This window comes from Henckelia pumila, chromosome 2, assembly GCF_033568475.1.
Source record: "Henckelia pumila isolate YLH828 chromosome 2, ASM3356847v2, whole genome shotgun sequence".
Taxonomy (NCBI): Eukaryota; Viridiplantae; Streptophyta; class Magnoliopsida; order Lamiales; family Gesneriaceae; genus Henckelia; species Henckelia pumila.
In genome coordinates, this window is record NC_133121.1 from 2046058 (window position 1) to 2155755 (window position 109698).

Here is a 109698-nt window from a genome sequence, read left to right on the forward strand (position 1 = left end):
GAATAGCCATGTTGAGATGGGTTGTTCTAGATTTATATTTCTGTGAAGAAAGTCAATACACGTCTGCGTGACGTGGAGCCTTCACAGTCGTTAGAAGATTACGGGAGCCCGAGCTCCTCCCCTCTCCACCCGGGTGCTTCACCTGCCCGGGATTCCCAGCTCTTCACTCACATCCCAGTTTTCTGCCAATAGACCCCCGTCACATAACCCCATCCCGGGTCTTTCAATATATACTCTGGTTTAGTGATATCCCGAAAAATATTATCGGGGTATCACCACACCTCCTAAAAATAGTCGGGCTAGAACCTGCTTCGTTTTCCCGAGAAAGCTAATCTCCAAATCCGAGTGACATTGGTTTTTTCTTAACACATTGTCAACTAAGTTCTCGGGCCTCAAACCTGCGGGACTTAAAAGATATGTGCAAGAGCATAGATTTCCCTGAGCTTTCAAATAGATGTTCGGGCCTCAAACCTCCGGAACTTACAAGATATGTGTCAGAGCGTAGATTGCCCTGGGTTTTCAAGTAGATGCCCAGGCCTCAAACCTTCGGGACTTACAAGATATGTTCCAGAGCGTAGATTGCCCTCGACTTTTAAATAGATGCTCGAGCCTCAAACCTCTGGGACTTACAAGATATGTTCCATATCGTAGATTGTCCTAGGCTTTCAAATATATGACCGTGCCTCTAACCTTCGGGACTTACAAGATATGTGCCAGAGCATATATTGCCTTGGATTTCAAATAGATGTTCAGGTCTCAAACCTACGGGATTTATAAGGTATGTTCCAGAGCGTAGATTGCTCTGGGCTTTCAAATAGATGTCCGGGCTTCAAACCTCCGGGACTTATAAGGTAGGTGCCAGAGCGTAGATTTCCCTGGGCTTTCAAATAGATGCTCTGGCCTTAAACCTCCGGGACTTTGAGAAGTGTCGGGGCCTCATGTCTCCCGGGCTTTGGGTGCCGTGGATTTGCCACGAGCTTTTGAATAAATGTCAGGGTGGTAAATCTCCTGGACTTAGGTGTTGTGGATTGTCACAGGCTTTTAATAGGTGTCAGGATGGTAGATGGCCTGAACTTTAGGTAATTTCCAGAGTGATAAATCGTCTGGACTTTAGGTAATTGCCAGGGTGGTAGATCGCTTGGACTTTACGTGGGTGCCAGGGTGGTAGATCGCCTAAACTTTGCTTAGGTTCCAGGGTGGTAGATCACCTGGACTTAGGTGCTGTGGATTGTCATAGGATTTTAATAGGTGTCAGGGTGATAGATTATCCGGACTTAGGTGCTGTGGATTGTCACAAACTTTTAATAGGTGCCAGGATGTTAGATCGCATGGACTTTAGGTAGTTGTCAGTGTGGTAGATCGCTTGGAATTTACGTAGGTTCCAGGGTCGTAGATTGTCTGAACTTTACGTAGGTGCCAGGGTGATCGCCTGGACTTTGCGTAGGGTCCAGGGTGGTAGATCGTTTGGACTTAGGTGTTGTGGATTTCCAGAGGATTTAATAGGTGTCAGGATGGTAGATCACCTGGACTTTTGGTAATTTTTGGGGTGGTAGATCGTCAGGACTTTACGTAGGAGGCAGGGTGGTAGATCGCTTGGACTTGCTGTGATTGTCACGGGCTTTTAATAGGTATCATGGTGGTAGATCACTTGGAATTAGGTGTTGTGGATTGTCACAGGCATTTAATAGGTGACAGGGTGGTAGATCGCCTGGACTTTAGGTAGTTTTCAGTGTGGTAGATCGCTTGAACTTTACGTAGGTGCCAGTGTGGTAGATCGCTTGGACTTTCTGTAGGTGTCAGGGTGGTAGATCGTCTGGACTTTGTGTTGGTGTCCGGGTTGAAGATTGTTTGGACTTAGGAGTTTTGGATTGTCACAAGTTTTTAATAGGTGTCAGGGTGGTTGATCGCTTAGTCTTAGGTGTTGTGGATTGCCACAGGATTTTAATAGGTTTCAGGGTGATAGATCGCCTGGAGTTTGAGTTCCAGGGTGGTGGATCACCTGTACTTTAAGCATGTTTCAGAGTGGTAGATCGCCTGGACTTGGGGGGCCACGGGGTTTCCGTGGAAGTGCCATGGGGTTTCCATGGGCTTCCCTGGACTGCCATGGCGGAGATAATGCCATTGGATTTTCTGGACTGCCATGGCAGAGATAATTCCATGGACTTTTCTGGACTACCATGACGGAGATAATGCCATGGGCTTTAAATATGTGCAAAGGTGGAAGATCTTCTGGTCTTTGAAGTAGGTGTCCGGGACTCAAACCTCTGGTACCAAATTTGCTAGGTAATTAAATTTGTAACCATGTATATATAATTTGTTACCTCAAGCAACATCGACATCCCCATCGGCGGAATTTTGGGTTGGGTCTGCGTCGACGGCCAAGGCATCTTTTGCGGCGGATCTGGTGACTGTGTTAGAGTTAGTGACAGAGACAACTACACACACCTTTCTCATCTGCAAAAATTAGGACCCGATGAATTAAAACCTGTTTATTAAATTTCATGAACTCTTCAAAACATTTTTTAACATTTATCAAATATAGACCTGGAGAGTCACGTGTTTTCGCAAGCAAGTTCTCACCAATGAACTAAAACGGGGAAATTGGTCCTCCAACTTCTTCACCAAATTATAAAACTTCTCCTCAAAATGATCATTCGCCAATTTTTCTTGTTGCGCTCGAAAATATCATAACTTTGCGTCATAGAATTGAAACTTGTCTTTGTCGAAACAATCGAACTCGGCCACCAGCTCTGGCCAAATGGATCAAATATATGGCTGTGCCCTTCAACCAGGGGCGGATCCAGGATGTAAGGTTTGGGGGGGTCACATATAAAATGACGACAATGTGCGACGATATCGGAACAACCAGTTTCCAACGAGAACTATTAGTTTCGCTATTTTGACTTGCATTATTTTTCTAAAACTTTATGTTTGAGTGTGAGATATATAGAAATATAAAAAAATTAAGAAATTTTTTGCTCGATTGCCACATAGATCTGTCACTATTAGTGAAATCAAATTTTAACTTAATAAAAATCCTAATTTTTGTGTCATTTTATATTTTATTTTTAAAATTTAATTTAATGTTTGGAAGTATTTTTTTACTAATGTTTAGACTTTTTTCAATACGAAAAAAGTGTGTTAAAATAAAATTTTAAAAGTAAAGTTTTATAAATACTAATTTTTGGACTTTTTTCAATATGAAAATGTGTGTTAAAATAAAAAATTTTTGTTTATAAAAAATACGTCAGTACATGAAAATAATAATAATTCAATTTAATAAAGATTTAATAATAGACAATAAAATTTTCTAATCATTAAAATTAACCAAATTAAAAGATATTGAAGATGTGACAACTTGCCAATTAATTCATGAGCCCAAAAAATAAATAAATAAAATTTTAAAAAATTTAAATGATGTTGACCAGATTCGAAAAAGTGTGTTAAAATAAAAAAATTTTGTTTATAAAAAAAACGTCAGGACATGAAAAAAAAATAATTTGATTTAATAAAAACTTAATAATAGACATTAAAATTTTCTAATCATTAAAATTAACCAAATTAAAAGATAGTGAAGATGTGGCAAAATGCCAATTAATACATGAGCCCAACAAATAAATAAAAAAAAATTTAAAAAATTGAAATGATGTTGACCAGATTCGAACCATGAGGAATCTCTTCTCATCTCCGCTTATTGAGATGGCATGGCGATCTACGGTAGAGACCTAATTATTAGCATAGATGGTTTACTAAAATATATATACACACTAAATAAAAATATTCATATATAATACTAAAAAATTTTAAAATTTCCCGGGGGGTGGGCCCCCCCCCCCCCCCCCCACCGGGTTCTCATGTAGATCCGCCCCTGCCTTCAACTAATCCTTCCAGTCCTCCTCTACCATCATCTTTGCCAGATGAGAACTTTGAAATTCTCGTTGTTTCGATATTATCTCTGCGCGCAAGGGGTTCTTTGAATATTGTCACACATTTGAAATGATTAACTATCAAGTAAGTGAATGAATGAAAATCAATACTTAGATAAAAGGATAAAAAGAAAAATTACCTCAACCAATTTATCACCATAAAATTAGACCTAATCTGCAACCAACGGGTTATATCTACCATTAAAATAATCTTCTAATCGTTTCAAGAATTCGTTCAAATTATTCGTCAAATCTTTTCCAGACTTCTCCAAATGGTTGCCATGCAAAATGAAGTTGAAAGCAAAATGCTTCCGCTCCGAGTCGAAGTCCTCTACGAGATTATACTCCTCAACAAGGACAATCCAACGAATATATTTTTCGACAACTTCAGTCACAAGCTTAAGTAACAAATTCTCGACAATTGTTTGGCAAATAGAAAACTAAGGTACCTGAAAGTTTTTGCTTCGGCCTCGTCAAAAATAATGCGCCACATGTCTTCTGAGCGTAGCGAGGAAAAGCACGACCTGTAAAACATGGCTTGGCCAATATAGTGATTTGAATCGATGTTTTAATTTGTATGAAATAAAAAATTACCTCAACATATTTAACACCAAAAAAATAGATCCAATCTGCAACCAACGGGCTATAACTACCATTAAAATAATCTTTTAATTGTTTCAAGAATTCTTTTAAATTATTCGTCAAATCTTTTCGAAACGTCTACAAAGGGTTGCCATGCAAAATGAAGTTGAGAGCAGAATGCTTCGGCTACGAGTCGAAATCCTCTACGAGATTAGACTCCTCAACCAGGGCAGTCCAACAATTATATTTCTCGGCAACTTCAGTCTCAAGCTTAAGTAACGAAAGCTCGACAAGTTTTTGGGCAAATAGAGAACTAAGTTACCTCGAAGTTTTTCCTTCGGCCTCGTCAAAAGCATGTCCCCATACATGTCTTCTGAGTCGTAGCGAGGAAAAGCACGGCAGTTTTTCCTTCGGCCTCGTCAAAAGCATGTCGCCAAATAGACTTTTCAATCACGGCAGTCTAACGAATATCTTTCTCGACAAATTCAGTCTCAAGCTTAAGTAACGAAAGATCGACAAGTTGTTTGGCAAATAAGGTACCTGAAAGTTTTTGCTTCGGTCTCGTCAAAAAGCATGTCGCCATACATGTCTTTTGAGTAGGAATGAAAATTTTCCACGCGGGTTCGTATATCCGCGTTAAAAATTCGAAATAGGACGGATTTTTGGGAGTATTTTCGGATATAGGTTCGGGTTCGGGGATTTTTAAAAATCCCCGAAACATATTGGGGCCGGTATGGGGATAAGTATGGGGATGTTATCCCCATCCCCGAACCCACCCCAATATATTAATAATAATATATAAATATTTTAATTATCAAATTTTATTAAATCTAAAATGTTTTTTAAAAATTAAAATTAAAAATATTATTATTATTTTGTTTATATATATATTTATACATTATATATAATACACCTATTTATGATAGCGTAGTTTTTTATAATATAAAAATATTATTTGAATAACATTCATGTTACGTACATATATAAAGTATTTATAATAGTATATATATATTATTTATTTTGATAAATTTAGAAACAATATATATATTAATAAATTTTTGATACATATTATTTTATTTAAAATAATAATTTTTATTTATAGAAATATTTTGTATTTAAAATATTTTTAATAATATTAAAATTTAATATTATAATAAAAATCTGACCCAAAATATTTTAGGTATTTTATTATAAAATAGAATAATAAATTTTATATTCTTATAAAATAAAAATTACTAATTCATATATATATATATATTATAATAAAAATTATTTATAATATAGATATATATATTTTTGGGTATGGGTATGGGGACTTGGTTCCCGCGGAGATGGGTATGGGGAATCCCCGATATAAAATAATAATGGGGATTGAGGCTAGTATGGGGATCGGGTTTAAATTCGGATACGTGTATAACGAAGACATCCCCGTTTTCGACCCGCCTCATTGACATTTCTACTTTTGAGTCGTAGTGAGGAAAAACACGAGCCGTAAAACATGGTTTGACCAATTTAGTGATTTGAATCGGTTCTTTGATTTGTGTGAAAGAAAAAAATACCTCAACCAATTTAACACCATAAAAAAAGACCCAATCTGCAACCAACTGGCTATATCTACCATTAAAATGATCTTCTAAAATTCTCAAAAATTCGTTCAAATTATTCGTCAAATCTTTTCGAGACGTCTGCAAAGGGTTGTCATGAAAAACGAAGTTGAGAGCCGAATGCTTCCGCTCCGAGTCAAAGTCCTCTACGAGATTAGACTCCTCAACCAGTGCAGTCCAACGAATATCTTTCTCGGCAACTTTAGTCCCAAGCTTAAGTCAAAGAAAGCTCAACAAGTTTTTTGGCAAATAGAGAACTAAGGTACCTGGAGGTTTTTGCTTCGGCCTCGTCAAAAAGTCTGTCGCCATACTGGGTTTTGAATCGTAGCGAAAAAAGCACGAGCCAAAAAACATAGTTTGGTCAATTTAGTGATTTGAATCGGTGCTTAAATTTGTGTTAAAGGAAAAATTAACTCAATCAATTTAACAACATAAAAGTAAACCCAATCTGCAGCCAACGAGCTATATCGACCATTATAATGATCTTATAATCGTCCAAAGAATATATTTCTCGGCAACTTCAGTCTCAAGCTTAAGTAACGTAAGCTCGAAAAGTTGTTTGGCAAATAGAGAACTAAGGTACCTGGAAGTTTTTGTTTCGGCCTCGTCAAAGAGCATGTCGCCATACATGTCTTCTAAGTCGTAGCGAGGAAAAGCACGAGCTGTAAAACATGGCTTGACCAATATAGTGATTTGAATCGATGTTTTAATTAGTGTAAAAGGAAAAAATTACCACAACCAATTTAAGACCATAAAATTAGACCCAATCTGCAACCAACGGGCTATATCTACCATTAAAATGATCTTTTAATCGTTTCAAGAATTCGTTCAAATTATTCGTCAAATCTTTTCAAAACGTTTGCAAAGGGTTGCCATGCAAAATGAAGTTGAGAGTAGATTACTTTCGCTACAAGTCGAAGTCCACTGTGAGATTAGACTCCTCAACCTGGACATTCCAACGAGTATCTTTCTCGACAACTTCAGTCTCAAACTTAAGTAACGAAAGCTCGACAAGTTGTTTGCCAAATAGAGAAATAAGATACCTGGAAGTTTTTGCTTCGGCCTCGTCAAAAAGCATGTAGCCATACATGTCTTCTAAGTCATAGCGAAGAAAAACACGAGACGTAAAACATGGGTTGACCAATTTAGTAATTTGAATCGGTGCTTTAAATTGTGTGAAAGAAAAAAATACCTCAACCAATTTAACTTCATAAAAGGAGACCCAATCTACAACCAACGGGTTATATCTACCATTAAAATGATCTTCTAACGGTCACAAAAATTCGTTCAAATTATTCGTCAAATCTTTTCGAGACGTCTGCAAAGGGTTGTCATGCAAAATGAAGTTGAGAGCTGAATGCTTCCGCTTCGAGTCAAAGTCCTCTACGAGATTTGACTCCTCAACCAGTGCAGCCCAACGAATATCTTTCTCGGCAACTTCAGTCCCAAGCTTAAGTTAAAGAAAGCTCGACAAGTTTTTTGGCAAATAGAGAACTAAGGTACCGGGAGAAGTTTTTGCTTCAGCCTCGTCAAAAAGCATGTCGCCATACATGTATTTTGAGTCGTAACGATGAAAAGCACGAGTCGTAAAACATAGTTTGACCAATTTAGTGATTTGAATCGGTGCTTTAATTTGTGTGAAAGAAAAAATTACCTCAATCAATTTACCACCATAAAAGTAGAACCAATCTGCAACCAACGGGCTATATCTACCATTAAAATGATCTTCTAATCGTTTCAAGAATTCATTCAAATTATTCGTCAAATATTTTTAAGACGTCTGCAACGGGTTTCCATGCAAAATGAATTTAAGAGCAGAATGCTTACTTTACGAGTCGAAGTCCTCTACGAGATTAGACTCCTCAATCAGGGCAGTTCAACTAATATAATTCTAGACAACTTCACTCTCAAGCTTAAGTATCGAAAGCTCGACAAGTTGTTTGGCAAATAGAGAACTAAGGTTGAAACGACCCTAACTCTATAATAAATAAATATGCGGAAATTTTTTTTTTATATACTACTAAATAAAATATGTACATATATGCCCATACATATATGCACAGGATAAAATATTTAAAATAAATACATGACTAAATAAATAAATAATTAAATACTTAAGAAAAATGCAATCCTTAAAATAATTAAACATTTGAGTCAACCCTAGAATTAAAAATATACTGCATAAATAAAATAATAAAATGTGTCATGCACTAAAAATATTTAATAAAATATTCCAATAAACCTCAACCAATAAAAATATTAAAATGTATCATGACACTCAAACATGGTGACTCAGAAGCTGTCACGGTCACGGGGCTACTGCAGCGCTGCTCATACGTCCTCACCACCGGTAGGAGTAACCTGTTCCTCTACGTACTCACCTGCACCATATCAGTGTAGTGAGCCTAGAGGCCCAACATGCATACTAACAAGGGTTTAAAATAATTTAAATCAATTTAATACTAATACATACATATACATGAATGAGCATGCTTAAAAATTACATAACATAAATTACATAAATAAACATACATAACATACATAATATCATACATACATAAGTTGTTGAGCATTTATTTTCTGAACATCGAGTGGTCCTATCCGTAAGTGTGACCCATAGTGCGACTGATCAGTCTAAGAAACCATCGTACGAGGCTGGTGGCGAACCACCCATACATAAATGGCAGAAAACTGCCCATACATAAATGGCATTGACTGCCCATACATAAATGGCCACACTACTTCAATTTCCACCTAAAATATTTTATTTGCTCAACCATAAAAATTAAATCATAGCATAAAAATTGATTTCATGAATGCATGTACTTAAATAAATTGTGTGTCCTTTATATATATTTAATTTAATTTTCTTACTAACATATAAATATTAAAATAACTTAAATGCATAAAAATAATTAAATATATAATCAGGACACATGCAATTTTCTCATGGATGGTCCTGGACTGCTGGCCCTACACTCAAGCCCATTAACTTAAATCTGGCCCATTAACATACTTAAGCTCAATATCTTAAACTTTAAGCCCAATTAATTAATCTAAGCCCAATTAAATTAATTAAGCCCATTAAATTTACACTAAGCCCAATAACACTGAAATTGGCCCATTGGGCCCAAAAGCCCAATAATAGGCCCAATAACTTTCATGGGCTCCCAAGCCCATAAAAATTTCTGGCCAACTTAAAAATTTAAATAAAAATTATTAAAAGCCCAAAAAAATAATTAAATTAACCCAAAATAAATTAATGGAACCCAAATAAATTAAATGGTACTAATTAAATTTTTGGGAATTTAATTAGTCCATTTAATTCCTAATTAACTTAAAAACTTAAAAATAAAAATACCCGAGCCCAATTGAAATAACCCGGACCCGGACCCACTTACCCCGACCCACTAACCTACTGACCCGACCCGGACCCAAGACCACTACCCGATCCAAACCCACCTAGACCACCCAACCCGACACCCCCATATTCTACCTAGCTCTTCCTCGGCCGTGAGCAGCAGGCTTTGCGGCCTGCTGCCGGCCAGCTCCGGCCACCCACCGGCCGGAGCTCCGCCACCCCGACGTGACCCACGCCCGGACGGTTCCAACGAGCCATACCTTGACCCATCTCGATCCCTACACAGTCCTAGCGAGCGACGCTTCGAAAATCCCGTAAACTTACGACCTACTGTGCAACCATGGTTTCTCCCGATCGGCCGGCTCTCGACTTCGACTTAGACCGGCCTTGGATTGACCCTACGAACTCTATCACACCTACTGAACATGAGCCAGCAGCTTAGGACCGTCCATGCAAGGAAGAACGTGAGATGAACGAACACAAAACCACCTACTTCAATCCAACAAAACCCATCGAGTTGTATTTTGAAAAATCTGAGAAGAAGCTACTGCTCACGCACACACACATATAATCACTAATATGGCACATTAAAATGGAAAGGAACATGCCTTGCACCGTAGAATGGAAAGACGAAGGCGTATATGACGATTCCGGGACGACGGGGCGACGAAAAACCAACCCAAAAACTTGAGGGGATCGGCTATGGAGTCCTTGAGATTGCCTCGGCCGATGGAGAGGATGATGAATAGTGGGTGTCGGCTGAGTGGAAAAAAAAAAACGTGGGAGGTAGGGATAGGTTTAGGTTTTGATTTAATAGAAAATAGGGTAATTAAATATATAATTAAGGATATAATATATATAAAATATAACTTAACCAAAACTTTTAAAAGAAATCCTTAAAAAATCTGAAACATTATTGAAAATCCCGAAATATTAATTTAGGGGAATTTTAAAAATACTAAAAAGTCAATATTTTGACTAATTTTGGATAAAAATGACCCCTAAAATTAAATAAAATTAAATACTTAAAATTTTGAGATAATAAAACTCAAAATAATATTCTAAGGCTCCAAAAAGGCTCATAAAATAATTTGGGTGGAAAGTTGTCATCTCGTCCGTCCACGGTCCCGTCTACGCGATTAAACAATAAAAATACTAAAAATCATAAAAATCACTAATTATGGGTTAAATGCTTAAAAATAAATTAAATCATGCATAAATAATTCACATAATTATTTAACCCATAAATCATAAATTTAATTAATTAATTATCCTAATTATGCAGGCGGATTTATGTAATTAAAAATACCGGGTGTTACAAAGGTAACTGGAAGTTTTTGCTTCGGCCTCGTCAAAAAGAATGTCAACATTCATATTTTCTGAGTCGTAGCCAGGAAAATCACGAGCTGTAAAACATGACTCGACCAATTTAGTGATTTGAATCGGTGCTTTAATTTGTATGAAGGAAAAAATTACCTCAACCAATTTAACACCATAAAATTAGACCCAATCTGCAACCAACGGGCTATATCTACCATTAAAATGATCTTGTAATCGTTTCAAAAATTCGTTCAAATTATTCATCAAATCTTTTCGAGACGTCTCCAAAGGGTTTCTGTGCAAAATGAAGTTGAGAGAAGAATGCTTCCGCTCCGAGTCGAAGTCCTCTACGAGATTAAACTCCTCAACAAGGGCGGTCAAACGAATATCTTTCTCGACAAATATCAGTCACAAGCTTAAGTAACGAAAGCTCGACAAGTTGTTTGACAAATAGAGAACTAAGGTACCTGGAAGTTTTTGCTTCGGCCTCGTCAAAAAGAATGTCTCCATACATGTCTTTTGAGTCGTAGCGAGGAAAAGCACGAGCTGTAAAACATATCTTGGCCAATATAGTGATTTGAATCGATGCTTTAATTTGTGTGAAAGGAAAAAATTACCTCAACCAATTTAACACCATAAAATTAGACCCAATCTGAAACCAATGTGCTATATCTACCATTAAAATGATCTTTTAATCATTTCAAGAATTTATTCAAATTATTCGTCAAATCTTTGAGACGTCTGCATAGGATTGCCATGCGAAATGAAGTTGAGAGCATAATGCTTCCGCTACAAGTCAAAGTCCTCTACGAGATTAGACTCCTCAACCAAGACAGTCCAACGAATATCTTTCTCGACAAATTCAGTCCCAAGCTTAAGTAACGAAAGCTCGACGAGTTGTTTGGAAAATAGAGAACTAAGGTACCTGAAAGTTTTTGCTTCGGCCTCTTAAAAAAGCATGTCTCCATACTTGTCTTCTGAGTTGCAGCGAGAAAAATCACGAGCCGTAAAACATGGCTTGACCAATTTAGTGATTTGAATCGGTGCTTTAATTTTTGTGAAAGGAAAAAATTACCTTAACCAATTTAACACCATAAAAGTAGACCCAATCTGCAACAAACGGGATATATATACCATTATAATGATCTTCTAATCGTCTCAAGAATTCATTCAAATTATTTGTCAAATCTTTTCGATACGTTTGCAAAGGGTTGCTATGCAAAATGAAGTTGAGAAAAGAATGTTTTCGCTCCGAGTCGAAGTCCTCTACGAGATTAGACTCCTCAACCAGGGCAATCCAACGAATATTTTTCTCGGCAACTTCAGTCCCAAGCTTAAGTTAACGAAAGCTTGACAAGTTGTTTGGAAAATAGAGAACTAAGGTACCTGAAAGTTTTTGCTTCCGCCTCGTCAAAGAGCATGTTGCCATACATGTCTTCTGAGTCATAGCGAGAAAAAACACGAGCTGTAAAACATGGTTTGACCAATTTAGTGATTTGAATCGATGCTTTAGTTTGTGTGAAAGGAAAAAATTACCTCAACCAATTTAACACCATAAAATTAGACTCAATCCGCAACCAACGGGGTATATTTACCATTAAAATGATCTTCTAATTGTTTCAAGAATTCGTTCAAGTTATTTGTCAAATCTTTTCGAAACGTCTTCAATGGGTTGCCATGCAAAATGAAGTTGAGAGCATAATGCTTCCGCTACGAGTCGAAGTCATCTACGAGATTAGACTTCTCAACCAGGGCAGTCCAATGAATATCTTTCTCGGCACCTTCAGTCCCAAGCTTAAGTAACCAAAGTTCGACAAGTTGTTTGACAAATAGAGAACTATGGAACCTGGAAGTTTTTGCTTCGGCCTCGTCAAAAAGCATGTCGCCATACATGTTTTCAGAGTCTTAGCAAAGAACACGAGCTGTAAAACATGGCTTGACCAATTTACTGATTTGAATCGGTGCTTTAATTTTTGTGAAAGGGGAGGAGAGGCTTTAAATATGTGCAAAGGTGGAAGATCTTCTGGTCTTTGAAGTAGGTGTCCGGGCCTCAAACCTCTGGTACCAAATTTGCTAGGTAATTAAATTTGTAACCATGTATATATAATTTTTTACCTCATGCAACATCGGCATCCCATCGGCGGAATTTGGGGTTGGGTCTGCGTCGACGGCCAAAGCATCTTTTGCGGCGGATCTGGTGATTGTGTTAGAGTTAGTGACAGAGACAGCTACACACACCTTTCTCATCTGCAAAAATTAGGACCCGATGAATTACAACCTGTTTATTAAATTTCATGAACTTTTCAAAATATTTTTTAACATTTATCAAATATATACCTGGAGAGTCACGCGTTTTCGCTAGCAAGTTCTCACCAATGAACTAAAACGGGGAAATTGGTCCTCCAACTTCTTCACCAAATTATAAAACTTCTCCTCAAAATGATCATTCGCCAATGTTTCTTGTTGCGCTCGAAAATATCATAACTTTGCGTCATAGAATTGAAACTTGTCTTTGTCGAAACAATCGAACTCGGCCATCAGCTCGGGCCAAAACAGATCAAATATATGACTGTGCCCTTCAATCAGGGGCGGATCCAGGATGTAAGGTTTGGGGGGGCCACATATAAAGTGACGACAATGTGCGAAGATATCGAAACAACCAGTTTCCAACGAGAACTATTAGTTTCGCTATTTTGACTTGCATTATTTTTTTAAAACTTTATGTTTGAGTGTGAGATATACAGAAAGGTAAAAAAATTAAGAAATTTTTTGCTCGATTGGCACATAGATCTGTCACTATTAGTGAAATCAAATTTTAACTTAATAAAAATCCTAATTTTTGTGTCATTTTATATTTTATTTTTAAAATTTAATTTAATGTTTGGAAGTATTTTTTTTACTAATTTTTAGACTTTTTTCAATACGAAAAAAGTGTGTTAAAATAAAATTTTAAAAGTAAAGTTTTATAAATACTAATTTTTGGACTTTTTTCAATACGAAAATGTGTGTTAAAATAAAATTTTTTTGTTTATAAAAAATACGTTAGTACATGAAAATAATAATAATTCAATTTAATAAAGATTTAATAATAGACATTAAAATTTGCTAATCATTAAAATTAACCAAATTAAAAGATATTGAAGATGTGACAAACTGTCAATTAATTCATGAGCCTAAAAAATAAATAAAAAAAAATTTAAAAAATTTAAATGATGTTGATCAGATTCGAAAAAGTGTGTTAGAATAAAAAAATTTTGTTTATAAAAAAAACGTCAGTACATGAAAAAAAAATAATTCGATTTAATAAAAACTTAATAATAGACATTAAAATTTTTTAATCATTAAAATTAACAAAATTAAAAAATATTGAAGATGTGGCAAACTGCCAATTAATACATGAGCCCAACAAATAAATTAAAAAAAATTTAAAAAATTGAAATGATGTTGACCAGATTCGAACCATGGGAAATCTCTTCTCATCTCCGCTTATTGAGATGGCATGACCATCTACGCTAGAGACCTAATTATTAGCATAGATGGTTTATTAAAATATATATACACACTAAATAAAAAAATTCATATATAATACTACGGTCCTCATGTAGATCCCCCATTTGCTGTCTATTGTAAGAGATATTTTATTATACATAATTAAATCTTGAAATCGAGAGATAACTCGTTTCAAACTTGAGGTCTACAATTACGTTCATAATGCACAACCACATTTCTTGAAATTTTTTTGTAAACATATGAAAATTAGAATAATCCGAATCGAATCAATCCACGTTCATACACATATTTCTAAACGATATCAATATATATGGAAGAAGCATGCCAATTGCCCAACACACTCCCACAGCTGTCACCCAAAATAAAAGCTACAAAACTTTGACTTTAATTTGGTGCTATTTTCCGGGACGGGGTTGGTGTTAGATTCTCTGATGTACGTAAGGATAATGTAATAATGTATAATAAAATTTGGAATATTTTTTGGTTTTAAAATTTATATGAAATAAGAAATATTTAAATTCTTTATACTTTTGAAATATGTATTTTTATTTTTAAAAAAATATGCCGTTTTCTTAAATGACACGCTTGTTTGTATATATGCATTTTTTGATTTATTATTGATATTATTATTGACACTTTTGGTCGTCTCTCGTAATTCCAACGTATTTCTTCCGTTTACTGAAGTTTGTCCTTTTTTGTTGTGCAAGTCACAACTCACAAGAATATGGATTCACACTAATTTATATATGATGTTGGACACTTAAGACTTATAACTCATTATTATTTTATAAATAAAATAAAGAAAGAAAGAAAGAAATAAATAAAATACTTATAACTCGTCTAGTGTTGAAAACTATTAATCTGCAGAATTATCGAAATTAGTTAGATAAGTTCATGTAATATTTCATATATACTTTGAAAATTTGAATTAAGAGTATTTTAATTTTCTATTATTTGTTGATCTGTCATATACTAATTACATATTTAACATGATGTATATGTATGTGTATAGTTGTAGATAATTAAATTGTTTAACTCAAAACTTTTAAATCGTACAATAACTCGATCGGTACGATTCGATGTTCTCAAAAATAATTTAATATAATATAACTTACATCTCATCTCAAAAATAAACGAAAAATATTCATTTCAAATTTACAAGCCACCAGATGAATGTTGGTGGGATAATCGTTTTGTAGATTTAGGGTACTTAATATTGTTGATTTTAATATATTGATTGCATCTATTTTGTGTGATATTGTAAATGCTGATATGATTTAAGCTCAATGAAATATTTCTTTACAAAAATATCGAATCACCTTCGTTCGATTATTGATGCCTTGTTAACCTTTTTCAAATAATAAATAATCATAGGGAATAAATATTTAAACATGGTTCTATATGGACCATTAATGACGTAGAATTTTTAGATCTGATTTTATATTTATATGTAAAAATATGAAAGAGGAGATAAATTAAAACGTTATGGGTATGTTTGGTACGGATGATGAGATAAATAATATATAGATAAATAATGTATTGTAATAAAAAATAAATAAGAAATGATAGTGGATAAAATATTTGATTTGATTGATAGATTATAGTTGATTTGATTTGATTGATTAAATTTTATATAAAAATTATAAATTAATATTTTTTTCTTTTAAAAAATAAATAAAATATAAATAATATTATTTATAAGGGATAATATAGTAATTTAAATTCAATGATTTGATTGATATATGATAAATAATTAATGATTTGATTGATGCAAAATTATAATTAATAAATGAATAAATAATATGATGAGAAGAACGTATGATTAAAAATGATAAATTTGTACATGGATTATTAATAAAGCTACCAAACATAGCCATATATACAATCATGTTGATTATGTTAAATAAATTAACATGTTGCTCAGAATTACTTATTATTTTTGAAATTATAAAAATTTCAGATGAATTTTAAAAATAGTTATTTTTGTAATTCGAGAGATAATTTGTAACCTCATTACATCTCTCTATATATAATAACTCAAAATAAATTTAGGAAACTTGATTTTATTGAGTGACATTGATTTGGTCGATAACTTTTATGTAGAACAAATAAAATTCAGTTAATTACTTATTACTTTTGAAATTATAAAACTCTCAAATGAATTTTGAAAATATTTATTTTTGTCATTTGAGATATATAATAATAATAATAATAATAATAATAATAATAATAATAATAATAATTCAAAATAAAATTTAGGAAATTTTATTTTTTGGGTGACATTGATTTGGTCAACAACTTTTATTGCTTAGGCCGACACATATCTATCTCACGTGTTGCATTGATATTATTGCGGAAGGGATACCAAGTCAAACAAACCAGCCAAGTGGTTAACATTCTATATTCCGAAGAAAAAAACAATGAAAACTAACAATATATTTTCGGAAAATGCACTTACATTTTATTTTATATATATCTCAAAATATAACAAATTTTTTTAATAAAAATATTAGAGAATGGAAAACGATTCATGAAGTGTACGCCTCAATGGAAGATAGGGTATACTGTAGAGCCCCCACGTACCATTTGCTCTTCCTTGTTTATTACTAGTATTCCGCTACACGCGTTACGTGCTCGTATATTTCGTTTTTTTTATAAAAGACAATAAATAATAAGTTGTAAAATTTAAAAAATAATAAAACAATGAATAATAAATTGTAAAATTAAAAAATAATAAAAATATAACATTTTTCTAAACAAATATTCACAATATATATATATATATTATATAAAGTGAGTGCCATATTTATAAATAAAATAATATCAAAAGGCATAAAGTGAGTTTTTAATGACTAAAAAAGAGGAAACTATATAAAATGACTATTTTGTCCAATAATTTTGATTTTATTGAAAATTAAGTTAGGAGATAATGGTAATTTCAAATCGAGCTTCACCAATTAATTGAAAGTTTGTTAATTAGAGGGTCTCTACTTTAATAATATAGTAAGATTAAGTAATTAACTTGATGCATGCATGAATCTCATATTTTATTAAATTTAAATTAAATGGGAAAACGCCAACCCATCCATCTCTTTTAATTTGACTTTGATGTATAATCATTTAAATATTTTATTAAATTTTCCAGTCCCACATATTAATTTTAAATTTTGGAAATCTTATTTAAATTGTCCAAAAAATAAAATTTATAATATATCATGACATGAAGGTCGAAATGGCAGAACACTTTAAAAGAAACTCACAATCAATTAACACGTACACTTTTTATTTCCTCCACCCATAATTCCGTGTTATCTATTAATCGAATATCTCGTCTTAAATTATGAACTTTGATATAAAATAAGTAGACATACCGTCGTTTTATTCGTGAGCAAGGTTTCAAAAAAACGCGAAAACATTATGAAATTTTGAGATCAAAGTTTAAGTTTTACAAGTTTAAACATGTTGAATATAAATTAAAACGTGAAAAAATGTTTTAAATTTTTGTTAAATTTTAACCAACTTTTACCAATATATAGGCTAAATAACAAATATATATATAATAAATTTAATAATAACTCACAATATAATTTCTTGAATTTTAAAAAGCACAAAAATTTCAAAATTATAATTTTTAGGATTATCTATAACTAGTCCACATAAAAAAAAATTAATTATTACATGCCTAGCACGCAAGAATTTTGTAGAAAAAATTTTGAGAGATGTATAACCGTTAATGTTAAAGATGTTTAATATAATCCACTTAAAAGTTGATCATTTTTTCTTCTAATCTTAATATTTTCATCATATTTCATGTCGATCCCGTTTAATCTTTTAGAACAATCCTAGTGGGTATTAATGATACAAGACGCACAGGTATTTAATAAAAATTGTATTATTATTGTTATTATTATTATGTTTTTTTTCTAATCAAATATTATTCACCACACCCTTGCTTAGAAATATCGTGCAAAGACAAATTTGTCCCCTCTTGCCGATTTTCCATGCCCAAACAATGCATTGACTCGACCTGGTGGAGGCAATTATTATCTGCAACGTAGATACCCGAACTTGTTATTAAACGACATTTTGCTCGAAAACTTGCTTCGAGAAAAAAAGAAAAAAAAAAGGAAAAAATTTCCTTTGAATACTTTATTGTTTTCCCGTAATATCTAAAATCAAATTTCCTCAAAAATACCTTTCTACAAAATATTTAAAATTTATATTAAAAAAAACCATTCCTTTCCAGAAATTCGAAAGAAAAATAATTATTCAATTCACCCTTAGCTTGGGATGTACACTTGCTAGCATCGCCCATCATCACTTTATGAAAAAAGTCTTTATAAAACAAAATTAGTTACGAGTCTTGGTCCGGATATGTATTTTGAACAAATTTTATTTTTCCACCATACGAATTAAATCAATTTATTTACAATAAATACGATTTATTGCCCATGAAATTATTTTATATATTTCTATTCAACTTTCCAGAGTATTCGCCTTTATACAAAAAGCTTAAAAGCATAAATTACTTCTACTTTGATATGAATTATAAAATCACATGTTTATCAAGATATACCACCAAAAACATGAAATTCAAAATCCTTCAAATGGTTATCCATAACCATAGTGACAAAATTCAAATCCTTCAAGTGGTTAGCCATGAGTTAGGGAAAATAGGAGTTCAATTATTTACACCGATATTGTTTTTGGACAATCTTGGTATACAAAATCTTCATGTACATTTTATATAACTAGCATCGTTTGCATGATATTACGTTAATTTATGATTTTATCCAATTAGCACTAAAAGATAATGACTATCGGTGCAAAGGCCATAAAAAACATAAACTGCATATTTAGTCATGTAATTCTTTCATATGTTATTACTTTATGCTACCAAATTCATGTTTTAGTTATTTATTTTTTCAAAAATTTTAGTCATTTTATTTAATTATTAATACTAATGAAATACCTTACTGATCAGCATTATATTAACTTTACGTCAGCATCAACTCCAAAAAAAATTAAAATTGTTAAAAAAAAGAAATAAAACTAAAATTCGATAAAATAAAATTTATACAAAGTTTTGGCTTCTTACGAAAGGTAACAAAAGATGGTGGGGGCCCACTTAAAAAAATGCCTCGAGTTATGCAACAAGCCTCTAGCTTTACTTTTTGGGCCATCGAGGAAAGAAGAGCTGGCTGTGCGTGGCCCCTAAAACATTCAAATATCTACCATAAAAATTTATTCAATTTTGTTAGATAAACTTCAATCCCCTCATTTAAAACGGCTTGTTTTCTAAATTATTATTATATCACTTTATTGACCTTCTAAAAAAATGCTGATTTATTGCTTTTGAGGCTTCTGTGCTTATCTCCCATATTATTAGTTTCTACCAATTTAGTATTTTTAATCGATTTGTTTCAAGTTCAAAAAGAAAAGCTTTAAAGTAACATTTTTTCGTATATTTTTAATGTATAATATAATTATGTTAATAGTATTTTTGATTAACACTGAAAAATACATATTTTTGTAATAAAAGATTTACATTAATCATAGAAATTGACCGGATTATGCAATAATCAATAACGTACACAACAACACGTTTAGTAATAAATATTGGGGAAACTTAGGACGCTGGGGCTCCAGACGCACACGGACTCGAAGGTCAAAATCCGCTGCATCCCAAAATTAATTAGCTCACCACCGTTGACCCGACACGTCATCATCCAGCCTGGCACCAACCATCCTATTCCCCAGAAAACCAATAAAATATCTCCACGTGGCGGAAATAAATTGACCTTCCACACCTCACAGCTGTCTCCCTCTGTCACACTCTTTTACTTTCCCGGTATAAATACCCACTTCCCTTCACTCTTTTCCCATCGTCTCAAAATCTACAACAAAGATTGACTTCCAAAAAACAAAAGAAAAAAAAATATAAAAAAGAGAAGGAATTATGGCTTCCGATCACCATTTTGCCACTGGCGTCTCCGCCGTGTTGTTTTTCTTTGTTTTCGCATCCTCTTCCATGGCGGCGCTGGTGAAGGAGGCGCCGCTCACGTTGCAATATCACAAGGGTCCTCTGCTGAAAGGTATTGTAACCGTTAATCTCATCTGGTATGGGAAATTTTCGCCAGTTCAACGATCGATCGTCGTCGATTTCCTTCAATCGCTCGATGCGGCGGGCGCCGCTCAGCCCTCTGTTTCTTCTTGGTGGAAGACGACGGAGAAGTACAAGAACGGCGGCGACAACACCATCGTCGTCGGGAATCAGATCCTCGAGGAGAGCTATCCGCTGGGAAAATCGCTCGCGAATCCGCAGATCGTGAACCTGGCTGCCAGAGGTGGTTATGGGAACGGAGTGGTGAACGTGGTGCTCACGGCGGCGGACGTGGCCGTAGAAGGCTTCTGCATGAGCAGGTGCGGGACCCACGGATCGACACGTGGAGCGACCAGGTTCGCTTACGCTTGGGTGGGGAACTCGGCCACCCAGTGCCCCGGGTACTGCGCGTGGCCGTTCCACCAGCCGGTGTACGGCCCTCAAACGCCGCCTCTCGTGGCACCGAACGGGGACGTCGGAGTTGATGGGATGGTGATAAACCTGGCCACGGTATTGGCGGGTACGGTCACGAACCCGTTCAATAACGGGTATTTCCAAGGCCCGGCGACGGCGCCGCTGGAAGCCGTGACGGCTTGCCCAGGGATATTCGGGTCGGGCGCGTACCCAGGGTACGCAGGCACCGTGTTGACCGATAAAACAAGCGGTGCTAGCTATAATGCGCATGGGGTGAAGGGCCGGAGGTATTTGGTGCCGGCGATGTGGGACCCGCAGACGTCGAAATGCTCTACTTTGGTCTGAGGAAGGGCCGGGATTAGGTGTGGGCTGGTGTATGTGTGTCAGTACAGGGATAAACAAGACACAATTTGTCGTCATTTTTTGTGTGTTTTTGTTTCTTGGACAATGTGAAAGAAATGTGATATAGAAAAATTCTTATATTGACTATTTATTGTGTTGTTTATACGGTAATAATCTCATTACACTAGTACAGTTGATATCTGCGTCACATGCTCGTAACTTCAATTTTTTTTTTTAAAAAAAGTTATATAAAAAATTACGCTCAGACAACCCACAAGAACATACCTTCATTAGATTTCGAACCCAAATTTTAGAGTTTTGATGCATGAGCTACAAATGATATCTAACTTTGTAGAGTAATCTTTAAAGAATAAACATAACTAGGAGGCTTTCCCAAAGTGTGTACCGTGGCAATATTATGGATCTTTTAAAGCTTTTTATTTGTTATCTGATAACCTTTTTTCGAATGGTTTAAAAAAAGTGTGTAATAATAAGGTAAAAGTTGTGAATACTTACTTAATTAAGTCTGTTTTATTTTATTATTTTATATTTTTGGTAATATAAACACGTCTCGAGGGAGTGGCTATAAATATTTGTCACTTGCTACCTAATTTTAAAAGGCGAGCAGTGTTGGGTCCTTGGGAGACCATTTCGGCGGCCTTTGGTCGGTGAGATTCTTCCTTATCGCTTGCGGGACCGATTTATTATTTTCTATTTTCTTATTTTACCCGATTTATGAAAAGTTCTTCATGCAATACGTATAGCCTCTAATAATTATTATATTATTGACTACTAAGGATGCAATTAATTATTTTATTGTATATAATAATACATGGTATACATTATTGACTGATTCAGTCTATTTTGTTTCACAAAATTTTTAGAAAATGTAAAGTTTATCATATGATTAGATTGCGTTCATCACCAATAATTGGTGGCGTCAATAAATAATTCGCATGGAAAGCGAACGTTTCGGATAGTGACGTTTGGAGTTTATATGGAAATATTGTATAGTTTTCAAAGCAATTATTGGTTCTAAGTTCAATAATTCGAGCTACTAGTATATGATAACAATTAATGACTTCAAATAATACCACCACCTAGTCTATCTTTATCTATCTATCTAAGAACATAAATGAACGTCTCAACTACTAAAAAAGAAACAAGTACCAAAAACAAGTTGGGGTTTTCATTGTCAAGTGATAAATAACAATTATACGGTTTTCAGTCGATCAATGACTCCAGTGTTCGGTTAGGATATACATCCACAGATGATCCGGCTTCGAAAATTACTTCAAATCTTGGTTCAAGTTTCACTGAATGCAAGTTGTTTTCTAAGGCGATAAATGTTTGATTGATCAAACTATATCCATAGGAAAAGTTAGGGTATACATAGTTAGACACCATTCGATGTGAATGATACACGTAATTAGTGTTAGTCCGGAAAAAGGTGTGTAGACTAGACCAGGAAAGGTCAGGGTTTCAAAGCAAATTCACAACATACATTACGTAACATGAGTTTCACCAAAGGCTTCATTTCTATAGTCGGGAAGAAAGAATGAAAAACATTTGAGTGTCGAGAACATATTACTAGAGGATGGAAAGCATGTAGCGCTTAGAAGTAAGGGCTGTATCGCATAGGCATCCTAAACCTCGGTACCTTCCTGTAGCAGATTAAACAAATATTCGTTGATAGTTTTGCATTCAGCGCGAAGAGCATAAAATTGGAAGAAATTGCAGAAACAGTTAAGATGTCACAGGGTAAAAGATGCAAGAAAGAATGGCCCTACCCGTATCCGTAAGGAGAATACACATAAGGAGCAGCCATGAGTGGTGTCCCAGGTGGAAACCCCATGTAAGGGTTGGAACGTCGGGCGCGGAATTGCTTCATTCCAGGAACATTGGTCCTCTTGGCTGATACCTGAAACAGTATCAAAATACTTCAAGAACAAAAATGGACAACATATCAATCGAGAAAAAGCAGTACTTATGGTTTGGTGTTCAATAATACTGCTGTATGAGCCCGTGTTGAATATGCCTAACAGATATATGCAGGACGTAGCTTGACCTTCAACTGTCGGCCATGAAGTTCCGATTCGTTAAGAAGTATAGCTTGTTCAACAGCTTCTGATTCAAGAAACTCAACATATGCATAACCCTTCGGTTGCCCAAACTTGTTCGTCCGAATAGTTACTCTATTCACAGTCCCACATGATTGGAAATGCTGCTGAACATCCTCTGGACTACATGCATAATCTACCTGCAAAGTAATTTTCACCTCAAGGTTTAGCATCCAGAAAGGAAGAGGAAGGAGGAACCGACTGAAAAAACAATAGAGCTCATAATGAGTGTTGTATTGAATCCTGTTATAGCTGACGCAGGCTGTAAGGTGTATTTAGATGGGACAAATCCAGTCACATAACCGTTGCCCAGTTAACAGGTAAGGAATGAGACAATATTGTGCAATGCAAAAAACGTAAGAAGTGGTTTTAGTTAGAGACTAACTTTTGGATGACTAAACAGAGCAACATCTCTATGGTTGCAGGAACACAAGAAAGAATGTATTTTATCATATAAATCCTGCAGAATCAATGTTTAGCACCTTTGACATACACAAGACACACTTCTCATTAATTAATAAGACTGGATGATTAAACTTCTTTGTAGCCAGCAGAGGTCCCAAAGTTAAGAAGTAAACAAATGAGGAGGAAACTCATATATAAAAATATTTACAATTCTTTCAGAAGGAAACATGGTTTGCCTGACGGACAAAAAAGAATTTGCAATTAAGTAATATATTGCAATAGTCATACTTTTCTATAAGTAAAACACCACAAGGAAAATTTTTAAACTCCTATCATAATGAGTGACTAAATTTAATACTATGGTAAAGTTCTGGTATCGTAACATGAAACTTACATTACCAACAAACACTGATCGAGAATCCACTTCTTCCTTGTTTGCCTGACCAGCGGCAGTGGCAGGATCTGTTGCAATAAGATAAATGTAGACATTATGAAAAAGAGGCTTTTGTGAAATATAGGAATGGAAAATTGGTTTGTAGTGTTACTCTCGTGCTGCTAAAGCTTTCAATAATACAACTGATGTTGCAATCGAGAAATAAAAAAGACACTACCACCGCGAGCTTCATTCACCATCTTTATGTCAAATAATGACATATTCAATTATAGACGAATGATTTGCTCACATAAAAGAACAACCAATCCTAGTATTTAAGGTCAGGAATATGAGTCGACAACCATTATATGCAAGACATGTTGCAATGCAATAATAGTATTCGCTCAAATTTTGATGAATGGTATCAGAATATCAGCCAATTTGTACCAACGTACAAACAGAAAGGCAACTTGTTGGTAAATGTTCTTCAACCACAAAAAGATACATCAGTTGTTAAAGAAACTACTGATCCCGTTTCTCGCCACAAGAATGCAGTTTTAGCACAACAAATTAAAAACAAAACTCTAAAACATAAAATCTGAATATACATTTAACAACAGGAGAAATGCGAAAAATAGAATTGAAAATTCAGGAGACTAAGCGAAACCTTGAACGGCGCCCATTTCCTGTTCGACCTTGCTCTGCATTTCGCGTAGTGCAGCTGCTTCATCCTCCATCTCCTTCAACCTCTGCTTCATATCATCCAATCCCTGTATACGTGAAAGTACACCCAAAAACAAACTAGGGCTCTTAAGTACGAGGAAAAAGAAAATTGAAGTGGGTGCACGGAAATCGAAACATAGAAATAACCATTACAACGGCAGCTCCGCCCTCTGCCGCCGCCATCTGTACGTCGCCCTCCATCGATCTCGCTTTCCCCCTTCAGGTACCTCTGCTTTGCCGAATTTTGTTACAATTAATTAGGGGCCCAGATTTCAAACCACGGCCTAGCTTTTAAATTTCTAAGGGGCCGAGATTTTGGAACACGGCTCATGCTTTTACGTTAAATAGTTTCTCATGGGCCGGTGTCGGACAGCGGCCCATGATTTTAAGTTTTAATTGGACATGAGCCGGAGTTTTAAATCCGAGAACATTAATACTTATCAAACATATTTGTGTTTAAACGAAGTTTGATCACACAAAATTTTGGCATTTTGATGTGATGATGTTGTTATTAAATAACATAAAAACTTGTATGAGATGGTTTTACGGATGTTTGTCGTTACGAAATGTCGATTTGTTTTATTTATAGAGCGAAAAAAATAATTTTCATAAAAACTAAATATTTTTTTATGGGTTGAGATAAGTAAGAAATATTCTTCATAAAATTAATCTGTGATAACGTGAATTTTTGCTTATTAAACAACCAAATGACTATATTTGGTTTGATCATTTCTTTTGTTTTTACAAAAAAATAAGCTAAACAAACTAATTTATAAAGAACTTTAATTTTTTTATACGGACTATCCTTATTATAAAATCAAATTTAAAATTATTTTTTCTCACAAACTCGAATAAACACGACACTAACAGAAACTATAGATTTTTAATTTGTTTCGATTTGTTTGACATTTTTCAATGGAAATTTTTGGTAGATTTTTGCTTCGTAAAACTACTGGTTATTTTTCAAAATTTTTTAAATATCATTATTATAAAGCTAATACAAATTGAATAAAATACGTAAAATTTTGAGAAACTCGGTTTTTATTTGATTTAGTAAATATTTATAAAGGAATCAAATTCAGACCCTAATAATTAAACTAATTTATATACCATCAAAAAAAAATTAAACTAATTTATATGATTAATTATATAAAAAAATCAGATTTCTAAATTAATATTCATTATAATAATATAAATACCATTTCCCCCCGAACTCCACTGTTTGATCTTTCGCCACCTGCTAAAAAATGGAAGACGAAAGCGAACGCAGCAAAGAAATGGCGGGATTCTTGATTGAGCATCACTTGGACCAGCTCAAATCCATCATTCTCTCCTTTGATCATCGAATTCACTACCCTCTCTACCTTGAGTAAGTTAAGCTCAACTTCTTTGACCCTTCCAATATCAATTTTCCCGCACGCAAAAAAAAAAAAAAAAAGGAAAAAAAGGAAAAAGTTTTCTTTCACAAACACGTTAATGATTGTTGATATCTGCGAACCCATCAGTTAATTTATCTTTTGGGCAGTTATGCTGAGTTGATGGATGAGAATCCACGCCTAGCACAACTCGTTTTCTCGCAGCCCACAATTTACTTGGCCCTTTTCGACGAATCTGCTATCTGGGCTCAGGTATATTAGCAGTCTTGTGTCAGGAAATCTATGTACTGGTTTGTGGAGCCGAGAGTTTGAGATATCGACGAACATCCCCAGTTTAGTATGAAGTATCTATGTATAAGTCGTTCCCTGAAATTGCAGTCAGTTGATGTTTGATATTTTTTGTTGGCTCGCCATTGTCAATAGTGTAGATTCGAAAATTTTACTTCATTTTTTTCAAAAAACGCCCCATCTTTGATATGCACTTGGGACAACTTAAAATTAGAGGATCATAGTTTATTATTTCCTATTTGCTCGAGCTACTTGGCTTACTTCTTCTGTATGCTCAACTTTCAAACCTTTTAGGCGTATGGTGTTATAATGCACATAAATTAGAATTACATAGTGGGATGTGACTTGTGTTGTATCTGTCCCTCATTTGTTATCTAAAACCTGTAGAGAGTTATATTCGAGGATTTCAAGAACGTGGAAAATGCGAGTGTCAAGGGTTTTGTACATGTTCGAATCAATATCTCTGGTTCTCCTCTAGAATGCGCTGGTCAGTTTTTTATTTGGTTTTAGCATATTATAGATTTATATTGAAATTGTATCCGCCAGATATTAATCTTTCACGAGTTTATTTTTCTTTCTTGGGGTGCATAGAAACTTTTCCTGGTATTGGACGTGTGAGAGTTAAGCACCATGGGATTCTTCTTACTCTTGAAGGCACTGTAATTAGGTCTGGAGCAGTCAAGATGATTGAAGGAGAGAAGATTTTTGAGTGTCGAGTGTGTAAACACAGGTTTGATTTTGATACTTTTGCAATGCCTGATCTATATAAACTATAATAGATCTAATTACTTGCCGACTCACTAGAAACGTTTGTGCCATCAATCTGTACATCTCAACTAGTTTTATTTCGTGTAAGGCCTAAATTTCGTGAAATGGTTGGCCAGAACTCATGAGATTAATTAGAGATGGTTGCGTTTGTATCAATGGAAAATATTTCTTGAAAATATTATTCTCAACTCTCAAGTGGATTAGTTACTAAATTTAGAGGGGGTTTCTTGTAGATTCAAAGTTTATCCAGAGGTGGAAACCAGAAATTCCATACCCAGGCCGACATTTTGCCCCTCCCAGGTCCGTCATATACCCCATCAGTTTTCACCTCACACATGTATTAGCTCAGAAAGCTGCTGAGATCATCTAGTCTTTTATCTGCAATTGTAGAACTGGTAGCTTTTGCGACGTTACTATTGCTTGAAATGAGTTTGATTGAACATAGAATTATATGCTACTGGCTTACTGCTGTTTCTTTTGATTTATTTCCCTGATTCAACCTCCAGTGGAAGTGTGATTACAAATCTGAATTCTTGTAAATGCCAAGCTTGACCGTGTTCGAGCTTAGCCGTTCTCATTCTTTCAGGAGTTGGTATTTACTAAGAGTTTTGGAGCAATGTTATGAAATTTTTGAAAATTATGATTGTTTGCTTTGTGATGATATAGTTTGTATATAACAAGTTGAGAAATTTTATGTGATGACTCTACAAGCTTCCTTCATTGGACTGCGCTAGCAAGATGAAATATTTGAGCTCTTAAAGCGTGGGAGAGAGGTTTAGATAACTAGAGACAGGTTTAGCTGCTCTTAAATATATCATAATATCACGATCTTGTTCCATGTAGAATTGTGAAAGCTCGCGGTTTCAGATGGTAGAAGATAACAAGATGTGCCTTGATTATCAAGAAATTAAAATTCAAGAAAGCACACAGGTTTTAGGCGTTGGAGCCATCCCGCGTTCAATACCCATTATCCTGAAAAATGATCTTGTTGACACAGTTAAAGCTGGAGGTATGGGCTGTGACAAATACAGAAATACTCCTTCCTTAAGTTTTGTTTCTCCTTGGTTATATTGTAGCATTTAGCTATGCTATGCTTCAATTTGTTATTTATTGAGAAATACATGCACAACCCATGTTTATGGATTACCCATTTGAATTAAGTAGGTGTTTTAGACAGTACAGGGCCGAGATATTTTTGGGGAAAAGATGTTTCAATATTCTGATAGTGCAAGGCATGTGTGCATTATACAAATATGTATTTTTTGATGTAGCAGCATATGGAAGAACCATAAAAGTTCAGATGCACAAATTGGAGAACCTTTACTGTTTGGAAAGGTTTGAGGCTGAGATCATCTTAAATTGGATTAAGTAGAAATGATGAAAAGTATGTTGCTTTGGGCCTTAAGGATGTATCGATGACAAGTTATAAGCCGATATGGATGCTGTGAATGGTATTATGAATGTCATGTTTAAGACGATTCGCAGCTCATGTTTTCTGGAGGTATTGGCTTTGTATATACTTGATTCATGGTGACAATAATAATTAGATTGTGTACAAGAAAAGGAAGGCTAGAAAAAAATTGCAGCATATAAACAGAGAAAAGGAGAACGAAGAGAATCATGATAGGCCAATAAAATACCTTGCAAAAATTTAAAATTTTAATAATAAACTCTTTTGAGGTGGACTATAAGAGGGATCATATTCTAAATGGGAAACTACCATGTCATAAGAAAGTGGGATCATATTCACATTATAGCACATACAATAATTTTTTTTGCTCCTTATTCCATTTGACTGCATGTATATTTCTTGATTGTCCTTATAATTCTTTGATTTGACTTGAGGTCTACATTTCATTGTGGAATAATTACATATTGTTTTCCTTCTCAGATAATGTGATTGTCACTGGAGTTCTGACAGCAAAATGGTCATCGGACGTGAAAGATGTGCGATGTGACCTTGACCCTGTATTAATTGCTAATTATGTGAGGTAACTTGTTTGGCTTATCATTTTTACTATCATTTTTGGTTCAAATTTTATATGATATTTGACGTGGCTTCCTAAGTCAGAGGAAGTGACTGATAAGTCTATCCTGTCTGATGGTTCTTGTTCAGATGAACTCAATTTCCTCGTACTATCTTACAATGCATCATCAATGCAATGCAAATATCAACGATCATGTATTATCTTCTTAATTCGAGCCATTTTTGTATACTGAACTTAGGGAACAGATGATGCTCCCAACTCTGACCTCTCGGTCGTTGCAGTTTTCCTAAATTTGAATCCAAAAACTCAGAGTTGTTGGTCTGAACAGTTTTGGCTGTCAAGTTATTATTTACTGCCGAATCGTAAGAATATTAAGTGTTAAGTGGGATGATTTTTGAGGTTTCCTCCCTTCCATTTCTTATCTAATGAAACAATGCCCTCTGGTTTTCCAAATTTATAATAAAAAGGTTGATAGAACTATTATCATCTTCCCGTTGGCCCTTCCATTTAGAATCCCCATATTTTTTAGCTACTGGCTTTTGGAAATTGTAAATGTGAAGGATACACATGCAACATTTTGTAGAACTATGCCTTTTCGAAAGTCATTATTTATTGCATTACCTTATCAGTTGGATCTGCCTTGACCTGCAATCTTTTCAATTTGATTACCTCTGTTGCTAGGAGAATGAATGAGCTGAAGTCAGATGTTGATATCCCGGATGATGTTATTGCAAAATTCAGGCAGTTCTGGTTAGACTTCAGAGATTCTCCATTAAAAGGTAAAATGTAAACATTGAAGATCAAGTAAAAATAGAATCACTTCAAGCACTTGGCAAAATTTTATTGCCTTGTCCAGGTCTCGTTTTGACTACACTCTCTTTATCCCTTTCTAATGGTTCAGGTAGGAATGCTGTCCTACGTGGTATCTGTCCCCAGGTTTTTGGACTCTTCACTGTGAAGCTTGCAGGTTTGTCTTGTCGATGGTTCATTGTTGGAGGAGAGTTAAATCTTAAAATGTAAAAACTATTTGCTCACATTACCTTGGAAATTTAAGATGATCTTTATTCATCTCTCTACTAAGTATAACTCATACTTAAAAAGAGTCAGTAATGATGTTCTCTTATATAGTTGCGCTTACACTTATTGGAGGGGTTCAACATGTGGATGCCTCTGGAACAAAAGTCAGAGGGGAGTCTCATTTGCTTTTGGTTGGTGATCCTGGTAAAATTTAGAATTCTATAGTATCATTTGGGCAAACCCAACATACATGTCTTCCAAGCTTTTTGGTCATCACTCTAGCGTGAAAAAAAAGTTATGGTGTCCTTTAGAACCTGTGTTACCCCTCAGTTAGTCCTGAACTTGGAGTTGTGCTTGGATAGTCCTTAGAGAAGGTTTTTTTTGGTGAACTTCTGCGTGTCTAATACATTTGATCGACTAGGCACTGGAAAGTCTCAGTTCTTGAAGTTTGCTGCTAAATTGAGCAAAAGATCTGTTATCACTACCGGGTTAGGAAGCACTAGTGCCGGACTGACTGTCACAGCAGTCAAGGATGGAGGTACCACGGGCATGTCTTCTGTTAAATTTCGCTTGGAGCTTTATTTGGGATTTACCAGTATGACAGCAGACTAGGAAATTTTGAGAATATCGACAAATTAGTAATATTTCTTCTTTACAAAATTTTGTCGAAGCACATTTGGAAACCTATTTTCAGGGGAATGGATACTAGAAGCCGGAGCCCTTGTATTGGCAGATGGAGGTCTTTGTTGCATAGATGAATTTGATAGGTACAACCTCTCATATTAAGTTTATTTTCTGATAGATCCGAATGCTAGTGATTTTGCATAAGAGCTTGGGAATGATCTCTTGATGTTGGTAGTTGGGACAAAAGCTAAAAACAACAATTTTGAGGACAAAATCCAATTCTTGAATAATTAGATTTAAAATTTCTAATGCGTATATTGAATTTCAATTTTAGTGCCATTTTCTCCATTTAAACTCATTTTCCACCTTTGACAATGAAACAGACTTCCTCTCTTTTTGTTTGGTCCATTTTGGTTTGATTGGATACCTATGCAGTACTTGCAACATTCTGTTGAATGTATTATTTTTCACAAGATAATCATGCTCAAGCTTCCCACTAACACTTATTTGCTAGTATGAGGGAACATGATAGGGCAACCATTCATGAAGCTATGGAGCAACAAACAATAAGTGTAGCCAAGGTATTTTTTAAGTTCCAGGCTGCTGCAAAGGGTTCTTGCATAATACGTTTTTATGACATTAAAATTTATTATTTTATTTATCTTGATGTATTTTTCTGAAACAATTCCTTTTCAAGTGTGTGCTATTGCAACTAGAGAACATTTATGCCTCTCCATGTTTCTCTGATTTATCCTGTTTAAGGGAGGGAAAAATATTTTAGACTCGCACTAGTTTTATTATCATCTATGCAAATCTAAGCCAGAGAATTTAAACTACCAGGCTGGTCTTGTCACAACTCTCAGCACAAAGACAATTGTTTTTGGTGCAACAAATCCAAAGGGACAATATGATCCAGATCAACGTATCCTTCCTGTAAATTCTTGATACGATAATATAGAAGTCAGATAAACAGATTTGATCAAGTTCTTCTATCCTAGCAGTCACAAGATTTCAATCTTTGACACATGCTAGCTCTGTCTGTCAACACCACCCTTTCTGGACCATTGCTCAGCAGATTTGATATAGTTTTAGTCCTCTTAGACACGAAGAATCCACAGTGGGATGAAGTTGTTTCATCTCATATTCTTTCTGAGGTAATATGTTTTCATTCTGTGGTTGACAACTTGGACCGATGCTTCAACAAAGTATTAATTTCACCTATCTAAACTTTGCATGCTCTTCCATTTTCTCAGCATACGGAGCCTAGTAAAGGTGACTGTGACCGAAACTTGTCAGAGATTTGGCCTCTCGACATGCTTAGGAGGTAATATTTCTCGAAAGTAATAAGCATTTTAAGGATAAAATTGACATCAACCGTGTTGATGCTTCCATTACCATATCGCTCATGCTCATAATATTGGATCAACAGTTTTGCTTTTTCATCACACTTTAGCGCTTTTTGCTGATTGGTAATATCCAGTTGCTGAATTCATATGATTGCATCCTAGTTATGATAAACAAATGATAAACAAATAATTTGAAAATTTTCCTTTGATGCAACTCTGTTCTTAAATTTGTTTACGCATGGAAGGCTTGTAACATGACAATGAAGCACAACTAATTTTCCAGGTACATACAATATGTGAAGGGTTACTTTAGACCAGTCCTTACTAAGGAGGCTGAAAAGGTTATATCTAGCTACTATCAACTTCAAAGAAGATCAGCCACTCAGAATGCAGGTTTGCATGTGCTAAATTGGACGCTTCATGACATTTTCGTTTCTATTCGTTGAGGTTGTTTACCTGAAATAATATCACAGCAAGGACAACTATTCGCATGTTGGAAAGTTTGATACGACTTGCTCAGGGTACCATGCTCAATCTAATAGATCTATTCCCAATTTGTGTTTCCATCTCCCTAACTTGTTAATTTGTTGAAGCGCATGCGAGATTGATGTTTAGAAATGAGGTTACTCGGTTGGATGCAATCACTGCCATCTTATGCATTGAATCATCCATGACTACATCAGCTATTGTGGATAATGCTGGGAATGCATTGCACTCCAATTTCACAGAAAACCCTGATCAAGAATGTATCCTTTTGGCAAATGCATTCTAAAAATGACAGCACAAGATATAAAGCTCCGTGTTTGCCAAATACTGAATGTAGAATATTTGAATAGCAGTGCCACTATGTATGAGGTAGTTTATTCTTGACTTGGACGTGCTACAGATGCCAAGCAAGAGAAACTAATCCTCGAGAAGCTAAGCTGCCTCGACGAACTTCCTCACACAAACATCATAGACGGTTGAAGCTGCAGGAGAAACATGAGGCTGGTTGGTTTTCCTGGATTTTGTGCAAAAGGTTGTAACTTGGCAATCGGAATCTTTTTTCTGGACTGCCATAACTTGCTGCCCAGTTGTTTCGTTCGTCAAGTTCTCCCTCTGTTGCCAAGTAATGGTGAACAATTTAAACGTCGCCATGGCGTCACATCTAATCTCAGCTCTGGAACATTGGCGATGAACATGAATCCGTGATGAAGTATATATGGTTCATATGTTATTTTTTTCCTTGAGGTAAATATTTTAATACATCTAATTGTATTATGTTCTAGGAGGAATGTATCTCCTGATTTAGCACAACTCAATCCAAGAAAAGTGAAGGGTGCAAATATTTATACATCACAAAGCTGTGAAATGTGATTTTCTTTTAAAAACTCATTATTACTAATATTTTTCCAGCATACATTTGGATTCGCTGTTGGGATTTCTATTCTCGTATCCAATAAAGTAGCGAAATTTAAATTTTTTTAATAAATATCAGATTTTTAAAGATATCAAATTTTATGTTAACTATTGCAAAAAAAAAAAAAAACATTGTTTTTTTAAAGCAAAAAAAGTAAAGTAAAAAAAATAAAAAATTCCAAAAGTGTAAGCAGATTTAGGAGTCAGTCGGATAAATTCAAAACTTCTTGATAAAAATCCATACGTTTTATATTGCGTTCACCAAACTTAAATCAAATAATAGAAATTTTCTGAATCAAATAATAACGATGCATGTTTATCTACATTATACTTTCAAGGCTTTATACCTCTTCCCCTTGGAAAAACTCATCACCTTAAAACACAAAAAAATAAAATTATTTAAAAATATAGAAAATTTGACTCAAACATCTTTAAAAAATTTAAAACATATCTATTTTTGCATGATATGAAGATTTTAAAGAGAAACTTAATTTGATGGCATCATATTTCTATATCTATACTATATATTAAAGATGTTCATGGCCACCAAATATATGTTTCTTATTTTACCCTTGGAAATTATGGATTACAATATAAGTGTCATATTTTATAAAATATATGAATCAAACTCATTAAGTCCAATATATATATGTATATATATATATTTGTTTAAAAAATGTCCAACGAAATAATAAGAGTGCAAAAGTAGCACAAAATATATTTATACATATATTCAAAGTAATAAACTCTAAAAAAATTGAGCAAGTGCCCACACGAGAAGGTATTAATAATTTACTACTTTAATTATTAATTATTAATTATAAAATAAATATATAACTGCGATGAAATCAACAAACTAGTCAGGATGGCCGAGTGGTCTAAGGCGCCAGACTCAAGTTCTGGTCCTCTAACGAGGGCGTGGGTTCAAATCCCACTTCTGACATTTTCTTTTTTTTTAAAAATTAATAATTGTTTTTTGGGTATCGAATTGTTTTTTGGGTATCGATTTCAGTAAAAGCCTCAACTTTTGTTTGCTTGATGGTGAATATGGATTGAATTCGTTGAATTGTATGCCAGAAATCCAGTTACTATGGCGGCTGCAACCTTATTCTCCACTCTCACTCGGTAAAACCTTCGTTTGCATACATTATTGCGCATTTATTTTACTGAATTCGCTGAAATTTTCTCTGTAGAAATGCACGTGGATGCAGCAGAATTTTGCTCAGACCCTTTTCTTCAAGCACCGAAGCTGTTATAATTCACGGAGGAAACGCAGATGGTGGCGGAGAAGAAGAAGATGAAGAAAAGGACGATTTGAGGAGTAGAATTTTCAGGGTTAGGCTGCCAAAGAGAAGTGCCACCAATGTTCTACAGAAATGGGTCAACGAAGGTCGCGATGTTACAGTTTCTGAACTCAGAAATATCTCCAGAGATCTCAGTAGATCACATCGATACAAGCATGCCCTCGAGGTCTGTAATTATTGTTCTTAAAAAAAGTATATTCTTTTTTTTTTTTTTTTTGCGTTATATGAATTGCGCAAGATAGGCAAAGGTGAAATGTGCTTCTTGTGTTTCTTATTATTGTTTCAGCTCAAGAAAGTTTTTTGTTGACTTGATTTGTGTTGGGAATTTGATATAATGATTGACAGATCATGGTTCTGAATGTGCTTCTTGCTTTGAGTTTAATGTATTTGTAAGAATGTGGAGGATGAGGATTGCGCATTTGCAGTGCAATGGTGTGACTGCACGAGATCCAGGCAGTCACCCTAAAACAAATTTCGAATTTTTATTGGTTTATATGTGAGTTTAGTACTTTAACTGGACGAGGAGAATCATCTTTGATCTTTCCTGTCAGATTTTTGTGATAATTTAACTAGTTCATCTGATGTAATCTTGTTATCTTTTAAGGTAGTGGAACCGAATTGTAAAATCGGTAGCTTCATCTGAATTGCTAGCAGTCAGGGTTGCTTGTCTTTGTTTGGCAATGTGTTTATAGTCCCTTTTGAAAAATGAATTTGGTTCAGACATAATGATTTAACCTGAAATAATATGTGGCCAGCACCCCGGCCTGCAAATCTTCGTTTGCTCAAAATCTCACTTCTTGTATAGTAACATGACAATATTAGGTTCGGTGGAAAAAAACAGGTTAGAATAAGGTCGTTGAGATTTTTATCAAGTACCTGCTCTTTAGGCTCAAGATGAAAGCCTTCTGCTGAAGCTTGAAAATATGAACACATCTGATGTTGTAGATTTTTATAATCTTGCAGGTATCTGAGTGGATGGTCAGTCATGAAGAGTTTCAGCTGTCTGACTCAGACTATGCAGTCCGTATCGATCTGATGACCAAAGTCTTTGGCATTGATGCTGCTGAACGGTACTTTGAGAGGCTGCCTCTGTCGGCAAAAACTAGTGAAACCTACACTGCTCTCCTCCACTCTTATGCAGGATTGAAGCTGACTGAAAAGGCAGAGGAATTCTACAAAAAAATGACAGGGGAAGCAAATCTTTCCTTGAACGCCATCGCTTACAACGAACTAATGACTTTGTATATGTCTGTGGGGCATTTAGAAAAGGTACCACGAATTATCGAGGAAATGAAACGCCAGAACATTGCGCCCGATCTTTTCACCTACAATCTTTGGGTAAGTTCTTGTGCTGCATCTCTCAACATCGATGAGGTGAGAAGGGTTCTTGATGAGATGAGTCTTGATCCGGGGTGCAATAAAAGTTGGCTTAGATACAGAAAACTTGCAGACATTTACCTTATATCTAGTCGTTTAACAAATTTGGATTCCAACGCCATGGTTGAAAGTGAGAAGGATATTACACAGAGAGAACTGATATCTTATGATTTTTTAATTATTCTTCACGGTGGTTTGGGGAACAAAGATAAACTCGATCAAATTTGGAAATCTTTGAGTATAACGAGGCAAAAGTTGACCGGAAGAAACTATGTTTGTGTTCTTTCTTCATATCTGATTCTTGGACATTTGAAAGAGGTGGGTGAGATAATCGATCAGTGGAAGGAATCTTCAACTTCCGCATTTAATAGCTCCATGTGTAGTAAACTTCTGGAGGCATTTGAGGATGTGGTTCTGACAGATGAAGCAAAGAGTTTTCAAAAGTTGCTTGGTGAAAAGGGGTGTGTTCTGATGGATGAAACGCATTGAGGGTTGTGGAAAGTTTCCAGCTTCATGTGTTTATTGCGGTGTCATTTTTCTCTTTGAAAAAACTATAGAATAGCTGCATTAATAATATTTGATATCGATGAGGAATTACCTCTGATCTTGTGTTTTACCGCCGCGGTTCATTCGTATTTATGTCGAATGAGATTTGTATATCGCAATCGTTTTCACCTGGAGTTGATGCCTTAGAGATGGCAGGATAGGTCAATACTACATCCATCGCTCTCAGTTATGAAATGGACTGGTTTGATTTTCTTGGACACAGAATGAACTCAAGTCCCTATTCTTTTTGGCCAAGTACGATAAAACACACACACACACATTAAACTCTTATACAAAGATTGAATAGCACTGGAGTTTGTTGATCTTGTGATAAAGTTGTCTTCTTGAAGAGGTTACAATTCATCCCATCAAAGTTGTGTAACTACATAAAGGTAAATTGCATCCATATCCCTTGAAGTTACGTTTCATTCCTCCACCGGGGCTCTTTTAATTAATGAAGTTAAGATTTAACCAATTACTATTTTTTTTAAATTTTAATTAATGAAGATAAGATTTAACCAATTACTATTTTTTTTATAAAAAAAAAAAAGTCATGTGTAACTATATAAAGATACTTTTAATACTTCAACATAATTTTCAGTCATTGAATTAGGATCCCAAAAATTGGACCTACTAGTATTTTTGTCCTCAAAAGAGAATTCACAGAACCTTGATGGCCAAAATTTGATTGGTCAAAGGTTCCAAGATCTGGGCCGTCAAATTTTTTAAGGTCATGAAGGTTATCTAATGGTGGTAGGCCTAGTAATCGGAACTATGATTTGTGATGAATTATTATTATTATTATTATTATTGAAAAAGTATCTGACATAATTGAATTATCATAATGACAAATATATCATTTTTTGAACATTTTAAGAAAAAATTACAATGAAATTGAAATTTTTTCTTTTATGTGAATTTTTTTACTATTTAATATACAAAAAATTTATAACTTTTATTCTTATTATAGCTAACGAAACATTAATTAAATAAGAGGATCTGGTTTAAATTATTGTTTTAAATAATAAAATCCATTTTAAATTATTGCTTTTTTACATTAATTATAAAGCACAATATAAATAAATGTTCAACTTTAAAAGCAAAATCTCAATGAAACATATTATTTTTTTAAAAAAAATTATCAATGAAACATATATAATTGGTGTTAGATTCTGATTCCAACTTTACCAACACCGTGTGGAGCTTTGTTACTTAAATATCTCAGCAAGACATAGTGGTCCTCCGTTTACTCGCATCCACAAATTTATAAACTAAAAATCTAAAATGGGTATTAAATTAGAAATTATTGATTTAACCGGTATAATATATTAATCTAAAGGTATTTCTTTTTAGTTAATTTGAATTATTCTTGTTAATTTTTTTTATATATAAGATAATAATTATTAACCGATCATTTATAGGATAAAATAGAGTAGAAAAATATTTAAACCGATTTCTATTTCGTGGTAAGCAATCAAAGTCAAGTTGTTTAAGTATTGTTATCAATTTTATAAGCTATTTTTACATGTAAATATTTGATTTTCTCTAATCTTAAGTCTTAACTAATGTAAAAGTAAAAAAGGTAGATATTTATTTTGATTTATCAAATTGAAGAATGTAAAATCGTAGGTGTAATTTTTGTTTTGAAAGGTAAAATTTGTAATATTATTATGAATAAGATAAATCGTCCATTACAACTTTAACCAACCAAAATGAAAAATTTCCTAACTCTCAAAAAAGGGGAGGGGGAAGAAAGAGCAAAAAAAGCGATATTGTGCGCGATCATATTCACCGTTCTCCTATTATATTGTAGCTTTATGCTTGGACGACTAGTAATAATGGTCTTGATTTCTTCAGCTAAAACTCCAATATAGCTAAGATCTTTCTCTGGTTTGGCGACTGCTTGCACCGTCATTAGAAAATCAAAATATATTTCATAAATCTCTATTCCACGCTTCGGAGGTGTAAAATCTTGCACTTTTGTTTTTGCCAAAAAATCAATGAACTAGGTTGAGGGGTGATCACAATACAGTTTGAACGATTTTTTTCCTTCTTAAAATCAAACCGCGCGAATTGTCATGTACGGTTCGATTTGAATGATTTTTGTAAGTTGCGATTTTTCAATAAAAACTTAATGCATGGTTTCGGTCGGTTTCGGACGGTTTCGGACGGTTATGTGTTTTTAAAATATATATATAAGTAAACTAATTAAAAAGTAATAAATTCAACCTTCAAACATAAAAAGCAATATAGGTAATAGAAAATACAACACCTACTAATTTTATTAAAAAAATATAGCATAAATGAAATTATAAAAGTATGAAATGAGTGATTAATTAGAAAATCACGTTTAGCGGCTAAAGTTAATTTCTAATCGCATTTCATTTTCATGTATAATGTGATAGAGTAGATGGATTTATCTTTGTTTATGAAGTTAAGGTCCTAAATAAATTTTGCAAAACTTGAGAAGATTTAAAAATTTGAGAGTAGCTAAGAAACAATGACTAACAAAAGAAGTAGAAATAAAATGAAAGTTTGTTTATTTTACTAACTTATAGTTTTTTAAAAAACAATAGTAACTAAGATTTATTTTAAATATAAAATAAAAATTATATTGTGTATCATCATTAATAATTTTTTTTAATCAAATTATGCGGTGCGGTCAAGCGGTTTTCTCCTACAAAATGTCGCCACATCAATATATGCGGTGCGATTTGAGATTTTTTCTGAAACCGCAGTTTATTTAAAAATTTTAGATATATTGTGCGGTTCGGTTTAGTTCGGTTGGTTAATACGGTTCTCACGAAAATTTGATCACTCCTAATTGGCCGCCGACATTTTAGCTAGGAGGACTATTTTTATGCATGATTTTTATAGGAAGACTTGATCATCCTACTACTGTTATTTCGAATGTAAGTGTTTTATACTTGACTTCTTAATATAATCATCTTATTTATTTTTTTTAAAAAAAAACATGTATACACACATATTTGTATTCCGCTACATGCATTGTGTGCTTGTACGATGACGGTTTTTTTACATCAATTTTTGTACTTAGTTTGTAGAATGATGAAGCTTTGTAATTTGAATAAAGATAAATGTAATATAATAACTATAAAAATTGATAGGGGCTGAACAAGAATTTCATTGTACCACATACTAATATATACCCCAACTTTAATATTGTAACCGATATATAGATATATTAATAACTCCATATTATATTTTCCTTATAAATTAATATGATTTTAATTTAATGGTAGCCCTATCACACTCAACTTGGTCTTGACATGCCTTTGATCGTGTGAGTGTCGGATATAAATTATATTTACAAAAAAATTTATTCTTTCAGTATTTTTTGATTGTTGTATTAGAGGGTGTTTGACAAAGCTTAAAAGCTCTTTCAAACAGCTTATAAGCTGTTTTAGAGCTTTTAAGCTCTGAAAATGTGTTTGGTAAAATTTTTTAAAAACAGCTTATAAGCTGTCAAAATAAGCTGTTTGACAGCTTATAAGCTGTTTTTAAAAAAGTAAGAGGGGAGGTACTTTTTTAAAAAAAATCTTATTTTAATATTTCATATCTCTAAAATATCCTTGAATATTTTAATAAATCTCTATCTTATCCTCCACTTATTAAATATTAAATATTATTTTAAAAAAATTACAAATCACATAAATTTTTTTAAAAATAAAATATTAAAACAATTTTATTTTTTTAATATAGGTTTATTCTAAAACTATTTTCGTATGTGTATAACTCAAAATATTATTTTCATAGAATTATACTCTTTTTGATAATTTTGACAATAAAAGATCTTATAATACCAAACATATCAACATCTTTAAGTTATTTAAAATAAGTTTACCCAAATACTTTAACAACTTATTTTTAAAATAAGTTCTAACAGCTTATAAGCTCGTAAAACAGCTTTTAAACTCTAAAAGCTTATAAGCTCTTTTTAATAAGGTTAGCCAAATACCTTCTTAATCAAAAATAACATTTGACGTTGTAAATTGTACTTGGTTTCACGAGCCTGTCACCCCTAGTCTAACTTTTGTTACATAATCTTTTAGATGCAGAGTGAATGTTTGCCATACTGACAAGAATCTGTGCAAAACTTAACATCTGATTGGAAGCTTCGTATGCTTTCTTTAAAAGGTTATTTGCTAAGAATGTTAAGGTAAAAAAGTATAAAAGAATTACTCTTTCAAGAAAGAATATGAAAAGCTCGGTCTTGATTTGATTGATACACAGACAAAGAGTATCTGAATTTGATGGCCCTTTTTTTTCATCATCAGTGAAAAGATACAAAAACAGTGTTAGCCAGCCCATGCCATTACTCACAGCCTTGAAAATCAGTGCGAAACCCGACAATTTCCAGATAAATCCAATCAAATCCCATGTGGGATTCTTCCCCTTCTGCTTATTATCATCTACTAGTGGTGCTGTGTGCTCATTTTTCTCTGCACTTTTTTGTAGGATAAGGGCATTTTCTTGAATAACCTCTGTTGTTGTTTAGTTTCAGTTTTTTTTAGTTCGAGTCTTTCACTATGTGGGATTCAGAAAGTGAAGCTGGAGGGGTTCGAGATTACAGCAATGGAGTCCTGTCATCAAGCAAGACTGGAGTTAAGACTGATGGGTTTGAGCAGAGAGGGCAATCTTGGTGAGTGACGCTCATTTTCTTGAATTAAAAGCTCACTTTTTTCTTGAATGGTGTTGTATGTATCCCAGCAATTTCTTGGTGTGATTGATGTGTTGAAAGTATTGTGTTTTGTGTGAGTTTTTATGACATGACAACTCTTTTGTTTTGGTGGGGTTGAGAAGTTGTTTAACTTATGTTTGAAGATGTTAGAATTTTTGAAATGGGATCTTTTTGTGATGTTGTTGCAATAGGTATGTTGCTACTGATATTCCAAGTGATCTTTTAGTTCAAATTGGAGATGTTAGTTTCCATTTACACAAGGTAGAAGTTAACTCTTTCATTTTTTTACATGTTAGTTTCCTGTAACAATTTGTACAAGATTGAGTGATGTTTAATCTTTCTTCCTCGATAGTACCCTCTTCTTTCTCGAAGTGGAAAGATGAATCGAATAATATACGAATCGCGGGATGAAGAGTTGAACAAGATAAGCCTAGATGAGCTCCCAGGAGGCCCCGAGGCGTTCGAATTGGCAGCAAAATTCTGTTATGGAATAGCTGTTGATCTAACAGCAACGAATATCTCCGGTTTGAGATGTGGGGCGGAGTATCTTGAAATGACCGAGGATTTAGAAGAAGGGAATCTGATATTCAAAACAGAAGCTTTTCTAAGCTATGTGGTTTTATCTTCTTGGAGGGATTCTATTTTAGTGTTGAAAAGTTGCGAAAAGTTGTCACCTTGGGCGGAAAATCTCCAGATTGTGAGAAGATGTAGCGAGTCGATTGCTTGGAAAGCTTGTGCCAATCCCAAAGGGATAAGGTGGCAGTACACAGGAAAACCCCCTAGAGTTTCTAGTCCGAAATGGAATGAAATGAAAGATTCTAGCCCGAGTAGAAACCAGCAAGTGCCGCCGGACTGGTGGTTTGAAGATGTTTCCATTTTGCGGATCGATCATTTTGTTCGTGTTATCACTGCCATTAAGGTAAAGGGTATGAGGTATGAACTGGTTGGAGCTTCCATTATGCAGTATGCGACGAAATGGCTCTCAGGGCTGTTAAAAGAAGGACCTGCATCAGGTTTTAGTTTGGGGTTAGGCTCGGGATTCGGGTCTTCAGTCGAAGAGGGAAGTAATAGTACCAATGCAGATATGAGTAGCAGCAGCTGGAAAGGTGGACTGCACATGATAGTGGCTGGAAATAAAGAGGATATACCAATAGTTCAGGCCAAGGATCAAAGAATGATCATTGAGAGCCTCATAAGTATCATCCCACCACAGAAAGATAGCGTTTCGTGTAGTTTTCTTCTCCGGTTGTTGAGAATGGCAAACATGTTGAAAGTGGCTCCTGCTTTAGTTACCGAGCTTGAAAAACGAGTTGGGATGCAGTTCGAACAAGCCACCTTGGGTGATCTCCTCATACCTTCTTACAACAAGAACGAAACCTTATATGATGTCGACTTAGTGCAGAGGCTTCTGGAGCATTTCCTGATTCAAGAACAGGTGGAGAGTTCGAGCCCCAACACGCAGTCGTTTTCTGATATGAAAATGTATGATGGAGCTCAACGGGGGACGAATCCCAATGCGAAAATGAGAGTGGCAAGGCTTGTTGACAGCTATCTCACAGAAGTATCGAGGGACCGGAACCTGTCATTGACGAAATTCCAGGTCCTGGCTGAAGCCTTGCCTGATTTTGCTAGAACTTGTGATGATGGATTGTACAGAGCTGTTGATTCCTATCTAAAGGTAATCAATTTTATGTCGAAGTTCATGTATAAAATTCAGCTCATACATTGCAGCATATCCAAAGTTATTGCCGGCAATATTGCAACGTAAATAATTTTAAACTGTACAACACCCCAAACGACATGTTTGGATTCATTATGCGCCATATGAAGGCATGGACGTTTGTTGTTAGCGAATCTCATATCATTTCATATCAAATCAAATCACATTTCTGCTTCTTCCATTCACAATGTTCATCGTAAAAACCGCATTTTATCGATATCTGCTGATCATTTGATAGGCCCATCCAACCTTGACTGAGCATGAAAGGAAGAGACTCTGCAGGGTAATGGATTGCCAAAAGCTCTCAATCGACGCATGTATGCATGCTGCACAAAATGAACGACTCCCTCTCAGAGTTGTCGTTCAAGTCCTCTTTTCCGAGCAGGTGAAAATAAGCAACGCCTTAGCCAACAACACGTTAAAAGAAGCCGGTGAATCCCAGTACCAGCCCTTGATATCAAACAGAAAAACTCTACTCGAAGCAACGCCACAATCCTTCCAAGAAGGATGGACTGCAGCCAAAAAGGACATCAACACGCTTAAATTCGAACTTGAAACCGTGAAGGCCAAGTACTTAGAACTACAAAATGACATGGAAACGTTGCAAAGGCAGTTAGACAAGGTGACCAAGCCAAAATCAAGCTCGGCTTGGAGTAGCGGATGGAAGAAACTGAGCAAACTTGCAAAGATCGCAGAAAATGGTGACGATGGAACTGATCAGGGACCAAATCCAGAACAAAGAAAGGCACCAAGAAGGTGGAGGAATTCTATTTCTTGAAAAACCAGTCTCAAACACAGATCTCAGCAGATAAATTAATAGTTCAGCTCCGTGTTGTAAGATTTTTGTGTTTCATTTTCATTTTTCCTTCTAAGAATATTTGTTTCTAAGATAGGCCATTCAGAAAGTAGTATCAGAATGTTACCATTGTTTTTTTGCGTGTTCTTTGATTCACCTCATTAAACGGTTTGGTTCGACCAAACTTTGTAGTATACAACGTTCCAAGCTTGATTATATTGTGTGTGGAGATGATTGGAAGTAGTTTTGTTGAGTATGTGTCGTTAAGATTATGGACTTGGGCATATATAAATCCTAGGAATGAACAACCGGAGTGTGAAGTTTACGAAGGCATAACGGTAGGTCTGAGTTTTAATACCAATATCAATATCATGGATTTGAGTCTAACTCGACCCCAAGAACTGGTTGAAGGCCGACGAGGGACAAGTAAGATGTCCCGCAGAAAAATGCACCACACATACAAAGCAAACAGCTTAGCAAACTCACTGTCATGCTGTCTACTACAGCTATGTATCCTAGGCCTTATTCTGTTTATCTTTTATGCAGACAGAAATTGATATATATTATTAGTCACCCAATAATTGCACATTTCTTCTTTGGTGAAATAAAATATGGCAAAAAGTAAGTTGAGCAAATATACTTTTACGTGCTTGGACTGAAATCTAACACCATGTTTTCTTCCACGGTTCGAAACAATGGCTACCAAGCTAGACTCTACTACACAGGCTTTGAGATGTTTGTGTCAGCAAAAGTTGTCCAAATATTTTCTGCCAACTGCTCACAACGAATGTTGGAATGTAACGATTCAATTTCGACATCTATAGCGATGAGTCGATGTCCACAAGGTGAGGATCAGCACGGTTCTTCGGTATTATGTAAGAGTACTGTCTTGATCTATTGAACATAACAACGCTCATAACGTTACGCTTGAACTGTTATGATATATTGGTTTTAAAGTTTATTGGAATGATTTTGATTTGTAAAATGATTGTTTTGTTCCTATACATATAAATAGATCAACTTAGGTTAATATTCAAAAAACATGGGCATCAATAATTTTGGCAACATGCGGTTGGAAAGTAGTGGGAAAATGAGAAGAATGAAGTATGAAAAGACATGGCACTTGAGATTGTGTCCGAGACAGATAAGGAGACAAAAGATGCGCAGCCCACAAGCCAAGTTTGTGTATATGTAGATGGATAATAAATTTTAAAATGTTTTAATTGATTTTAAAAAAAAAAAATTATTAATACCTAAAGAATTCTAAATTTTCAGATTTCATGACTTCCAATCACGATTCTTGCTTCTTCTTCTTCTTCTTCTTCTTCTTCTTCTTTTTTCTTTCTTTTTTTTTTAAATGTTATTATTTTTCAAATCATGTGAAATTTAGAGTTTACTTTTGGATAAGAAACCACTTAGCTTCCGCAATTAGAGATATTACAAATAACAATCAATGCATGATTTTTAAATCATGGCTAAAATAAATCAATATATTTTAGGATAAATTGAATATATATTTTCTAAATTTAAAAGTTGGCCACATATACCCTAGGTTTAATCATGCATGTTGAGTGTTGACCAACCTACATATAATTGGAATCAATTAATTACACGTATTATAAGTTCATGCACATCACAGCACATGCACATAATTCACATTTAAAATTATGGGAAATTAAATAAATAAATAGATAATAGAAAATATTATCGTTGTTGATATTTCTAATTTTTTTAAAAAAATTAAATTTAGTCATATTAAAAATATGGATTCTTTGATTAAGTCAAGGACTACTTTAATAAACAATTGTTGCATGGCTGTGACGAACACGGGAGTAGTGATTGTCATTTCCATAATCATAATTTTTTCAATAATTAATAGTAATAATTATTATTATTAATTCTTTTTCCCTTCGCGTATGCATTTGTTGAACAACCAGTTCAAATATTTAATTTGAAGACTATAAAATGAATTATCAAACGAATTTTATCCTCAAATAGTTAGCAACTCCATGTCCATGATTAATTATATATTAATAACAATTCAACATCATGAATTCAATCCAACATATATAATATTGCATTCTCAAAAAAAAAAAAAACAATTAAAATATGATCTATAAGTGTCGTTGAAAAAAGACCAGAAGCAAAAAACTCAACAATCTAAATTAAATTAAAATTAAAAGAAATAAAGAAATGGCTCAAACAATACATATACCATTGAATAAAAACACCATCTCAAATGGTCAAATTTTTTTATACAAATACACAACATAAACAAAACAACAAGAAACAGGACAAATACAAGCATGTCCCTCGTAAATAATGCAACTTTTACAACACAAACAAGCTTCACAAGTGGAAACAAACAAGAAGATTTGATAATGGATCTGTATTCCACAAGTTCATGATGAATCTTTGGGGGAAGGGGGGGTCCCCTCTTAAACTAATAGCTTTACTTAGTGATGGAAGACTAAAGATGCAATATTTTCAAGGGGGAGAAAAAAGTATAAAAGCAGGAAACAAATGAAAATGGAGGGTGGGACCCCTACTCACCAAACACGCATGCTCTTGATCCATGGAGTTTTTTTTTCTCAACAATCCAAGAAAAAGGCACCACACCACTATGCTTTCATATCTACCACACTTTGCTTTCATCCCTCAAAAGTTCCAAATGCAATCATTTCAAGTCAAGGGTGTGTATTATAGCCCCATTTTTCTTCACCACCTCAGGAGTAAAAAAAAAAAAGCACAGATTTCATCCCAATAGGCTCCCCTTTTTCTTGGCCCACCACATACCATTGCCACTAATAGAGTGAAAAGCATGGTCATTGCGGAGATAGAGGGAAATCCCACCTTGCTACTTTCATTAAGTTTATTCGAACACACACGTAGTAGTTTCTTCTAGCAGTCGAAGAGAGTGTCATGGAAAAGAGGCAAGTTTGCCATTAGGGTCGGAGGGACCAAGACCAAGAGATTCGGCCTCGAGTTTCATGAGTTTCAAGTGAGTAATAGCTTTGTCGATTATGAAAAGTGGATCCTTGCTCTTCACCCCAGGGATGATGCTCTCTAGGATCTTTAATGCCTCGCGGACTTTGATCTTCTTTTCTCTCTTACTGGAGTAGATATCATCAGAGCAGTTTCTCATACCGGCATTACTCGACTGCACATCATCCTCGTATCCATATGAACTATCCGGTTTCGTGGGACTTTCAGTACCCACCAATGACGGTTGCTTGAAGGCACCATCAAGCAATTTTTGCCTTTTAGGCAAGTCATCAGAACTCGCCACTTCTTCGTCAAGTTTCTCAAATAGTTTGTGCTTCCTATGCACATCTTCAGTGACATATGGCGTATGCCCCGTGCTAGTAACTTCATCATTTTCACCATCACCATCATCATCATCATCCTCGTACTCCTCTTCACCATCAGAGTAAAGCAACGCGTCGATTTCTTCCGAATCTTCAAGCATCTCATCTTCCCCATCAGTCAACTCATTTTCATCCCAATTTTCTTCAATGGGATTCACCGAAAAATGCTCGTCTACTCGAGCTGCTGGTTTTTCATGCGAACCATTAGCAAAAGCAGGAATCTTGGAGGCAACAATCTGGTTGTGGTGAGAAAAGGAGGAACTAAAATACAATCTAGTTTTATTTCCAGATTGATCAAAAATCAGAAACCTTTTTTGAGCGCAAGTAGCGTCACTCGGTTTAGCTGCAGCCCCAAGCCTATTGAGTAAGGCGCATTGGGAATCTTTGAAATACAGGTTTCCAGTACCATGCGGTACGTTACCATTCAGAGGTGGCAGTTTCAAGAAAGCGTCAACTGCCTCTTGATGCCCAGCATTTGAACCAGGTATAATAGAAACTGAAAATTCTGGCAAAGCAGCATTGGCAGTACATGTGGAACGAGGGATGCACTGGTCCAGCTGTAAAAGGGGCAAGTGGTCCAAACCAGGAGAGTTCCAAGCAGAGAACTGCTGACAAGTGTGAGACTCTTTGACCATAACCATCCAGTCAAAAGAGCAACCTGGCACACAAGATTTATTAAAAGGCAAATTTGGTGATGTGATTGAAATTGTCATTACAAAGATAAGAAAAGGAATCTAGCTAACTTAAGTGCAAGTACCATAAAAAGTATAGATAAGCATACCTGGATAATACTTGAATTTAGTCTGCAAATACACTAATTTTGGGAATTCTAAACAAAATAATAAAAAAAATGTTGCTAGCTTGATGTGGGCACGGGAACTTGGAAGCAAACTACGTTACAGGTTTCAGCAAGTGACGGAAATACTCAGCCTGTAACAGTCAAAGAAGTGAGCTTAGCACCTTTTGATCCACATGATTGAGTTAGCATAACTATCAATTAAGTTGAATAAGGAACCTTCATGATACAATTTCAAACATTTGATATCAAATATAATAGCCAGAACTATGAACTAATCATGAACGAACCTGACAATTCTGCAAATGTTGAAAGCATTCTATAACTCTAACTATGATGGTTGTTCTCCCAGCAATCCCATTTTCATGTTTCAGCGCCCTAAATCTCGTCCGACCAGCAGCTTGGCACACCATAACTCCTTTTGACCCTTTAGCTGACTTGAGAAGACAAATTTTGGATGCACAAATAACAGCTAGAATCTAGATATTGAGAAAGGGTAGACAAAGTGGAAAACAAGCTTGAAGATGTCTAGTATTTACTGTTTAATAATAAAACTGACTGAAATAAAACAAAAGCTTACAGAGATGAAGAAGACAAATACAATTAAAAGTGAAGGTGACAACTGGCTCGTCTAAACAACGATTCAACGGAATCTTTTGGCTACTCTTATAGAATAAAGAAAAAACAAGTAAAGAGAGGAAAGTGATTGGATCCCATGGATGACAAATTTAGAAGGACTGCACAATAAAGACGACGAGTTTGATAGAAAACTAGCAACCTATAGAATAACCCTGCAGTACAGGTTCAATGAGATAACATTGCGAAAAACGTCAATAGAAAGACTCAACCACCGCATAATGTTCAATTCCTAAATCCAATCGAGAAAATTCCAGAGGAAAATATTGTAATGTTGATTCCCCTTAGCAACCTGAAATAACAAAAAAGGGGAACGTCTGTGAGGAACAATGAGAATGGTTAGCACATGACAGACACAAAAGAATCAGATACTAAAGGTAGAATATATATGTAAATCAAGAAGAGATAAATAAGTAAAAACAAACTATTGCAGGCCACTTTAAGGCCGTTAAAAACCGACCATAGCAGAATTCGAAAAAGAGGAAACAAACAAAATATGGGATTAGTAACTCCAAAACGTCTAACCAATTTTCTTCCTCCCAAATTGAATGGAAATCTTGCATTCTCATCCAAATTTAAAAGAGAACCGCGAATCAACTCATCTCAAGTACTTGACATGATAACAAAATTATAAACTTCACACGACTCTTTTAAGTATTCACACAATCAGGAACAAAAACGACAGCATCATCCGTCTATTCAAGAAGAAAAATGAGAGCTTTAAAAGCCAATTACTTCAACCGGGATGAGTGTCAACAAATCTGTGCATACAATTTGCCAGTGGAGCTATGGCCTACTGTATTTGCTTCAATTAACCATAACTACCGACAAAATCAACATATACTAAAGATCTCGGACAGAAAAAAAAGGAAAACATAAAAATAAAGAAAGACCAAAAAACAAATCTTGACCAGACCGTTGAGACACTTGACAGATCTTATAGATCACGATGAAGAGATTATAAACAAACTGAAAGTGAAAACCATAAAAGAGTAAGTAATATCAAGAATCAAGAAAATCGTTATAGAAAAAGACAAAACACAAAATCCTGAGAAGGGTCTTCAGATAACTTACAGATCGGCTAGCAGAGACGAAGATCCTGGGATTTCTGAAGGGTTTCAGTTCATGTGACGAATGGGTGAGCTGCAGAGAAATTGGAGGAGAAGATAAACAGTGTTCAGTGGATAGCAGTTGACAGTAGGCAGCAATAATAAGGGGTTGGTGTTAACTTATTATAAAGAAATCATATTCCCACTTTGCCCTTTGCTAAACTTTTCAAAAAAATATAGTTTAATTTTTTATTTACATATGTATTTTTAACTTATTAAAATAAATTAGAAAATATGTAAAAATTAACGTGGTGAAATTTATGTAAATAAATTTTAAATTTGAATTATATAAAATATAATTATATTAAAATAGTAAAATTAATGATACATAGAGATAGGTATTTATATACCATTTATTAATTGCATTATTTGCATCTACATAAAAGTGAAGAAAGTATGATAAATGTGTTTTAATTAAAAAAATCAAATAAACGCAAACAACAAATAAACAGGAGGAAAAAAAAGGTTCGTATTTATGTAGTAAACTCTTTATTTATTGAAATTTGAACAACATATAAACAGGAGGAAAAAAAAGGTTCATATTTATGTAGTAAACTCTTTATTTAATGAAATTTGTGGTCTCAAATTGAATCATTTATGCCTTTTGTGTTCACAACCTAAAAAAGACATGAATTTTGTTTTTGTTTTTTGGTTTATAAGACAGGATCAATATTTAAAGCAAAACAAAAAATACACACACATACACTAATTAAGCTCAAGCAGGTCTAACCAGTAACCACTCCCGATTTAATGTGACGTGATACATAATAATAACACTAACAATAATAATAATAATAAATTGTCATGGCATGTAGGGTCTAGGGATGAATCGATGCTTGCAGATGAGTATGATGACAGATTAATTTGCAGATCAAATAGCCTACTCGAAGCGCAGTATAAACTCATCCGGCACATAGATAGTGTGGCAAATAATTTAATCATCTAAGACACCGTTTGGTTTGAGTGATAGGATAAGTAATTCATAAATAAGTAATATAACGTAAATTAAAAATAAATAAGAAAAAATAGTTAATATATTTGATTTGATGGATAGATTATAATTTATTTGATTTAATTGATGTAAAATTATTAATTAATAAATAGATAAATAATATGACAAAAATAAAGTGAAATTGATTGGGATAAGTTACACATTAATAATACATCAAACCAAACAATGCCTAAATAATATAATATTATGATAGGATCAATGAAATCACATAAAACCTACTATATTTAAAAAGAAGCTCAAATAAATTCAATATCACAATTTTATATGTACCTGCTTTTATTACTTTCGAAAATGTGTAATTCACATTTTATGTGTTTAAACGTACAAAAAATATCACTAAAATCATACACGAATATTTTTGTAGTTAAAAAATGTCAGTATTTTTAAAATTATGAAAGAAAAAAAATAAAAAAATTCACAACTTGACTTTAAACATAAAACAGAAAAATTATTCATGATTCAATATGATTGAAAAAATAAAAAACAAATGAATGAAAATCGAAAATAATAACATATAAAAAACACATGTCTAATTCAAAAAATATAATAACGAATACGTGGCATGTTCTAAATATTGATATGTGAATGAACATATATATTCTTCTATTCAAATTTCAATTAAAAATAGTTTTTGCATATTCATCCGAAATTATTACTTTTCACGTTAAAAATATTAATTTCGTTGATACGGTTAAGAGGATGACACTGTTTCCCCACGGTGAAACCTCAGCCTCCCATCTCCGGAAGAACACACAGAAACACACAGTGCAAGAATTCATCATATTTACCAATAATTAAATCATATGTTTTTCTTTTTTTTTTTGGGAGTTTGGAGCATCCCTTAATTCCAGCAATCCAACATGAAACGAACACCACACACAAGTACACAGCACCAAATCTTCAAGCAACAACCTTTGACTCCTCGTATGCATGCATGCAAATCCGTACGCTCCTCCATTCCCTATATCGTATATAATTCACACCAATCAGCCAATTTACTGTTCATTCACAGCTTGATAATACATTCGATCGATAATCATTGTGTTTTTTTTTTCCCTCTGCCACCGTCTCCGCGTTGGGCGATCTTTCTGGTTGATGGTGGTTGAGTTCTTTTGATTAGATACGATTTAATTTCTTGAATGAATGTATGTATAATGTGAGATGATCATGAAGAGGTAGATCTTTTGATTCGTTAGAAGGAACACAGCGAGAAAAATAATGGAAATTGCGAGGATTAGAGAATTGTTGCTGCTGTGGTGTAGAAGCCGAAGTTCCCGTGTCGCTCTTGTGGGTGGAAATCACACAGCTGCCAGATTTAGCACTCGCTAGAAGTATTCCTCCATTGCCGCGCTAGATTTTCTTTCTCTTTCATAATTGATTTGTTTTCTCTCCTGGTAATAAAAATAAAATTTAAAAAAAAAAACACAGAAATTTTGAATTAGTAGGGGCTATCTAATTTACTGCGATTTGGATCTAGGATCTTTTCTTTATCTGTTTGTTTTAAGGGTGGAAGATGGGCTATTCGGCTCGTGGGTACCGAGCTAGGATTTGCGTGAATGAAATGAGTGATGTGCGGAAAATTGGGTTGAATTCTCAGACCCTTTTGGTGATCAAGCTTCCTGATTCATGGGCTTTGCGTATCTTGTCGAGATCTCTGTTCTTGGCGCTGGTTTTGATGGCATTGCCGTCGCTTGGCTATATGATGAGAACTTCCACTTCCAATTCGGATATCACCACTGTCGATGGCTTCAAGATTTTACCAGTTCTTTTACGCGATTTAATGGACGAAGGGCTTGTCAAGAAAGGCCAGAAAGGGATGGTTCTAGGCGCTGGAATTGGTGTGAATGATAAAGATTTCGAGTTCTTGAGAAACTGTGGCATTGATTTGGTGGTTGCCGATGATGGCATAATTGATGCGAGCCAGGTGTTTGATTTTATATTTGTGAGGAGCCTCAGTGGATTTGAGTCGATCGATCGATCTCTTAAAGAGGGTAGCATCGTGATCTCGCAATTTGGGAGTGATCCCTCCGACGAGTTGCATTTTCTTGGAAATTATAAAATTGTATACCTCAGGAGATTCGAGTACACAGTGGTGGCAATGAAGAAAGTCGGGGTGTCACCGAATGGCTCTGCATTCCCCCCGACGAGGCGAGCTTCTTCTGTCGATGACAACGCATCCGAGGAGGAGAAGAAAGCTGCGTTGAATGGCTTGGAGGACGCTTTCCTTGAGCCGCCTACAAGAGCATTATTGAGGAAAAGATCACGCTTCTCATCAAGAAAGATCAAGTTTCTTCCTGATCTGTTGAAAGACTCTTTGGAGGAGTATCCTCGGCGAATCTTCATATCCGACGACACGAGTGCATTAGGCTGGTTTTACAAGAACTATCCCATGAGAGATCAAGAATTCGAGGTCTATGACATGGAGATCGCCGGCAACCTACTCCACAAGATTCATCATGATCACAATGGTGAGATCATGCCTCAAGAAACAGGGGTGTCGGCTTGGTTATCGAAGAACGTGAGGCAGAAAGACTACGTCGTGATGAAAGCGGAGGCGGAGGTGGTGGAGGAGTTGCTCAAAGACAAAACCATAAGCCTTGTGGATGAGTTGTTCTTGGAATGCAAGAACCAGTGGCAGCATGGAAAGAAGAAGATCAATGGAAGTAAAAGGGCTTATTGGCAGTGTTTGGCTTTGTATGGAAAAGTGAGGGATGAAGGAATTGCCGTGCACCAATGGTGGAGTTGATTGGTTTTTCCTCAAATTTTCATATTTTTTTATGGTTTCAAGTTGTGTTTCTTCTGAATTTAGAATGTTTGCTTGGTAACGTACATAATATTGTTATTAGAATGCTTCTAGTTTTCGGTTCTTGGTAGTGAAATTGTTTTACGTTCATGTTTAGACTTTTAAGGACTTATTTATTTATTCTTTTTACTTATTGAGAATCTATAGGTGCATTTTTTCAAGTTAATGACTCATATTTTGCAATTATTATATCGGTTTTGGTTCCGTCTATTTATCTTTTACAAATAAATATATCACCTCTAATTGTGAAAGTTGATATATATGTTTTTATATATTTATTTATTTTATTTAAGTTAGTAATTAATGTCCATTCACTTATAATTTATTTCACATTATCCTCTTCAAAAAAAAAAATTTTATTTCACATTATCGATTATATGATTGAAAAACTACTTTAATATCTAAACCATTTTCATAGTTAAAAAGTTAAAAGTTTAAATTTAATTAATATATTTTTAAAAATAAATTAATGAAAATTATTGTTGAATTTACTTAAATCTTATTATTTAAATTATTCTGTTATAGAATTTTCCGACCTCTAATGTGATTCATTTGACAAAAAAGGAATTTTTTTGCATGATCGTAAGAATATTTAGAACCAATAACATATCTGGCATAGTATATATTTGAATATAACCAATAATCTAAAATTTACAATAAGTTGAAATAAAAGGTTCAGTTACAAAACTCTTCGATTTGTTACAAATCATTAATTGATTTAACGATGTTAAGATTTAAGATATCTCCAATATTTTTTCTTATGAATTAATACCTACAATCAATCATCATCAGATGTATTCACAACTCATTGTACATTTTACTCCAACTATATTACATAAATTTGACATCACTTCTGACAATTATTCTCCTTACAAAGAATTGATATACAATCAGTAAATTAATTTTCACGATAAAGTTAAAAGGGAAAGTTGAGTTATTAAAATCTTAAAACTTCTTATTTGTAGTAATCTTGATTAATTGAAGTAGTACAAGACGGAGCAGCCTATGTAATATAAATCAATTCAATTTTAATAAATTATATGCAAAATCACACTAGTTAACATTAAATATCTCAACCTTTAACTAATTCATACAAAACATTCAGAAATTAAAAGAAGATGGAGTAACAATATTTAAAAATGAATAAGAGTTCAAAATACGAAAATCTAGCTTTCCTCGTAATCCACCGTGTGTTGATGTAGTTTTCAAGACACCGTACTCATAAATTTTTGCAGTAAAATTACTTACAGCAGTTGCACAGGTAAATTACATCCTAAACAGATTTTAAATAAATTTATAGAACCCAAAGAAAATATTCTTAAGAGGGTTCATATATGAAAAAATCTATACATATCAAAACCGTACATATATACAACAATGATGGTATTCTCCTAAACGTAATCAAGGGCAAGGGAAGCCAACTGAGAGACAAAAGAAGAGTCCAAAATTGGTTACTAAAGGACCGGAAAAGGACTACGTAAAAAATCTACTGTATGTGGTTTGTTCAATCAATCCCAGCCTCTGCTTCACACAAGTCTGCGTCAAATTGATCTAACAAGTAGTCACAGAGCTCAAGAAGTTGGTCAGCAAGAGGAGGAATACCTGGATTACGTCGGTCATTGTATCTATGAGCATTAAACACAATCTGATATACGTCGTGCCTAAAATCATCACGATTTTTGTACTCCATTCTCCTGACTTTATCTCTAATTGTTGCCAAATCCATGGGATGGTCAATGATGTCTAAATAATCAGGAGCTTCTTTCTTGGACACTGGCTTTACAAATAGGTAGGATATCTCTTTCCTGTCTTTCAGTGTCTCCACAATGTTTTCCAAGATGTTTGACAAACCGACCTGCAAACTCAATGGAAATGCACTGAATGTAAGTTTGTTATTCAACTTAAGAAAGACAAGCTGCGTGAATGACAACCACTCACCTCTCCACCCCTTCTCCGTTTAGACGGCTGGGGGTACTCTGGAGCATGCTTTACATACTCTGAGGACGGCCTCCTCAGCACCATTCTGTCTTTCTCTGGCATTCTTCTGTCGTTTCTTCTCAGAGGAACATCGTCCGAGTAATCATCCCTCATTTCATGGCTCCTCTTTTTTGTCTTCTTTGCCCTTGCTGTTGCTTTCTTTAGCTCTTCTTCTTCTTCCCTCTCTCTTCTAATGCCATTTGCATACATCATTATGTATGCTGGCTGCTCTTCAGTGTTCCTCACCTTTTCTAACCTCTTGTATCTTTCTTCCTGTTGTCTCTCAGGCTTTCTCCTTTTCTCTTCCTCCCACCATTCGTTACTCTCTGCCCCTCTCGTCCTAGATGGTTCTTCATAAAAGGTTTTGATTTCATGCTCCTTACGCATATCAAACCTTGACAATTCAGCAATCTTCTTCGTTTTCCTGTAGTCAAAATCAAAACTTCCATCCAGGTAATTATCATCTAAATTAACCATCTCCTTTGGCTGTTTGATAATAATTTTCTTGCGATGCTGGTCTCTATCAGCCTCCACTGGAGGTTTTATAACAATGGAGGGTTTATGAGGTTCAACCAGCAAATCGTCAGGCTTTGTTTTGTTTGAAAATATTATTTTATTGACTTTGACAGTCGCTTTGTTTCCTGTATCGTAATCTGATATAATCTGTTTATCCGAGCCTTGTGACGTTTCTGAAAACTTGTCAGAAGCACCACACTTGACTTTGAGAGTTTTTGCCTTCGAAGTAGGTTTATCATCTTCTATGACTTCAAAACCAACAACCTTTGTCACATTTTTCGGAAAAATACTCCTTGAAAGAGATTTTTGCTGACTTGACTCAGCTTGATCTATGAAATTAGATTTCGCTGACAACTTCCCAAGATCTGTGCTTTCCACTCGTGTTTCAGAATCTTCACCATACTTGGGGCAGTTCTTGTTGGTCCTCATATGACCAAGCTGATTTAGTTAAGAAAATAGATAATGGTATGATTCAGCGTTCTTGGCTGAAAATTGCAAAACATAGCTGCTAGAGACAAACCTGACCACATGCTCCACAAACAAAACTCTCTCTTGCCGATTTCTTTTCCTTGATCGCCTATTTTTCAAGAAGATAAAGAGTTTCATATCAGCTGTGCAACACGTGAGATAAAAGAAGACATTCAAGGAAAAGATAATTCAGTAATCAGTATTGTAACCTATCTAATATCCAGTAGCAGCACTGACTATCTGAATATTTAAAAGGTAAAATTTTCATTTGTACAGGAAAAGTACCCTACAATCAAGCAAATGCAAATGTGGCTCCCCACCTACCAGAAAACACAAGATATATTGTGCTTCAGACGATTTTTTTAATAGAAGGCAGCCAGGCTACTAAGAAACTAGTCAGAACAAATTACTTCAGCATACCATATGGCAAACAACCACAAGCTATATCCTGCTCTAATCTATATATAAATGAAAGGTTAGAAGGAGCAACTTACATTCATTCCATCTGCCAATATTTTAACTTTTTTATTCAATAATCCCATTTGTTCGATGTCATTTTTTTTCTTCACTTTTGCTTTCCCAGGCAGGTTCATTCTAGCAGACAAGTCCATCTGAATAAAAAAATAAAGAATATTATAAAGTTAATCATCAATAATAATGGAACCATAATCGAATAATGTTGTGAATATTCAGTGTTAGACATGAGGTACATATATACATGGACCTCCTTTTGCTCCTTAATAAAAATATCAGTTGGAACAGAAAGACCCTCAGTTTGCACATGTCTTTTAGCAGCACCATTGCCCTTTTTAATTACATCAGCATGTTCAGGCACATATTTTAATTTAGAGGTCTGTCCAGCTTGCACTTCTACTGGTCTTGTCTTCTTCCTGTTTTTTCGGTCAGCTTCATCCTCTGCAAAATCATTTTTATGGTCAGATGTTGCAGTCTGAGATAACCAACATACAGATTACCTATCAAAATTACAGCTAGGGAGAGAATTATTTCACCAGAATTCAGTGCCAAACTACTTTCACTGAAAGCATTATCAGTGGTCCATAGGCGGAATTCAGACTTCAAAAGCACATAAAAGGCCGATGGTTTAGGGAGAGAATGCACAAGAATGTCATTTTTTTTTTACATAAAAACATAGATGAAAGAGGCAAGTGTTCTACAAGCATGGGAATTGTCCTCTGGGTATTAGCACCCAGTCGCTGCAATTTTTCTATCGAACGATTTTACATCATCCATATTGTCAACAATAACTCGTGTTCATGCGGTCATCAAAAAATTAAGATGGCGGTTGGCTGGACTTTCATCTCAACTAAACTCAAAGGTTATGAAACTAAAATTTAGTGGTAAATTTTTTCAATGTTGTTTGGAAAAACGTGTTGCAAGTAGATGGAAGGAAGTGTACTGATGTGAATTTTTCAGTTGAATTGAGCTTGACAGCCAACATAAACAGGGCTTAGATTACGCATCAGAACCATTCCTATAGATTAACAAATCACTATAAAAATGTGGCACGGTCAGATTTCATGAAGAGGTTCACAAGCATCCTGTATTTATGAATCCAGAAAAAAATTGTACCATCCATTAGCATCCTGCACAATTCTGCTGCTTCTGCAGCCTCATCTTCGATCTCTTCTTCTGCCTGAGTTTGAAATGGGCGCCTTCTCATTTTTAGGCCCTTGACACCATCAACATTATCATGCTTAGATTCATAATGACTGTCTTCACCCTCTTCACCTTCTTCTGCATCCAAAAGATTTTCCAGATCCCCGGCGAAGGAATCCAAGTCACTGTTAGCTTCTGATTCACTCTCATTCTCCTCTCCATCACCAGCACAAAGACTTTGAACTTGTCGATCCCATATTTCTTGACATTTTTCTCTAGTTTGCTGCTGAAGCTGCAAAAAAGACATACGCTGTCCTCTAGCGAATTTGCTTACTGTTGTTGGATCAACTTTAACACCTGACGCAGCTTGCTCACTAGAAAGCTTGCGTATCAAAGCAATTCGGTGCCATCGAGTTTGTTTGGCTATCTGCTCCTCTGGAACATTGAATTTGAGGAGAAGCTGCATGTAAACATAGACATAACTACCATAAACTTAATTTTACAAACTCCATAATAAACAAATCATTATAAGTAATGAATTCACGGCATTATTCCTAATCATTTAACTAGCACTAACGACAGAATCTTACATGTAATTCTGAATACAATCCCAAGTAATCCGATAGGATAACTTCAAAAGAATCAGAAACGCCAAAAAAAAAACGCTAGAATGAGCGAACTGATGCCATCAGTTAGACCCCTGACTTTTGGGTACTACCAAGACCTTGATAAAATGAAGATATTCAATTTGGAAGTGATTCACATAAGTTAAGAGGACAATATTTCAGAGAAACACATTGCCTAAGAAATACTAAGAACAGCACAGACGCAATATTCGATCTCATGTTCCACTTGCCATCATTGCTCCCGTCCCCCACCATGGCTGATATCTAGCATAAAAATTGAGAAGCAGTGCAAAAGGCATACATCTACGGGAAGGTATCAAACGCATTTAAATTTATACAAGGATAGAGGGATGTACCCACAAGGGAAATGAAAAACATAAAGATTTCTCTAAAAAAACAATGGTTGAGGACCAGTAATAACCAACATCAAAAAGCTTAACAATTGAGGTTAAAGAATTCATGTCTCATGTGTTCAAACAAGCAGCGCACTTGAAGGATTTCAAAAGCACAATCAACAAACCTCTCTCGCAGCCTCCATGCTCAATCTGCGAAGATCAGCATCTGTTCCAGTCACAGTCGATCCCTTACCAACAACTGGCTTCTTTTTCACTATTGAATTTGAAATTGGAGCTTTCGGAGTCGCACGAACATAACTGAAACCTAGGCCCCTCCCTGAAGGGTCACCAACACCAGTAATCTCAAGGCGCTCGATATTTTCTCTATCCTGAATATCGAAGAGCAGCTAATTTTTTTTATCTATGAACGTAACAGATGAAAACAATAATTTATATATTAAAATGATGCGAGTATCATTATTTAGAAATAGATCAACCGGAACGGCATCTTAATATCTTTCCACAAGAATAATAAATGATACAAAATTTTATAAATTCAATTTATCCGCGGTGGTCGAATCAATAATTGCATAATAATGCAATTGTCAGCCCGCACACTACAACAATGTGAATAATTACTGTTTATTTAGATAAACAAATTGAGAAAGGAAAAGGTACATAAATTCCGATATTCTATGAATAACTCTCGAGGACACTTCATGAATTTGGTTGTCAAAGATGAAGCGGCAGACCCTAGACATACTTCAAATACATATTACTGAGGTTACCCAGCAACTAGAGTGATCCAAAGGTATACCAAATAATTTAATCATATATAGACCAATCTGCATTGCCGATCTAAGCTGCTTCAGATGGCAAACAGTTTCACCTAAAGTGCAAACAAAGTTATGCAGCATAGAGCAATAATTTTAAGCATCCTCTTAGAATTTATATAATAGAACTTAGAGCATTAAATTAATAGATCGACCATAAATTCTCATGTTTGTAACCTGACATTCATGGCTTGTGCAATAGATTTTTTGGTACAGTTAAAGATATTTGGTTCTAAAACATGTATAACTTTCAGCAGCATAATCCCTTTTGCAACATGAACAAAAAACAAAGGATATCACTTTGAGATTTCTTTATCAATAAATTTCTTGTTATTGGAAGAGGGAAATATATGTAAAATATTTCTATCACATATGTTAAGATTTCGAGATAATAGTTGTTGCATTCTCCAGGAAGCTGAATTACGCCATGTTATACGAGTATATGATATGCTGACACAAGCAACCCAACACATGGTAAATATAAAATAAATCAATCAAAGAATTTTGGTTGAGACCAACCAATACCACAGAAGAAGAAATAAATGAAAGGAAGACAGCTAAAAGGAAACTAAAGACAGCATAGTTCTCACATTGTATAGTGCCTTACTGATAGCTAATTACTGCAAGTTACAACCAAATACAAAATCGGACTAATGCAAACGCTTACTAGTTGAAATTATTAACTACCACAGATGTTGAATGAGCACAATTTGATCTTCGAAAAGAGTAGCCAAAAGCGAATGGGAGGGAAGGGGGTAGGAGAGAGAGGGCAAGGTGCACAATAAAACTATAGACTTAGATTACCTGGTTTGTACAGGAAACAAAATTACTACTCAAGTTCCATGGAGTTATCTGCAGTTCCCTCTCAATATGCGATGCAGCAGCCAAAGTAATTGCTTCATCTGGAAGCTGATTCATTGCAGATGATAGGCCTGTGGGAAGAGTCAGTCTAGTAATTCCCAAACGCTTTAGCCTGTATAAGCCAGCTTGCATGCTCTCATAAGCGCACACCTAGGCACGCACATATGAAAGAAAAAACAGTAACTATAAATAGACAGTATTGTTTCACTAATTCAATGCTTTTAATTGCAAGGATCTGAAATGAGATCGAGATATCAAGCATAGTCATTTTCTTCCATTCTCTCTCCTTCCAACCCTTTAGGCAACCAAGTCTCCTAAGATTATAATCCTCACAAATCTGATCATTTTTTTTTGGATAGGAAACTCGAATATTATATATAAAATTATGGAAGATCATTACAAGTGTGAAACAGAGGTCAACACACTACAAAAAGCTAAAAACTGAAAGAGCTAACTCAAAATAATGCTCCAATCCCTATACACCTCTGACAGTCTGACACCGAAAAATATTTAAAGTCCGCAGACGATTGAAGCCGCCAAGGAACCCTAAACTTTATCTCATCCCAACAGTCAATAGTTGAGTCTTCTATATCTTCAAAAATCTTCTTGTTTCTCTCCAACCACATGGACCAACAAATGCAATGTTCTACCCTATTCCAGAAAGTCCTCCCTTTCTGATCTTACAATGCAATGCATCCAAATATGCAGAAGCATTTCATCATTTGATTCCATCAGACACTTTCCAAAAATTTCCAAAATAATGACCAACATGTGAAACTTATACGAGAATTGAAAATACACTACGTCTTCTTTGCATGTGTGCTTATAATATAAGAAATCGATCACCCTTCTGCTCAAGTCAAAATCAAAAAGCTTTCGACCATAAATTATTCATCTCACATAAAACCCTTTTCAAAGATAAAAAATTATTCATCTCACATAAAACCCTTTTCAAAGATAAAAATGATAAATGATAAACTCATTATAAATACTCACGTTTTCAGGCGTCACCATCCTTCTTAGCTCTTCCTCTGAGGGAATGCGAAAATTACGCTTCATAACCCAAAGAAAATGTCCATTTGCTCCTCTCTAGAGGCATATGTCAAAAAATGATTTAATTTAACACAAGGAAATTGACAACAATGAGATTGTTAAATTCAACTTAGCAGCAATATAATTAAAAGACACGCAATTTCTTTGTTTTCTTGATTTTATACTTCACAAGTGATTGGTTACTTAATAAGCTACATGTTTCCTTTTTCTTAATTTTTTTGTTTTTTCATGTCGTGTGTGAGGAAGAGAGGAAGGCATCATGCGCAAGAGTGGGTAAAATCAGAAGCAACTTCAAGTAAGTCAAGCAAAATACTATAGCAGGACTTGGACCTGAAAATCAGCACAATTTTTTAGCCTCTTCCGAAGAAATGCTTCAGACAAGCCGGGAAACATTGCAGATAACTCGTCAACACGCATAGAAGGACGCAAACCACGTTTTTCCGCTGCACGAAACTCACGATACATGTAAACCAATAACCTGTTCATAATATAGAACTGGACAACTTTTGACCCAGGAGACATAACCTCCACATGAGGCTCCTACAGGCAAACACAAACAAATAAGAATACTCAACATCAAAAATAGTTGGACAATTTCTAATTTCTTATAACACTAACATAAGAAAAATCACAAACCAAAATTTTCACGAAACCATTGAAACATACTACAAGTCTGCGCCATTGGCAGGGATCAAGATTCCTAATCTATCATTAGTTGAATTATGTCAATAGCAAGTCCAGGGGTTTTTATACGTGACCACATGGAATACACAATTCCTTGCAGCAAAAAGCAATTATATCAAAGAGCTAACTGGAAATAGATTATTCCACAAAATAATAGACAATAACCACTTGAAGTGTAAAAAATTTTAGCAAACAATTCAAAATCGATCGCTTCCATCACTTAGAAGTTAAAAGCGCAAGCTTAATACCTTCTCAGGAGTAAGAAACACACAAGGGCATCGGAAAATAACTCATCTCTTAAAAGCAATTCATCTGGTTTTGATCCTATATGTATGTCAATTAGGAAATAGAAAGAATATGCTTTCACAATTTCCCAGAAAAAGGAGTTTGTTACCACGCATCACAATAGTCATGTGATGACGCAATTTTCACAGAAAGCAACTGAGAAAAAACAGACAAAAGACTATATAACTCACATCTTGGAGATATCAAACAGGACGGCTGACAGTTTACTTTAAAAAATACAGCAAGAATGTCAGAATAACCTGTTGTCCAACAACATCAATCCTATCAATGCGTCTGATGGACAGTTTACCCTTTGCAGACCTCACTAACAGATAATCAGTTGTTGGCACCTTATGTCGAAAAATGGGTGCTTTATACATGTTAGTTTCCAGGCAGGACTGCTGGGAACCAGCTTTTAAATCTCCAAGAAAAGGGGATTTATCAGAAGGATCAAGGATGACAACACTCCCCAACTCATTATATCCATTTCGAAGCAAGGTCCCTGTTTGATCACCAGGGGAAGATTTTTGATAGTACGTACAGAGTCTTGCACCCATCCCAGGATTACCGAGAAGCAGAGGTCTTTCCTCGCAATACCTGTATAGCATAATAAACAATGAAAAGAAGACGGTAAGCTACTAACTGTGTTGTTGATGTGATAGGGCTTTTGTCAACCCTTTTGTCTGCGGGGAATTTCTTGCCCACTTTTTTTAGTAATTATTAACTTTATATATTAATATATCTTTGTTTCTTATAAAAAAAAAACCTACTAAGTATTCAAAGCACAGGAACAAAGAATCTAACACTGGTATTAAAGAAAAATATTAGATGAAAAGAATAATAGGCAAGTGTAATAAACTTGTAAATTTATTCCACAGGGTTTTTGCAGTAAATAACTTCCAACTTTTACAACCTCAAAGGATATCACATAAAAAGGAATCAGAATCCAAAAAAATTTGCATGGAGTGGCCATTCTCCTGATCAACCGTTGAAAAACTCCTAATTCTATATAATCTCTTGTCGTTTTTCCCAACTTTCACTCATCCATTGATCTCAGTCAAGACTCACACTATTGTCGTTCTAATAGAACAAGAAACACCCTCAATGACTTCGAATCAGGCAATGGATATTTAGCATTCGTTCTGTCAATAAATTTAAAGAGTTGGCTAAAACCAAGTTACAAGTTCATTAAAAACTAATTCTAGAAACAGGTGTCAACATCTTATTATGGTTCACAAAAGGTGGGGCAATAATGCTAAAACTCAAGTGATAGTTTGGTAAGGAAACCTAGCTTGGGAGCTGGAATAATGAGTATTGAGTTTGTTTCAAAGTTAACTTAGTTGTAACAATATTTTTTTTTAGTTCTAGGTAATCTTGTTTAACTCAAAAGGTATTTAATAAATTTTATTGGCACTAGATTAGACTTTCTTATTTTCAAGCCCTGTTGTGCTTTCATAGGGTCTAGTTGAGTCTCACAAGGGTTAGTTTTATGATGCCTAATGACGTCTAATACCTAGTTGAAACATAGGAATAGTGAGCCTATAAATGTCAATGGGACCAATAAAATTTGTTTAGAAGTTTATTTTATGCAATTACCATGCATCATGTAAATTACCAATGACAATATTATACTAATGTCTTGTGCTACCAAAACCTCATTCAACACGATCAACTACCATTGAAAATTGATTGAAATTGTGTTTTTAAAATGACATCATCTTAAACATCCGTCTGGAACTTGAGACATATGCCACTTCAAAGTGTACCAAACCAAACGTTAGAAAACCTCATAAAAACCATAGGAACCAAGATCTACATCAGAAATCTACAGTGAGAATAAGCTAAAACCTAAAACTACTTGTGTTTTGTCTCAAAAGTAAAACCTATCGTAACCTTTACAAACAAATAATATGACCCCAAATAGACACCTCACGAATTTGGGCAGAAAATATTTGCCAACCGATCAGTAGTTTCATTCATCATTCATATGAGTAAAGAATAAACTGAAAACACAACACAAAAACCATGAAAGTACTTGATAACTTACTCCATTAAGAAAACATGACCATCTTTTACTGAGAGATCAGATTTCTTCTTAAATGCTCCAGGAGGACGTAGAGACTTATTTTCACCGGGAAGCTTTTGTGCCCTTGGCAACAAATGTATTTTTGTTCGAATAAGATGCAACACCGAGTTTGGCCTAACATTTTGCTCAGCGAGAGAACTGTTGTCTTCGAGCTCTCTCCCAGAGTGAAATATTCTCACGGGCTCAGATAGTTTAAAATCTGTACACAACAGAGAGAAAATCCAAGTTTCCGTAAAGGAGATAATAGTGGGACGACAGTGCGCACATAACCAGTACATAAGTTTTACATCAAATAATAAGGCATACAGAAGATAGGCATCATCACTGTGGACATTAGAGGAACAATATACCTAGTTTTTTTGACGCTTTAACCTTCACGTTGGAAATTATCTCTTCAGCATCCACATGAAGTTTACTCCCTTTTCCTCCCAAACTTTTCATTATGATTTTCATTGGTCCATGAGTGGCTGGTTTCACATACTCCTTTAGTGGCACCTCAATATCATGGGGATACCAAAAAGCCTTTGGCCGGTGAAAATTGGCAATATCTTTGCTGCAAAAGAGCAATTGCTTCACAATGCCAGAATGGGGGGGAAAAAAGGATTACAAAGAATGAGAAGAAATTTTATGGTAAATAAGCGGAGTAAAAATTATGATGTGCACACTACGCAGAAAAAGCCAAAATCAGAACTTATTTAGGTAAACCTCGAGGCATGTCAAATTTTCAGTAAATGGCAACAGCAAGTAATTCTAACCTAGAGTAGTTGATAAAGTAACTGGTTTATCACTCTGTAATAACAGTAAAGGTATGGATTTTGGTTTTGGAATTGTTTAAAATGCAGTACCATCTGATCTATTGTTGAAGAGAGAGAAAAAGTCAAAAAACTAGAAGCTTTTGATACAAGCAGAAACGAATCGCACATTAAAAAAGCAACAAGAGATAAAAGTGCCTTCTTACTTGCTTAGCTTTGCTTTCATTGTCTGTAGCTTGAGTGCAGGCACTGAATGCAAGACTTTGAGTCCATGAACTGTACGTTTTTTGGAATGTGATCTCAACTGCTGCGATGATTTCCTGTTCGAATAATATTTATCATTAGAGATATTGAACCGCCCAGCTGATGGGACTCCATGACCATGAAACTCGGGTGAGTCCCCACTTGGTAAAACAGAACGGGAAATAATCATCGCCCCGGCATGAGATTGGAGATGGTTAACATCCTTGGAATCTGGAACTTCAAAAAGCATCTGTTCATCTTGGAGATCAAGAATAAGCTTAGGCTTGGCAAAAGGCTGATGTTGCTCCCATACAATGTCATCCAACCAAGAACCTTCCATTAAAGTTCTGTTTTGCAAACTGAGGCTAGTAAAACACTTTATGGCATCACTGCCTTGTGTCCCATCAGCACCATTGTTTGCCCCTTCAATGTTTGAATTATTTTTATCTAATCGAGATTCTAACCTTAAGAGTTGGGGATGATATCTACCTTCTGTGAGGGAAAGGTTTGAAAACTGGGAAAATTCTTCAGAACTAAAAGGCTCTACGCTTACATAACTATACGGAAATGAATCATGATCCATATCATGAAGTTCACTCTGAACTTTCGGCTGATTACCATGAGCTTTAGCTTCCAATTCCCTATCCTTATCAGCAAGTGAGTCAGAATCAGGTCCAGAGAGCTCACAACTTTCTATGAAATACTCACTTGAAGATGGAGAATTATTCCAAATAATTTCATCTTCCCAATCTTGCTGATCAAAAGGGTAGAAAATGGGTGACAAGGGCGAGTTCCATTCTGGAACGATAGAAACTGATGGAAGGTTTCGTAATGGTTCAGAAGCAACACAGCAGTCCTTTCTACGGTGATCAAATACCACAGCCATATTTCCACTTCCATTACCAATTCCAGATTTCATTAACTCCCCCTCATCATCCAATGAGGTAAGCTCATGTTTAAAATGAAATGGTTTCATCCAAGAAAAATCTCGGCAAGGCGCCTTTAGATAATTCTCTTCATCCTCCTCGACAATCGCAGAAGCTTGAATTGATTTGAATTTCTCTGTGAAAAGAATTGTTGCTGTGTTTTAGAGCGCCATTCACGTTAAACAAATCAAGATAAATGCAAAGCAATAACAAATTTACTACATTCAAACAGGTAGTAATAGTGAAAAGGCCAATTTAAAATGCCAGCGAATTTCAGCACAGAAACATGCTCAAAAAGATTACGTTGTGTGTAGGACAAGAAGAAAGTTGAACTAAACCATGCATACCTTTAGGAATCATATTTCTGCGGTCTCTTTTATCTACCTTTTTTATTGGATCATGAACGCCAAAAATTTCAGAAAATCGTAAAATGGCTTTTCCATCCTCTACATAAAGAACAGGAAGCATAGGAGACTGATCGCCATCAGTTGGCTCTTCAGAAACATTTGTGTCCTGCTTAACCAAGTGCAAAGGCGCCAATTAAGATACCAATTCCCCAAACAAAAGGAATAAGCTGCCTGGAGAAATACGACATACATGACGCAACTCAAATAAAACAACAGATGATGTGTTATCTGCAATGTTTTTCACCATACGTCAGTCATCACTATATACAGTCCATATGTATATTAAAATATAAGACAAACTGGCATTTACTTTCACTTTCCAACTACCATAAACCAAGGTCCAAGGCATGTCTAACATGAGGTCATGCTTTGAATAATGTGGGTTTGGAACAACTTGGGATTCCTGTTCATTCAACCCCATTGTGCACTATTTCTAATGCTAGCTAGCATTATAAATAGTCAATAATCAACCTAAAAACATGGAACAAAGCACACTATGTATACAGCAACGGAGATTTACAAAAAACATAACTGCCAGTGTTCCAACAAAGTGCTAACATCACCACCAGTGCAAGACACAAGTTCCATAATCATCCACGACAAACAACTAATCAAGAATCTCATACAAGCAAAAACATCAGAAAAGGAAACAAAGAAAGAAAGTTCATTTCACATTGATAAGATGACTTTAATGTACTGTATTCTCATGTAATGGCAACGGATCCACTAAAATAGAAATGACAAAGAAATGTGCTCTCACAATTAAGTCACTAATAAACCTGCCTTGCTTTCTTCCTATGAGAAAATTGCTTTGAAATGTGAGTACAATTTCTCAACTGAGTAGATGCACATAGTATATCATTCATCGTCTCATCGAATATAACAAGCAACTTATTTATTTTGAAGGCAAACAACTACTAACGATCAAACATCACTCACAACATTAAAAGGAAAGGAGATCCAAGCTAAGGCTCCAAGAACAACAGACAATATGCATCGCGGGGACTGCCAAACGGCAATATGAAGCAAATGAGCCTAAACGCAACAACCCATAGCAATGCCTTCTGTAGGTAACGGAGGTGAAGAAATAAAGCCAAATTTATAGGCATCAACGCAAGAATTATTCGCTACAGATCTTAGACATCATCTTGGCAAGAAGGGCAGAATTTTTCGGATAGTAGTGGTTCATGGCATCTGTTGGTCCATGTGGTTGGAGAGGAATAGAAGAATTTTCGACAACATTCAAAGTCGATTGACGAGTGCTGGGAAAAAGATCAAAATTTGAATATCTACTTGGTTGGGTCTCATGTAGAGTTTGAGAATGTCTCAATCTCAGATTTATTAAGAGATTGGGCTTTTGTCTATTGTTGATATGAGTAGGGTCATGATTAGACTTTTGTTGTTAGCGGATCACTTGTCCGACTAAATTAATAGCTTTCCCATAATTAATATAACATTGTTTCTTATAATAAAAAATAGGTTTGTTCAACCAAGGCATGTCCAGAAATTAACATTTATGCATTCAATATCCGAACAATTCATGCATCAAAGAAGAAATGGAACCATGTTTTAACAGATGAATATTAGCTGCTTATGGCAAAAAGGCTACATTAGCACATCTTCCATACCATACATAGAACCAGCAGATACGTTATTGAAAAAAGTTTAAAATAGCAAATACTACAAAGAAAGTATAACCATTAAAAGAAACAATTGTTGGATATTTCCACAACAAGCCTTAAACGGAAAGAAAATAAAATATGATTTAGGAAGACATCCTTAATTAGGAATCAAATTCAACATACATGCAACTGACCTCCTCAGAATCTACGACATATGTTTCCAAATTTTCCACTTCATGTTTATCCTCATCCTGGATAGCTTCAGCAAGACTTTCTCCTTGAGAAAGCTCTGTCTGACTGTGATTCAGATTCCCTGTAAGAAGAAATAGCAAATAAAACCTAAAAAGGTCTTAGATACACATTCACTAAAACTGCAATTACACCTTACATATTTCCTTCTATTTCTAAGCATCAAATATTTTCTCAAAACATGTACCTCTACCTACTGCTATGAAGTTCCAAAAGGTTAATGTCACATGTGCGAGCAATAATAAAGCATATATGACCAAATTACTCGAGGAAAGAATTGGAATATTTTTTTGACTTATCTATTCACTAAAGCACCAAAAATACATGCTAGTGGTAGCACCAAAAATACATGCCAGTTGGTCTTTCTGCCTCCACCAAGAACCGTTTTGATTAGTAATGCCCAAGAGCATAAGATCACTTCAGCTCTGTATTTGTTTTGCATGTTTCGTTTACAAAAGTTTTGATACAGGGCTTTATTGCAATAGCAAACCCTCGATTTCAAAACCAAATGGCATCCTCTGTCCTCCTCTCACATAATAACCACATAACGAATGGTGTAGAGATGACAACACTGTTCGGACAGCCAACTTGTTAACGGAGAAGTAAAAACATTATTCGGCTACCTTTCATTAAGTTCATTGTGATTTAAAATTTAAAAGTACATAAAAATCTCTCTAATCGGTAGAGGGATTATCATAGTCACACTCTGGTTGCACTATACAAAACGACTAATACCCATCTTAAATTTGTTATTACACTAAGACAAGTATCTTTTCAAGGAAGATTGGCAAAACCATCGCAAAGATCTTCCAGGTTATGTTGAAGGAAGGTACCGGGCTAAGAATGTGTCAGAGGACAAACAATAGAGAATTTATTTCTCTTAATTAGGGCAAGGGACAAAATATTAGGGTTTTACATTTTGGTAGCCTGATATTTTGGGAAGAGAACATTTTACTATTTTCTTTTTTGAGATAAAAATTTTACTATTTTCACTCCCTTTCTTTTCATTCATAAATCTGATCAAATAAATACTAGAAACTCAACTGAAAGAAAATTCGATCAGACACGCATAACATCAATTATTAGTATCTTTTACCACATTAGCAAGGCTGACATATTTAGGGTGGAGTTCAAGTTACCATAGTGGTAGTACCCTAATGCTAAATCCAAGTATCTAAAATTGATTTGGACATGTAAGGTCCAAAAAAATACATGGACCTCGCGTAGCCACATTAAAATCGGACCCTCGGATGTAGTGGAAGGGTACTGCCTTTACGCTAGCTTCTCATCAACCCATGTTTAGATATACACAAGTACGAATAAATAATAATGATATGTTCAAAACAAGAAATAGTGATATGATACTGATTTCCAGTTAACTTGTCAATGAAAGTAAAACCTGATGGAGAAAAGTACTGATTTTCATCATTGTCCTCCACCACCATGGTCTGCTTTTCCAAGTCAGCCTCATCTCCTTCTTCATCGTAATTTTCATCATCAAACACAGAAGTTGCATTCTCCAAAGTAGTAACCGAAACTTCTTTGGAAAAAAAATCTTTTTTTGGCAACAGAAAGTCCTCCTCCGAAGCAGCTTGAACCTCTGGTCCTTCATACTGCTCATCTATATCTTCATAATCAACGGCGTTTTCTGCCTTCTTATCATAATCTACTTGTCATGGTCATGGGGAAATGAGTGAAAGAAATCCATTCAAAATCAGGCAACTATACAAAACAAGGACATCACCAATTGCATTAATTAAACCTCAACAAATATTTTAAACATAAAACTGAGCAGAAAATTCCATAATTGATTATGGTATGAGTATCCAGCATTTTGCTCTGAATAAGACATCAACCACTACAATTCAGTATATAGAGCTCCACATACGCTATAAGGAGCATGAAAGAGCTGGAGAGTTATATAACATCGAGTTGGTGAGCCAAGTCAAGGGACAGTTCACCACACAGCATGCTAAGCAATGAATCACAATGAGATATTCTCTACCACTTCATGCATGCAAGGGAGGCCCACTTTCACAGACTGGTTCTTCAAAACAACCGACAGAATTAAATGCTTGAAAATGGCCATTTGTAAGATTATCAGCTGCACCCTGACACCAAAATTCGGGCCTTTTTTCCAGAACAACACTAGATAATCTCTTCTAATTTTACGAAAAAACACGCCACCACTAACACTGGGACATAGTTAGAGATCTTGATGAAGGTGCTGGAATATTTCCATGTAAAATACCTCATCTAAACAAATTACACGCGTAAATCAGTATTTTTCAGATAGACTGCCACTTTAAGCCCCACTGAATCCATACGACCACATCTATTGACATCTATTTCTGGCATCGAGGGCCAGCTCGAAGCTCTCACTTGAACTGAGCTAAAATCTATTAATCGGATGACTGATTGACCTTATTTGTGAATCTAAATCCACATCAAATGTAATTACTTATATCGACCTTATTAATTATAAAGATATCATAAACTAAAACATAAACGTGAAATACAAAATTTGGCCAGGTTCCTATGATGCAAAGATCGCGGTTGCATTCAATTACTCGAATTCAATGTCTATGTACAATACTCAGGCTTTTAAAATCAGCCATGGAAATCTTGACATTCCCAAAGACATAATCTCTCTATGATCTTTGGACATTTTATAACTCCACAAATTATACAGAGAATCAGGGTAACACAACTTCACAACTCCATGCATCACTATATTTTTCCACCAACCATCCTTGGACCTTTTAGATGAAAGAACCAACTAGTAAGAAGCAATCGAATGCTTTAACACATACTTATATAGACCCAACAAGGTAAGTGCCTAGGCTCAAGATTCGGCGAGGTTCGCCTTAGCGCCTAACACAAGCTAAGGTGTAGCTCATTAATGAAGTGTGTGCCATAACCATAAATCCATCTAGGTATCATACTGATCTTCAATTTTTATTTTTTTATAAGAAACGAAATACTGATCTTCAATTTTAAAACTAGTATAATTTTAGCCACTGTAGAAATTTTGATGTCGAATTATATTATGTGAAGTAGATAATGCAAATAAATTTTAAACCTGGAAATCTAATGGATAATCAAGAAAATCTAAAAGAAATCAACAATATTATGAGAAAGGGTGCATATTAGCTGAAACTAAAAAAATTATGAGTCCGTGGTGCCTCAGGGTGCAGTCATTACCTTGATCAGTGCCATCGGATGGTGTTTGTGGTGATCTCGTGGAGAGCTGAATCCATGAAAAGAAAGGGAACAATTTTTAGATCAGAAAATCCAAAGGAAAATTCTCATGAACAATGAGATGATTGAATTACCAGCTACAAATCAAAGACCCTACTATTCATGACTCCATTCAAAACAACAAATGAGATATGGATGGAAACCCATACATCTATCTCTGTCAAGGATTGACCAAGTTTGTCGGCCAATGCAGCAAGATGCTCCTTTGCATCCTGAAATGAACAGTCAAGTCAGCATTTAGTCATACTTTACACACACGCATACATAGAGATTAGAGAAGGTTAGAGAAGAGGCATTAATCAATCCGAGGAATAAAAATATTTTTTTGCAGGGTCGATCAAGTGAAGATACAAGCATTTAACAGGACGTACCGAGAGAATAAATAAATAAATTTTCTCAATCAACAGGAGATGAGCATTGCCTGAAGATTCAAGCTTAACGCAAGACTAGGAAACATGCATTTCTCATTGCATGACAAGTTTTCACAGACAAAAGACAGATGATGCAAATGCATACCAGCTTCTGGTTCTTGGAATGCTGTGAAAAGTTTCATAAATCATTTTGTTGCAACCACAATTTAAAAACTGAAATTAAATTGAGAAAGAAATGAAATTGTTCTCCCAGGGAAAAACTCTTAAGAAATCCACAGCTAGCAGCTAGCATTTTCTTTTCCCTAGCCCAGGCTAGTCACAATGCTCCAGCACAAAAATAACAGAAATGAATGCTATCGCTCTCCTCTCTCACATGGGCCTCTCCTAACCAGCCCACCAAATCCCTTTAATACAAAAATAACATAATGAATGCTCTCTCTCTCCTCTCTCACATGGGCCTCTCCTAAACCAGTCCACTGAATCCCTTTAAGACCCAGACCCGTAACACATTTTCAGGTGGTTACAATTACTACATCTGAAAAAAGGAACAATTAAGTGATAAACCAAGAGTGTACAAGTTTCTGACTTAAATTAAATCCATTTAAATAGATGAGATTGAACCTGTTCCAGTGATTTAATATTTTTTTTAAAATATAAATCTTGCTTTAGGAAGAATGACACGAAATGAAGTCACATACACCTTCAAACACAATGTTGCCAGAAGTAATGGCAGATGTAAAAGAACACACAAATCAAGTTAACCAACATCGATCAAAGACCATCTCTCAATTAATTTATCATGCTCCAAAAAATCGGTCTTTGGACCAAGAAGCATGATTCGCAGCTTGAACTATGAGGTACATGATTCATTTCAGGTATGATTTCAGAGAAACCACTACTGCCACTTTGAATGATGATTTAACTCGGTATCTTGTTTCGATTTTCCTTGCGACTTTGCATGAACAGATTTCACTACTAGTTTCCACAAGTCTCCGACTGATAGCGCCGAATATTTGATCCATGTGAACATTTATTATTTTTAACTTTAAAATTCAGTTATGTGCGAAACAGTTGGTATTACTTTTCCAAGTATAAATCCTTCCTTCCACTTGACTTTACATACGACTATTACGTACAGCGAGCATTCCTAAGGCAATGATAAAACTTTAGTTTTCAGTAAATCACCCATGTTCATGCACACAACAACCAATATACACAAGATACTGACTAACGGGTGAAAATAGAAAGAAAGTAACATGTTCCTTATCATCTTCTATATTCTTTAGCTTTAGCGTCAACTAGACCAACAAAGTCGCAAAATAAATGAAATACATCACCTCGTCAAGGTAATCAACATCAAGGTCGCCGGAGTTGTCCACATTCCCAAACATGAATCCCAGAAGGCGGTTTCCCCCAGCACCTTCCTCATACTCATCCTCGTCGTCTTTCGTGTTGGAATTTGTTTACCAGAGAAAGAGCATTAGAAGATGAACAGCAGACAATTAAACATCTTTAGGGTGTTAACAGCACTGGAGAAGAATGAAAGGAGTTATCACCTATTTCTACCTACCTACTTAGCTGGCACAAGTACTTAAATGAAAAATCTGATAAATATCGTATTTATGCATTCATAATCTTTTCATCTACATCCTGAAAAATAGTCCACTCTCCAATTACCTTTTTAGATCACATGTCAACAGAATAACACTAAACATTGCTACTGAGAAAAATGGAAAATAACATCAAAGAAATTAAAGAAAATAAGTGATGTAAGACCGCTCAGATGAATCAAGATATCTTCTCCGGTGTGACTGAAGCCTAGAACTAAGTGAGGAAAAATTATTCGTCCCGCCACTAGGTTAATTAGCTAGCTACTCCAGGGATACCAACATGATTACTAGTAGTTGTTGTCACCCAAAGTTAATGATTATCTAAAATTCGATCACCAATTGTGTGTGCTTGTGCGAGTGTATTCAACTGGAAGTACAAAAATAAATTCCCCTTTAAACTGAGAGCAATAAAGTTTAAAAATCATATGGTGTGATAACCTAAAAGTTCTAATCCGACCCAAACTCATCAAATAGACAAGCTAAACAAAACTAGCTCAACTACAAACCTTCATCACGTCCATCGTTGGAAGGGTTGTCTGAATCATATCCCATGTGAAATAAAAATTACTGCAAAAGCAAAAGGTTCGGTACTTCGAAAAACCAGCGATTCATTGTCCAAATCGAATCTACGGGTGTAAGGAGGAAAACCCCTCAAACGGATCGAAGTTTCGTCAGCGGATGAAGGAGATATGAGCCAAATCTGCGCAGAGGGAGACGCGAGAGTGACGTGTTTGGGGATTGGGTTTTTTTTCTTTTATTTTTTTCCTTCAAGCGTATGTATGTGATGCCTAATGCGTAAATTTAAAGATGGATTGATCTGATATATTAATTTCAACTCATGTGTTTTATTTTAGTTCTATTATGTATCTTACATATATACTAGCATATTTGCACACACAATATGTATGACGAAAGTTTTTTTTATATTTTTCAATAAAAAATTTTAATAAATTTATATCAAAAAAAAATTTTGTTAAGAATTGTCACCTTAAGTAGTTAAAACACCACCTTTTCTATTAAATATTTCCTATTTCATTAGTTTTTTCAAATAATTTGAAATTTGAAAATAGATAAATAAAATGATTGTATTATGTATTAAATAATATTATTAAATAAAAAAAATTGAAAATAGTGGAGAGAAGCGGTTTTAGTGTGTGTGTTTGTTATTTTTTAATATATTTTAATATTTTGGCATACCAAAAGACCAACTAAGGTCTCTTGCATAATAATAGTAATAGATAATAGATGTAGTTTAAATATATATAGTTTAAATATTGATATTTTAAAATACATCTTTTTAACACGTTTTTTTAATTTATTTGACATAAATAATTATTTTAATTTAGCATCTCAATAATTATTTTAATTATCCCAAATTACTTGATAATTAATTTAGGGTACCCGATATTCTAAAATACATATTCTAACACATTTTACTATAAAAATCAAATATTTATTTTTATATCTTTTATATTTCAAAATTTACAAATACATATTTTTAATACACGATTATAGTATCTGACTTAATTATTTTAATTTAGCACTTAAAAATAATTATCAATTAATCTTATCAACTAGCATCGGATCCTTACAAAGGTCGCGAGAAAGAAAAAAAAATTGAGCTGACAAAAAAAAAATCAATTCGCATAGTTCTTTTTAAAACAAAAAAAAAAAAAAACAATGGTTTAACAAAAGCGTTGTCTTAAACTGTATAAAACAATAGAAAAATACAACGATTAGAAACATTGTTGTCGTAAAGCTCTAAAATATCATTCAACATAATAGTTTTAATTCTTTTTAGATATTTTAAATTGGATATTTCATTTTATTAGAAAAAGTATTGAGTACTTAATCATCATTCATTAGCAATATTAAACATATAGATATTATTGTGTTATTTTATAATTCGTTTCTCGCATTCGTTATATTTTTATTCATTCAAAATTTTTAATGATCAGATAATAAATATCATATAGTTTAACAAGAGTGAATTCATATTTTAAGTTTTAATCATATTAAAATTAGATTTTAGAATAAATTTGATCATTTATGAACTTGATTTTATTACCTACGCCCATAAAATGAGATTATTATTCTACAAATTATCTTATCTACTATCTCTACTATCATATAACTCTACGTTTGTATAATACAAAAGGGGCCTAAAATAACAAATTTGGAGTCATGGTATAATTTTTTATAAACCAAAAGTACCCTTACAAAATCACAAAAAATACTTCATCTTAATTTAATAAAAAAATCTCATGAAAATTGAAACCTATGTTGGTCGATTTATTTATTTATTTATGGCTATCATATCTAAAAAAATATTCTGTCATAGTTATCTGCACATTTGAATTTTAAATGATTACATCATTATTAAACAATCAACATAAAAGAATATTACAAAAAATTATTTTTAACAATTTTATTTTGATATCACGTCTAGGAGTTTTAAAAAAAAAATATTTTTTGGATTTTAAGTATTTAATCTTAAACATCATTTATATGAAAAACATTCTAAAAATATAAATACATTACATTTATTTCATATATAATATATATTTATTATATTACACACTCAGCGCGTGTGCCTCATATACTAGTATATATACAATGATTTGATTAGTTTTTCAAAATATACCAACGCGATAATGTGTTATAAGATGTATATCATAATCTTTTCATCTCAATTATATAGAGCTAATTTTTTCTTCTCATTGATAAAAAAAATCAATGAAAAACAATATATAAAAGTTTCTTATTTTATTCATGTTTAATGGATGAAAAAAAAATATTTCCGTGTTTTTCATGAGTATAGGTATTAGGGATGGCAACGGGGCGGGTCTGGGTGGGTATGGCTAAACCCGGGACCCACCCCGCGAACCCGGCGGGTCCAATCCGGGTTAAACCCGTTGGACCCGTCATAAATTAAATAATTTTAAATTTATTAAAAAAAAATTAAAAGTTTAAAAATTAACAATATCATTAAATTTAATTTCAAATATAGATTTTTAATATTTAAGACAAAAAAAATTTATTCTCAAAAATTTAAATTTATTAACTTGTAATTAATTAATATTTATTAGCTAAAAAACATTATAATGATTTATTTTTATACTAAACATATCATAATAAAATAAATTCATTTCAATCCAATAATATTACACATTCAAATTATGGATAAAATATTTATTATTTAATATAATTATATATTATTAATATTACATATATATTTTATATTTATATATATACATGAATATTTTAACTTTAAATATATATAATACTTTGGCGGGGCGGGTCCGGGGCGGGTTTGGCTAAACTCGAGACCCGCCCCGAACCCGCTTATGGACCCGCCCCATCGGGGCGGGTTTGATGCGGGGGCGGGTTTAGACCCGCCCTATTGCCATCCCTAATAGGTATTAGTGTAAACAAAATTACTAAGGCAGTGTTTGCAACCTATACAAATAAGTGATTATGAAATTTTTCTTAAAAAATTGTGAAGAAAAAATTCATAATCACTTATATTTAGAGGTTGCAAACACTATTACGATATAAATTATAAACCTATATATTTTAAATTTGAGATGAGATAAACAAGGAGAAAAATAAGTTGATGTTGTTGTTTTTCATTTTCATTAGGCCATATTTACAGTCAAATTTTTATTTCGTTAGATATGTTTTTCTAAATAATATAATAGAATTAATGTATTTAATAAATTATATTTTGTTAATATCACCAAAGTATATCATAAAATTTAAAATAAAGGAATTATTAATATTAAATTTTAAAATATTTTGTGCTTTTATCTCAAAATTTGATAAATTTTTGGTAAACAAAATTAAAGTTTAAATTTTTATTATTAAAAATTTGAGTTATATATATATATATATATATATATATATATATATATAATCAAAGTTGTTTGCTATATATCTATTACTTTACTATTTAATCAGCAAGAGAGTGCTATACTAGTAAATATCTTTTTGGTATTTTTATGTAAGTTTTCAAAATTAACCCTATCCAATAAATAAATAAATTATTTAACGATTTCAATTTATTTTTCATACAAAGTTCCCACAATTTCATACTTCACATTTGACATATTTTAATTTCAAAATTCACAAACTAACTCTCACATATATTATATACTTGAGATTGGTTTCTTAATTTTTTTAAAAAAAATTAACAATTTTTATCATAAATTATTTTTTAATTTGATAAACACACATATTACAAGTGCAATGCGCTAATAGTAATTTATTGTCAAAACGTAATTACCGAGAAATATATCCAAAAATTATCTAGATGATAATGTACCTATTTTTCGTTCAATATTTTAAATTTGAATGAATGTTATCATTAATTTTTTTAATTTCACATATTTTTTGTGTATCCATATATATTTGAAAATATCCATACATTAATGATGTTTTGAATTTCGGTTCACAATTTAAAATTTGATCGAATGTTATAACTAATTTTTTATTTCAGTTAATTTTTATGTCTGTGTATTCTGAACATTTTTATAAATTCTATATATAATAATGTAAAAAATTTCAGCTTTATATTTGATTAGATGTTATCAGCACTTTTTTATGTATTATAATATAATAATGTTCATTTTAAAATTAAAAATTTGATAGGATGTTATCACAAATTTATAATTTCAAATAATTTTTGTGTGTCCATATATCTGTGAAAATTTTCACAAATGATATATGTTTTATTTTAAATTTTCAGTTAATTTTTTGTGTCAACATATATATGTGAAAATTTCATAAAATTTATATTTGATAGTATACAAATTTTTGGTTCAAAATTTACAATTTGATCTGATTTTATGACTAATTTTAAATTTCAATTAATATTTATATATATATATCTGAATATTTTCATAAATTCTATATATGATAATGTACCAATTTTTTATTCATAAATTTTAAATATGTACGTGAAATGTTTATAAATTATATATACTAGTATTTCGTTGCACGCACTCGTGTATTTCATTTTTTTTAACGAAGAAAATAGATAATAAATTGTAAAATTAAAAAATAATAAAAATATAACGTTTTCCTAAACAAATATTCACAAAAAATGTATATATATTATAAAGTGAGCGTCATTTTTGTAAATAAAATAATACCAAAGGGCATAAAGTGAGCTTTTAATGGCTATAAAAGAGAAATCGTATAAAATGACTATTTTGCCCAATAATTTTAGTTTTATTGAAAATTAAATTAGGAAATAATGGTAATTTCAAATCAAGCTTCATCAATTAATTGAAAGTTTGTTAATTAAAGGGTCTTTATTTTAATAATATAGTAAGATATATACATGTACCAAGTTCGAGATAAAATTTTGAAATTTGATTGGGATATTATCATTTTTTTTATTTCAATTAATTTTTTGTTTATATATATGTTACAATGTCCATAAATGATATATATGATAATGTTGGGTCAAAAAATGCAAGTAATCTTGATTTTGATGATAGCAAAACTTGTTATTGTGTTTCTAAAATATTTACTCAAGTGTGTAGTTGCTAGATCACATTTTTTATGTTTTGAGATGATGAACTCGGATTCTTTTCTGGCGAGTTGTTTGTTTCAAGCATATCTCCTAGCTCGGTGATCCAAATAATCATCCGCCAAAACCGTCTCATAGTCAACGCAAAATTCTACAAGTCATATCTCATGTTAGGTGGACCAATTCGGATGATATCTAGGCCAAACCATCGTCTCAAGATAGTTTTGGATGAACTTGAAGCAGCAGATTGAGTGACAGATCAGCTTTGGTTTAATGGTCATATCTCTCAGATCCATTATCCGAATGGAATGATTCAGTATGTGTTTCAAAGATAAGAATGTGATCTACAAATCTTCTTCCCAATTCAAAGTCTAAATTGGAGCATAAGAAGATGATAAATCACGTTGAAAATGATGGTTCTGCACATGTTGAAAACAGAACTCAAGTCTGCATGCGGTCTGGTAGTTTTAGCATATCTCTCTCATATGAAATCCAAATTGAGTGCTTCTTAATGCGGTGGAAAGCCCAGATGAAGGGCTACAACTTTCATTCTCACCAATTTTCCTAGAAACAAATGGATCAAGATTTATAAGCACTTGATTGCTCAACATATCCTCGACCGCTCAAAGTCTCCTCGACCATTGATGATCAACTCTGGTATTTCAAGCATAATTTTCTCATAAAAACTCCGAATTGAGTGATTCTTGTGGCGTTGGAAATCAAAGATCAAGGGATACAACTTTTATGTTTACCACGTTGCCCAGATATCAACACAGTAAGAATTATAAGCACTGAACAGACAATAGTTGCTCAAGCAGTCGAGATGTTTTCACTTGGTCTCTCAACCGGTCGAGGTACTATCACCTGTTCTCACTCAACCGCTCACCAATATAGTCACATACTCTCACTCGACCACTCACCTAACTTGTCACTAGGCCAATCTAGAATTTTGTTACCTGGCCAGTCGAGGACCTAGTGATCTCTTGCTCACTTGTGAACCGGTTGTGTACTCTCAAACAGATTCAATTTTAGTCAACCGGTCAAAGCTACAGTCCAAAAATAAAAAATGAACGTTATATTGACAGACACAAGTACATCAGCTTTTTCAATGTTCTCATCTTTGTGTTCAACATTCATTTTCTCTTTGAAACTTATAAATAAAAGATATGGAGATTGAGGAAAAGAGAAAGTGTACAAACCAAAAGATTATTCAGCTAAGTTAGAGATTTTCCACATGAACAGAGCGTCAAAACAGATTAATCAGTTCATTCAAGAGCTTGCCCTTGGTGTGAAGAACACAACAGATTTTTCGAGCTTTCACAGTCAAGTTTTTCACACCCCAACTCACTCACACACATTTGTTAGATGATTTGTATAGATAAGTGAGCAAGAGTCTTTGCACAAAGACGTTAAAGATGTGTAAACTTTGTATCTTCAGTGTTATGTCATTGGAGAGAATTGAAAACCTAGAATTTCCGACTTAGGCAGTGGGGTAAGTCCTAAGATTGGAGAGGGTGTATTACAAGACGTTGTAATATCTAAAGTCTTCTAGTGGATCATTCCGAGGAGAAAGAATGGGTGACGTAAGAGATTGAGCTCCGAACATCCATAAACAAATTCGTGCATCTTTACTTTATTGCATTTACTTATTGTTGTTGTTCTTGGATGATTTGTTGAAGCATTTTATATGTTCTCTAAAATACCAAAATCTTGCATACAAAGTGTTTGATAAAATATTTCAATCGAAATGTTTTACTATCTCAACTTGAAATCTTTTCAAACTATTTTTCAAGTACTTAATCGGTTTTTAGATGGATTATTTCGAGTGTTTCCCGCTTGATTTTGTAACCAAACTCAATATAATTTATCGATGCTCGGTTCATATTCGAACATTTCAAAACGACCTATTGTAGCTCAAAATATTTTAAGAATGTGTATTCACCCCCCTCTATACAAATCCGATCCCCAACATATAATATACTAATTTTCAATTTAAATTTGAAATTTGATCGGATATTATGACTGATCTTCATTTCATATAAAAAATAATTAAAATTTTAATCAAATATATTACAATGACAAAAAATTTGATATTTATTATTAGGATATCTATTTATATGCTTTCTATTAGTAACAATTTCACAATGTTAATTAAGAGAAAGAAGTAAACTTACAAAATTGTAATCCACATTAATTTATACGTTAATTTTAGATAAAATTTCAAATACAATTTTTTTGTTAATACTAGTTGGCATATAAAAATAAAGGTATTTTAGTTTTTAAATAAAATAAAAATTTATTATTTAAGAAAATTCAAGGTTTTTTTATTTCAAGAAAGATTTAATTTAAATTTTAATATACTAGTTTTTAAAAGTATAATAATTTGTAAATTTACTCAATTAGCATATAAATGAAACGAGTCGAGTTCGAGAAACCATATAAACTAATATATATTCACGAGCCAACAAAATGAGCCGAGCCCGATCCCGAATCTGAGCTCGATCCGACAAGCCACTAAACGAGCCAAGCCCGAGCTTGAGCTGGTGAGCCACAAAACGAGCCGAGTCCGAGACCGAGCTAATGAGCCACCTAAACGAGCCGAACTCGAGCCTATTAAGGAACATGTTCGCGAGCTAACGAGCAGAACATCCTTAAGCTCAAGCTCGGCTCGTGAAAATTTTCGAGCTCGAAATTAAGTTCGGGCTCGGCTCGATAAGCTTAACGAACGAGCTCGAATGAGATTTTTCACGAGCCGAACTCCAAATAGCTCGTGAACAGTTCGGTTCATTTACATCCCTAAAAACCCATGCCAAGGCTTAATCTTTCGGAGCTCCACCCTACAAAATTTGAAAACTTCTTTGACCCGTTTGTATGACAAAAAGAGATCCATTTGTGGGCAGATTCGAGTGATTCCTTCACTACAAAAAAAACGGAGGTTTGCCACGGTTCTTGCGTTGCAAATAGCGTTACAAAATTGAATTTGCAACGCTTTTGCTACGTTTAACCTTATCGTTGCAAAACTCACCGTCACAATTTATTGCAACGGTTGACTCAAACCGTAGCAATATTTGTTATGCTTTCGCAAATATTTGTCACAGTTATAAATAAACCGTTACAAACATTGCTACGTTTGTAAATAAAGCGTAACAAACTTTTTGTCACGTTTCTACAAAACCATTACAAATTTGGTCACGGTTTAAAATAAACTATGGCAAATGTTGCCACGCTTTTAAACAACCGTTGTAAATATAAATGAGTGTATAAAAAAAATTAATTTATATATTTTATTATTAATACATTAATATTATTATAACTAACTAAAATATACTAATTAATCTAAAAGAACTCCGACGGCGGCGGCAGCAAACGAACTCCGGCGGCAACAACGGTCTAGCCGGTGGCGATTGGTTTTTAAAATAATCAAAAAAATAATATACAATTAGCATTTTGAAGTTAAAAAAAACCCATACATACCAATTTTTAGGAAGAACTAGAGGCTTACCAGTAGAGGGGAGGCGGCGGAGATGTCTCGGCGGCGGCGACCAGGTTGATTTGGCGGAGGATGGCGACTTCGAAGAAAGGATGAAAGTTGGTACTAAAATGAAGCATACATCGCGAGAAACTCAAATTTGTGTTTATTTTGTGGGATTTTGTGGCCAAAAGATAGATTGAAGTGCGGCGGCTGCTAGGGTTTGCGGAGGTGGAAGTGAAATGAGGAAGAAGAAAGGGGCATGGGGTTGAGAAATAATTACATTTGCCACGGTTTGTAAAACACCGTGACAAATTTGCTACGGTTGGCAAGAAACTGTTGCATATTTTGTCACGGTTTAATCATAACCGTAGCAATATTAAATAATTTAATTAATAATAATTAGATTTTATTTGTAGTACGTATGTAAAACAAGGTGTTGTACATAAAAAAAGTAGAAAAAAATTTTGCAATCTCAATTACGTATAATTCATTACACCAACTTATTTAATAATTGGTAAAAATCATATTTTGCACTGGACTACGTAAATAATTTTGTGCAATATATTATGTGATTAAATTATTAATAAAATTTGCCACGGTTATTTACAAACCGTGACAAATTTTCTATGGTTGACAGAATGTGTCACGTGGAGAGTATTATTTGCAACGGTTATATAATAATCGTTGCAAATTTTGACACGGTTTAATAAATAGCCGTTGCAAATATTTGCCATGGTTTAATAAAAGTGTCGCACTTTGCGATGATTGTAGTACACGTGGCAAGTATTTTGCCACGGCTTAAGTTGCGACGCTTTTAGTTAAATCGTGACAAAATTTGCAACTGTTTGTACAACCGTGGCTTTATTTTTGCCACGGTTATAAAAACCGTCGCAAATTAACCGTGGCATTTTGCAACGCTTAATTAAAACCGTGGCAAAATTTGCCACGGTTTTTATATAATCGTGGCAAATAGCCGAGTTTTTTTGTAGTGCTTATGAGCTAAGAATGTAATAGATAGGTTTGGACATTAATTCGATCAAGTAGAATTTGAAATTCTTGTTCGTCATGTATAAATAACAAAGAATGGCTTAAAGGGTGGTTTGTTTCCTTTTGTAATTGTTTTAATTTGTATCAATATCTTAGTGTTAATACTTGTAAGAAGAAGTTTTAGTATGTGGGATCAGCTGTCTTTGCTGATTCACTCGTTTGAGGTCGTTATAATAATTGGGTGGATGAAAGTATATATTCATGTTACTGAATTGAATGAGCGTACAAATAAATAGAAAGAATGGGGATAATTATGATATTAAATACCAAGTTTGGTACAATAATAGAATTACAAATCATAATTTTCATCTTAAAAGGAAAATTAAAAACATAGGATATGATTCAGACAATTCCCTTTCATTAATGATGGACCTGATGAAGGTTTGTAGTTCAGCCACTACAAGAAATATGGGATTCAACAACACGCAATAGACAACGGTTTTGAGAAAACCCATTGTCTTTTTTTATTTAACAACGGTTTTTAATAAAACCGTTGTTGTTGTCTATTTTTTGTTGGAAAAAACAACGGTTTTTTAAAAACCGTTGTCTTTTGTATGTAAAAGACAACGGTTTTACGAAACCGTTGTCTTTGAATTTTTTATTTTTATTTTTTTAATTGAATTTTTTATTTTTATTTTTTAAAAATTAATACATATACATAGACTAGGTGTTTCTTCCTATACTTACAACCCGTTTTGAGAATCCTCTGCCTGGTAAAATCGAAACCCTATTCTTATTCCTCAAAAACATCAGCACGTCGGATTCAGATTCTAGATGGATATTTCGAGCGATCGGAAGCGATACAATGGATATTTCAAGCGATCGAACGCGATACAATGGAGATTTCGTGTGGTATGGAATCGATCGGAAATGAATTGGGGATCAATTGTTTGGAAGCTGGATGGGAGATGCTCTCCCGAACCCTCATCTCCAACTACAATCAGGTTTTGTTCTCATAAAAAGTATCAGAATCATTTGATAAAACAGATTTTTCAGAATTTTTCCATTTCGTTTTCTTGTAGGTTGCGGGTTTATGACAAAGCAGAGATACAGATTCAATTGGTTCAGCATGAGCTTCCCCCTTTGCTGCTTGTGTTGTATGTAAATAAACATGGAAGATTTTCCTAAATTCGATTCTAAGTTTCTGCCCTTTTTCTTGAATCGATTCTCAGCCAGCTTCCTCTTTTCCTAAATTGATCGATTCTTTATTAGATTTTCCCTTTTTGATTTGGTTTCGTTCATGCTTAACTAGAGATATTGTTGTGGGATTGTTCTTACTTGCTATTATTAGGTTGGGCTTCCTTAGACTTCTTTATTTTAATTTTTAATATTAACATGTTTGACACAGGCTTTGAAATTGAGTGAGGATCTCCATCTCAATTCAATCGACTGCATATGTTTGCTGGTTTTGGCCAACCAAGAGGTAATTCATGTTGTACTTGGTAGATGAATTTTTCGTGGGTTTACTAACATTATCATTGAAGACTGAAGCATAGAACAAGTCTTTTCTACTTAGGCCGATGAGGCCCTTCATATTGCGCATTTTTTAACTTACTAAATTGATATTCAAGTGGCATGTTTATTTGCTTGCTGTTGCTTAAAAACCATCCCATGTATTTCTTCTTTCAGTGGGGTTTACTTGGTCGAGAGCCAATAGAGATTTTTCTCCTTGCTGCCGAACTTTGGTATACAGGGAGGAGACCTACTAAAATCAATTTACACGATGCTGAGGGTATTTTTTCGAGTTTTTGTTGCATGGTTGGTAAAACTTAATTTTTTATTCTAACTGAACTTCTTTTTAATGGATTTTTTCAGGCTGTTGTTCTTGACCAAGGTCTTGACACTGATGTTATTGCTAATAATTCAAAGATATTTGGAAGATCTTTTACATTCTGGACCTAGACAGTGATTGATTAATCTTATTAAGGTTTTCATATCATATTCAGTGTATTTTGTAGGCAAATGGCTAAGCTGATCTTTTGGTATTTATCGTTTTTCTTTTTGAGAACTTATGCTATTGATGATATGAAATATACGGTGAAATGTTTGGATGAGAGTTTGGACGCTCTGAAGAATAAGGCGTCAGAATCATATAAACTCTCTAGATATTAGTCAGAAGTCACAGTTTATATTGTCATGAGTTGTCAAACTCCTTTAGTATATAAATACAGTACGATCTTACAAGTATGTTTGGATAATGTTTCTAGAAAGATTGGCTATTTATCAAAGCTTGAACTCAAATTGTTGTGCCAGAGGTGTGACGCCCGGGGCTGAGGAGGCGGAGAGTGATCGCCGGTGTCAAGAGGTTGCACGGACAATGAGCGGCTCCTGAAAGGCTTCTAGGCGGAGGGAGACATGAATAAACCGATTCTGCCGGAATGAGAGGAATTCTGAGACTGTGTAGGTATGAGACTGCATAGTTGAGGAGAACTTAAAAAGATTTCATATGTGCTACTCATATCAAGAAGGTGCATCTTCTTTTCGGAAGCTCATCACATAAGAACTCCAAAGTTAAGCGTGCTTGACTTGGGACAATTATAGGATGGGTGACCTCTTGGAAAGTTTTCCAGGGTGCGTGTGAGTGAGGACATAAGCACGCTGAAAAGACCCGTCTTGATAAAGTGGGGCGTTACAAATGTCAACTCCCTTAAATTATTTTTCATTGCCCAACATCACACATATACATATAGCATCATGCACATACATAAAATTTTTCATGATCTTATTTTCATAAAATATTGCCCCAGCTATGGTTACAGGCCCTCGCGACTGAGCCTGGCTAGCCCGTGACCATCGCTCTAGTCATGTTTTCAGTGAATTGAATATTATTATGTTTTCCGCACATGTTTTATGATTTAATTATGGGTTTATGGATTTTAGGTGAGAATTTTTATTGAGAGGTTGATGATGATTTTATTGCATGGGTTATACTTATTTTATTTGCATGCAAATTCTTATTATGATTTTTTCTTTTAGTTGGAATATTTTTATGGGAAATTGTTTATCTTTATAATTATTTTAGAAAGTAATTATTTAATATATATATTTACACGTTTCAAGTATATATATATTATATTAAGTATTAGTTATTTATTTATTCATTTATGGATGCATAGTTTTTAAATATATTTTATATTAAATATTTAGTTATTTATTTGTAAAATAAAAAAATTAGTAGTAGTAGGATCGAGTCGTTTCAAGAGGTATCGATAATGTCTCCCTGCTCTGACATTTTAAGCTTTTATATTTTGTCTTTTTGGTTATGAATAAAAAATATTGGAGCTGCATTCTTCTATCTGAAAAATATGCAACTGGAACTGAATTGTTGTGCCAGAGGTATCGATAAATGTCTCCCTGCTCTGACATTTTAAGCTTTTATATGAGATGCCGATTCAATTGAATGGAACCAAATATTGTGATCAACCAGTGGTTGGTTCATTAACAGTAGTGGTACAATTATGTTTCTCCTTTATTTATGCTCGAAACACAACATGTCGTTTAGATAAATTATAGTTTCATTTTCATCACTATCTAATGTACCATTGATACATCTATTGACTGACTGTCTGAAGATAAAATGAACGCATTATTAGAAGTATTTTCTCAGTATTATATATGTTCTTCATGTGCAAGCAGTGCCACCAACTCTTGACTCTAAGTTATTGAAAGAGTGGGTGCCCGGTTAGCCAACTTGTGGCTAAGGGCTTTTATGACTCTATGTATAAACAATATTTGTTTAATATAATTTACATTCATTAATGGTATTTTCTTTGTCTTTCTTCATATTGTGATATACTATTGTTGTTTTGATAAAGACCTTGAATATACTATAGTGTAAGTAAGATGAGATAATGAATAAAAAGAGATCACTATTATGAAACACATCTTATAGTCACTGTATATTCTAAACAGTTCCTAGTCAATTGAGCCGTCCGCTAATAAGGATAATTCGCTCGAGATTGAGACTAGCATTTGTGATGCCAAGTACCACGTTTCATTGGTAATGAACATGAAGATGTTCAAAGCATGCAAATGGATATTCATATGATGAATGATCGAACTACCTTATTCGGACTTTCCAAGTGGTTATCACTTATCGAGTGGATAAAGTCCGCGGTTTTGGTTGTACACCATTAGTCCTTACTACTTGAAACATCATTGAGACTCTATATGCTAGTACTGTACTTTGACTCCTTCACCAACTCTATTGGGGTCATCAGGTGTCGGGATTGGGTACAGTTATGACACATATAGGAGTCGATGCTTTGTTGTCAAGGATTCACCACATACTTGTGAGTGTGGATATCCTATGCGATCTGAGGAGATATTAGTGTGACGAATCTCTGTCCAGAGTACATGATGTGTTTTAGGTTACTCGGTTTTCCTAGTAACACATGCGATGTCACTATTTGATCTCCAAGATTTAATGCATAATTATCAAATCTCGAACGACTCTTGATGTACCAATGGTTGTTGATTCGAACGGGATATATGGATGAAGGGACCGTACTGTACGCTAACCAAAATCTACTGGTTCTTGCAGGCACTATCAGTGATACCTAGGGAATCATGGGGCGATGTTGCTAGACGCTCTTACCATGATTCGATGGGTAAGTCGGAAATTATTGTTCTGAGTCACAAGGAGTTGTGAGCCCACGGCTAGCTGTATCCCTGAACCATTGAGGGTCACACAAGTAATGAATTACTAAACCCCGTTGAGATAGTTAAATTTAAAAAGTTAAATTTAATGAAAGAGAAGTTGGACTTCTTAACTAAAGGGAGTGGAATTTCCTAAAATGACATAGGGATGGACAATTTTGGAAATCACTGAATTCGGATTCAGAAAAATTATCTTGACTTTAAAAGATGTAGAAATGGTTTCTGTGCACATTGGTAAAATCAGTTTATCAATCGGAGTCACGATAAATTATATATTAATTTTTATAATAACAGGCTTGGCTTGTTGGGTTTAAGTTATGGATTGTAGGCCCTAAGGAGTTAAAGTCCTAATACAATTATAACTTAATCTAGTCTAGAAATTATCTATAAATACATGTGTAGTGTTCGAAAATCATAAGTTTTTAGTCTTGCAATTTTTGAATTACACACATATATTTTCAAGAGGATTTTCGAAAATCCTCTAATCCTTTTTGATATAATTCAGTCTGTAATTTTTGTGAAAAATTACATTCTGAATTGATAGATCAAATCTGTTTATTCTCTTCGATAAACATCTGATTGATTTCTAGTGCAATCAATCAGAGGGTTTTAGTTTTTTATTCGTGAACTTAATTCCGGAGGTTGATCGTGATAGTCATCGGTTCCCGGGATTTACAAAAATAGCAGATTAAATTCTGTTGGAGTCCATAATCAAGCCTTTGCTTGAATAGGTAAAAATATTTAATTGTGTATTTATATTTTTACTTGCAAGATTTTAATCGTTAGGATTTGATACCCACGATATGGAATCGTTCCATATCGAAAAATAAAATTTTTAAACTTCCGCTCCTCCGGGTATCACATCCGTGTGATCAGAGAACGCATGTTCCAACAGTGGTATCAGAGCCAGGTCGTAATATTTGATCAAACGATTAAAATTAATCGATTGTACAAAATTTTTAGCCTCGGTTTTTGGAAAGCAAAACGAAAATTTTAAACGAAAATTAAATTTGAACAGGGCAACGGGGCAGCGGCAATTGTTGCTGCCCAAGGGCAGCAAGATCGCTGCCCAAGGCAGCCAAGGGGCTGCCCTACACCCCACGTGGGGGCTGCCCTGCCCCACGTGAGGGCGGCCCGGGCGGCCCGGAAAATTAAATTTTTTATTTTTTTTTTAGAATTTTAAATTTTTGAAATTTTAGTTTTTGGTCCGATCGAAAATTGTTTTTGATTGGTCCGCGAGGTGTCAGATCAAATTGTTTGAGTCCGAAATTTTTAAAATTGATTTTTGGATAAATTTGAATTTTTTGAAAATTTATAAATTTTATCCGTTAAATTAGATTTTATAAAATTAATTATTTTGGTACAATAGATGATAAGATATGATCTTATGAAAGGATAAGATAAAATTTGATTTTATCTTTTTAATTATGATGTCATTGCATGTTATCCAATTATTTAATTATTGAATTAATTATTGGATAAAAGGATGATCGATTGTCATGACCAATTTGGTAGGTGTATGTTAGGTTATTTACATTTGGTTTTATTGTTGTTGGGTTTTATTAATGGGCTTAGTTTATAGCCCAATTTGAATTGTCATTTGTAATAAAAAATGGGCCTGGTTTATGGCCCGTTCCCACCCTTAAATATCCCCTACTTGTCATCGAAATTTATTATAAATTTATTAGACTTAGTGGGAGATAAAGATTTGAAGACAAAGGTGGGCCCAGCAGACAATAAAGACCGAAAAAATGTAAATTGGAAGCTCAATGTAATAGGATTTCATTGCATACTTGCATATCACCTAGGATTGGACTTAGACTCGTGATTGGCAACCACTGGTCGATTAGTGATTGAGATCGATCATCCTTTAAATAATATATGATATTATTGTTGTATGCATGTTTAGACTAAATTGTATGAATCCCGCAAACATACAAACTTTAAAAGATGAGACGAATTTTCAAAATTAAAAATCCCTCATTTTAAATATGATTTAAAATTGATATCAAGATAAACAAAAAGGAATTTAAATATTGTTTAAATGTTCCTACCTTCCATCAACGATCAATGTATGAGATGCTACCCACGGGCACGGTCCTGCTCATATTATTGGGGGGGCCCGTTCGTCGGAAAGCTGTACATTGGATCGACACATGTTGTAAGTTGGGTGGAACTCCCATGGGATTGGCTCATATTATTTGGGATCCACATGGCGACCGTCCATCACAACTTAATATTGATGGGTAATCTTGACATGTCACAATAAACGACATCATATTATTGGGCCCTTATTGGACATGAGGTAAAAAATGGGGGTTGCTTTGGAAGCAATTGGGCTCTACCTTTTGAAAATTATGGTTGGCTGATATTATTCGGGACCATAGTTTGTCAATTGGACTCCATGTTCCCACTAAGGAAAACAGTTTCCCGTTTCCACTAGAGGGCAATGAAATCGTTAAAATAGTGGGAGTGAGATTCATAAAATAAAATCTCGCCATATTTTATGTCTTAGTAAATTAATTAAGCAATCATCGATTATTGTCTGTTTCATCTCAGTATATCATTATGATGAATCTTCGTAATCCACATGTTTCAATTCTCGAACAAAACAAACTTTATGGCGCAAACTATACGGAATGATTCCATAAGTTAAGATTGTCCTGAGCTCGGAAAAGATTTTCTAAGTGTTAGAAAAGGCTCCTCCGAAAACAGCCCCGACTGATGTAACTTCGGAAAGGTTGGCCGAGCTAGAGAAATGGTAGGACCATGATCTCAAGGCCAAATGTTACATGCAAAGATGGACAAGTCTAAATAAATTTGCCATCACTGCAAGAAACCCGGTTACTGGAAGCGCAACTGCAAAGAATGTATATCGAGTAGTTACGAACTACAAAGGATATATTTTATAAATGTTTCACTAAATACTATTTCTTGGATACCAGATGTAGATCTCACATTTGTAATGAGTTGCAGATGATGATAAGAAGTCGTAAGCTTAGGATGGGTGAGACCCAGTTAAGGCTCGGGAATGGTTCCAGAGTTAAATCCAAAAGCTATGGGAAACATTTGTTTAATTTTTCAAAAACAATTTTAAGCTATATTTTGAGAGAGATGTTTTTATTTGTACCAAGATTTCATTAAAACATTATTTCTTTTTCTATTTTTGATAGAGAAGATATTTCTTGAAAATTTGCGAATAGGATTTGCAATATTTACAAGAATGAATGTTTGATTTGAAATAGACAATTTAAAAACGATCTATATAACTTAAAATTAAAAGACGTTCCAATTAATTATGTTGATAAACCGGTAACAACAAATAAAAGAAAAAATGATAGTCAAAACCCGGCAAACCTTTGGCATGCTAGGCTATGTCATATTTCCTCAAGGAGGATGAACAAGCTAGTGAGAGAGGACATGTTTGATATGTCTGATATTAACTCTCTACCTACTTGTGAGTCCTGCCTAAAAGGAAAAATGACTAAATCTCCTTTCAAAGGAAAGTCTGAGCGTAGTCAAAATCTGTTGGATTTGATCCATACAGATGTTTGCGGACCATTTAGTATCGATACTAAATTTGGTCACACCTACTTCATTACCTTTACTGATGATTATTCTAGGTATGAGTATTTATATTTAATGAAATATAAGTCTGAATCATTTGAAAAGTTCAAAGAATTCAAGGCTGAAGTAGAAAACAAACAAGGTAGAAGTATTAAAGCACTTCGATCGAATCGAGGTGGAGAATACTTAAGTACCGAGTTTTTGAGCTATCTAAAAGAGAATGAGATTCTCTCTCAGTGGACTCCTCCTATGACACCTCAGCTAAATGGTGTCTCGGAGCGTCGCAATCGAACTTTGTTAGACATGGTTCGATCTATGATGATCTTCACTGAGCTCCCTCCTTCGTTTTGGGACTATGCACTTGAAACGGCGGTGTTGTTGTTGAACAATGTTCACACCAAAGTAGTGAATAAAACTCATACGAGTTATGGAATGACAAAGCTCCTGAGTATTCGTACTTGAGGATTTGGGGAAGTCCTGCTTACGTGAAACAGACAGTGGGAGATAAGTTGGATAGTCGATCCACCTTATGTTATTTTGTAGGATATCCGAAGAATTCAATCGGATATTATTTATATCATCCTACTGAAACAAAAGTGTTTGTTTCGAGGAATGCCACCTTCATGGAGAAGAAGTTTTTATTATATAAGAAAGGCAAGATGATGAAACTCGAAGAAATTCGAGAAGAACCTGAGATACAAAATAACGATCCCACACCTCAAAAACCTTTAGTGGACACGCCTACATCTAGGAGATCCGAGAGGACTTCTAGACCTCCTATTCGATATGGTCTTCTTCTTGAAGGGGATCAAAGTGAACCCGACATTGGATGTGATCCAAAAAACTTCAAGGAAGCAATTTCTGATGCGGATTCGGATTTATGGCTTGATGCTATGCAGTCGAAAATAGACTCGATGTATACAAACCAAGTTTGGTCTTTAGTAGATCCTCCCGATGGAATTGTTTCAATAGGGTGTAAATGGATCTACAAGAGAAAACTTGGGCCTGATGGCAAGGTACTAACCTACAAGGCACGATTAGTAGCAAAAAGTTATACTCAAAGACAAGGAGTTGACTATGATGAAACCTTTTCACCAGTCGCAATGTTCAAGTCCATAAGAATCCTTATTGCCATAGCAGCATGGTATGATTATGAGATATGGCAAATGGATGTGAAGACTGCATTTCTTAATGGAAACATTAAGAAAGAAATCTATATAATGCAGCCCAAGGGATTCACATCCATGGGAAGCGAGCATAAGGTATGCAAGCTTCAGAGATCAATTTATGGTCTCAAACAAGCATCAAAAAGTTGGAACCAGAAATTTGATGAAACAATAAAGGACTTTGATTTCGTCAAAAACCAGGAGGAACCGTGCGTGTACAAGAAAGTAGTTAAGGATGCGGTGACATTCTTAGTGCTTTATGTTGATAACATCCTACTCATTGGGAATGACGTAGGGATGTTGCAGTCAACAAATATATGATTATCAGGTAGATTCTCGATGAAGGATTTGGGTGAGACCTCCTATATTCTAGGGATACAGATCTATAGAGATAGATCTAAGAGAATGATAGGACTCACTCAAGCAACCTACATCGACACCATATTGAAAAGGTTTTCTATGGATGAGTTCAAGAGATGACATCTACCTATGTGTCATGGAGTTTCTCTATCCAAGTCTATGTGTCCCAAGACTGACAAAGAGATAGAGAAAATGACACACATACCATATGCGTTAGCCATAGGTAGTATTATGTATGAGATGATATCTACCAGACCGGATGTAGCCTTTGCTCTGAGTGTCACGAGCAGATATCAGGCCAACCCCGGTCAAATGCATTGGAAAGCCATGAAGGATATTCTTAAGTACTTGAGAAAGACTAAGAATATATTCATGGTTTATGGAGGAAGAGAATTGAAATTGGAAGGCTATACCGACTCTAGCTTCCAAAGCGACATGGATGACTCGAAGTCAACCTCTGGATTTGTATTCATGCTCAATGGTGGTGCTGTCTCTTGGAAGAGTTCCAAGCAGGACACCACAGCGGATTCCACCACTGAGGCAGAATACATTGCAGCATCAGCTGCTGCTAAAGAGGCCATTTGGATGAGGAATTTCGTCCAAGAGTTGGGCGTAATTTCTGAAGTTGTTGGTCCAGTTCCGGTGTACTGCGACAACACTGGTGCCGTTGCTCAGGCAAAGGAACCAAGGTCTCATCAAAGATCCAAACACGTACTGAGGAAATACCACATCATCCGGGAGATTGTGGAAAGAGGAGACATCACTGTCGAGAGAGTGACCTCTACTTACAATATCGCTGATCCACTTACTAAGCCCGTGCCAGGACCATTGTTTGACAAACATCGCGAAGCAATGGGATTACGTAGTATGACTAGTTGGCTTTAGGGCAAGTGAGAGATTGAAAGAGTGGGTGCCCGGTTATCCAACTTGTGGCTAAGGGCTTTTATGACTCTATGTATAAACAATCTTTGTTTAATATAATTTACATTCATTAATGGCATTTTCTTTGTCTTTCTTTATATTGTTATATTGTGATATACTATTATTGTTTTGATAAAGACCTTGAATATACTATAGTGTAAGTAAGATGAGATAGTGAATAAAGAGAGATCACTATTATGAAACACATCTTATAGTCACTGTATATTCTAAACAGTTCCTAGTCAATTGAGCCGTCCGCTAATAAGGATAAGGATCGCTCAAGATTGAGACTAGCATTTGTGATGTCAAGTACCACGTTTCATTGGTAATGGACATGGATATGTTCAAAGCATGCAAATGGATATTCATATGATGAATGATCGAACTACCTTATTCGGACTTTCCAAGTGGTTATCACTTATCGAGTGGATAAAGTCCGCGGTTTTGGTTGTACACCATTAGTACTTACTACTTGAAACATCATTGAGACTCTATATGCTAGTACTGTACTTTGACTCGTTTACCGACTCTATTGGGGTCATCAGGTGTCGGGATTGGGTACAGTTATGACACATATAGGAGTCGATGCTTTGTTGTCAAGGATTCACCACATACTTGCGAGTGTGGACATCCTATGCAATCTGAGGAGATATTAGTGTGACGAATCTCTGGCCAGAGTACATGATGTGTTTTAGGTTACTCGGTTTTCCTAGTAACACATGCGATGTCACTATTTGATCTCCAAGATGTAATGCATAGTTATCGAATCTCGAACGACTCTCGATGTACCAATGGTTGTTGATTCGATCGGGATATATGGATGAAGGGACCGTACTGTACGCTAACCAAAATCTACTGGTTCTTACAGGCACTATCAGTGATACCTAGGGAATCATGGGGCGATGTTGCTAGACGCTCTTACCATGATTCGATGGGTAAGTCGGAAATTGTTGTTCCGAGTCACAAGGAGTTGTGAGCCCACGGCTAGCTGTATCCCTGAACCATTGAGGGTTACACAAGTAATGGATTACTAAACCCCGTTGAGATAGTTAAAATTAAAGAGTTAAATTTAATGAAAGAGAAGTTGGACTTCTTAACTAAAGGGAGTGAAATTTCCTAAAATGACATAGGGATGGACATTTTTGAAAATCACTGGATTCGGATTCAGAAAAATTATCTTGACTTTAAAAGATGCAGAAATGGTTTCTGTGCACATTGGTAAAATCAGTTTATCAATCGAAGTCACGATGAATTTTATATTAATTTCTATAATAACAGGCTTGGCTTGTTGGGCTTAAGTTATGGATTGTGGGCCCTAAGGAGTTAAAGTCCTAATACAATTATAACTTAATCTAGCCTAGAAATTATCTATAAATACATATGTAGTGTTCAAAAATCATAAGTTTTCAGTCTTGCAATTTTTGAATTACACACATATATTTTCAAGAGGATTTTTCGAAATCCTCTACTCTTTTTTGAGATAATTCAGTCTGTAATTTTTGTAAAAAATTACATTCTGAATTGACAGATCAAATCCTTTTATTCTCTTCGATAAACATCTGATTGATTTTTAGTGCAATCAATCAGAGGGTTTTAGTTTTCTATTCGTGAACTTAATTCCGGAGGTTGATCATGATAGTCATCGGTTCCCGGGATTTACAAGAAGAGCAGATTAAATTCTGTTGGAATCCATAATCAAGCCTTTGCTTGAATAGGTAAAAATATTTAATTGTGTATTTATATTTTTACTTGCAAGATTTTAATCGTTAGGATTTGATACCCACGATATGGAATCATTCCATATCAAAAAATAAAATTTTTAAACTTCCGCTGCTCCGGGTATCATATCCGTGTGATCAGAGAACGCATGTTCCAACAGTTATTCCATAAAACTATACAAGGAAGGAAGAAAGAAAGAAAGAAAGAAAAAAAGCAGTCAAATCAAGGATTTATGCAGGTCATTATTGGAGGTAATATAACATTTGCAGTAGTCTTCTGATGCTGAATGGCAATTAAATATCTTAAAGTTGAGTTTTTGGTACGTAGATAGGATCACAAGGATCTATCTATGCTAGCCAAGGTGTGAGAAAAAAAAATGTGTTCACAGGATATGAAGATTAGCTTCATAGTCTATTATCTATCTCGTTGAATTTATGTTCACTTACTTCACCACCTATTCTCTCACGCCTAATCAAAATATTTCTTTATGAGGATATGCAGGCTGCTAGAATTTTGGTGGTTCTTTTGTACAAGCATGAGTTTAATGTTCGTTATCAAAAGCTGGAAGATAAATTGTATATAGCTCAATTATTTTCCCCCCTTGTAGGCCAGATATTTGAGTTTATATAATCCTTTTATCAGTTATAATAACCTAAGCTATGTTCTATCAGAAATATGTCAATATCCCTAGATGTGATGGTCACAACAAACTTGATTATTATTTTGAAAATTATACGTAAGTTGGATGATGCCTCTCTTATCAAGGTTGTAATACTGCTTGATTATTCTTGTTGCTGTCATTTCAGATTTTCCTTGTTGATTTATTGAACTGCATGCTCTCCGGCCGATTTGGGAACTTCTTTTGTAACAGGTATGGATCACTACCATGTTTTGAGAAGATATGATATGAATATTCTTTCCGTGCTATGTTTTTTTATACTTGTTTTATCGAAAAATTAGCCTGCAGATTGAGCTAAAGTATAGTATGCAGGATAATTATTTTTACAACCTTTGAACTGAAATTTCAATATAGTATAATTGATGCAAATTGACTTTTAACTGTGAACTAGTAGCTAGCATATTTGCTCAGACCATTGTTTAATAGTTTCTTATGTGAAGTTAACCTACGACAATATAAAGTATGTGAATACTTAATACTCTACATTGATGTGGGTAGCAACTTCATAGAGTATGTGAATACTTAATAAATTCATCAAGGTCAGCAACTTCACTGTTCTAATGCTTATTTCCTCATAGGTGGTTCTAGCCAATGGAGGTATAACTTTGAATTCACCAACTTTCTTTAAGAAAAAGGCAGATCACCATTCTTTAAGATGCTGGAAGGTTTGGCCTTGTGTGAGATGCTCAAATATGATGTCCTTTCTGAATATTTTCCTGTGATTTACTTGTGGCTCTTAAACGTGATTGAAGCGATTTTTGATTAAGCTACTTTTGGATTTCATTTAAGGAGATCAGACGAGACAATTCATTGATATATAATGATATGCAATCACAAATTGAATTAGTTTTTGGATCTCAACTTTGTTTGCTTAATATTTTAAGTTAGTTTCAGCTGTAAGTTTGATATTCCACTCATTTTTCCATCACTCTTGCTCATTTAATTTTAATTAGTTTGATATTGCAGCTCTTGTTTTCACTTACAATGTACATTTTATGTTCAGAAAACTTTAAGATGTATATTGTTCGGACAGACAAATCAGAAGAAAAAGATAGATGCGACCTTCATGAAAAATCTCTATTAGAAAAAAAGATCGACGATGTTTCAAATTTATCAAGATATGAGCATAACTCTAGTTTTCAGTGCGCATGAAATTAGAATTGAAATTTTGAATATTGATTAATTTACAATACTGAAAATTGTATATTAAATTTTATTTTTGAATTTCAAAATTTGAAGAAATTATAATTTTGGAAATTGTATTTTTTTTATTTTATACCTAAAAAAAGACAAGGGTGAAAAACTGTTGTTAAAAGGGATCTAAAACCGATGTTAAAAGCTATGTTATTAAAGAGTGCGGTCAAAGACAACGGTTAAAAATCGTTGTCTTTGTAAGCCAACAACAACGGTTTGTCTATGAGCTTTTTTGTTGTAGTGAGCTAGTTTTGTTTAGCTTGTCTATTCGACGAGTTTGGGTCGGATTATAACTTTTTAGGTTATTACAGCATATGATTTTTTAACTTTCTTATTCTCAGTTTAAAGAAGAATTTATTTTTGTACTTCCAGTTGAATACACTGGCACAAGCACACATCTCTTATCCAACAAGAATATAATTGGCCGTGATCGAATTTAAGATCATCACTAGTTATATTATTTTACTATATCATAATAGTATTTTTTTTATATTTATATTTCTCTCACCATTTCAATTTAAAATTTAATAAATTTTTATTTTAATAATTTATTTTAAAGTTACTTTATTCTGTTTTTTACGAAAGATTAACTTAACGTGCGTTTAATAATATATATATATATATATATATATTGAAATTTTAAAAACTATAAACAGAAAAGAGACTTTACCTCCGACCATTTCCAAAACTGATAGGTTACACCTAAAAATTCAACTGGGCCTAAGCCCAATCATTAAGGTCCACTCCGAATATTTTTAAGGCCCAAGCTTATTTAAATATTATATATATTTAATTCAAGCAGGCCCTGAATTCTACAAAAGCCCATAAGAGGCTCAAGCCCATGAGGCTCTCCAAATATCTATAAATAGCTCAAGTCACCTCATTATTAAGGTACACACTTTCTTAAGCAATAGATCGCTCTACTCTCGATTATTATTCCTTGAGTAATAACTGACTTGAGCGTCGGAGTGCCTTCGCCGGGAACCCTCCCGGCTCCTCTGACTTTGTTTTGTGACGTAGGAACAACCCACTGAAGATCTCCATCGGGAACATACAAGGACTTACTGATACTCCGGACTTTGCGGAAGCAACGTGTCACATACAAGTGATTTTTGGCTACATCAGCTTGGCGCCGTCCGTGGGAAACTGTTCATTACGTCATTGAGAACACATATTACTTCAAAAATATCTCAAGGAAATATTAACAATGGAAACGCACCGCAGAGTATTACTCTCACCCGTGAAGACTTGACCGCGCTAATGGAAAACACAGCCGCACTCGCAGCAAAAGATGCAGTTGCTCAGTACCTAGAAACTCGCAAGCGCAAAAGCAGCAAGAAAAAGGCTCAGACTGAAGGCTCGTCATCTCTTGACCCTAATAACGGAGACCCAAATAAAGATAAATCTAAAGTGAATGATAAAGATCAAGGGGGGACCAAGAAAAATACTACTCAGAAAGACGGTGAAGCAAGTGTTCACACAGTTCATGACATTTCTGGCGAAAACAAGATCACTAATCCAGCTCGGAAGGATGGATCTCGCACACATGTAACTGGAGAGAATATTTCCGCAATTTTGCCGTCACGCCGAAGCCCCTTCACTGATGACATATTATCTGAAGCATTACCAAAGGGAGTCAAAATCCCCAGCTTACCTGAGTTCGATGGAACGAGTGACCCCCAAGACCATATTGACAAATTCTACGCGAAAGCGGATTTGTATGATATCACAGATGCTGCATACTGCAAAATTTTCCGAACAACATTATCAGGAAGAGCGCTCACATGGTTCAACAAGTTACCCTCCGGATCTATTGCCAATTTGGAGCAACTTACTGACTGCTTCATCCAGCAATTCTCAATTAACAAAAAATACCCAAAAACAACAGCATATTTGTTCACAGTCATTCAAAAAGAAGGAGAATGTCTGAGGGACTATGTTCGGCGATTTACTCATGCGGTGCACGAAGTCTTACATGTGAACCATGATTTGTTAGCCGGAATAATGCAGCAAAACTTGCGTCATCGGAAGTTCAAGGAATCAATAGCGGGAAGGCCGCCCAAAAACCTAGAGGAATTACTGGAAAGAGCTGAGAAATACATTCGGGTTGAGGAATCTATTGAACCACACTACCTGAATAAAAGAAAGAGAGAAGAAGATAAACCAGATATTAGAAAGCGAGACGAGAAGCGAATAGCACAGAGCCCCCGTCTCCAGAATACACCCCTCAATGCACGTCTGACCGATATACTGGTAGTGGCTGAAAAACAAGGATTGTTACGTCCCCCTCGCCCAATGCAGAATAACCCAAAGCGCCTACGTTCGGAAAAGTATTGTCATTTTCATAAAGATAAAGGCCATACTACAGAAGATTGCTTCAGTTTGCGAGCAGAAATTGAAAAACTCATAAAGCGCGGACATTTGGGGAATTTCGTGGACAAGTCCCGCGGTGAAAAACGAGACGACAGGCGTCGGGACGAACAACCAAAACATGACTATCAAAAGCGCCATGACGAAGCTGGGAAACAGCATGAACGAGCGGATGAAAATTTGCCCTCGGGAGGGGTAATCGCCGTAATCACTGGGGGGCCTGCTTGTGGCGACTCGAACAATGCAAGAAAAGCTCTTCTGCGAGCAGCAAAAGGAACCAACAATTTATCCAGCCCCACATCCTTGTCAATATGTGAAGTTGGAACCATTCAAGATGGATTATCATTCAGTGACAAAGATCTGGAGAACCCTCGGGGTACCCATAATGATGCTTTAATCATCTCAGCCACAATCTCCAATTTTTGGGTAAAGAAAATTCTAGTGGATTCAGGAAGTTCGGCCGACATAATTTTTTCATAATGCATTCGTAAAGTTGGGTATTAGTAATGCACAGTTAACTCCAGTCAACACTCCACTAGTCGGATTTTCCGGAGAAATAGTTGAAGCTTTGGGAGAGGTAACGCTTCCTCTATCCTTGGGTTCTTACCCCAAGCGGTCTACTAAAATGGTGAAATTCCTTGTGGTAAAAGCTTCATCTGCGTACAATGTGATATTGGGACGACCAAGTCTCAATATATTCCAAGCCATCGGATCGACATATCATATGAAGCTGAAGTTTCCGACTCCAGGAGGAGTAGGAGAAGCCCTTGGTGATCATCGTCTAGCTAGAGAGTGTCATGTAGTGACTCTACGGGGTTCGTCAGAAAATCGGAAAAGACAAGTCTCTAGCGAGGAAAAACCACCAAAACCCGGAAAGCTTTTGCGTGAAAACGGAATTCATTTGGTGGATGAAGAAGCTGAGAGCAAAGAGAGAATAACAGCAACTGAAACTCTGAAACATGTGGCAATCATTCCAACTGATCCCAAGAAAACCCTAAAGATTGGGACCGAATTACCTCCTGAGCTGGAAGAGAAGTTGAAAAATTTTCTTGGTCGCAATCTGGACGTGTTTGCTTGGGGTGATGAGCATCTGCCAGGAATACCTCATGAATATGCGCTTCATCACCTCCGTGTTGATCCGAAAATGAGACCGGTGAAGCAAAAGAAAAGAGCATTTGGTCCAGAGAAAAATCGGCATATAGCCGCGGAAGTGGAGAAACTCTTAGTGGCAAAGTACATCAGGCCAGTTTCATACCCAGATTGGCTTGCAAATGTGGTTTTAGTACCAAAACCTGGAGGAAAGTGGCGTTTGTGTATAGATTTCACTGATCTCAACAAAGCATGCCCCAAAGATCCGTTTCCACTCCCTCGAATTGACTTGTTAGTCGATTCGACAGCAGGATGCGAGCTGCTCACTTTTCTTGATGCATATCAAGGATACAATCAGATCGGCCTAGCGCCAGAAGACCGAGAAAAAGCAAGTTTCATCACTGATCGAGGAATTTATTGTTATGATGTAATGCCGTTTGGCCTGAAAAATGCTGGAGCTACCTATCAGCGTTTGATAAATAGCATGTTCGAACAATTGATCGGGCGTAACATGGAAGTTTATATAGATGACATGCTCGTCAAAAGTATTCAAGCATCTAATCATTTGGAAGATCTTGAGGAATGTTTCAGTATACTCAGAAAATACAGGATGAAACTTAATCCGGATAAATGCACTTTTGGTGTACGAGGAGGCAAATTTCTCGGTTATATGGTGTCAGAACGAGGAATAGAGGCCAACCCTGAAAAAATCAAAGCTATTTTAAACATGAATCCTCCGAAGAGTGTAAAAGGCATCCAAGAATTGACAGGACGTTTGGCCGCCCTCAACCGATTTATCTCAAGATCTGCAGACAAGGGTTTACCATTTTTCAAAATGTTGAGGAGTGGGAAAGGTTTTCAATGGACAGAAGAGTGTCAGCAAGCATTTGACGAGTTGAAAGTGCATCTGACCTCTCCGCCGTTGTTGGTGAAACCAAACGAAGGTGACACCCTGTTAATTTATCTGGCAATATCTGCGGAGGCGGTAAGTGCAGTATTGGTCTCTGAAGTAGGACGTGAGCACAAGCCAGTTTATTATATCAGTCGAACTTTACACGGAGCAGAATTAAGATATACAAAGATCGAGAAACTGGCACTGGCTTTGGTAATTGCAGCGAGAAAATTGCGTCCTTACTTTCACTCTCATCCAATAATTGTACTCACCAATCATCCTCTCAAACAAATTATCTCGAGTCCTGAAGCATCAGGAAGAATGGTTAAGTGGGCTGTTGAACTGAGCCAATATGGAATTGAATATCGCCCGCGTCCAGCGATTAAAGCACAAATTCTGGCTGATTTTCTAGTAGAAATGACAGTAACTCAAGAAGAGAGTTCCACCCAAACATGGATGGTTTATGTCGACGGGTCATCAACCTCTACGGGAAGCGGTGCAGGTATAGTTGTGGAGAGCCCACAGGGAGATAAATTTCAATATGCCGTCAAATTTCTATTCCCTGCAACGAATAATGAGGCAGAATATGAAGCTTTCATCATGGGAATTAAATTGGCCCTATCAGTCGGAGCAAGAAGACTGACGATACACAGTGACTCCCAACTTATCGTCAGTCAAGTTAATGGAAATTATGAAGCAAAGGAAGATAAAATGTTTGCATACCTCACTCAAGTAAACGAGCTTCTCTCGCGTTTAGACAACTATGATATAAAGCAGATACCTAGAGGGGAAAATGAGTCAGCAGACCGCCTTGCCAAGTTAGCAAGCTCCTTGGCCAACATTGATAATAGGAAAATTACATTCCTAACTTATGGCAAGGAAGAAACTGATGGAAGTGATGTTACAGTCTTCTGTGCTGACAGCAAAGAGCCTAGTTGGAAAGATGAAATAATCGACTATTTAAAGCAAGAGAAACTACCTGCTAACCAAGTCGAAGCTCGAAAACTTAGAGTGAGAGCTGCTCGGTTCACGATCATTGACGGAGAACTGTACAAAAGAGGTTTCTCTTCACCTTACCTAAAGTGTCTAACGCCAGCTAAGGGAAACTATGTGCTCCGTGAAATTCATGAAGGAATATGTGGAAATCATTTAGCTGGCAGAGCTCTCGCGGGGAAAGCATTGCGCCAAGGGTACTTTTGGCCAACGATGAAGCAAGATGCTATGGAGTTAGCAAAACATTGTCATGCATGTCAAGAGCATGCTAACTTCCATCACCAGCCGGCTACAACCTTACAGCCCCTGGAAAGTCCTCTACCTGTTGCTCAATGGGGAATGGATTTGGTAGGTCCTTTTCCTCCTGCTACCGGACAAAGAAAATTTCTGATAGTAGCTGTGGATTATTTCACCAAATGGGTCGAAGCTGAACCATTGGCCAAAATATCCGAGAGAGATGTAATCAATTTCTTATGGAAGAATATAATATGCAGATTTGGCATTCCTCAAACCTTGGTTTCAGATAATGGAACTCAATTCTCTGGAGCGAAGATAAAAGACTGGTGCAGAGGACTCTCGATCAGGCAGTTCTTCACTTCTGTAGGGAATCCTCAAGCAAATGGGCAAACCGAGGTCACCAACCGGACCATTCTACAGCACCTCAAAACACGCCTAGGCAATGCCAAAGGAAAATGGGTGGATGAGTTGCCAAGTGTTCTATGGGCATATCGAACCACTCCACGCTCTTCAACTGGAGAATCTCCTTTCAACTTGGCCTACGGAGCGGAAGCTGTGGCTCCTGCCGAAATCGGAGAGCAATCATGGCGAGTGAAACAGTACACTCCATCTGGGAATGACCAAGCCCTCCGAATTTCATTGGACTTGGTGGATGAACTGAGAGATGGAGCTTCAACACGAGCCGAGAGATATCGAGCTTGTATGACTAAAGCATACAATGACAGAGTCAAACCAAGATCTTTCCAAGTAGGAGATCTTGTATTGAGAAAATCTGACATCTTAAAGTCTGTGGGCAAGCTGGATCCGAAATGGGAAGGCCCCTACAAAGTAATTGAAATTGTGAAGATGGGAACATATCGCCTCAAACATTCAGATGGAAGAATACTTCCCAGGCCTTGGAACGTGGCCAACCTGAAGAAGTTTTATGCATAAACTGCAACTCTCGTCAATAATAGGCTAAATTTATCTTTTTTAGCATATTTTCCTTATGTTTTCATATTACAATTTTGTGATACATTGTTCAACTAATTTGATTATTGTTTTTATATAAACAGATTACTTTGTCGAAAGCATATCATATCTCCTCTCCTATACTAACGCTTACTTACGACATAAACGTCATAGACCCTAGCAATCATAAAAAATTCCCAACAGTAAGAGGCTTGGCCAGCCCCTTGGGACATTTGAACTTATGACGCTGTAAGAGGTCAGGACGACATAATAACATTATAAGTCCCGGGATACCTCACCACGCACCAAGTGGGTTTAGGAATTCCCCATGAGACAAAATCTTGGGAGATTGATCCCCTCCCAAGTACTCCATTGTTAAAGCGATAGTATTTTATTCATCAAACAAGTATGCAATAGCAACTTCAAAATGCAAAAGAGATATGATAATCGACAAATACTTACTTACTCAAAAAGAACAAAAAAAAAAGTCTATGACTTTGACTCTGTCACAAAAAAAAATTTTGCCCGAAAGTGGCAAGAAATAATAAAGCTAAACTGTTCCACGGTTTAGTCTCCATATAGCTTCGACACACACCGTCATTATTGGCTGTATAAGCTAAAAATTCGAACGCAAAGCTTCGATCATCTCCTCATCACCCAGACCTCCCAGTAAATCTCCTAAGGGAGGATCCGAGTCATCTTCAACTCTGGCAAGACTAGGCTCCGGAATCTTTGGGTGAATCATCATAATAATTTCCTCTGGAACTAGTTGAGTTTTCCGTAGTTCCTTGCGGCAATCCACTACAACTTCATCATGAATAACGATCGCCGCTGAATCACTTCATCTCTAAAATCTGTGGACTCTCGGTAGCATTCAATTGCTTTTTCTCCAGTACTTCGCAAGAGATTCTTGCCTATTGACGAATTGAGAAAAGTCTCACCGGTCTCCGATTCATGGGAATATTTTCCCTTAAGTAGCTCCATATCCTTGCACATTGCATCATACTTTTTGGATTTCTCTTCAAGCTCCTTTTGCGATTTGAGAAAATCATCTCGGGCCTTAGCACCTTCCTCGCCGAGTCTTTTGCACTCTCCCCTTAATGACGCCAGCTCGTCATCAAATTTTCTCCCGGAATTTCGAGACCTCTCTTCTCGAAATTGAAAAGTTTGGGCAAGCTATAAAATCTGCAAAGACCCATAGATAAGGAGTATTGTTTACTACATAAAAATCATAACAAATATCAAACGTATAATAATATACCTGGAAGGCAGACGAGGCAAGAGACCGAGTTAATACTTCGGTAGGCTGAGGCAGTAGATGCAACCTGTCATGATCTCCAATGAGATTAGCTCCGTTTCTCCAGCCAATGTCTGGATCTTTCAGATCCCAAAAAGATCCAGCATTACTTTTATGGTTCACACCCTCCAAGAACAAGTGACAACCCTCACGAGTGTCGGGAGGAACTGTTCGTTCATCTTCACGTCTTCTTTTTGGATTTATTCTACCATTAGCATTCTCCCTAGTACGGGTATCACGGTCAGCATCATTTCTTCTACCACCATTCCTTCGGTCACGAGTGTCAGTATTTTTAGATGGAGGACCAGAACAATTGACACGGTCGGATGGCCCGGGAGAGTTCCTCCTCCTTGGAATCCCTTGGGAATTGTGATTACCTCGATCCATTGGTGACTCTTTTCTCGATGTCTTTGACGGAGTTTTCTCGTTTTTCTCTATGCAAGCGCGAACCTCCGCCAAACTTAATTTGTCACCTACAAACAAACACAAAGAGAAGAGTGACAATGATCAGTAAATAAATTTAATAAATTTTAAATTACCACGAGTAGAAGAATCCAAAGAAGACGCAAAATACAGTCATCAAAATTCAATTTGAACAAAGCATTACCGGCAGGAATCAAACTTTTTGGGTCAACCAACTCCTGGAAGAGGCCTAAGGAACGACATTTAAGTTGCAATTCACGGTGGATTTTGCTAAGAATAATTTTCCTATGGCCCGGACTCCAAACTATGGGAACCTCCCAACCATAATCCCATACATAAACAAAATTTTTTCTCCAATCGTTTTTTGGAGATGGACAACGAGATAAAAACTTACAATCTCCCCGAGGTAGAAAATAAGTATAGGAACCCGGCATGGAGCGACGCACCGAGAAAAGCGCATAGAATAAGTCTATAGTCGGGGACATTTTAATTTCACTCACTCTACGTAGGAAACACGTAAAGATAAGAATCGCACTTGGTGTTAATTGACTTAAACTCACCCCGAGACTATCTACAATTTCTATCAAAAGGGCATGAGGAGGGAGCGAGAAACCAAAATTAAAGTACTCCAGATATACAGTAAAATATCCCGGAGGCGGTTCATGGCAAAGATCTCCATTTTTGGGAATCTTAAGGATATTTTTAGAGGATAAGTCAAATTTTTTACTTGGACTTAAAATCTCTGACTCGTCCAAAAGACGCTCGCTCACTCCTCCCGAAGACTCTTCAGAACCACTATTATCACAAGAATTCGGGTTACTATCAATTTTTAAATAAGGTGATACCACTGTTTTCAAATCACTCAAAGAATATAGACACTCGTCAATTTCACTGTCACCGCTAGACCCCACTGGCGAGAGGGAAAGAGTATCTCGGTTAGCAACCAACACCGAAAATACTTTACCCCGTGGAGGATGCCCTGCAATTATTTTTTAGAAAAAATATATATATAAAATAAAAATATATATTTTACCAAAAAATAATATTTTGTATAGATTAATTAAAAATAATAAAGCAATAATAGCATCAAATACGTGGCAATTGATTATATATGTTTATTAATATGGTTCCTGTATATATATGTATATATGCGTCTGTCCCTGTAGCCCGCGGTTTATCATCGTCAACTTCATCCACAACCGCCGGCCATTTTCTCCGACTAGCTTTCATCAACCGACCTCTGCGAACCCGCCACCATCTTCAACAGCCACCATAGCTCCGTAGAGTCCAGATTTGGACAGCTTATATGCTAGTCCATGGCTGGAGCGTCGACGAGAGTTCGTCACCGGAACATCGCCCGTCATCGAGCCCGTGCAAGTTCCTTTCCTTTCGAGTCCAGATTTGGGCATATCCACGATCAGTGGATGCGATCCCAGGGCTGGCACTTGATTCCTCGGCATTACCACGCCTTCGCCGATTCGGGTCCTTCTACAGTCACTTCCAGATTTGGGCGCGTTCGTGTCACCGGAACGCAACTTCATGGCGGGATTGTGCAGAACCCCGTGTTCGTCGCCGTACCTTGCCGTTTCCTCGTCGAACGCTGCTGCTGGTTTGGTCATGGATGAAGGAGCCGAGGACAACTGATGGAGTGGGAGGAAGGATAGACACGCGCATATACATACCATAAACACATACGTACGACAAACAATATGCATATGGATAAGTTTTCACGTGAAGCAGATAATAAAACAAAGTGATAAATAATAAATAAATATCACATATCAATTTTTAAATCAAGTTGTGTCATTGCTACCTGCCATATTGATTGCCTTTTCCCTTTGATTATTTTTAATGGACCGTGAGAAAACGAATTCTGCAAATACAAATAAAAAAGAAATTCAATGGGTTAGCACGTTGTGGTAAGCATACTGTGCTGCTGAATTTATAATCACAGTAGTTGGTAGAGTTCTACTGGGATTCTATAATTAATATTCTAGTAGGATTTTGATTCCTATCAATTACGCTCTAATTATTATTCTGCTGGGATTTTAATTCTATTGCATCCCAGTCCTACTACGATTTCTCCATCTTGGTATATCCAGGTCGATCCCCGTAATTTTCGCAGTGGCTCATAATATTCGTTCTCGGAAATTAAATTTCTGGCAATACTCCGGTAAAAAATCTACTCTCGATCCTCTCAACACATGCGACACGCCCGAGAGTGGGGGGCCTATGATAGGTTACACCTAAAAATTTAACTGGGCCTAAGCCCAATCATTAAGGTCCACTCCGAATATTTTTAAGGCCCAAGCTTATTTAAATATTATATATATTTAATTCAAGCAGACCCTGAATTCTACAAAAGCCCATAAGAGGCTCAAGCCCATGAGGCTCTCCAAATATCTATAAATAGCTCAAGTCACCTCATTATTAAGGTACACACTTTCTTAAGCAATAGATCGCTCTACTCTCGATTATTATTCCTTGAGTAATAACTGACTTGAGCGTCGGAGTGCCTTCGCCGGGAACCCTCCCGGCTCCTCTGACTTTGTTTTGTGACGTAGGAACAACCCACTGAAGATCTCCA

The 109698-nt window shown here is 35.1% G+C and overlaps 8 protein-coding genes and 1 non-coding gene across 17 annotated transcripts; 6 read left to right on the forward strand and 3 right to left on the reverse strand.

Annotated features, from left to right (window-relative positions):
* The first annotated feature begins 20176 nt into the window (after positions 1 to 20176).
* On the forward strand, positions 20177 to 21313 carry LOC140880866 (protein EXORDIUM-like 2). Its single transcript, XM_073285711.1, has one exon. It carries the CDS (start codon positions 20263 to 20265, stop codon positions 21163 to 21165), a length of 903 nt encoding a protein of 300 aa, XP_073141812.1. The 5' UTR covers positions 20177 to 20262; the 3' UTR covers positions 21166 to 21313.
* A 1282-nt stretch (positions 21314 to 22595) lies between these two features.
* Positions 22596 to 25074, reverse strand: LOC140883026 (polyadenylate-binding protein 2-like). Of its 2 annotated transcripts, none has more exons than XM_073289319.1 (6): positions 24931 to 25074; positions 24728 to 24830; positions 24082 to 24149; positions 23231 to 23422; positions 22953 to 23083; positions 22596 to 22826 (listed from the first exon to the last, which is right to left on the reverse strand). In XM_073289319.1, exons 1-6 carry the CDS (start codon positions 24982 to 24984, stop codon positions 22778 to 22780), a joined length of 597 nt encoding a protein of 198 aa, XP_073145420.1. In that variant the 5' UTR covers positions 24985 to 25074; the 3' UTR covers positions 22596 to 22777. The 2 variants fall into 2 exon arrangements, with proteins under 2 accessions (XP_073145420.1, XP_073145421.1); XM_073289320.1 differs by having other exon boundaries at positions 24937 to 25050.
* A 942-nt stretch (positions 25075 to 26016) lies between these two features.
* On the forward strand, positions 26017 to 33571 carry LOC140880624 (probable DNA helicase MCM9). Of its 3 annotated transcripts, none has more exons than XM_073285224.1 (20): positions 26030 to 26152; positions 26309 to 26411; positions 26835 to 26934; positions 27039 to 27177; positions 27449 to 27515; positions 28059 to 28224; positions 29107 to 29206; positions 29885 to 29982; positions 30105 to 30170; positions 30332 to 30424; positions 30642 to 30815; positions 30915 to 30987; positions 31359 to 31425; positions 31685 to 31766; positions 31877 to 31998; positions 32098 to 32168; positions 32474 to 32583; positions 32664 to 32711; positions 32784 to 32936; positions 33077 to 33570. In XM_073285224.1, exons 1-20 carry the CDS (start codon positions 26031 to 26033, stop codon positions 33154 to 33156), a joined length of 2034 nt encoding a protein of 677 aa, XP_073141325.1. In that variant the 5' UTR covers position 26030; the 3' UTR covers positions 33157 to 33570. The 3 variants fall into 3 exon arrangements, with proteins under 3 accessions (XP_073141327.1, XP_073141325.1, XP_073141326.1); XM_073285225.1 differs by having other exon boundaries at positions 30642 to 30758; positions 33077 to 33569; XM_073285226.1 differs by lacking the exon at positions 26309 to 26411 and having other exon boundaries at positions 26017 to 26152; positions 33077 to 33571.
* An 876-nt stretch (positions 33572 to 34447) lies between these two features.
* TRNAL-CAA (transfer RNA leucine (anticodon CAA)) lies at positions 34448 to 34531 on the forward strand. Its single transcript has one exon. It is a non-coding gene; the product is annotated as a tRNA-Leu (tRNA).
* On the forward strand, positions 34511 to 36866 carry LOC140883767 (pentatricopeptide repeat-containing protein At5g09450, mitochondrial-like). Its single transcript, XM_073290352.1, has 3 exons — positions 34511 to 34713; positions 34782 to 35058; positions 35856 to 36866. The coding sequence occupies exons 1-3, from the start codon at positions 34679 to 34681 to the stop codon at positions 36756 to 36758; spliced, it is 1215 nt and encodes a 404-aa protein (XP_073146453.1). The 5' UTR covers positions 34511 to 34678; the 3' UTR covers positions 36759 to 36866.
* A 4192-nt stretch (positions 36867 to 41058) lies between these two features.
* Positions 41059 to 44232, forward strand: LOC140881236 (root phototropism protein 3). 5 transcript variants are annotated; one of them, XM_073286381.1, is made up of 5 exons: positions 41059 to 41257; positions 41335 to 41478; positions 41709 to 41778; positions 41870 to 43195; positions 43476 to 44232. In XM_073286381.1, the coding sequence occupies exons 2-5, from the start codon at positions 41366 to 41368 to the stop codon at positions 44013 to 44015; spliced, it is 2049 nt and encodes a 682-aa protein (XP_073142482.1). In that variant the 5' UTR covers positions 41059 to 41257; positions 41335 to 41365; the 3' UTR covers positions 44016 to 44232. The 5 variants fall into 5 exon arrangements, with proteins under 5 accessions (XP_073142482.1, XP_073142484.1, XP_073142483.1 ...); XM_073286383.1 differs by having other exon boundaries at positions 41341 to 41478; XM_073286382.1 differs by having other exon boundaries at positions 41059 to 41217.
* A 2157-nt stretch (positions 44233 to 46389) lies between these two features.
* LOC140882632 (transcription factor SAC51) lies at positions 46390 to 50034 on the reverse strand. Its single transcript, XM_073288747.1, has 4 exons — positions 49908 to 50034; positions 48488 to 49125; positions 48183 to 48331; positions 46390 to 48059 (listed from the first exon to the last, which is right to left on the reverse strand). Exon 4 carries the CDS (start codon positions 48040 to 48042, stop codon positions 46954 to 46956), a length of 1089 nt encoding a protein of 362 aa, XP_073144848.1. The 5' UTR covers positions 48043 to 48059; positions 48183 to 48331; positions 48488 to 49125; positions 49908 to 50034; the 3' UTR covers positions 46390 to 46953.
* A 1783-nt stretch (positions 50035 to 51817) lies between these two features.
* On the forward strand, positions 51818 to 53893 carry LOC140884324 (uncharacterized). Its single transcript, XM_073291046.1, has 2 exons — positions 51818 to 52348; positions 52432 to 53893. The coding sequence occupies exon 2, from the start codon at positions 52468 to 52470 to the stop codon at positions 53698 to 53700; it is 1233 nt and encodes a 410-aa protein (XP_073147147.1). The 5' UTR covers positions 51818 to 52348; positions 52432 to 52467; the 3' UTR covers positions 53701 to 53893.
* A 1130-nt stretch (positions 53894 to 55023) lies between these two features.
* On the reverse strand, positions 55024 to 75310 carry LOC140881453 (transcription initiation factor TFIID subunit 1). Of its 2 annotated transcripts, none has more exons than XM_073286781.1 (21): positions 75046 to 75310; positions 74267 to 74373; positions 72708 to 72770; positions 72502 to 72547; positions 70697 to 70963; positions 69243 to 69361; positions 67367 to 67532; positions 66057 to 67155; positions 65449 to 65651; positions 65060 to 65297; positions 63273 to 63609; positions 62374 to 62583; positions 61987 to 62079; positions 60934 to 61140; positions 59482 to 59685; positions 58309 to 58795; positions 57443 to 57633; positions 57213 to 57329; positions 56771 to 56827; positions 55696 to 56688; positions 55024 to 55612 (listed from the first exon to the last, which is right to left on the reverse strand). In XM_073286781.1, the coding sequence occupies exons 1-21, from the start codon at positions 75089 to 75091 to the stop codon at positions 55262 to 55264; spliced, it is 5601 nt and encodes a 1866-aa protein (XP_073142882.1). In that variant the 5' UTR covers positions 75092 to 75310; the 3' UTR covers positions 55024 to 55261. The 2 variants fall into 2 exon arrangements, with proteins under 2 accessions (XP_073142882.1, XP_073142881.1); XM_073286780.1 differs by having other exon boundaries at positions 57437 to 57633.
* Positions 75311 to 109698: the final 34388 nt, after the last annotated feature.

Bases quoted from the DNA above. Each gene is read 5' to 3' on its own strand.
- LOC140880866 (XM_073285711.1), top strand. From the start codon at position 20,263: ATGGCTTCCGATCACCATTTTGCCACTGGCGTCTCCGCCGTGTTGTTT.
- LOC140883026 (XM_073289319.1), bottom strand. From the start codon at position 24,984: ATGGAGGGCGACGTACAGATGGCGGCGGCAGAGGGCGGAGCTGCCGTT. The intron at 24,831-24,930 runs GTTATTTCTATG...TCACGTATACAG, and splicing joins GCGGAGCTGCCGTTGTAATG to GGATTGGATGATATGAAGCA. The intron at 23,423-24,081 runs GTAAGTTTCATG...ATTACTTTGCAG, and splicing joins GATCAGTGTTTGTTGGTAAT to GTAGATTATGCATGTAGTCC.
- LOC140880624 (XM_073285224.1), top strand. From the start codon at position 26,031: ATGGAAGACGAAAGCGAACGCAGCAAAGAAATGGCGGGATTCTTGATT. The intron at 27,516-28,058 runs GTCCGTCATATA...TGTTCCATGTAG, and splicing joins CGACATTTTGCCCCTCCCAG to AATTGTGAAAGCTCGCGGTT. The intron at 31,767-31,876 runs GTATCCTTCCTG...GACACATGCTAG, and splicing joins ACAATATGATCCAGATCAAC to CTCTGTCTGTCAACACCACC.
- LOC140883767 (XM_073290352.1), top strand. From the start codon at position 34,679: ATGGCGGCTGCAACCTTATTCTCCACTCTCACTCG. The intron at 34,714-34,781 runs GTAAAACCTTCG...TTTTCTCTGTAG, and splicing joins TTATTCTCCACTCTCACTCG to AAATGCACGTGGATGCAGCA. The intron at 35,059-35,855 runs GTCTGTAATTAT...ATAATCTTGCAG, and splicing joins GATACAAGCATGCCCTCGAG to GTATCTGAGTGGATGGTCAG.
- LOC140881236 (XM_073286381.1), top strand. From the start codon at position 41,366: ATGTGGGATTCAGAAAGTGAAGCTGGAGGGGTTCGAGATTACAGCAAT. The intron at 41,779-41,869 runs GTAGAAGTTAAC...CTTCCTCGATAG, and splicing joins TTAGTTTCCATTTACACAAG to TACCCTCTTCTTTCTCGAAG. The intron at 43,196-43,475 runs GTAATCAATTTT...ATCATTTGATAG, and splicing joins CTGTTGATTCCTATCTAAAG to GCCCATCCAACCTTGACTGA.
- LOC140882632 (XM_073288747.1), bottom strand. From the start codon at position 48,042: ATGGTTATGGTCAAAGAGTCTCACACTTGTCAGCAGTTCTCTGCTTGG.
- LOC140884324 (XM_073291046.1), top strand. From the start codon at position 52,468: ATGGGCTATTCGGCTCGTGGGTACCGAGCTAGGATTTGCGTGAATGAA.
- LOC140881453 (XM_073286780.1), bottom strand. From the start codon at position 75,091: ATGGGATATGATTCAGACAACCCTTCCAACGATGGACGTGATGAAG. The intron at 72,771-74,266 runs GTGATGTATTTC...TGTTCATTTCAG, and splicing joins ATGTTGATTACCTTGACGAG to GATGCAAAGGAGCATCTTGC. The intron at 57,330-57,436 runs GTATATATGTAC...TTTTTTATTCAG, and splicing joins AGGAGCAAAAGGAGGTCCAT to ATGGACTTGTCTGCTAGAAT.